Source organism: Lytechinus variegatus, chromosome 9, assembly GCF_018143015.1.
Source record: "Lytechinus variegatus isolate NC3 chromosome 9, Lvar_3.0, whole genome shotgun sequence".
Lineage (NCBI taxonomy): Eukaryota > Metazoa > Echinodermata > Echinoidea > Temnopleuroida > Toxopneustidae > Lytechinus > Lytechinus variegatus.
In genome coordinates this window covers 19,351,037-19,478,154 of record NC_054748.1, presented here as the reverse complement: position 1 = coordinate 19,478,154, position 127,118 = coordinate 19,351,037, and the positions used below count along the sequence as shown (strand labels likewise).

The 127,118-nt window shown below is 36.0% G+C and overlaps 6 protein-coding genes across 6 annotated transcripts in view; 5 read left to right on the top strand and 1 right to left on the bottom strand.

Moving 5' to 3' along the window:
• The first annotated feature begins 5,446 nt into the window (after nt 1-5,446).
• LOC121421193 (SCY1-like protein 2) lies at nt 5,447-42,140 on the top strand. The gene is made up of 16 exons (XM_041615854.1): nt 5,447-5,532; nt 18,869-19,076; nt 19,261-19,418; nt 20,072-20,216; nt 20,490-20,639; nt 21,534-21,749; nt 23,589-23,705; nt 25,880-26,005; nt 27,016-27,192; nt 28,066-28,188; nt 29,000-29,113; nt 33,357-33,489; nt 36,561-36,679; nt 39,130-39,230; nt 40,122-40,221; nt 40,984-42,140. Exons 2-16 carry the CDS (start codon nt 18,927-18,929, stop codon nt 41,968-41,970), a joined length of 2,916 nt encoding a protein of 971 aa, XP_041471788.1. The 5' UTR covers nt 5,447-5,532; nt 18,869-18,926; the 3' UTR covers nt 41,971-42,140.
• Nucleotides 42,141-56,783: 14,643 nt separating this feature from the next.
• On the top strand, nt 56,784-58,689 carry LOC121421875 (tripartite motif-containing protein 2-like). The gene is made up of 2 exons (XM_041616676.1): nt 56,784-56,996; nt 57,070-58,689. Exons 1-2 carry the CDS (start codon nt 56,784-56,786, stop codon nt 58,687-58,689), a joined length of 1,833 nt encoding a protein of 610 aa, XP_041472610.1.
• Nucleotides 58,690-68,923: 10,234 nt separating this feature from the next.
• LOC121421271 (transcription intermediary factor 1-beta-like) lies at nt 68,924-71,212 on the top strand. The gene has a single exon (XM_041615933.1). The coding sequence runs from the start codon at nt 68,940-68,942 to the stop codon at nt 70,755-70,757; it is 1,818 nt and encodes a 605-aa protein (XP_041471867.1). The 5' UTR covers nt 68,924-68,939; the 3' UTR covers nt 70,758-71,212.
• A 12,290-nt stretch (nt 71,213-83,502) lies between these two features.
• LOC121421874 (SCY1-like protein 2) lies at nt 83,503-93,044 on the top strand. The gene is made up of 8 exons (XM_041616675.1): nt 83,503-83,634; nt 83,906-84,055; nt 84,948-85,163; nt 87,017-87,133; nt 88,747-88,872; nt 90,907-91,083; nt 91,951-92,073; nt 92,901-93,044. The coding sequence occupies exons 1-8, from the start codon at nt 83,560-83,562 to the stop codon at nt 93,042-93,044; spliced, it is 1,128 nt and encodes a 375-aa protein (XP_041472609.1). The 5' UTR covers nt 83,503-83,559.
• A 10,158-nt stretch (nt 93,045-103,202) lies between these two features.
• On the bottom strand, nt 103,203-106,180 carry LOC121421873 (SCY1-like protein 2). Its single transcript, XM_041616674.1, has 5 exons — nt 106,031-106,180; nt 105,679-105,836; nt 104,821-104,965; nt 104,376-104,525; nt 103,203-103,598 (listed from the first exon to the last, which is right to left on the bottom strand). Exons 1-5 carry the CDS (start codon nt 106,178-106,180, stop codon nt 103,347-103,349), a joined length of 855 nt encoding a protein of 284 aa, XP_041472608.1. The 3' UTR covers nt 103,203-103,346.
• A 17,886-nt stretch (nt 106,181-124,066) lies between these two features.
• LOC121421171 overlaps nt 124,067-127,118 on the top strand; it is a 13,488-nt gene continuing 10,436 nt past the window's right edge. Inside the window, exon 1 of the mRNA XM_041615830.1 lies at nt 124,067-124,108. Coding sequence (XP_041471764.1) covers nt 124,082-124,108 — 27 coding nt within the window. The 5' untranslated portion in view covers nt 124,067-124,081. The remainder of the gene's footprint in view (nt 124,109-127,118) is intronic.

Sequence of the window (127,118 nt, the reverse complement as noted above, 5' to 3'; positions counted from 1 at the left end):
GGGGCCCCTTGAAAAAGATACTTTTTTAAAATAAAAAAATGGTCTAAATAGCCCTTTATTCCCTTCAATTTTGTTAATTTGAGCCCCCTTAATGTGCATACGCCCTGTCAGGCAGGTGTTATCTTGTTGCCCGAATCAAGTTCTACAAGTTAGGATCGGTGGTTACCCTGGCTAGGCCGTCGGGATATCCTGTGGGCCTCTTGAAAAAATACTTTTTTTAAATAAAAAAAATGGTCTAAATAGCCCGTTATTCCCTTTAATTTTGTTAATTTGAGCCCCCTTATGTGCATGCACCGGTCAGGCAGGTGTTTATCTTGTTGCCCGAATCGAGTTCTACAAGTTAGGATAGTGGTTACCCTGGCTAGGCCGTCGGGATATCCCTGGGGGCCCCTTGAAAAAGATGCTTTTTTAAAATAAAAAAAAGTTCTAAATAGTCCTTTATTCCCTTTAATTTTGAATTTGAGCCCCCTTAATGTGCATGCGCCGGCAGTCAGGTGTTTATCTTGTTGCCGGAATCAATTTTTACAAGTTCGGATAGTGGTTACCCTGGCTAGGCCGTCGGGATATCCCTGGGGGCCCTTGAAAAAAATACTTTTTTTAAACAAAAAAATGGTCTAAATAGCCCTTTATCCCTTTAATTTTGTTAATTTGAGCCCCCTTAATATGCATGCGCCGGGTCAGCAGGTGTTTATCTTGTTGCCCGAATCGAGTCTACAAGTTAGGATAGGTGGTTACCCTGGCTAGGCCGTCGGGATATCCCTGGGGGCCCCTTGAAAAAAATACTTTTTTTTAAACAAAAAAATGGTCTAAATAGCCCTTTATTTCCCTTTAATTTTGTTAATTTGAGCCCCCTTAATATGCATGCGCCCAGGCAGGTGTTTATCTTGTTGCCCGAATCGAGTTCTACAAGTTAGGATAGGTGGTTACCCTGGCTAGGCCGTCGGGATATCCCTGGGGCCCCTTGAAAAAGATACTTTTTAAAATAAAAAAAAATGGTCTAAATAGCCCGTTATTCCCTTTAATTTTGTTAATTTGACCCCCTTAATGTGCATGCGCAGGGTCAGGCAGGTTTTTATCTTGTTGCCCCAATCGAGTTCTACAAGTTAGGATAGGTGGTTACCCTGGCTAGGCCGTCGGATATCCTGGGGCCCCTTGAAAAAAATACTTTTTTAAACAAAAAAATGGTCTAAATAGCCCTTTATTCCCTTCAATTTTGTTAATTAGCCCCCTTAATATGCATGCGCCGGTCAGGCAGGTGTTTATCTTGTTGCCGAATCGAGTTCTACAAGTTAGGATAGGTGGTTACCCTGCTAGCCGTCGGGATATCCCTGGGGGCCCCTTGAAAAAGATACTTTTTTAAAATAAAAAAAAATGGTCTAAATAGCCCGTTATTCCCTTTAATTTTGTTAATTTGAGCCCCCTTAATGTGCATGCGCCCTGTCAGGCAGGTGTTATCTTTTTGCCCGAATCAAGTTCTACAAGTTAGGATCGGTGGTTAATCTGGCTAGGCCGTCGGGATCCCTGGGGGCCCCTTGAAAAAAATACTTTTTTTAAATAAAAAAAAATGGTCTAAATAGCCCGTTATTCCCTTTAATTTTGTTAATTTGAGCCCCCTTAATGTGCATGCGCCGGGTCAGGCAGGTGTTATCTTGTTGCCCGAATCAAGTTCTACAAGTTAGGATCGGTGGTTACCCTGGCTAGGCCGTCGGGATATCCTTGGGGGCCCCTTGAAAAAATACTTTTTTTAAATAAAAAAAAATGGTCTAAATAGCCCGTTATTCCCTTTAATTTTGTTAATTTGAGCCCCCTTAATGTGCATGCGCCGGGTCAGGCAGGTGTTTATCTTGTTGCCCGAATCAAGTTCTACAAGTTAGGATAGGTGGTTACCCTGGATAGCCGTCGGGATATCCCTGGGGGCCCCTTGAAAAAGATGCTTTTTAAAATAAAAAAATGTTCTAAATAGTCCTTTATTCCCTTTAATTTTGTTAATTTGAGCCCCCTTAATGTGCATGCGCCGGGTCAGTCAGGTGTTTATCTTGTTGCCGGAATCAATTTTTACAAGTTCGGATAGGTGGTTACCCTGGCTAGGCCGTCGGGATATCCCTGGGGGCCCCTTGAAAAAAATACTTTTTTTTAATAAAAAAATGGTCTAAATAGCCCTTTATTCCCTTAATTTTGTTAATTTGAGCCCCCTTAATGTGCATGCGCCGGGTCAAGCAGGTGTTTATCTTGTTGCCGGAATCAATTTTTACAAGTTCGGATAGGTGGTTTACCCTGGCTAGGCCGTCGGATATCCCTGGGGGCCCCTTGAAAAAAATACTTTTTTTTAATAAAAAATGGTCTAAATACCCTTTATTCCCTTTAATTTTGTTAATTTGAGCCCCCTTAATGTGCATGCGCCGGGTCAGGCAGGTATTTATCTTGTTGCCGAATCAATTTTTACAAGTTCGGATAGGTGGTTACCCTGGCTAGGCCGTTGGGATATCCCTGGGCCCCTTGAAAAAAATACTTTTTTTAAATAAAAAAATGGTCTAAATAGCCCTTTATTCCCTTTAATTTTGTTAATTTGAGCCCCCTTAATGTTCATGCGCCGGGTCAGGCAGGTGTTTTATCTTGTTGCCCGAATCAAGTTCTACAAGTTAGGATAGGTGGTCACCCTGGCTAGGCCGTCGGGATATCCCTGGGGCCCCTTGAAAAAATACTTTTTTAAATAAAAAATGGTCTAAATAGCCCTTTATTCCCTTCAATTTTGTTAATTTGAGCCCCTTAATGTGCATGCGCCGGGTCAAGCAGGTGTTTATCTTGTTGCCCAAATCGAGTTCTACAAGTTAGGATAGGTGGTTACCCTGGATAGGCCGTCGGGATATCCCTGGGGGCCCCTTGAAAAAAATACTTTTTTTTAAACAAAAAAATGGTTTAAATAGCCCTTTATTCCCTTCAATTTTGTTAATTTGAGCCCCCTAATATGCATGCACCGGTCAGGCAGGTGTTTATCTTGTTGCCCGAATCGAGTTCTACAAGTTAGGATAGGTGGTTACCCTGGCTAGGCCGTCGGGATATCCCTGGGGGCCCCTTGAAAAAGATACTTTTTTAAAATAAAAAAATGGTCTAAATAGCCCTTTATTCCCTCAATTTTGTTAATTTGAGCCCCTTAATGTGCATGCGCCCTGTCAGGCAGGTGTTATCTTGTTGCCCGAATCAAGTTCTACAAGTTAGGATCGGTGGTTACCCTGGCTAGGCCGTCGGGATATCCCTGGGGGCCCCTTGAAAAAAATACTTTTTTTAAATAAAAAAAAATGGTCTAAATAGCCCGTTATTCCCTTTAATTTTGTTAATTTAAGCCCCCTTAATGTGCATGCGCCGGGTCAGGCAGGTGTTTATCTTGTTGCCCGAATCAAGTTCTACAAGTTAGGATAGGTGGTTACCCTGGCTAGGCCGTCGGGATATCCCTGGGGCCCCTTGAAAAAAGATGCTTTTTTAAAATAAAAAAATGTTCTAAATAGTCCTTTATTCCCTTTAATTTTGTTAATTTGAGCCCCCTTAATGTGCATGCGCCGGGTCAGTCAGGTGTTTATCTTGTTGCCGGAATCAATTTTTTACAAGTTCGGATAGGTGGTTACCCTGGCTAGGCCGTCGGGATATCCCTGGGGGCCCCTTGAAAAAAATACTTTTTTTAAATAAAAAAATGGTCTAAATAGCCCTTTATTCCCTTTAATTTTGTTAATTGAGCCCCCTTCAATGTGCATGCGCCGGGTCAGGCAGGTATTTATCTTGTTGCCCGAATCGAGTTCTACAAGTTAGGATAGGTGGTTACCCTGGCTAGGCCGTCGGGATATGCCTGGGGGCCCCTTGAAAAAAATACTTTTTTTAAATAAAAAAATGGTCTAAATAGCCCTTTATTCCCTTTAATTTTGTTAATTTGAGCCCCCTTAATGTGCATGCGCCGGGTCAGGCAGGTATTTATCTTGTTGCCCGAATCGAGTTCTACAAGTTAGGATAGGTGGTTACCCTGGATAGGCCGTCGGGATATCCCTGGGGGCCCCTTGAAAAAGATGCTTTTTTAAAATAAAAAAATGGTCTAAATAGTCCTTTATTCCCTTAATTTTGTTAATTTGAGCCCCCTTAATGTGCATGCGCCGGTCAAGCAGGTGTTTATCTTGTTGCCAGAATCAATTTTTACAAGTTCGGATAGGTGGTTACCCTGGCTAGGCCGTCGGGATATCCCTGGGCCCCTTGAAAAAAATACTTTTTTTAAATAAAAAAATGGTCTAAATAGCCCGTTATTCCCTTTAATTTTGTTAATTTGAGCCCCCTTCAATGTGCATGCGCCGGTCAGGCAGGTATTTATCTTGTTGCCCAAATCGAGTTCTACAAGTTAGGATAGGTGGTTACCCTGGCTAGGCCGTCGGGATATGCCTGGGGGCCCTTGAAAAAAAATACTTTTTTTAAATAAAAAATGGTCTAAATAGCCCTTTATTTCCCTTTAATTTTGTTAATTTGAGCCCCCTTAATGTGCATGCGCCGGGTCAGGCAGGTATTTATCTTGTTGCCCCAATCGAGTTCTACAAGTTAGGATAGGTGGTTACCCTTGCTAGGCCGTCGGGATATCCCTGGGGCCCCTTGAAAAAGATGCTTTTTTAAAATAAAAAAATGGTCTAAATAGTCCTTTATTCCCTTTAATTTTGTTAATTTGAGCCCCCTTTATGTGCATGCGCCGGGTCAAGCAGGTGTTTATCTTGTTGCCGGAATCAATTTTTACAAGTTCGGATAGGTGGTTACCCTGGCTAGGCCGTCGGGATATCCCTGGGGCCCCTTGAAAAAAATACTTTTTTAAATTAAAAAATGGTCTAAATAGCCCTTTATTCCCTTTAATTTTGTTAATTTGAGCCCCCTTAATGTGCATGCGCCGGGTCAGGCAGGTGTTTATCTTGTTGCCGCGAATCGAGTTCTACAAGTTAGGAGGTGGTGGTACCCTGGCTAGGCCGTCGGGATATCCCTGGGGGCCCCTTGAAAAAAATACTTTTTTAAATTAAAAAATGGTCTAAATAGCCCTTTATTCCCTTTAATTTTGTTAATTTGAGCCCCCTTAATGTGCATGCGCCGGGTCAGGCAGGTGTTTATCTTGTTGCCCGAATCGAGTTCTACAAGTTAGGATAGGTGGTCACCCTGGCTAGGCCGTCGGGATATCCCTGGGGGCCCTTTGAAAAAAAAAATTGAATTAGAAATTTCCATCCCTTTTATTCACTGACTTTTGTCCCTAAAAAATCCTCGTATTAGGGCAAGCCAGCTATTTTATGGTTGCCCGAGATGTGTTCTACCTTTTAAACCCCCTAGCTAGCTTTCAAAACCCCTAATTTTTGAATATCGAATATTGAATATCCAACTTCACACCCGTTTGAATATCGAACCTGAATATCCAACCAACTTCACAGTTTGAATATCGAATATCGAATATCCAACCAACTTCACGCCGGTATATTGTACCAGTGCGGTGGAATAAACCTGTCCTAATTTTCTAATTCCTCAATTTTGGTAAGTTTTGCTCGAAAAATACATTAGGTTGGTTTCTATGAATTTATGGGTATGATGAATGTAATGTAGAATGCAATCCTAAATTTTGAGTGGAGTGATAACTGATATCGCAGTCTTTGCAGAAAACAATTTGTGTCTCCTCTTAAGTTGCGCGTGCGAATTCTATTGCACACAAACGAACTGGGATGTCATGTTTGCTTTGTAAGTTGTATATAAATTGCAGAGGAGCTAATTCGCCGGATGAAGCAACGTCGTTGTGCTAAGTGGATACTGTAAGAGTATTAACCTAGGCCTCACTCACACATTGTACGAGGTTAGTATGTACTAACCTCGTACAATAGACCGTGTTTGACCCTGGATTTCGAAGTAGTCGGCAAACATCGCTTCATTGCTGAAGTAATATTTGCCGAAGGGCGAAGCTCCTTCTCGCTACGCACCGGGGCTCTTGCCGGTAAGTAGCAAGATTTTGTTGAATATAAAATAATAATAAAATAATAATCCGATAAAAAAAGCACATTTTTGCTTACCTCGGCCTCGAAATTGACTTCGCTTGTCTCTTCCACGGAAATACAAGGAAGCCCGTTGGTGGCGCTAATAATTTCACAACCTTGATTCAGCTCCTCGGTAATTTTATAAGGGCACACACCACTAACTATTTCCCCATAGACTCATGTGTTAAAAATGAGATTTGAAAAAATCGCAAAAATAAGTCTTAATAATCACATCATCCACACCTTTATCATTTGGTAGTTCATCCAATATCCTTCAAACGCTAAATATATGAAAAGGTGTTTTTCAGGATTTTTTCGCACTACAGGGGCTCAAACCAAGACTACGTGCAAACTTGGTTGCAGTCACAGTGCTCACAGGGTTTCTTGGGCAACTAATCAAGTTCCCATAAAACCCAGCATTGACAAATTACTGCTCTCCCATGGGACTGAACAGATCCAGTAGTAATCCCTCTCTATGCCCATATGAAAAAAATTGTTCAGATATGCACCGTTGATTTTATATGAATATTTTTCCAACCATTACATCATTTTAGGCAAGGCTCGACATTAGCGGTGGCCCGGTGGCCCGGGGCCACCAAAAATTCATCTCGGCAACCATTATTGAAAAAATGTTAAGTTTTGGTGGCCCGAATCGGGCAACCAATAATTTTCAAAGTAGCCCATTTTTCTCCCGATTTTGCATACATTTATCAACTTTCTACAGTTCAATTTGCAAGTCAATTCGTCATGCGCCTTTTTTGTCAATCTACACACAAATACACACACAAAGATTGCACAGTCATGACAGTATGTAGGCCTACAGCTAGCATACAGTAACTATTATTTAGCCGGCCATGCCGGCTGTCTGGCTGAGCTTTGCATGCGTGAAACCACTGCAGCTGGCTGTGCGGTAGCAGACTATTCAGACTAAGGGAGCTGCGATGTGAAATGTTGCTGCTAAGAAATCTTCCCCAGAACTTTGAAAATCTACGTCAAAGTCACATTTACACCAATGACATGCCCTTCTACAGTCCATATTACTGAAACCTGATAATTTGCAAGCATTAAAAGGAGGAATTATGACCTCTATTTTGACTCAAAAAGACCGATTTCCAAATGCATTAATACACATAGGTGAGTACATCACAGTCCCACATGTGCATTTGTATGTATGTTGATATTTGGTTTATTTTCGAAGCTGTCTTGAATAGACAGCTTCTTTCTTTCTTGTTTATAAATGACTTCTTAAACCACTCTTAAGGAAGTAAATACTTGGGAAGGCATTTTATTGATATGAAATGTGAATTTTTTTCCATCATTTTGTCAAAAATAGGGAAGGAATTTTCTCACTGTTTTTTCCAGATAACTTGCCGTTTTCTTATTTTTTTCTGTCATTTTTTACAGTGATTAAACCATTTATACCCCTTCCCATTGAATATGCCTGATTAAAGAACATGTTTCTACTGAATAATAATAATAATTTTCCCCATTTTTTCTGATAATTTTTTCTTATTCATTTTTCTTACATTTTCTTTTTTTTCAATTCTTTACAATCATTTCATATTCACAATGATAGAACAATTTATATATTACCACAAAATAACAGCAAGCACAATTTACATACAAGATGTACAAAGAAGAGTGGTACGTGGTAGTGACTGCAGAATATTTCAGTTTGTTTTATTCATTTTTAATTAATGTTTTTCTTTATATTTTTCGGGCCACCAAACTTTACTAATGGGCCACCAAAAAAAATTATTTGAAGGTTTTGGTGGCCCGAACGGGCCACCACCAAAAAAAGTTAATGTGGAGCCTTGTTTTAGGTACGGGTCTAAAGGGGATTCCCGAAATTGCTGGATCCTATTAGTGGTGTGCGTCCTTCAGAGGGTGCGATTTGCACTGAACTTGGAAAAAAAAATTTGGCACAACCTTAGGCAAGGCTCCACATTAACTTTTTTTGGTGGTGGCCCGTTCGGGCCACCAAAACCTTCAAATAACTTTGTTTGGTGGCCCACTAATAAAGTTTGGTGGCCCGAAAAATATGAAGAAAAACATTCATTAAAAAATTAATAAAACAAACTGAAATATTCTGCAATCACTAACACGTACCACTATTCTTTGTACATCTTGTATATAAATTGTGCTTGCTGTTATTTTACTTTGCATAAAACAAAAAAATGAAGAAAGAAAAAAACAAAGAACAGGTCATAAAAAAAATTTGAGAAAAACAAAAGAAAATTTAAGAAAAATAAATAAAACAAAATTATCAAAAAATGAGGAAAATTATTATTATTCAGTAGAAACATGTTCTTTAATCAGGTATTTTCAATATAAATGGTTTAATCACTGAAAAAAAATGAAAGAAAAAAATAAAATGGCAAAAGTTATCTGGAAAAAGTAGTGAGACAATTCCTTCCCTATATTTGACAAAATGATGGGAAAAAAAATCACATGTCATATCAATGAAATGCCTTCCCAAAGTATTTACTTCCTTAAGAGTGGTTTAAGAAGTCATTTGTAAACAAGAAAGAAAGAGCGGCCTATTTATTTTTGGCTCAAAGAGACACAGCTTCGAAATAAACCAAATATCAACATACATACAAATGCACATATGGGACTGTGATGTACTCACCTATGTGTATTAATGCATTTGGAAATCGGTCTTTTTGAGTCAAAAGAGAGGTCATAATTCCTCCTTTTAATGCTTGCAATTAATCAGGTTTCAGTAATATGGACTGTAGAAGGGCATTTCATTGGTGTAAAATGTGACTTTGACGTAGATTTCCAAAGTTCTAGGGAAGATTTCTTAGCAGTAACATTTCGTATCGCAGCTCCCTGGGTCTGAATAGTCTGCTCGTGCACAGCTAGCTGCATTGGTTTCATGCATGCAAAGCTCAGCCAGACACCCGGCGCGGCCGGCTGAATAATAGGTACTGTATGCTAGCGGTAGGCCTACATACTGTCATGACTATGCACTCTTTGTGTGTGTATTTGTGTGTAGATTAACAAAAAAGGCGCATGACGAATTGGCTTGCAATTTTAACTGTAGAAGGTTGATAAATGCATGCAAAATCGGGAGAAAATTGCGTTACTTTGAAAATTATTGGTTGCCCGATTCGGGCCACCAAAACTTAACATTTTTCAATAATGGTTGCCCGAGATGAATTTTTGGTGGCCCCGGGCCACCGGCCACCGCTAATGTCGAGCCTTGCCTTAGGGTACCATATGCATAATTAAAAAAAAAAAAGAATTGTTTCGTGACCCTGTTCTCTTTCGAACAGGTAATAAACATTGTCTCTCCAGGGGCATAATACATACAGAATACACACAGTTTAAACAGTGCACTTTAAAGAGATAATTTGCTCAATTCATATTCATGAATTGAAATTTAATGATGATCCTTGTCTTTGATTTGTTATAAATACATTTCAATAGTACTATTTTCATTTGTCTAAGTCATGAGTTATTGAAACTGATAGCACAATTCAGGATATAAAGAATAAAAACAATAAAAAACAATAGAAATACAAAAAAAATAAGTGTATCATGTGTAATCACATTCAGGGTTTTAAGGAGGCAGATAAAATGAGTTGGTATTTAGAAAGGGATTGGAAATGGTGGAAAGAGGAGAGGGAGAGAGAGAGAGAGAGGGGGGGGGGGGGATGAGCAAAATGACAGAGAATGAGAGCTAAATAAATTGTGATATTCATCATGATCAACAGCAATGGTTCAGTAGTACAAGAAGGGGACATTAATTTATTGCTGGTCAGCATGGTCAGTTTGTAATTAGCATCAATCTGTCACCAAATCAAATGTGTCATGTAACTAGGTGAGGACATGAAAGTACTCAGGGAATACCATGCTACAAGTATGTTACTGCTGCCCTTCTGGGACAAAAAGGGGGTTGTCTGTAAGGTATTATAAAAATTCCTGACATAATTTGTGATTTTTTTTTCTGATTGACTGAGGGGGGGGGGGGGGTGATTATGACATTTCAGATGCACACTAGAAAAGTGTATAAATGCAAGAGGAAATCTCCCCTGTCACACCAAATGCAGTTAAAAATGGGCCCCCAAGAATCTATCTGACAAGTAAAAAAGAACTTCTTTGTACCTGGCCATACAGTGCATGGAACATGCATGGGCTGAAGTGGGTAGCTTGGTAATCCCAACAGTATTCTAAAGCTGAAATATGTATGTCTAACATGAGAGGACTAGGTTGGAGCGTACAATTGTCCTTGAGAGCACGATAAATTCACCAATATGATTAACCAGTCAGTCGCTTTTTCACGACAATCATCTTAGAACCAAAGACATCAGAAGACTCTGTACCGCTGATGGTCCCACTGTTCGGCCATCGGATTGTTGATGTAGAGAAGAATACCGTGGTCATCAATGATGAAGCTTGCCAACAAGAAGCATAAACATTTAGCCCTGGCCTGGGACTGGTGTTCGAACATGTAGGATGATTCCTGACGAAAAAGGGGGAAAATAAAGAGGAATTGCAGTTATTACCATATTATTCAAGTGCATGAATTGTGAATTTGAATCAAGTGCCTGCTTTAACATTTTCCAGAGAGATAGTTAAAACAGAATCAGGAGAAAACAGCTGTACCAAACATCATGACAGGTGGGGCTAGCAAAAAAGAAGGGGGGGGGGGCATCTATTGCAAACACTGCTGCAAGCAGGATTCTAACATTTGTTTACAACAGCAATGATATTCCAACTGGATAGATGTTTCCAAGACAGCTAAGAAATGTAGTGAAATCTTGGCCCTTTTGTGTTTGTCATAGGCCTACTGTCTAAAATTTTGACAAAGTTGGAACACAACACTAACAGGGGTCTAACGTTAGGGGCTGGGCCTAACGTCTAACACTTAACAATAAGCCTAACAATAATTATTGACATTAACAATAAATACGAGATTTGCCTTTAATAATTAATTAAGTACCCAGACGATCATAGCTATCAAATTCAATTTAAAAACCTCACATTTTACCTTTTCATGTTATTCCCTTTAACTTAACCGAAATCCTATCTTGGGAAGATGTTAAAAGAGAATTACTAACAATTAGCTAGATGCTGGCCTGTTTATCACTCTGTTCTACAAACTACACGTATTTCTGATTACTACGCGCATGCTAGCCTTGAATTTAAGACCCCAATATAGGCAAGTGCCAAAATTACATACAAAGTGAATGGCAAAACTGGCATTTTTATATTTCTTTGAGTAATTTGAAGAAAAAAGTGCTTAGTTAGCTGTCAATTGGGTTTTCCAGATAGAACAACATGACAGGCATTCATTCAGAGTGTTTGCACCCCTTCTTTTCGATCAGTTTCCCTTCCAGCAGCAATTACATCCAACTAGCCCTGTTTACTGCACATCACCTGTTCAGGGCACACACCACTAACTATTTCCCCATAGACTCATGTGTTAAAAATGAGATTTGAAAAAATCGCCAAAAATAAGTCTTAATAATCACATCATCCACACCTTTATCATTTGGTAGTTCATCCAATATCCTTCAAACGCTAAATATATGAAAAGGTGTTTTTCAGGATTTTTTCGCACTACAGGGGCTCAAACCAAGACTACGTGCAAACTTGGTTGCAGTCACAGTGCTCACAGGGTTTCTTGGGCAACTAATTAAGTTCCCATAAAACCCAGCATTGACAAATTACTGCTCTCCCATGGGACTGAATAGATCCAGCAGTAATCCCTCTCTATGCCCATATGAAAAAAATTGTTCAGATATGCACCGTTGATTTTATATGAATATTTTTCCAACCATTACATCATTTTAGGTACGGGTCTAAAGGGGATTCCCGAAATTGCCGGATCCTATTAGTGGTGTGCGTCCTATAACTGTATCTAAAATTCTTTGAATGCGCAATCCTCATGATTAATTTACTAATTATGGGCACCAATTAATGAAATGCCTTCAAAAAAATAATGATTATTATTGGTGATGATAACACTCATTTGCATTAATTGAAAAAGATGACTGATAAAAAAAAATGAAAATAATATACGTGCCTGGAAAGAAACCAGCAGTACAAGCTTTGACGAACGTCAATAATACGTATACGGTGTACCAAAGTCTATACAATGAAAAGATTGGACACTTCACGGACTTTGCGTAATGCCTTGCGTCGATATGCGTGTAAAATAGTGTAGGTGCCTATTCTTTCCCTTGACGTGTCTTTGATATGAATATAAATCGCGCGCCCTCTTCAGGAGAAAATTGATATCAACGCTGACTGATTTCTATCTCCGTAAAATCTTCACTAAAGATCAAGAAAATATACATATTTTTAGAAAGAAACTTCAAGGAGAAGTCACGGAAGGATCTAAATGATTCGGTAAGTGTCATAGCAGGATGTGGAATGTTTATTTAAACATAACATTTTATGTGGGCAAAAGCCCACTGTATTTTCGAAGTGTAGTGGTGTGTCGCGTGCGTATGACTGATAATCCTTCACTCGCGAGACGATATGAACCCATGGGTGCCTAGGCCTAGTCTCGATTGCTGAAGAGTCAGACTTGTCAGAATATCGAGAATAAGCTGAGTGGTTCCATGCAAAAAAAAAATTTGATTTCTTGGTATGAACCACTGTTGGGTTCGGCTGGGTCTGGACAATAAATCAGAAAACTTGTCTACACGAGTAAATAATTGATAAATTCTGCAAAACTTTAAAGTTTAGGATGGGGGGGGAGGGGACGTTCCTGTGTCTGGACACTTTATATTTTTAAAGCCTTCTTTTTGTCTTTGAATTACACTAAAAATATTAATTCAATAGTTATAATCATCTGGATCTGGATGTAGTACAGTGCAGGACCGTTAGGTATAATGCACCGGGGTTAGGAGAGGGCGCAAATGAGTCTAGTCGAAACGTAGGTGGCTTTCCTCGATCTTGGCATTAAACACCTCTGGTGATGTACTGCTGACAACTTCGTTAGGGAGTTGATTCCAGGCCAACGTTGTATTCACAAAAAAAGAATTTCTTAACTGCTCTGTGTTACAATGTCTTATTGAGAAACACTTGGAATTATTTGTAACTTGTTTCTCTACCACATTAGTAGCATCAAAGTTTACAAATTTCTTAGCTTTGATATTACGTTTGGGTCTTGCTTTAATAAGAAATTTATCAACAGGAAGGGCAGGAACCAACCCCTCGACCACTTTGAAGTAGGATGTAAGTTTCAGGACTTGGCGTCTTGAGGCAAGAGTAGGCAGGTTGAGATTCTCTCTCATCTTGGTAATCGAGCCTGGTTCTCGAGAGCTGTAGTCGCCACAGATGAACCGTACTGCTCTACGCTGTGTTTTCTCCAGACATTGAATGTCCTTCTGAAGATAGGGATCCCAGACACATGCACCATATTCCAGGATAGATCTGACTAGTGCAATGTATGCTGTGCGTTTGCAATTCTGTGGGCAGAAACTTAGATTCCTTCTGAGTAAAGCAAGGACAGAGTTTGCCTTCCTCACAGCTTTGTTGATCTGGGGTGACCATTTCAGATTGTCGGCTAGTGTTACTCCAAGATATGAATGTTGAGATACATGTTTGAGTATACTGTCATTTATGGTGTAGAAGTATGAGGTTTTGGCATTTATACTCATAACTTGGCACTTGTTAGCATTGAACCTCATTCCCCAGGTGGATGCCCAGCTTTCTAATGCAGTAAGGTCCTGCTGCAGCTTATGATGGTCTCGTTGAGACTTAATCTGTCTATACAGCACACAGTCATCTGCGAATAAGCGAACCTGTGACTGGACGACATCAGGGAGGTCGTTGATGTGGCATAGAAATAACAAGGGCCCGAGCACTGTCCCCTGCGGCACTCCTGATGTTACTTCTTCTGGGTCGGAATGCTCTCCATCAACTACAACCGTCATCTCCCTGTGTGTTAGGAAGGATGTGAGCCACTTGTGTATCGAGCCATCTATCCCATAGTTCGCTAGTTTGTGTAGGAGTAGAGAGTGAGGCACTGTATCAAACGCCTTTGCAAAGTCTAGTATGATGACGTCTGACTGTACTTTCTTGTCATGGGCAAGAAGGAGATCGTGTACTGTGGTCAGTAGTTGAGTTTCAGTTGAATGACCAGACCTGAACCCATGGTTGAGAGAAGACAAGATATTGTTTTCTTGTAGATGTTTGAAGAGGTGCTTACAGATGATATGCTCAAGTTGTTTGCAAATCACTGATGTGAGGGAGACTGGTCGATAATTTCCAGTTGAGTGTACATCACCTTTCTTAAAGACTGGTGTAACATGTGCCTTCTTCCAGTCAGATGGTACTCTGCCTAGATCAACTGATAACTGGAAAAAATCTCGCAAACCTGGAGCCAGTTCCCTTGCACATTCTTTAAGTACCGTGTTTGGGATGAGATCAGGACCCGACGCTTTGGAAGCATTTATCCTTGATAGTAACTTCTCAACTCCATTTACGGTGATGTGCAGTGGAGAGATCTTTCTTCTGCATGGATTATTCAATTCAGGTGGAGCATAAGTTCCTCTTGAAAATACAGATTTGAATTCCTTAACCAACAACTGAGCCTTGGCTTTACTTTCATGGATAAGGTTTCCAGCATTCTTGAGTGGGGGTAGCCCTGTTCTGTCTTGGCGTTTTGATGCTATATAACGCCAAAATGGTTTCGGGTTATTTTCTTCAAGGCCTTGAACAATTGATGATGTTACATGCTCCTCCTCTGCCTTCTTAAAGGCCTTCTTACAAGTACGCTGGAAACACTTGTACTTCTCCCAATCTTCAGCTTTGTTGGAAGTCCTTCTGGGGTCTTTAGCCTTCTTGTAGAGTCTAGCCTTCCTTTTTACCATGCGTTTCAACGAGTGGCAGAACCATGGAAGAGATTTCCTACCACTCCTCATCTTTGATGGTATGTTTTTATCTACCACTTTCATGAGGGATGTTTTGAAGAGAGTCCAGATATCATCAATATTGCCGTCTAACTCTACTTGACGAGAAATTTCATCAGATAACTTTGACATCTCATCTCTTATTTTATTCCAGTCTGCCTTTTTGAACAAGAAACACTTTCTCTTGTGGTATTTGGTGATGCTTGGTAGGATGTCAAAATCAGTAACCACCATGGCATGATCACTGATACCAGGAATACTTGAAGAAGACTTGACCACAGAAGGGTTATTTGTAAAGATCAAATCCAATATATTGTCTTGTCTAGTAGGTTGATTGTGGACTTGAGTAAGGCCATATTCCACAGAGATATCAATCAACGCCTGCTGTACATCTCTATCGGATGCTCCTGGTCGAACACAAAGATTGTCCCAATCTATATCGGGGCAATTAAAGTCTCCTGCAAGAATAATATGTTTCCCTGTTTTTGAGTTAAGTACCCGACCCAGGGAAGCATGTAGCTGATTTAGGTGTCGTAAATCACGATGAGGGTGTAGAATGAACCACAAGATAAGTCCCTGTTCGCACCTCCTTGGAGTTTAACTTTAGTCCAGATGACTTCACAATCAGTGATTAAGTCAGGCCTACAATCAGATGTCATAGTTCTGTTGATGCCGACAAAGACTCCTCCAGCAGTTTCACTATCATTCCTGTGGAAAAAGTGGGAGTCCGGGAAGACTTCACTGGACTTTATTGCATCATCCGTCGGATCTTTCCCTGGCTTAATGCCACTTAGCCATGATTCGGTGCCGCAAATGATGTCTGGTTTCACATAATCCATGGCTGCGGTGAATTCCGATCGATTACTCCTGATGCTGCAACAGTTTACAGTAAGCACCCTCAAGTTAGTCTTTTTGGGATGGATCGGAGAGCTACGACTAGATTCTTGCGATGTCGAGGACGATGTGCTACTCGTACACTTTTCAATGGAGTTTCTTTTCTCTCTTCTTTTGCCTTTAGGCGACTTTGGACTGCTCTCGTTGACTGGGTAAAGCTTATCCAGATCATCAGATGCAAATGAGTCCACTGAACTTGTTGCAGCTGGCGAGAGTAGGTAAAAAGTGTTAGATGTTTCAAGCTCGAAGTGGTTGAATGTAAAGTTGTCCACATTGATGCTATCACATTTGTAACAATGCCACACTACACTATCATGTCCTAAGTGTGACATATCCTGCGTATTTAATCCTTCACAGGACTTGTGGTACCATATACTACAATTACAACAGCAGACAGCAAGCTGGGACCACGTAACTGGGCGTTCACAGAATCCACAAGGGTACACTGGAGTTGACTTCGGCCCTGGATTGGTTTGAATGTCCCCAGCCAGTAATAGTAATATTGTTGTCAAACAGAGATGTTTACGATGTCGTATTTGTGAAGAAGAGATATCTATCGACATTGACATCAACCTGCTCAGTTTCCCATGATTCACAATGACAGACACTGAAGTGAGAGTTGTAGGTTCATATGTCTTACAGTTCTTGGGATTAGGTAGGTAGGATGCATATAGAAAAGCAACAGGTACAATGAACTGCAGACAAATAGATGGATAGGGTGACCGTACAGTTCGCAATGCCATACCACTGGCTGTCCATACACATACATACGCAATACACAGTTCTACGTGGGTTTGCTATTGGTGTTTTAGTGGTCGAGGGGAGGCCCTTATTTCCTACTTTTTAGCAAGACATGACAAAAAATATATATATACAACAGAGCATAGAATTAATCATTAAATTTGAATATATGTCAACAAAATATACAGAGATAACAGGATTGACAAGATTTAAGTGAATATTTACAACTTTAGGCCGGAGCTCCCAGAAGTTACGTCCGACGGTGGCGGTGGCGCCCTCTCCATCTATTTTGTTCTCTATAATAATATTTAACATTTTATACTACAACAAAAAATTGAAACTTTGCTTGTAATTTTTTTCCAAATCAAATGTCTTTCTAAAATTGATAGTCCGGACACACAACACCTGGGTATAGTACCCTTTCCCCTAGACAGCTGGCAGCCGTCTGTTTCGAGGAGTTTTTTTTATTTCTCCTTGTACACAGACGGCTCGCTATAGTGCAGCCACCATTAGGGGACTTGCAATGCAAAATCCCCCCGTCGGGGCTCTTCAATTTTTGTCTTTAATGAATAAAATTTTTGAAAATTAACGCGACCAAAATGCCAATTTATATTCCCTCTTGGCATTGATTGCCAAAAAACTGAGAAAAATGAAGTTAAAAGGAAAAAAAATAGTGACTTACCTCGGCTGTCGCGCAAATTCACTTCCCCGTTTTATCCACTTCCCCGTTTTATCCAATCTTAAGTACATAAACATGGCCATTGAGTCCCCTGTACAGATCGCGCTAGAACTTCGGTCTCTGTATTTGGTGAGTGAAGCCACTTGAGTTCAGCTGAACAACCGACAAAACAGAGACCAAAGCTTTTGGTCTACCTTTCCCCCTAGACAGGAACAACCGTCGTTTCTGGGGATTTATTCAACAATTTCTGACAATTTACTGTAATCCCCATTCACCGACAGTAAAGTGTCCGTGTGGGCTCGCATTTGTTATCACACCCGCACTTTTGTCAATCCACAGTCCAAAGTTTAGTGTTATTTTTCACATCGAATTTACACTCTAAGGATTTATAAACTACAAACTAAGTAAGAATGATTATTCATTATTAAAATACTTTAAACGATATAGATGAAATGCATGAAAAATTATACTTTACCGATGTTTAGTTGGGTAGGACACAGGAAAAATGATCAAAATGGCAGCCAAACTATGAAATATTTACAAATGAACAGAGAGGGCGTCACCATTTTACGAATGTGATATCGATATTGCATTCCACCAGCACACCTACAAGCCTACAAGGCAATATACGAAAACAATAATACGATACACTACACGAAGAGACAAACGATACTAGTTATAATCGCGATATATCGAGACATAAAGTTAACGATAATGAGGTCATTCAAGATGGCAACTTGCAAGAAAAACCGTCAGTTCAGGTGAAAATGTCTTAGATGACAGATTTCTCAATCATCCAGTGGATTTTTTTTCAATAACTCCAGTCCAAGGTATGCAATTACTTAAGTTATTTATATTTTCCTGATAATGGAAACCATGAAACTGTAAATTTCGCTCAAAAAACAGTTTTAAATCGCGATCTATAAAACGCTAGTTCACTGTACGTTGTCTGTAGCCACGGGCCCCCCAAGCTCTTCAGTCTACGTATGGTGAGTGGAGCCAACGTAGTTCAACGGAACAACCAAAATACAGAGACTGAAGCTTTTGGTCTACCTTTCCCCCTGTTTTTTTCTTGTGAGATCAATTCTTATCGTTCTTATGGACACTGCGCCTAACATTACTCTTCCGTGCGTAGCATTTGTATTTGATATATAGATATACGAATAATTTTTATGTTAATGCATGCAAGGTGGTCAGTTTCAAAAGACATGGTTAATATGTGATAGACATACTCATGTCTATGCATTCCTGTTTTTGTCTGGTTTGAATAAATTTAATTTTTAATTCATGTCAACCAAAAAGGGGTATCGTAGGTATGATGAATAATGAACCTGATGAAAATATTTAAAGTGCTAGACAAGTATGTTCTAGGAATTGTTTTGTAAAGCTTTTTTTCAGCCTTTAGCTTTTGTTTTTTGTCAACAAAGTTTGTCTGGATATTCCTTTATGAAGAAGACATTTTGTTATAAAGTTTTTTCCACGGTAGTTTCCAAACGAAGCATGATGGGGCCAGGTGAATCAGTTAAAATCAGTATTCATGTATAATTAATGCGATGATGGCAATCATTTTCACGTTGTCCTCTATAAATTTCCTGTCATCTATAACATTCATAAAGTTGCCTACATTTAACATTTTAAAATAATTATTTTTTCAGATTTTTTGCATCTTCGGACCACTTCTTAGCAGGTGGATGACAAGAACAGACGAGCGTGATGGAGATGCTGAATAAATTGAAAAGTACGGTTGGTGGGTTTATCGGGAACCCAGTGATGAGAGAATATGAGGTCATTCGGCATGTCGGTAGCGGCGGTCCCGGGTGTTTGTGGAAGATCTATCTTGCTGTCAAAAGATCAACGAAACAGGTTTGTAGAGATGCAGATTCATTAGCCGTTTATGAAAGACTACTAGTTCACCCTATCAAAATGTTGATTTGATTTTAAAAAAGAGAAAAAAAATGAAGCATAGTGCTGAAAAATTCATCAAAATTGGATGTAAAATAATAAATTATGACATTTTGAATTGTTTTGCTCATCTCCATGGTAACAGGAAGCAGGTGTATTTGTATTCGAGAAGAAACTCCTGGAAAGATTTGCCAAAAAGGATAGAGAACCATTGTTAGAGATCTTACGTAAGGGTTCAACCCAGTTGACCAGGCTAAGACATCCGTGTGTGCTTACGGTTCAACATCCATTGGAAGAAACAAGGTTAGTTCTCTTGTTTACGTATTGTTTCATTCATTCATTATATTCTTTGTTCATTCGTTATATCATCCATCTGTCCGTCCATCCATCCATCCAGTCATCTAACCATCCTGTCATCCATCCATCCATCATCCATCCAACCATCCATCCAACCATCCATCCAACCATCCATCCATCCATCCATCCATCCATCCGTCCATCCAGTCATCCATCCATTCATCCAGTCATCCATCCATTCATCCATCTTTCCACCCATCCATCTATCCATCCATCCATTTTTTTCTTTGATTTCATTTTTTGTTCATCCAAAAATCAGGGTAGCCTTTTTCACACATGGTTTCATCTTTCATGGAGTCCAATGGGGATGAAACATACCGGTAAATAAACTACAAAGTTCAAGGGGGGGAGGGATTGATGTCAGCATGCAGGGTGGTATTTTATAAAGCTCTTTTAAAGTTATGCACAACTTTTTTTCTATGCAAGACTGGAGCATTCTCTTGAGTGGAACATCCACAGGCATTGATCATTGACTTCACACATTTTCCTTTTTACAGTGATTATAGATCTCTTGCACAAGTAATATTACCACGATTTAATTGGTGATTACAGCAGTTTCTGCAATTGATTTTCTCTTCTGCTCTTCCTTCACTTCACAGAGAAAGCCTGGCGTTTGCTACAGAGCCTGTCTTTGCCAGCCTAGCCAATATATTAGGTTGCCATGACAACATGCCGACGCCCATACCACCGGACATTGGAGAACACAAGTTGTTTGAAGTCGAGATCAAATATGGCCTTCTACAGGTGGGTTGTGTGCTCTCAGTATAAAGTAATTTACTTGTGCTTGTAACCAAATTGTTATTGTTTACACTATTTTGAAATAACAGAATTTGAATGCAAGTTCAGAAAACATCCATTGATATAGGGAATGATTTGAAAAAAAAAGAAAATTCAAGATGTGACTGTAGTATTATATCATAGGAAACAAAGTTGAAATTAAAACTTATCTCTGAATATTTTGTATGTTTCCTGTTTCTGATTCAGTGTAGAACATGACTATTGTTTGCTCTTTTACAGTTAACAGATGCCTTGAAGTTTCTTCATAATGATGTTCATATGGTCCATGGTAATATTTCACCGGCGAGTATTATCTTGAATGGTAATGGAGCCTGGAAGCTAGCTGGATTTGACTTTGTTATTCCTTCCTCATCACCACCTGATCAACCAGTAAGTCACATGACTTTGTTTTCCCTTCCTCCTAACCACCTGATCAACCAGAAAGTTACCTGACTTTTTTTATCCTTTCCTCTTCACCACCTGATCAACCAGTAAAAATCATGTGATTTATTTGTCCACCTCATCACCACCTGATTAACCAGACATTGTTGTCTCTTCCTCTTCACCACCTGATCAATCACTAAGTCACATGACTTTGTTATCACTTCCTCATCACCACCTGATCAACCAGTAAGTCACATGACTTTGTTTTCCCTTCCTCATCACCACCTGATCAACCAGTAAGTCATATGATGAAGCTGATGATGATGGTGATGATGATGAAGCTGATGATGATGATGATGATGAAGCTGATGATGATGGTGATGATGATGGTGATGATGATGATGAAGCTGATGATGATGGTGATGATGATGGTGATGATGATGATGAAGCTGATGATGATGATGATGATGGTGATGATGATGATGGTGATGATGATGAAGCTGATGATGATGATGATGATGATGATGATGGTGATGATGATGATGAAGCTGATGATGATGGTGATGGTGGTGATGAAGCTGATGATGGTGATGATGATGGTGATGATGGTGGTGGTGATGGTGATGAAGAGCATTTGTGATCTGTCAATCACATAAGTCTATCACAGTCACTGGAATAAATATTTCATTCATTTATTGTGTTTGTTAAAGTGGCATATAGTTTCCAAGTATGTGTACAGAATTTCCATTTATTTGAATGCATGATACAGGAGCACTCTTCATTAAATGCTTTGCTCACTGGTGTAAGTGCCATGGCCGATATCGAACCCAGGACTTTGAATGTCTCCTCAAATAGCTGGAAATATCTGTGCCTAATCGCATAATTCTCATTCTCTCATAGGCTAGTTTCCCTTCACGTGAACTTATGAACAATATCTCAGCATTGCTTCAGCCAGACTTGAACTACTTAGCTCCGGAGTACCAGTTAACACAGAGCTGTGATACGTCCAGTGATATGTTCAGTCTTGGTATGTTAATGTACTCCGTGATCAACAACGGCAAACTCTTCCATGATTGCAACGAGAATCTTGCCACATTTAAACAGAAATCTGAACAGGTAGTAATATCTTTGATAATTTCAAAAATTAATTTCATGGTCAAACCTGTCTCAACAACCACCTGTCTTTCGTGAAAACCTGACTATAAAGGTTACTTGTCTCCGGGGTCCACTTTTACTGTTTCCTCTATTTTATAGACAGCTTTGACCAGTAATGAACCAAAAGTTCTGAGGGGGCTGGATAATGCATATAGGACAAAATTTATTTTAAAAAAAAGTTGTGAGCAACCGAAGTGTGCGAGCAAAAATTTTGACATTTTTTCAAAAAAAAATCAATTGTTGATAGACTTTGACATAATATTCTGAAAATAATATATTTCACCCTTCTCTCTTTCCCTTTCTTTCCTTTCCTCTTTTTTTTTCTTGGAAAGTCCCCCATCTGTACGACACTGATTGTGACTGTACTTGACAAATTATAGTTAAAAGGTTCACTTCCATATTATTGTCACTTCCACATTATGTGGAGCTTTGCGGCCCAGTGGATTAGTCTCTGGACTTTGAAACAGAGGATCATGGGTTCAAATCCCAGCCATGGCGTAGTTTCCTTCAGCAAGAAATTTATCCACATTGTGCTGCACTCAACCCAGGTGAGGTAAATGGGTACCTGGCAGGAATTAATTCCTTAAAATGCCGAGTGCTGGAAAGGCTGCTTTAGCTACAGCCGGGGTAATAATATCCAAGTCCTTTGGAAGTGCATAGAGACGGTATTTAAAATGTGTTATGCGCTATACAAGAACTGACCATTATTATTACCTGGCTAAGCTAGGCGTTCATAGCGCACACAGCTTTTTAACCCTATCTAGGCCGGGGTATTTTCGGAGTTCATATGGCCGGGGGGGGGGGCCTCCCAGGTCCCCCCATGAGATCTCGGCCTTCGACCGCGCGCCGAAAATTGGCACGCAGGTTGTCTGGGATATAATCTACAAAATTGTATAGTAATTTTTTTCATGTGAATTATTATTATGTAATTATGTTAATTTATGCGTAATTAGTATGCGAAATCATACTTTTTCCTCTAACTCCATAAATAAAGCTCCAAATGTTCTGATTTTTAGCATAGAAACTCTTTGTGATGTTCTTAGCAAGTGTACATGAAAGAAATTGTGATATCAGATCAATTTCTTATGATTTATATTGTTTTTTTTTTTGCAATTTCTTATGTATTTCTTTGTTTTTTGACCTTTTGTTTTTCAATGTTAGGGACTCTTCTACAATCATAAAAAGCATAAAATACAAACATTTAGTCCAGCAAAACTAAAAATAATCATACATTTATGATTTTTGATTGAAAACACAATTTACATTTACTTTGTACACGAAATCACGTTTTTGAGCAATTTTTGGTCTGACATGCACTTACATAACGTTGCGTAACTTCAGAACCGCGTACCCGGGTGCCCAAAATTGGTCTCAAAAGTTGCGCAAGATTTGAAAGTAAAAAGTCAGCGAGCAGCGTGGTCAAAAAAATTTGCGCGAAATATCGCGCGACTCGTTGGGGGGGCCTCCAAGGCCCCCCCGGCCTCGATAGGGTTAAGGAATCAATTCCTACCGGTACCCATTTACCTCACCTGGGTTGAGTGCAGCATATTGTGGATCAGTTTCTTGCTGAAGGAAATTATGCCATGGCTGGGATTTGAACCCATGACCCTCTGTTTCAAAGTCCGAAGACTAATCCACTGGGCCACAACGCTCCAATGCTCCATATATTATGATATATTTACTCCATATATTATGATATATGGAGTAAAAAAAATGGTTAATTACTGTGGATTTGATCTGCATAAAGCATATTGAATAGAAATACGATACATCAGTATCCTTCTTGTTTTGATTTTTCAGTTGCGAAGTCTGAATATATCTTTATTATCAAGCCTTCCTGATGGTTTGAAAGAGTATGTGAAGATGTTACTAAGTACCACACCAACCATCAGACCGGACGCTGATCAACTAGGCAAGGTAAGAGAAGGAAAGTGCGCCCCCACTAAAAATGAAACTGAGGATTATCGATCCTTTATCATATAAACTTAATCACAAATAAAATAGAAAAATGAACTATTATTGTGAAGCTTAGAATCTCTTTGGCATGGTATAACTCATGATCCCCCATTAACACATGAGTGAGTAAAAGCAATCTGACGAAATAAGTCAATGAAAATTTGAGAAAAAAATTTGTTAAATAAGAATTTTGTGAGCATTTGAGATCACATTTGTTGTGAAAATCCTCCCATTTGACATTGCGACCAAGATGTGTGATGTTTAATACACGTCTACACCCCCCCTCCCCCGCCTCATTATTTCTTTAATCCTCACTTTTATCAAGTCATCCACATTCCATATTTTGGTGACTTTGGGGCCATGACTCATTGTTTTAAAACTCATTGATTCAATCATTCTTTTGAATCCATCCTTAGTATCCATATTTTAGTGACATTGTTGTAATCATTCTATTGGCATCCATACTCAGATTCCATGTGTTGATGACATCCATGTTTTGATGACAATGTGGCAATCATTCTATTTGAAGTCATTCTTAGATTCCTTATTTTGATTACATTGTTGCAATCATTCTATTAGAATCCATTCTTAGATTCCATATTTTGATTACATGTTTGCAATCATTCAATTAGAATCCATTCTTAACCCTAAATAGACTGGGCTATTTCGACGCCTAAGAAGACTGGGGGGGGCTGATTCAGCCCCCCCTTATGATCTCGGCCGTCGATCACGCGATCGCGACGAAAATTGGCACACGCGTTACCCATGGCATTATCTACAAAACAATAACATCAAATTCTGCAAAAATCTCGTGTTTGATTAATTATGCTAATTTATGCGTAAAATCATAAGTTTGCTGTAATTAATAAAATAATGCCCCTGAAATGCTAATTTTTGTTTCACATACTCTAGATAGGCATCTGATCAAATTTATTAAAAAAAAATTTCAACATCACATTTATTTTCTTATGTATTCTATTGTTTTCTAAATTTCTTATGTATTTCTTTGTTTTTCGACTTTTTGTTTTTTATTGTTTTTTCAATGGAAATTGTCAGGGACTTTATTTGGACCATAAAAAAGATAAAATTAATTGATTTTAAGCAGTAAAAGGAAAAATAATGATACATTTATGAATTTTGGTTAAAAACACTATTTCCATTGGATTTGTACACAAATTCACGTTTTTGAGTAATTTTGGGTGTGCATGCACTTACAAAATGTTGCGTAATTTCCGAACCGCGTACCCGGGGGTCACAATTTTGGTCTCAAAAGTTGCGCGAGACTTGAAAGTAAAAAGCCAGTGAGCGACACGGTCAAAAAAAATTGCGCGGCGGATTTATCGCGAAAAATGTCGAGGGGGGGGCTGAATCAGCCCCCCCCCAGTCTTTTTAGGGTTAAATTACTTATTTTGATTACATTGTTGCAATCATTCTATTTAAAGTCATTCTTAGATAACTTATTTTGATTACATTGTTGCAATCATTCTATTAGAATCCATTCTTAGATTCCATATTTTGATTACATTGTTGCAATCATTCAATTAGAATCCATTCTTAGATTACTTATTTTGAATACATTGTTGAAATCATTCTATTAGAATCCATTCTTAGATTCCATATTTTGATTACATGTTTGCAATCATTCAATTAGAATCCATTCTTAAATTACTTATTTTGATTACATTGTTGCAATCATTCTATTTGAAGTCATTCTTAGATTACTTATTTGATTACATTGTTGCAATCATCCTATTATTAAAATCCATTCTTAGATTCCATATTTTGATTACATTGTTGCAATCATTCTATTAGAATCCATTCTTAGATTCCATATTTTGATTACATGTTTGCAATCATTCAATTAGAATCCATTCTTAGATTCCATGTTCTGATGACATTGTTGAAATCATTCTATTTGAAGTCATTCTTAGATTCCATATTTTGATTACAAGTTTGCAATCATTTTATTTGAATTAATTTTTAGATTCCATGTTCTGATGACATTGTTGAAATCATTCTATTTGAAGTCATTCTTAGATTCCATGTTTTGATTACAAGTTTGCAATCATTTTATTTGAATTAATTTTTAGTTCTGATGACATTGTTGAAATCATTCTATTTGAATTCATTCGTAGATTCCATATTTTGACGACGTTGGTGCCATGACTCTCCAGTACGTTGACTCATTGTTTCAACAAGAAAGCAAACAGAAAGCTCAATTCTTCAAAGGTCTTCCAAAAGTAATCTCAACTCTTCCCAAGGTAAGTCGGATTTAATGGATGGAAGGTTTTACAATAGACCGGTTCATGGTTACCTAATGGATAAATTTGTTCAAATAAGCTTTCATTTCTTTTAATAGGATAGGTGATTTTCAAAATAAGCCTGCTTTACATAGCAGGACGCAGAAATGGTATAGAGCAGGTTACTGGAATTTAGCACATCAATGAACACTCTATGAAGGTATTTGATGCATTTCCGCTTTGAATGCATTAGCCTGTTTCTGTACTTTGCCAACTATTTAATACCAGTTAGTAGTCGGTGCATTTTCGCTTAATGATGATTATTATTTTGATGATGATGATGATTGTGATGATGAGGTGGTGATGGTGGTGATTGTGATGATGATGATGATGGTGATGATGATGATGATGGTGATGATGTTGAGGATGCTGGTGATGGTGATTGTGATGATGATTGATGATGATGATGGTGATGATGATGATGTTGATGATGATGATGATGATGAGGTGGTGGTGATGATGTTGATGATGATGGTGATGATGATGATGGTGATGATGTTGATGATGATGGTGAGGATGATGATGATGATGATGTGGTGGTGATGATGTTGTTGATGATGATGATGTGGTGGTGATGTTGAGGATGATTATGATGGTGAGGATGTTGATGATTATGATGATGTGGTGGTGATGATGTTGATGATGATGATGTTGATGATGGTGATGTTGATGATGGTGATGTTGATGATGGTGATGTTGATGATGGTGATGATGATGGTGGTGGTGATGATGATGATGATGATGATGGTGATGATGTGGTGATGTTGATGTTGATGTTGAGGATGATGTTGATGATGTTGATGATTATGATGAGGATGATGCAGAGCTGCCAAGTAGCAATGATTTTCAGTATTCAGTTTTTCAACTTTAAACATACTGAACTGTTCTTTTTCAGGTTGGCAGCTCTGATGATGATAATCATTATCATTAATTTTTATTATGTTTATGGTCATCAATATTTTCATTCCTAGAGGGTTGTTCAGCAGAGAATACTACCATGCTTGTGTAAGGAGTTCATGAATCCTGACATGGTGCCGTTTGTCTTACCCAATGTACTCCTCATCGCCGAACAATGCACCGATCAGGAGTATGTGAAGCTGGTCTTACCGAGCCTAAAGAATGTCTTCAAGATGCAAGAACCTGTTCAGGTAAGGAGTAGGATGGCAGGAAAACCCAGCCCATGATCTCGGCAAGGCTGCAGTTTTTTGTTTGCAATTATGAGTCTGATGCTGTTAGCAATACGTCTGATGCAGAGTACTATGAACCATGGCGGCGATGCTGTCATAGACTATAGACACTGGTCTTGCGCTAATTGTTTTCTTTTTATCGATGAGGATTTAGTGCAGGTTTTTCATTTTATACGATATGAAGGAGCTGTTTGCATACTACATCAAATATCAAAAACTTAGCAGTCGTAACTCTTATTCTTTGATGCATATTCATCAAACTTTCACCAATGTACAGTTCTCACACTTTTCTACTTAAAAAAAAAAAAAAAATTCTGTCAGGGTGAACTTCCCCTTTGAATGCCGGCCCCAGATGTAAATAATCTGATTGGTCCATGTCTGCTAGAACTCGAATGCATACAGTTTTGAAACCTTCTCCTAATGTACCTCTTTGGATGTTTCTTTTTTAAGATTTTACTGATCTTTAATGGTCGCCCCCAGATGTAAATAATCCTTTCTTATACAGAGGCGGGTCCAGGATTTTCCAAGGGGGGGGGGTGGCACATATTCCCGAGAAAATTTGACAAGGAAAAAGAACGGTCCTCGCTTTTGTATGAACGACATATTCCCATTAAAAATATTTACTGTGACACTCAAGGGGGGGGGGCACATGTGTCATGTGTGTATGGAAGACATATTCTCATTAAAAAATTGACTGTGACTTTCAAAAGGAGGGGGGGCACAGGCTGGAAATGCTCCCTGGATCCACCATCCACCATTGGATTGATTTTAAAACTTAATTTTGTTCATTTGTTCCCTGTTCCCTTTATGTATCCCTTTTTATGTTCTTTTAAGATTTTACTGATCTTCATGCAACGGATGACCCTTCTACTCACCAAGACGCCCTCTGATGACATCAAGAATCATGTTCTACCCATGGTGTATAGAGCTTTAGAATCGTCTTCTGCTCAGATACAGGTTAGCAGGAACCTTTCTTACAAAGAGTTGTTAGTTGATCCGATCAACTATGGAAAGCTATAGCCTATATACATTTTCAATGTTTATGTTCATTCAACATGTTTTGTAAATGTGATGTATGCACTTGCATGCACCATGGTCTATAGGGTTTTAGAATCGTGTTCAGCTCAGATACAGGTTAGCAGGAATCTTTCTTACAAAGAGTTGTTAGTTGATCCGATCAACTATGGAAAGCTATATATACATTTTTAATGTTTATGTTCATTCAACATGTTTTGTAAATGTGATGTATGCACTTGCATGCACCATGGTCAATAGGGTTTTAGAATCGTGTTCAGCTCAGATACAGGTTATCATGGCCCTATCTTACAATGATTTGTACCATGGACTATAGGGTTTTAGAATCGTGTTCAGCTCAGATACAGGTTATCACGGCCCTATCTTACAAAGATTTGTGATTGATCCTAGTAATCACAACTATGATAGGCCATGTAATGCCATTATTTAGAATGTATAAGTCCATTCAATATGTATTATTAATACAACTTGCAAACTTGCACCATCCATTTTCTTTAGAAATGTTGAAACAACCCTTGTCCCCCCGAGAAATAAAATTCATATTGATTGTTTTGAGAAAATCTGTTTTAATTTTATGTGCCAACATACATGTATTACATGGAATTGGTTTATTACTCCAAGATGGCAATTTGCTTTTATATCTTATATTGACTGTTTATTGACTTTATATCTTATATTGACTGTTTATCTATTGACTTTATATCTAAAATTGACTGTTTCTTTCTTTCTGTAGGAACTATGTTTAAATATTCTACCTACATTTGCTGGGATGATAGAGTATAACTCCATCAAACATTCCATAGTCCCACGAATGAAGAAACTTTGCTTGGAGACATCTCTACTGGCGGTGAGTATTAAAGCTAAAGGAATATTATATCACCAAACCATGATTTTTATCAGAAAGTCTTTAAAATTCAGGTTGATTGTCACCATGTCATGTTAGATCTAGATCTTGTTTGTTTTTGTAAATCTATTTGTGTGAAACCACATTTGCCACTCTCCACCCAGGAGGCTGTTGCAGAAAATTGTGAGTTAAGAGCGACCTTAAGAATGACTGGTGAACATTTCTTACATGCTTAAATAATCGCCAAAATAAACATGTACTGTAGGTTTTTCATATAGTTACTACAAGCAACTTTACGAATGACCGGTTATCCCTTCTTAGTTGCTAAATCAACACCAATTCAATTTTGGTGTACATCATTTACCACAAGAAAGGATCACCAATCATTCGTAATGTCACTTGTAACTTACAAACCACTTTATGAAACAAGAACACAAACATTGAGAAGTTGGGCAAAGATCATGACCAGGTAGGTGTTTCATAAAGTTGTTTGTACTTTAGGAGCGACTTTAAAAACGACAGGTTATTCTTTCTTGTGGTAAACGGTGTATTCACTGGTGAACGGATGAGGGGCCATCGTCCACCTTTACCAACGATCACCCTCAGTAATGTGAGATCGATTGTAAATAAGATGGACGAACTTCGTGCTAACGTCAGATATGATCACGAATATAGAAATTCTAGCTTGATTTGTATAACAGAAACGTGGCTTAATAATGACATTCATTCCAACAATATTGATATAGCTGGTTTTGATGTAGAAAGGCTTGATCGTTCTTTTGAATTAACAAACAAAAAGAGAGGAGGTGGGATATGTGTATTTGTAAACAAACAGTGGTGCAACAACTATACTGTAAGATCGTCTACATGCTGTACTGATATTGAACTTTTGTCTCTCTCTTTTCGACCATTCTATCTCCCTCGAGAATTTCCACAAGTTCACGTTGTGTTGGTATATATTCCCCCTGATGCAAATAAAGTAACAGCTATTCAGATCATCGAAGATAAAGTGAGTGAACTTGAAACGCGATCCCCTGATTCCCCGGTTATTATTTTGGGAGACTTCAATCATTGTGAATTAGAGGATACCATGCCCCAATATCATCAGTTGGTTGATTTTGCTACACGGGGAAGAAATATTTTAGACAGATGCTACAGTTCGATACCAAATGCATACAAATCTCTTGTGAGACCGGGACTGGGAGCGTCCGATCATCACACCGTTCACATGTTACCAAAATACAAGCAACGGATTAAGTCCAATCAGTGCGAAAAAAAGGAACGTTCAAGTTTGGAACAATACGTCAGTTGACTTACTGCAGACGGGATTTGATATTACGGATTGGGAACTGTTTTATGGTGCCTGCGACGACATACATTAACTCACAGACACAATTAACAATTATGTCATCTTCTGTGAGAATCTTCACATTCAGTCTAAATTGGTTACTATTTATCCGAACAATAAGCCTTGGTTCACGAAAGAAATGAAATTGATTTTGAAAGAAAGGAAAAGGGCATTTCATCTGAGGGACAGTGAACTTGTTAAAGACTTGACAAATAGGCTGAAACGGAAAATCAGTGAAGCAAAAAAAGATTATGGTGAAAAGCTCGAAGAAAACTTCCATACAAATAATCCCCGAGACGCGTGGAAATGTCTAGAGCACATGACAGATTATTCGAGTAGTCGGAAAGAAAACATGTTTGCAAATGAACCTAATCCACAACAAAGAGCTGACGAATTAAACGCATTCTTCGCCCGTTTTGAGAATGAAAACTTCCGTCATATCGCCGATGAACAAGTTGAACGGTTGCGCGCGTCGGATGACAACCCAATTGTCATTGAAGAGCACGAAGTTCGGAGACGTTTAAAGTTGATCAACCGAGAAAAGCGACTGGGCCCGATGGTGTTAGTGGGCGTGTCCTACGGACATGCGCATCTGAACTCACTGCTCCGTACTGTATGTTATTTCAAAGGTCAATAAATGAGCATATCGTACCAAAATGCTGGAAAGCATCAGTCATTACACCAGTGCCTAAAAATAATCGTCCTAGGTTGAATAATGATTTTAGACCAGTAGCATTATAAGTCCTGTTGTCATGAAATGTTTTGAAAGAATTATTTTGGAAAAAGTACTTGTATCAATCCGTCACAAAATTGATCTAAACCAATTTGCATATCAGTCTAAGAGGTCTGTCATAGATGCAGTACTCATGTTAACCCATTCACTCTACCAGCATTTAGATTCTGTTAGTTCTTATGCAAGAGCTACATTTGTGGATTTTTCCTCCGCATTTAATACCATCCAGCCATATAAGTTAATAGAAAAATTAAGCTTCTTGGATGTGAAACCGTCACTGGTTCTCTGGATCTATGACTTCTTACATGGTAGAACCCAGAGGGTTAAGGTTAATGATGTACTCTCCAACGTACTCACAACGAACACAGGGTCTCCTCAGGGGTGTGTTCTCTCACCTGTTCTCTATATATTATATACTAATGACTGTATTTCCAATATTCCGTTGGTTCGTATTTTGAAATATGCCGATGATACTGTTATTGTATGCCTGATAAAAGAGAGTGAGTTAGAATATAGGGAGAGTATATCCTCTTTTGGTAGGTGGTGCACTGAAAACCATCTGGTGTTGAATTCTAACAAAACTAAAGAAATCATCTTTGACTTCAGGAAGAAGAAATCTTTTGATCCTGTAGATTTCCCTATTCACATCGAATTGGTCATCCAATTGAAATTGTCCATAGTTATAGGTATCTAGGCACTATTGTTGATGACAAACTTGATTGGTCCGAGCAGACTAAAGCTACCACACTCAAGTGCAACCACAGATTGTTTTTTCTTCGGAAGATGAAACAATTTCATGTAAACGAGAAAATATTGTATTTGTTTTATACATCAGTTATTCAGAGTATCATCACCCATGACTGTGTTGCCTGGTATCACAGTGCCAGACAGAAGGATAAGGATAAATTGTATAGAGTCGTGAAACGGGCTAGTAGGATTACGAAGTGTGTTGTAGATTTGGATAGGATATGTCAAGGAAAGGTAGTTGACAAAACCCAAGCAATAGTCAGTGATCACTCCCATCCATTAAATAAGAAATACAAACTACTTCGTAGTGGAAGAAGGTGGGAATCAGTTAAGGCCAGAACGAGCCGTTACAGAAATTCTTTTATTCCTTTCTCAATTCGTCTTCTCAACCATTAAATAGAAAACAAGTCACCTTATTGCAGAATTACACTTACCCTTCAATATTGCCATCTATGTCTCCTCTTTAATACAATACAAAACTGCCACAAATGTAAAGAGTAATGATAGTAGTAGTAATAGTAATAATAGTAATGATAATAATGATAATAATTATAATAATAATAATAACTGCAACTATAATGATTAGAATAATAGTATCGACATCATGGTCAATGAAGAGTTGTGGATTTTTTATATGTGAATTATGCTTCAAGTAATAAATAAATAAATAAAATAAAATGACCTGATACTTTTACTTATTTAACAGTTTTAGAATGATGGTAATGATAACTACACCGAATATGCCTTCTTGTTGTTCGTATTTCAGCAATGATCTCGTTATACTCTTTTAATCGTCTTATGTATAAGAACGAATGTATTACGTGCATGCCAGTATTTTGTATTAAGTTTGTCTCTCCTTGATTATGTATATTTGTAATTTGTATGTTTGCATGTAAACAAAATGAATTTCCATTAAGTTGGACAATAAAACATTATATATTATATTATTTAGCACGTAAGAAATGTTCACCAGTCATTCTTAAGGTCGAGTAAATGGGTACCACTACCCGGTAGGAAGACATTCCTTCAATGCTCACGCACCAAGAAGCTTGGGGAATAGTATGCAGTGCTTAGAAATATTTTTATTTAGTGCTTTATAAAAGTTGCATATTATTATCATTATTGTTTTTGCTGTCTTTCCTTTAACCCAGGATGTAATAGTTTGAACATAGTGTCTGTCCTGGTGGCTGTTTCATAAAGCTGTTTGTAAGTTACAGGTGACATTACGAATGATCGGTGATCCTTTCTTGTGGTAAGCAATGTACACCAAAATTAAATTGGTGTTGATTTAGCAACTAAGAAGGGATTACCGGTCATTCGTAAAGTTGCTTGTAGTAACTATATGAAAAACCTGTGGTACATGTTTAATCCTAAATGGGTAAGATACTGATTCGGTCTAATCTTTGCTGTTGATTTAGGTTCGTGTGGGATGTCTGGTTAGCCTGGGAAAGATGCTAGAGCACATGGATAAATGGTTTGTCCTTGATGACATCATACCACTCCTTCTACAAATACCTTCAAGGGAGCCGGCTGTTCTTATGGGGATCCTAGGTAAGTTTGTTAGGATACTAGTGAGTCTTGGTTAGAGGACATGGACAAATGGTTTGTCCTTGATGACATCATACCACTCCTTCTACAGATTCCATCAAGGGAGCCGGCTGTTCTTATGGCGATCCTAGGTAAGTTTGTTAGGAAACTGGTGAGTCTTGGTTAGAGGACATGGATAAATGGTTTGTCCTTGATGACATCATTCTACTCTTACAGATTCCATGAAGAGAGCCGGCTGTTCTGATGGAAATCTTAAGTATGTTTTTTAGGATACTGGTGAGTCTTGGTTAGAGGACATGGATAAATGGTTCGTCCTAGATGACATCATTCCACTCCTACAGATTCCATCAAGAGAGCCGGCTGTTCTGATGGAAATCTTAGGTAAGTTTGTTAGGATACTAGTGAGTCTTGGTTAGAGCACATGGATAAATGGTTCGTCCTAGATGACATCAACCCACTCCTACAGATTCCATCAAGGGAGCCGGCTGTTCTTATGGGGATCTTAGGTAAGTTTGTTAGGATATTAGTGAGTCTTGGTTAGAGGACATGGATAAATGGATTGTCCTTGGTGATATCCTTATATCATCAAGAGAGCCAGCCATTCTGATGGAAATCTTAGGTAAGTTTGTTAGGATACTGGTGAGTCTTGGCTAGAGCACATGGATAAATGGTTTGTCCTTGATGACATCATACCACTCCTACAGATTCCATCAAGGGAGCCGGCTGTTCTTATGGGGATCTTAGGTAAGTTTGTTAGGATACTAGTGAGTCTTGGTTAGAGCACATGGATAAATAATAATAATAATAATAATGTAGTTCTTATATAGCGCATTTCAGACCTGAAAGGACTCTCAATGCACTTTACAAAAATAAGAATTATACAATATAAGGAATTACTTAGAATAACAATTGGCAACATCAACATTAATCAGTTACATACATGTATGGCATAAGTATTTGGAAAGGCTTAGTTGAATGCTTCATTAAAAAGAAATTTTTTAAGTTGTGATTTGAAAAGTCCAGGATTATTTTGTGATCGGAGAGTACTGGGGAGGGAATTCCAAAGGGTTGGGGCACTGTGGGAGAAGGACCTTTTGCCATGCGTCTTAGTTCTTAGTCTGGGTACTTGAAGGAGTAGTTGAGTTGATGATCTAAGTGTCCTAGAGGGGGTGTATGGAGAAACAAGTTCAGAAATATATTGAGGGGCAAAACCATGGACAGCATTAAATGTTATTAGAAGGACTTTGAAGCGAATTCGTGATTTGATAGGTAGCCAGTGAAGTTCTTTGAGGATTGGGGTGATGTGGTTGTGTTTCTTGGATCTGGAGACAAGTCTTGCGGCTGAATTTTGGATTCTTTGGAGCTTTGCTATATCTTTGTCCGGCGTTCCGTACAAAAGACTGTTACAGTTATCAAGAAGGGAAGATACAAAAACATGAATGAGGATCTCAGTCACATTCTTACTAAGGTATGACCGAATCATTCCAATACGTCTCAGAGCAAACGAGGCCTTGCGACAAACAATATTTACGTGTTGGCGCATGTTCACATTCTTATCAAAAATTACACCCAGATCACATACTGAAGGAGATGGCAGAACCTGGCCAATCATGGATGTCAAATGGTTCGTCCTAGATGATATCCTTATATCACCAAGATCGAGAGCCAGCCGTTCTGATGGAAATCTTAGGTAAGTTTGTTAGGATAGTAGTGAGTCTTGGTTAGAGCACATGGATAAATGGTTTGTCCTTGATGACTTCATACCACTCCTACAGATTCCATCAAGGGAGCCGGCTGTTCTTATGGGGATCTTAGGTAAGTTTGTTACGATACTGGTGAGTCTTGGTTAGAGGACATGGATAAATGGTTCGTCCTTGGTAATATCCTTATATCACCAAGAGAGCCAGCCGTTCTGATGGAAATCTTAGGTAAGTTTGTTAGGATACTAGTGAGTCTTGGTTAGAGGACATGGATAAATGGTTTGTCCTTGATGACATCATTCCACTCCTTCTACAGATTCCATCAAGACAGCCGGCTGTTCTGATGGAAATCTTAGGTAAGTTTGTTAGGATACTGGTGAGTCTTGGCTAGAGCACATGGACAAATGGTTTGTCCTTGATGACATCATACCACTCCTTCTACAGATACCTTCAAGGGAGCCGGCTGTTCTTATGGGGATCCTAGGTATGTTTGTTAGGATATTGGTGAGTCTTGGTTAAAGGACATGGATGAATGGTTTGTCCTTGACGATATCATTATATCACCAAGAGAGCCAGCCGTTCTGATGGAAATCTTAGGTAAATTTGTTAGGATACCAGTGAGTCTTTGTTGGAGCATATGGATAAATGGTTTGTCCTTGATGATATCCTTCTACAGATACCATCAAGAGTGCCAGCAGTTCTTATGGGAATCTTAGATCAATGGTTTGTCCTTGATGGTGTCATTCCTCTTCTATTTATTTCATGAAGTGATTGAGTTATGCATTGATGTATTAATGGAATAATATGATAAAGAAATAGAATTATGAAGCAATGCAGTTTTGCAGATGCAAATTAAGTTATGTGTTTACGAATATCACTGCTATACATTACTTAAGGCTACCGCACACCTTAACACCTGGAACAAATTGCATTTTGCTCATTTACTGAAAAAGTGAATGGAACATATCATTTTATTTGAGGTTAAAATTAGTTGAAAGAATACTAATATAACCATTTTAAAAGATTGCAAGCTTTTATTTTGGAGTAAAGACAAAAGCAAATTTGTTTCAAATCGTGGGCAATCGTACAACTGCTATGACATCATTAGGACTAGATATTAAATTCGCTTTTATTTTAAGAAGGATGATAGCATTGTCACAGATTTGAACATAAGTATTCGTACGATGATTTAGAACATTACACAGTAAGATATTCCAAGTCTCAATATTAGCATCAAATTCTACTACATTTTATTCTGAAATCGGGCCGCAGACCAATCGTAAGGTGTGCGGTCGCCTATGATTACCATGGTAATGTATCATTTAAATACCAAACTTGCCAAATGACCGAAGACATGCTTTCTTTTTGTTTCAGGTATCATCAAAGTGGCTATGACCCATAAGAAGCTGGGAATCAGCAAGGATGTCGCTGCCACTAAGTTACTTCCATTCCTCTTCCCGCTCTCCATTGATAATAACCTCAATCTAAATCAGGTAAGATATTCAACATCATCATCATCATTTGACCTGCCAATCCCAAACCAACAATAAGTCTCCTAAAATGAATTATGAGATTTTTTAATGAGATCATTATTGAGCTTTTAGCACATCCTTGCTTTGAAATGGTAATTGGACAAAATTGAGTAACATGTGTCAGTGAAGAAGATTGGTACCATTTCTTTTGATTGTGTATCACAGTTTAATGCATACATGTCAGTGATAAGGAGATTGGTACCATTTCTTTCATCTATCAGTTTAATGCATACATGTCAGTGATAAGGAGATCGGTACCATTTCTTTCATCTATATATCAGTTTAATGCATACATGTCAGTGATAAGGAGATTGGTACCATTTCTTTTGTTTGTGTATCACAGTTTAATGCATACATGTCAGATGTAAGGAGATTGGTACCATTTCTTTCATCTATCTATCACAGTTTAATGCATACATGTCAGTGATAAGGAGATTGGTACCATTTCTTTCATCTATATATCAGTTTAATGCATACATGTCGGTGATAAGGAGATTGGTACCATTTCTTTCATCTATATATCAGTTTAATGCATACATGTCAGTGATAAGGAGATTGGTACCATTTCTTTCATCTATATATCAGTTTAATGCATACATGTCAGTGATAAGGAGATTGGTACCATTTCTTTCATCTATCTATCACAGTTTAATGCATACATGTCAGTGATAAGGAGATTGGTACCATTCATTTAATCTATATATCAGTTTAATGCATACATGTCAGTGATAAGGAGATCGGTACCATTTCTTTCATCTATATATCAGTTTAATGCATACATGTCAGTGATAAGGAGATTGGTACCATTTCTTTCATCTATATATCAGTTTAATGCATACATGTCAGTGATAAGGAGATTGGTACCATTTCTTTCATCTATATATCAGTTTAATGCATACATGTCAGTGATAAGGAGATTGGTACCATTTATTGTCTCACCTGCGAAGCAAAGTGAGACTATAGGCGCCGCTTTTCCGACGGCGGCGGCGTCAACATCAAATCTTAACCTGAGGTTAAAGTTTTGAAATGACGTCATAACTTAGAAAGTATATGGACCTGGTTAATAAAACTTGGCCATAAGGTTAATCAAGTATTACTGAACATCCTATTAGAGTTTCATGTCACATGACCAAGGTCAAAGGTCATTTAGGGTCAATAAACTTAGACCATGTTGGAGGAATCAACATCGAAATCTTAACCTGAGGTTAAGTTTTTGAAATGTCATCATAACTTAGAAAATATATGGACCTAGTTCATGAAACTTGGACATAAGGTTAATCAAGTATCACTGAACATCCTACATGAGGTTCATGTCACATGACCAAGGTCAAAGGTCATTTAGGGTCAATGAACTTTGGCCAAATTGGGGATATCTGTTGATTTCCCCTCATAACTTTGAAAGTTTATGGATCTGATTCATGAAACTTGGACATAATAGTAATCAAGCATCACTGAAAATTTTGTGCAAGTTTGAGGTCTCATGATTAAGGTCAAAGGTCATTTAGGGTCAATGAACTTTGGCCGAATGGGGGGTATCTGTTGAATTACCATCATAACTTTGAAAGTTTATTGGTCTAGTTCATTAAACTTGGACATTAGAGTAATCAAGTATCACTGAACATCCTGTGCGCATTTCAGGTCACATGGCCAAGGTCAAAGGTCAATGAACTTTGGCCGAATTGGGTGTATCTGTTGAATTACCATCATAACTTTGAAAGTTTATGGATCTGATTCATGAAACTTGTACATAAGAGTAATCAAGTATCACTGAACATCCTGTTTGAGTTTCAGGTCACATGATCAAGGTCAAAGGTCATGTAAGGTCAATGAACTTTGGCCATGTTGGGGTTTTTTGTTGAATAACCATCATATCTCTAAGTTTATTGGTCTAGTTCATAAAAAGTGGACATAAGAGTAACCATGTATCACTGAACATCTTGTGCGAGTTAGAGTAGTATTCAAAGTCAGCACTGCTGCTATATTGAACCGCGTGATGCAGGTGAGACGGCCAGAGGCATTCCACTTGTTTAATCTATATATCAGTTTAATGCATACATGTCAGTGATAAGGAGATCGGTACCATTTCTTTCATCTATCTATCACAGTTTAATGCATACATGTCAGTGATAAGGAGATTAGTACCATTTCTTTCATCTATATATCACAGTTTAATGCATACATGTCAGTGATAAGGAGATTGGTACCATTTCTTTCATCTATATATCAGTTTAATGCATAAATGTCAGTGATAAGGAGATCGGTACCATTTCTTTCATCTATCTATCACAGTTTAATGCATACATGTCAGTGATAAGGAGATTGGTACCATTTCTTTCATCTATATATCAGTTTAATGCATAAATGTCAGTGATAAGGAGATTGGTACCATTTCTTTTGTTTGTGTATCACAGTTTAACGCATACATGTCAGTGATAAGAGACCTCATCAAATTGGTTGAGAAGGAACAAAGGGTCAAACTGGAACAACTCAATGCTTTACAAGAAGAACAAAAGTATGTTAAAATTCTTTTGACACATGACTCCTTTACCATGCCTTTGTTTTATAAATATTTCCATTCCTCCCCTCTCTCTTTCCATCTCATCTTTTAAAGTTAAAACCAACAAACGTAGAGGGCAGCAACACACAGCTTGTGTGTTGCTGCCCTCTATGTTCGTTGGTTAAAACATAAATGGCCCGAATTCACAAAGGTGGTTTTGAAAACCCACGGTTGAATCCATGGTTTATGCAGATTTCCTGTATAAATTTACGCTTAATTTAGCGTGTATCGAGCGCGTGTATTAAAAATGTCCAATGCTGATGCGCGCATTTGTCACAGTGCGCAAAATTGTCGCCTGTTACCATGGTAAGATACACTATTTTATGCATGATTCCACTGTTTGAAGAGTGGACTCATGAATAAAATAGCATGGATAACCAAGGCAACAGGCATCGACTTGGCGCATTGTGACAAAAGTGCGCATCAGCAGTGGAATTTTTTAATAAACGTGGTAAATAAGGGTAATTTCTACAGAAAATCTACATAAACCACGGAGCTTTTAGGCCCTTGGAATACACCTATTATTGAAGTCATATTCTCTGACAGAATTTAAATGTGATTTTATTGAGACTTCAATCTTTCTGCAATTCCCCAGATATTTAGTGATTCAGTGATTTGCAAGCCTTCTCTATCAATGTTTATTGAAAAAAAAATGGTAAATTAAATAAGGATCGACAACACTTAAATATTCTGTTTTAGAGTGTTTTAATTGATGGATATTTTTCAAAGGAAGTACAATGAAATTATTGGCCGATTAGCAGGTACATGAAGAAGCATTTATGGCAATTTTAGATTTAATGTAAAGACTTGTTGAAATGATACATTTCTCTAATTGTACACCCCTAGGACATCAGTGGAATTTGCCCAGAAGCTACAAACCAGTCAAGGAGATGGAGATGTTCCATTGTCATCGAGAGGGGAGAGCAATACTTCTGGAGGGACAGGAGTGAGTAGAAAAAAATATAATTAACTGTATTACAGTGTTATGATAAACACTTTTAAGTGACTAGATTTTTTTTCGCTTGCATGCCAGTTAAAATGTAAAAGGAAGATATAAGATATCATATTGCTTGGTTGGCTTCTGTTTTTAACAGGAAAATCGATAAGCATGATTTAAAGTCTGTTTAAAAGGTTATTGCTTTAGGAAAGAATTCTGATGTATTTCTTTGTGAAATATTTAATCTTACTTGACACCTGGATGACAACATGCAAATGAGACAGTCGATGTCTTCACTCACTATTTGTTTTGTGTTTTTATTGTTTGAATTATAGAATATTTCAACTTTTAAAGATTTGACAATAAGGATCAAATTGACACCACCAGAAAATATTTAAACAATGGTAATTCCACATGTTCAGGGAGGAATAAAGCTTGGTTTCACAGGACAACGAGGGAAAAATTTGAATATTTTATATTTCATGTAATGAAATACAAAAGAAATAGTGAGTGGATGATGTCACCAGTCCCCTCATTTGCATACCAACCACGATGTATGTATAACTCTTTAGTAAAATTAACTGGAACATTAAAAATGTCATAACTTTCTTAATTTATATCCAATTTTGATCAAATTTTGAGCGTTTTGCTAGTTTTATTTTTCTCTATTTATTCATGTCAACATTTTACTGGGGTGGACTTGACCTTTAAAAGCTAATCACATTTACAAGTATTCGTAATTTAATAAAATGTCAAACCTTAATTTCCTAGATTGACCAGATGTTTGGTTTGGACAGTCACACTAACGGAAAGAGCAGCCCTGTGATCGAGAAACAGTCCCTATCCAGCCAAGCGAACAGCTCCTCCAGCAAGAGACCGGAACCTGTTCCTGTACGTCCGTCCCAGGTCTCCCTGAGCCTGGAGGAGAAACAACGGCTTCAGAAGGAGCAGGAATTCCAACAGAGATTGAAGAATCAGAAGGCGATCCAGCCTGAAGATGCCGTGAAGCAACCGTCAAGGTCTACTGCCAAGGATCTGACGGGGTCACTGATGGATTCCAGGAGTAAGGGTCAAGGCCAGGCTGCGGGAGTGGAGAGTGTGGGTATGGGCACCAGGACAGGTGGAAGTGGCAATACTGGTCTTCTCTCAAGCGGGATTAGCAGCATGAACAGTTCACCTTACTCACCATCGGGTACTGTGTCTGCAGGGAGTGTCGTTGGGACAGGGGGAATGGGCCTTTCAAATTCTTCCTTTCTCTCGCAGCCGGTCGGTAACGTGCCACAGAAGGTTCCTCAAATGGGCCAACCGTCTCAAGCGAAAAAGAACATTGACATGTCAGCGTTCGATTCCCTCCTAGCGCCGTCCCAGTCGCAGAAGTCCAATAGGACGCTCAATCAAATGTCTTCGGCGAATTCCCCACACCCCGCTAACCCTCCAATGGGGCAGAACTCTTTCCAGAGATCTCAAGTTGGCATGGCCCAGGCGGCATTTGGTCAGGGGTCGCAGGGAGGCATGGGTCAGGGGTCATTCGGAAATATGAATCATCAAGGACAGGGTGCCTTCGGACAGCAAGGCATGATGGGAAATTACGGCCGAGGTTCTACGGGCACAGGTCAGAGGTCGTTGCCGAGGTCAAACGTGCAGCAACAAGGAACGGGAATGGCTGCAGGATTTGATCCGTTTGCCAGCACCGGTGCAACGAGTCAACAGAAGCAGAAGGCTGTTGGTGGGGACAACCTACTTGATTTCCTAGGATAGCTGCAGTACCGTAAGGGCACTAGTATTCAACCCGGCATAATTGAAAGATTTTGACATATTCCCCAAAATACTTAGAAATATGGAATCTATCTTGATTTCATACCTTTGTTATTTCCAGGGTAATCTGTTGTCGGTATTTTCTTCTTTCAATCTGTCGACTATACGCGGAGGATCGAATTATGCGGCGATGACCTTTTGCACTGAATGATACTAGTATTCAACCTAGTGAGGATAGATAGCAAATCTCAAAAGGGTTTAGATTGCTAAATTAGATCTAGATCTATGTAAGTCTCTGGCTTCGATTAATTCCTTGTTTGGTCTCATCTCAAATGGTCTAGTCCATATTCGGATGAGACAAGGGCAGATTGAGAAACAGGGCCATCTTTCATCGCTAGGTTGAATGCTAGTGCCGACAGGTTGAATACTAGTGCCAAAAACTGTCGCCGTATAATTCGATCACCCGCGCACACAGTCGACTGGTTGAAGAAATAAGTAACGGAAAAAGAATAACCAGCATTTGCTCTTTGAAATAAGATGGGTCTGAAATTCAGGTAAATTCTATATTTCTTTATATTTGAGGAATCTCTCAAAACAAGTTAAATACTAGTGCCCTAATGTTATTGTTATTTTTCTGATTATTATTACAGTATATTATTAGTCCATGCAATTTGCATATGCCATTTTCTTCTCATTTACATTACAGCTTCGGAAATAATGATTAGATTACATCTTATAGTCCGGCAGCCCAGGAGGTTTATTCAACCGAAAGCCGGACAAGCAAATGACCCCATAGCTGGATGGCATGGACCTTGAAGTTTACAAAAATGCATTGCTGCCGGGTTCTATGCGTGGTCTTCCGAAATGACGTAATATATGACGTCACTACAAAATGGCCCTATTTCACCATTTTTCAGACATTGTACACATATCATGAAGTCAAGGGAGAATATCTCAGCCAAATCATGCTTGTTCTGTATGAAACTTTCACAATGTATTGTTCGAGTAGTGCACAAGAGATATGCAAAATTTCACGAACAGAAATTATTGTTTACATATGCAAATTACGTAATGAAATTTGCATATCATTAGTTTTGGAGATTTCTCGCATAAAAAATTGTCAAAAATCGATTTAGAAATTTATTTTCTTTTGTAGTGTACTTTATTTGATATTTTTTCTCTCAAGCATAATATCATTGTCTTTATCTATATCTCTACTTTAAGAAAATATATAACAGTAATTGAAAAAGACATTACAGACTGTGATTTCAGCCCCCTTTCCAATATGGTGCGCACGTAGAAATCATGCGTTTTTGGCCTATTTTCACCATATGGCTGAGGTGTGCGAACGATATGCCTACTTTATTGATGTTTCCTGCATTTTGCATATTAAATCTTCCAAACAACATATTTTCTTCTTCATTATGTCTCTGGTGATCAATCAATGATTTCAGCAAAAATTGATTGCCCACTGGGCAGTCTATAGGCTACGTTTTCAGCCTAGTTTTCAACAACGAACCTATACAATGTAAGACTGCATCGTTGTAGTCGAGTCGGATAAGAGGTTCCTGTGTACCATCAAAATATTTTTCACTCAATTTTTCAATCAACGTTTTGGTATTTGTCTAAACTGTCTCGTTAATGAATCTTGATGTTCCCTTCCCAAAATCGTGTCCAACGGGGTTCAAAATTGATATCTTTGGCGGCCCTCTTGGACTTTTTAAAAATGAAAATCAATTATTTTCATATTTTATTGCACGGAGTCTGACAATGGGACAATCTTTTAATCAATACGCATTTCTCTATGATTGGGATAGTAGAAATCGATTTAATTTGTTTTCTGATGATATATTTTGAAATAAGATTTATCCCGAAATGGGCATGATTTTGGTCAAAAATTTGCATGTGCATTGATATCTATCTGTTCAATCATTAACATCAACAACTATTTCAAAATATCAGCATTCGACACGAAAGAGGATATATTATACCGATAATACTGTAACGCTTCATGACAATATGTATGTCTTTATTTGCCTAGTTAAAGGGCAAATACTATTATTACCCATTTATTGGAAAATATGCCACTTTGGACAGTTGGAGCCCACATTAAGGTAAAAAACGTTTCTGATATGGAATAAAGCCACTTTCATTCTTTTTAAACTACATGGAGATAAGAAGGGTAGAGTTTCCTCTATCTGCTACTAGCATACTGAAGCATACCCCTTCAGGGAGCGTCGAAATCACCCACCCTTTTTCATATTTGTGGGAAAATATGCTTTTTCAAGCCCCCATTGAGGCAAAAAGTGTTGCTGCTATGTAGTACGGCCACTTTCATTGTTTTTAAACTATTTGGAGACAAGAGTAGAGTTTTCTCTATCTGCTACAAAAAAGGTGTGCTGTTACAGCAAAGCCTACCCCCTCTGAGGACTGCTAAAGTTACCCGATAATTATACATATTTTGCCCATTAATGGGAAAATATGCTATTTTCGAGCCCCCATTTGGGCAAAAAGTGCTTCTGCTATTTAGTAAAACCACGTTTATTATTTTCAAACTATATGGAGACGAAAGAGTAGACTTTCTTCTATCTGCTACATATAAAGAGGTGTTAGCATATTGGAACATACCCCCTTAGGGGCTCTCCGAAATCACTTACCCTTTTTCCATATTTTACCTATTTATGGGAAAATATGCAATTTTCGAGCCCCCATTGAGGCAAAAGTGTTTCTGCTATGTAGTAAGGCCACCTTTATTTTTTTCAAACTATATGGAGACGAAAGAGTAGACTTTCTTCTATCTGCTACATATAAAGAGGTGTTGGCATATTGGAACATACCCCCTTAGGGGGTCTCCGAAATCACTTACCCTTTTTCCATATTTTACCTATTTATGGGAAAATATGCAATTTTCGAGCCCCCATTGAGGCAAAAGTGTTTCTGCTATGTAGTAAGGCCACCTTTATTTTTTTCAAACTATATGGAGACGAAAGAGTAGACTTTCTTCTATCTGCTACATATAAAGAAGTGCTGGTACAGTAAAGCCTACCACCTTTGGGAACTGCCAAAGTTACCCTCCCCTTTTACGTAATTTGCAAATTCATGGGAAAATGTGCTATTTTCGAGCCCCCATTGAGGCAAAGGTGTTTCTGCTATGTAGTAAAACTACTCTTATTGCTTTTAAACTATATGGAGACGAAAGAGTAGAGTTTCCTCTATCTGCTACATATAAAGAGGTGTTGGCATATTGGAACATACTCCCCTTGGGGGGTCGCCAAATTCAACTACCCATTTTCCATATTTACCTATTTATTGGAAAATATGCTATTTTCGAGCCCCCATTGAGGCAAAAGGTGTTTCTGCTATGTAGTAAAACTACTTTTATTGCTTTTAAACTATATGGAGACGAAAGAGTAGAGTTTCCTCTATCTGCTACATATAAAGAAGTGCTGGTACCATAAAGCCTACCTCCTTTAGGAACTGCCAAAGTTACCCGCCCCTTTTACGTAATTTGCAAAATCATTGGAAAATATGCTATTTTCGAGCCCCCATTGAGGCAAAAGGTGTTTCTGCTATGTAGTAAAACTACTCTTATTGCTTTTAAACTATATGGAGACGAAAGAGTAGAGTTTCCTCTATCTGCTACATATAAAGAGGTGTTGGCATATTGGAACATACCTCCCTTGGGGGGTCGCCAAATTCAACTACCCTATTTCATATTTTAACTATATATTTATGGGAAAATATGCTATTTTCGAGCCCCCATTGAAGCAAAAGGGGTTTCTGCTATGTAGTAAAACTACTCTTATTGCTTTTAAACTATATGGAGGCGAAAGAGTAGAGTTTCCTCTATCTGCTACATATAAGAGGTGTTGGCATATTAGAACATACCCCCTTAGGGGGTCACCAAAATCACCTACCCTATTTCATAATTTGACTATTTTGGGGGAGAATATGCTATTTTCGAGCCCCCATTGAGGCAAAAGGTGTTTCTGCTATATAGTAAAACTAATCTTATTGCTTTTAAACTATATGGAGACGAAAGAGTAGAGTTTCCTCTATCTGCTGCATATAAAGAGGTGTTGGCATATTGGAACATACCCCCCTTATGGGGTCGCCGAAATCACCTACCCTTTTTCCATACTTTACCTGTTTATGGGAAAATGTGCTATTTTCGAGCCCCCATTCAGGCAAAAAGCGTTTCTGCTATATGGTGAAGCCAGTTTCATTCTTTTGAAACTACATGGAATTAAAGGAGTAGACTTTCTTCAATCTGCTGCTAATAAGTGGTTGCACAGCAAAGTCTATCCCCTCCGGGGGTTCCGAAAGTCACACACCCCTTTTCCATATTTTTTCCAATATGGGGAAAATCTGCCAATCTTGGAGCCTCTGAAGAAGGTAGCAGTCGATGTACGGCACTTTTTTTTACATGTAGCTGATAGATAAAAATGCCTCTTCTTTTATTTCAAAGTGGTTTCCAAAATCAAAGCTAGCTTTACTATATAGCAGAAATGCCCTTTTGTCTGAATGGGGGCTCAAACATTGCATTTTTTTACAATAAAAAATGAAAATAGACATATGTAACTGATAAAGAAGATCCTACTTTGTCTCTTTATGTGGTTACAAAACAAAAACAAGGGCTTTGCCGCAAGGCAGAAACACTGTTTGCCTCAAAGTGACTAATTTTCCGAGAAACTGGCAAGATACGAAAAAAAGATTGGGCGACTTTGGCAGCCCCCTGAGGGTTAGGCTTTGCTATGCCCCAATTTGTTTATATGTAGCTGATAGAGAAAAGTGATTTAAAGGAAAAAATTACATACTCAAAACAAAATGTTACCACATTGGGGGCTCCGAAAAGCACGATATCATCATAGTCAAGCTATGGATAATGGTATGGTACTGTATGTAACATTTTACTGGTTCTTGTGGGACTATGCTTTAAGGTGCCCGAGAGTAATTGTATGCAAAATGAAAATGCAGAGCAATGCCTCGAACTTCTATCTTTTTCAAGAGATTTAATTATCATAAAAATTGCTTTGTGTAGAAAATGCCTTTTACCCTCATACACATTATACAAGTAATACATACCTTTCTATCGATCGCTAAGTACGTTATTTTCTGCATGTTAGGCACATCAACAAAGGCGATCGGATGCAAGATGAAACAGATAGATGTCAATGCACTTGAACATTTTGGTTCAAAATTTTTGATGAATTCTTTTTTTTAATATATTAACCGGACTATTCAGAAAACAATTTCAACCGATTTCTACTATCCAAATCCTAGTGAAATGCGTATTGATTTAAAATTTCCCATTGTCAGACTTTGTGCAATAAAATATGAAAATAATTGATTTTCATTAAAAATGTCCAAGAGGGCTGCCAAAGATACCAATTTTGAACTCCGTTGGGCACGATTTTGGGAAGGGAACATCAAGATTCATTAACTAGACACTTTAGGCAAATACCAAAACATCGAGTGAAAAATGTTTTGATGGTACATAGAAACCCCCTTATCCGACTCGACTACAACGATGCAGTCATACATGGTATAGGTTCGTTGTTGAAAACTAGGCTGAAAACGTAGCCTATAGACTGCCCAGTGGGGAATCAATTTTTGCTGAAATCATTGATTGATCACCAGAGACATAATGAAGAAGAAAATATGTTGTTTGGAAGATTTAATATGCAAAATGCAGGAAACATCAATAAAGTAGGCATATCGTTCGCACACCTCAGCCATATGGTGAAAATAGGCCAAAAACGCACGATTTCTACGTGCGCACCATATTGGAAAGGGGGCTGAAATCACAGTCTATAATGTCTTTTTCAATTACTGTTATATATTTTCTTAAAGTAGAGATATAGATGAAGACAATGGTATTATGCTTGAGAGAAAAAATAAATAAAGTACACTACAAAAGAAAATAAATTTCTAAATCGATTTTTGACATTTTTTTATGCGAGAAATCTCCAAAACTAATGATATGCAAATTTCATTATGTAATTTGCATATGTAAACAATAATTTCTGTTCGTGAAATTTTGCATATCTCTTGTGCACTACTCGAATAATACATTGTGAAAGTTTCATACAAAACAAGCATGATTTGGCTGAGATATTCTCCCTTGACTTTATGCTATGTGTACAATGTCTGAAAAATGGTGAAATAGGACCATTTTGTAGTGACGTCATATATTACGTCATTTCGGAGGGAAGACCACGCATAGAACCCGGCAGCAATGCATGTTTGTAAACTTCAAGGTCCATGCCATCCAGCTATGGGGTCATTTGCTTGTCCGGCTTTCGGTTGAATAAACCTCCTGGGCTGCCGGACTATTATGGGAGCTTAATAGGAAGGTGGTCTACAAGGAGTCGTTGGTGTTTTGGCCATCTAAGTACAGAACACCCCGTCCTGGCTGGTCAGTGCTGCCCTGAATTCTATCAGCAGCACTCTCGTACTGGGTACCCATTTACATTATCTAAGTATCAAAGAAATGAATAAATGGAATGGAATTTGAACCTACGACCTCACAGTAGGATGAGAGTTAATTCCACTGCACCAAGTCACTTTCATAAAAAAAAAACCTGGTCCCAATGGCCGATGGACAGAAAACATATTCATAAATGAAATCACAGTAGATGGATGCTCGATGGATATAGAGCGTAAGAAACACGTATCCTGCAAAGATGAAACAATGGATACATAACATTGTCCAACGGATGGCAAGATTCTTTTCGTTTTACATCTTCTTTGCATTCTTAAGTGCAGCGGGACCAAGCCTTTATATCATACAGTGTTAATGTGTTAACAATCAAGCCCCAACTTATTAAGCTGACCTCTTTGCACACACATCCAAATGCAACACTCGCTCAGCCACTAGTAATACTCTTACTGCTAAATAAATAGGTGATTGGGCCTTTTGTACCGTTGCCCCCAGAACATGGAACTCCTTGCCACCTTCACTAAAGACTCCCAAACACTTTTCTCATTTAAAAAAAGGCCTAAAAACTTACCTAACTTATTCTGAATTTTCTGTACGGTTTCCAATGTTATTCTTTGTTTTATAGACTTTGTATCTGATGCAAAGGCGCTATATGAATGAAGTGCATTATTATACAGAGCAATGGAATGTGTAGTGCCAAGGTGTTTACTTACTTGGATTTACTTGGATGTAGAGACGTAAAGCTTGGAGCTTATTTGCCCCTCGTCACGTTGGATTATTCTCTGGTAGGGTAAAAACTTTAGTGGATGGTTTTTCCAATGCCTCTAATTTGAACATATTGACACTAGATGCAGAAACTGCTTCCTGAGGTAAAGCATTCCAGTTATTTATACTCCTAGTTGAAAATGCATTTTGCCGGCTGTTTAATGACATTTTACATTCCAATGCATTTAGATTTTTTCTTGGGATATTTTTTCCCTCTTTTAAGTGCATTGTGAATTGTCAAACCTGTCTTAGAGACCATTTTTGGGACCAACCCAAACTTTTTATTGAAAACTTTTAAAAGTGCATTTATAGTGGGAAAGTTATTGAAATCAAATGTGATCTCAGAGTGATCTTACATGGAAATCTTCTATAGTACGGTATTTATGTTGCAATATATATACATGTTTGTATCTATTTATTTAATATTGTGTAATAAATTATTAGTTTCTATTTTATCTATGTAATTTCACGACACGAAATAAAGCTATTTTGTGAAAATGTACTGAGCATTGATAAAATTCCTCGCACGCATCACGAACTGTCCTCTCTGCACACTTCGATGCGAAAGTTAAGCTTAACTATAAATACCATCTAACATTTAGATTATGATTAAGATTCTCTTGTAAAGTAAAAGAAAGATATATACATGTATTCATTATTTATTGACCTTTCTGCCGACTAACCAGTTGTAATAGGTCTGTGATTTCATATAATGTTTCAAGTTGTGAACAAAAAAATACAAAAGAGGAGCATCAAAGACAAGGATGAAGAAAATATTTTATTTATTTATTAGTTTATTTGTAGTTTTATTTATACAGGGTAGCATTGTCAGTTTCAGAACTGCTTACCACAACAGCCCTGTCCACACAACATTTGTTATAATTAATGTAATTAAAGGAGAATGAAACCATTGGAACAAGAAAGCTTTTGTGAAAACAGAAAAATCAAAGAAAGAGATCAACGAAAGTTTGAGAAAAATCAGACAAATAGTGAGAAAGTTATGAGCATTTGAATATTGCGATCACTTAATGCTATGGAGATAGCAAATTGGCAATGCAACAAAGATGTGTGATGTCACTTGTGAACAACTCTCCCCATAACTTTAGTATATATTTCACTTGAATTGCCTCTTTTATCACATCTATCCATAAATCATGTGTTCTTTCTACATAAGGGCATGTAATACATATTTTTTTGAAGAATACATCATGGATAAAGAGTTTGTATCATCATAAGAAAAAGCAAAAAAGACATTTTGAGGGTATTTTATAGTCCACCAAAGGGAAAGTTGTTCATCAGTGACATCACACATCCTTGTGGCATTGCCAATGTGAGGATCTCCATAGCAATAGTGATTGCAATATTCAAATACTCATGACTTTCTCACTATTTGTCTGATTTTTCTTAAACTTTCTTTATTCTTATTCTTTGATTTTTAAGTTGGTAATATTTACATAATCGATAGTACTACTGTTTTAATTATTATTTTTAGATACACATATTGAATACCCTTAACCCAAAAGAATCTGAAAAAAAACCATATCTTTTAAAATCCAAGCAATGAATCAATTTGTTTTAGAAAAAAAAGAAACCCCCAAAAGTGTAACAAAGACACATACAAATATTAAAAAAAATATTGTTCCCCCCAAAACCAAAAATATGAAGTTCTTCTTGACCCCAAAATTGAAAATTTGACTAATGGATAATGTGTAGAAAACCTTTATATTATTCTTTAAAATATATGTGCATAATGAAGCGTATTTGTTGAGGTTTAGCATTATTAACCCTCAAAATGAAAAGTATTTATTATTTCTATGTAGAAAAAGGGAATTTAATGGATGACATTCCAACATGAAACAATACAAGAGATTTAATAGAATATTGGTGGCTCTGTCGAAGTCACATGTTTCACAGACAAATCTGGGCTCCGTAACACAAATGTTTGCAATCAATCGCTAAATACCAATGACCAATCAAGATCATCATGGCATGTGCACTTTGTTTATAATACTGACCGGGAACCAATAACGGCGGTTCTTTCATATTTGCAATTTATCCCAAACCTTTGTGTTACAGAGCCCTGGTCATCATTCGAGAAATTGAACTTAGAGGTATACAATACATCACATGGTTTGGATACTTATTTGACTATCTTGTGTTATTATTCATAGGAAACAGTAAACATGTACCAACTTATTCATTCCAGATGGAGGCTGCAGAAGGCTAGTCTGTGAGCACAGACTCAAATTTTCAACCTTAAACAATTAAACAGAGCTGCCAAGTTGTACTGATTTTCTGTATTTAGTACTGAAAAATCAGAAGAATACTGATGGTTAAATGCAAAATACTGATTTCTAAAGTGTCAGTTTTATGTATTGTCTTACGGTATTTCTTTGAAAATACTGATTCCTCACCAAAATACTGATTTTCAGCTTTAAGAATACTAAAATGTTCTTGTTCAGGTTGGCAGTTCTGATTAAACCATGTCTAGAGTGTAGACTAACACCAAACTCTGTTAATTAAGTAGAGGCAGCTACAGTACATAGTGAATCTAGTCTTACTACTTCAGACTCTGACTTTAATATGCACTGAGTGTGTGAATTGCAAAAACTAAAGGTCTGTGCATGCAGACTAGCAAAAGCCTTTTAATTTTCTTGATTTCAGGTTTATATATTTTTTGTCACAAAAAGTGAAATTATTGATTTGTATAATTTGCGGGATGCTGCAATCTAATAAAATTAGTTTAATCAAGATCTCGATGTGTCTATTTGATGATTTCTGATTTGATATTATTTTACTTTGATTTGAATTTTTCCAGTGCATGTGTTATGTGCTAAGGAATATTATTCACTGTGATGAAAGACAAAGTTCACCCTGACAAGAAGTTTATTGTAAAAAATAGCAGAAAAAATATAAGATATCGATGAATGTTTGAGGAATATCGTTCAAAGATTAAAAACTTTATTAGAATTTTAATTGTTTTTATTCCGAGCAGCTTCCCAATATATCATGTAATGAAAATTCAGTAAAATGTCTTTTGAAATAATGAAAGAAAATGCGTTCTTATTATACCTTCTGTAAATCAACAAACAAGTTATTTCACTCCCTCTCCTTGAAAAAAAAGGAAAGGATAAAATAAAATTTTTCCCCAACACTTCGTGTTTAGAGTCCGATTTGCGCGAGGTGTAGAAGCTGTACTTGTTTAGGGGTTCATTTCAGGGAATATTTGCCAAGAGTATCGTTTTGTTCCCAATACTTGTTAAGGGTAGGGTTTCACACGCCAATACTTGTTAAGGGGTGCATTTTCAGAATATAGAAATTACGTGTTTAAGGTGCTTTTCGAGACCCCTTTGCCGCACATTGTATCCACTCGTGAATGGAAGTGCCCCCCCCCCCGGGGTTTTATCTTTGGTAAAGGGTCACTGATGTGGAAAAAAACTAGATAACAGAATGCAGCACTTAGATACATCGTAATAAATGTTGCATATTGTTATTGTCATCATCATTAAACGTTTTAATTTTAAAGGTCAATTCTACCACAACAAAAAGTTGATTTGAATAAAAAGAGAAAAATCAAACATGATTAACACTGAAAATTTCATCAAAATCGGATGTAAAATAAGAAAGTTATGTCATTTTAAAGTTTCGCTTAATTTCACAAAACAGTTATATGCACATCCTGGTTGGTATGCAAATGAGGAGACTATGACGTCATCCACTCTATTTCTTTTCTATTTTAATATGTCAAATCTGAAATATTCTAATTTTCTCCTCATTGTCAAGTGAAACAATAATTAATTCCTCAATGATCATGTGAAATTAGCATTATTTAATTCTATATGATTCAGTCAAGTTGGTTATTATTTTCGAATCCATAAAAAATGAAATATTGAATAATTCAAACAATAAAAAACAAAAGAAAAAGTGAGTGATGTACATCATCGACTGACCCACCAAGTTGTGCATATCACTATTTTGTGAAAAATAAGCGAAACTTTAAAATGTCATAACTTTCTTATTTTACATCCGATTTTGATTAAATTTTCAGCGTTATGCTAGTTTGATTTTTCTCTATTCATTCAAGTCAGTGGACTTGACCTTTAAATATGTTTAGCAGCCGTTTGATCCGTTTTTCAATGAGCGATTTTCTGTGAAAATTTAAATATTCAAAGCAAACATATCTCTTGAACATTCATCTTACAAATTTAAGGATGGGATAAGGGGGATAAGAAGAAGCTAAAAAAAATTAAATCCTGTAATTTACACCCCAGCCAAGCTTTGGAATGGGTTTTATGTTTATACGAAAAATTGAGTTATTTATCAAGTCCCTTAAAACTTTTTGTTCTAGGCAACTGCCTTCATTTAATATGTCATTCTGATTTTTTTTTGCATGAATTAGTTAAACTGAAATTGTGAGCTTTTTTGGGCCATGTGGGGGAAAGCATCTTCGAGTATTATTATCATTTATCATCATTATTATTATTATTATTATTATTATTATCATTATTATTTATTTTTGTAATTATAATTAATGCGGATGTTTTCTCTTTGTTTTGTTTTTGTTTTGGTCGTATTTAGTTACAGTTTTCCCTCAAAAGTCCAGATAACTTTATTTTGATATTGGGAATGTATATCTTGATAATGTTTTGAAATCAGACTGAAAACAATTTGATATAATCAATTACAGTTTGGGGCATGATCACATTTAATACATGCAGTTCAGTCAGTATGAAAACTTTCATACAAAATGTAAAAAAAAAATCTTTACTTGGAAGAATATAGGCATCCAATCATTACTGTAGTAGCTTCAATGGTTATGTATCATTAGCCATTCATATCATTTTTTTAGTGGTAGGCACTTATGATTAAAAAATGTACATTATTAAAGAGATGGTCCGGGCTGGAAATGTATATATCTTGATACATAGAGTAGAATTCACTGAGCAAAATGCCGAAAATTTCATCAGAATCGGATTACAAAAATTAATGATAAAGTTATTGAAGTTTAAAGTTTAGCAATATTTTGTGAAAACAGTCGTCATGAATATTTATTAGGTGGGCTGATGATGTCACATCCCCACTTTCTATTTCCTTTTGTTATTACATAAAATCATCATAATTTTTCATTATTTCATATTTTTGTGAATAATATGTCCCTTTTTAATGAAATAAGTTGCAGCAATAAATATCTAATGCACTAAATCAGTTGTCAATCCAGTTTTTCTAGTTCGTGGAGGAAAAAATTGAATAAACCTAATTTCATATAATAAAATAAAAAAGAACAAATACTGCGGAATCCAAAACATCATATTAACGTTGTTTGTCCTTGTACGTTTTTGATGAGATTTCCAGTATGTTCTTTGTTTAATTTTCCCTTATTATTTTGTTCGAATTCTGGAGTATCACCCACTTTGAAATATGTTGTAGTCATCAGTTGATCAGGGGCGGATCCAAGGGGAAGGGGCCCAGGCCCCTATTTTGGGCAACCTACAGAAAAGGTTATAGAGAGAAATGCTTAAAAACAGAAAGAAAAGTAAAAAGGAGGTTAGATATAAATATAAAGAATATGCACCTGATACAGAAGATAATATATCAAAAATGTTGGAAAAACGGAGTGGTCCACTGAAAAGCAAAGCTTATAAAGTGTGGACCACTCCAGACGAAAATAAAGTATAACACTTAAAAGTATATGGGCAAAAAACGAGCGGCAATACAAAATAGATAATTAAATAAAGATATAAATAATGATAATAATAAAGGAAATTAAAATTAAAAGATGAGCAGAGACAAAAGACAAAGAAAAGACATGAAGACACAAAAACAAAACAAAAACAAAAATAAAACACACAAAACAAGAGTAAAATTAAACAAACATTGCTGCGAAAACCGAAGAAGGGATAAATGGAGAAAGAGAGAGTTAAAGATAGAAGGAGAGGGAAAGAGAGAGAGGGGGGGAGTGTGGTCAATCTGACACCAACACCGAGGGCAACCTGTAAATAGGTAAACAATAAATAAACAAATAGATTATAGAGGAAAGGGAATCAATGTGAAGTTTTGTAAAATTGCAACAAAATGAATTTTAATTTTCTTTTAAATGAATTAAGAGAAGGGGAAAACTGGATATCTGGGTGAAGAGAGTTCCAAAATTTTGGGCCCCTATATATAAATGTATTTTGGGCGAACAGTGTTCTGAGCATGGGCAAATGAAGGTCGTCGCGCCCTCTAGTAGGGTAATGTGTGAGGAGCTGTTTTTTTTAAGAACATGTCATGAAAAATAAAAGGAAGCATATTATTATTGTATTGGTACATGAATTGACCGAGCTGGAGTAGGTAAAGATCACTGATCTTCAAAATTTTGTTTTCGAAAAAAATAGGATCAGTGAGAAGAAAAAACAATTCGAAGTGCTTTCTTTTGCAGCAATAAAATCCTGTTAAGTAAAGTTTGATGTGTGTTTCCCCATATAAGCAGACCGTAGTGAAGATATGGTAATACTATAAGAGTAGAGTGTGAGTAAGGAAGTTGACGGGAGGAACATTCTTAATTTATTCATAACACCAATATTACGAGAAATTGTTTTGCAAATACTGTCAATATGACACTTCCAAGAAAGCTTATCTACAATGACACCTAAAAATTTAAAATTCGATACACGAACTGGTGATTAGACGAAGTGATGATTGGACCAAACGGTTTTTAGACAAAATGACTTTTTTACTACATGTTTATCAATTATTATCTTATTGATATGGCTTGTTTTTTGTTACTTTAGAAAAAGCGCTTAATAAGATGGAATTATTATTATTATTTATACATGTAAGCTGTACTTCTTCTAGTGTAAACTAATATTGTGTAAGCTGCTTGTTTTTCTTTTCTTATTTGTTTATTCTGTTATATTTTAAATTACTCGTATGAATTATAAGTGAATTGTTATACAAAATTATGAAAACCCAATAAAAACTTAAGAAAAAAAAAACATTTTGTCTAAAAACCATTTGGTCCACTCATCACTTCGTCTAATCACCAGTTCGTCCATTACCATTTCGTCTCATAACCAGTTGGTCTAAATAAATATCCATTTCATTTTAATTTATTTTGTCCAATTAACACTAAGTCCAGTTAAACTAGATTTCAGACTTAATTGCTGTTAGCCCAACTCGTTATATATAAACTGGTGAGTGAAAGAAATTGCAATTAGACGATGTGGATAGTGGATTAGCTTATGTTAGACCAAATGATAGTAAAGGAGTTTGGTAATTGGACGAAATGGCATTAGACTAATTGGAAATAAACTTATAAAAATAATACTCTTTTTAAAGCAATATAATTCCTAATAATCTTCTTTTCTTTTCACTCCTTTCCTTTCACCTTCCCAATTTATTCCCATCGTACCAAGCTCCTCTTTCCATTCCCCTTTCTCCTGTCCCCCCTCATTTTATCATTCCCAATTTCCCCTTGCTCCTCCCCTTCCTTTCCCTATTCAAAAACCCAACGTGATCCTTTTATTACTCAGTGATGTAAGTCAAATGGCAGATTCTACGGTCCCTTACGTGTTTATTATTCTTCATCTTGTTTTGTAATAATCATTTTTCAGTCTTCTATAACCCAACCATGGCTGAAGCATTAAAGACTGTCATCTCCCAGAGTACAGAGTGTCCAGTGTGTCTTTCTACCTTCACCGATCCCAAGATCCTGTCTTGTTCTCACACTTTCTGCAAGACTTGCCTGGACAACCTCTTAGGGTGTCACGGTAACTGCCAGATCCGATGCCCTGTCTGCAGAGCTGTGACCCAGGTCCCAAACCAAGATGTCGGCAAACTACAGGTAAATCTTGCTTTGAAGAGTGATAGAGGATATGGAGGGCCATCCTCAGATTTGCACAAATTGTAAATCAAAGGACAAGTCCCATGCTGCTGTCTACTGCCAAGACTGTGGCTACTATCTCTGCACCTCTTGTCTTAATACGCACTCTCAATGGAAAGGCTTTATCGATCATGAAGTCATTGCCATGAGTGAGATCTCATCAGGGAAGGTGTCTGTACGTAGATACCGGAAATGCAGGAAACACCCGAAAGAAGACGAGGATTACTTCTGTTCCACCTGCAGGAGATTCACATGCTTCAGATGCGGTGTGATGGAACATAAAGACGAGGGACACCAGGTCGTCGAGGGAGCTGCTTATGAGGATAAACACGTGAAGAACATCGGAGAACTGAAATCAAAGGTTGACAAGCAACAGTCATGCTTTCAGAAGTACATTGATTTCATAGATAAACAGACCAAGAGTGTTGACAGTGCTAAGAAACAGTGTACAAGTGACATCAACAAAGCATATGATGATGCGGTCCGGCACTTGACAGAGAAGAGAGAAAGCCTGCTAAAAGAAGTCAAGGAAACGACTGAAGGAGTAGAGAAAGAACTGGAAAGCATGAAGACAACGGCTAAGAAGTACATCAATCAGTTGACGACCATGGCTGAAATGGTAACTAACAAAATAAAGATTCCATTAGATATGGATACTTTGGCTGCACACGACACTCTGTGTGAAGAGTTACGAGAGGTCATTGATCAAAAGGATCCTGACTACGAGCAGCCGAAGAAATCGGGCAGAAAGGGGAAAAGTGTCAGGTTCAAGAGAAATGTTGGAGCGGATGAGCTAGGCCTTGGAAAGATTGTTAATGTAGTTGAAAGAAACGACGCCTTACCCACTAATAAAACCTTTGATGAAAAGGACGTTTCTTTGCCTACTTATAATATTGATAATGTAAAGAACGTGGCCTTGACAGCTAAGGGTAGCATTAATACCATGGTTGGCACACCAGACGGTAGGATGGCAGTAGGATGTAACCCAGGTGGCATGAATATCTTCTCCACTGATGGTCAGCTTCAGCAGACAGTTCTGAAGAATGTTAAAATATCGGGGGTAGGGTTCCTTTCTGATGGTCGATGTGTTGTGATGGATACTTCAAACAACATCACACTGTATACACCAGAGTACACACAATTGAATGTAATGTTTAAGACTCTAAGTGTAGTTGAAGATGAAGACGAGGATTCTGATCTCACTGTTGATACTGATGATCTGATCTATGTGAGCTACTGGGAAGCCAGGAAGATCCAGGTATTTTCAACAGCAGGTGGGCAAGCAGTCAGGAAGATACCATGGAACGGGTATGGACCTTATCAAATCACTAGTTATCATGGTTCTCTGATCATTTCATCATGGGCTGCTATCAGATTGATAGACAAACAGGGTGCTGTACAACATAAATTAAAGAAACCGGGTAGTTTCCTTTGCGCTGCTGTATCTCAATGGGATACAATCCTGATAGCCAAGGTGAAGCATGGTGAAGGTTTGGTGAGCATTGACGAGTATACAAATGAACTAAGGCACATTCGAAACCTTGTTAATGATTACAAGATTGAGAAGCCTGGGTTATATTGGTATTACCTCCAGCAGTACCGATCAGGAGAGATCGCTTTCTGCACTTGGGATAGACTGTATATATTCCGCTGAAAATAATTGATGACATGATATCATAATTATTATCGCAGAAGATGGGGGGGGGGGTGATATCCACTGAGTTGACATTTTCTGCTAAAGTAAGCTGCTATAATGTAAAAGTACATAAAACAATTGTTGGATCATTTCTTTCTCGTTTCTCACCCATATAAAAACATTTCGCTCCTTACATCTTTTTTATTTCCAGCTTTGCATTTATCAAGCATCATCTTAATCATGTTTATCCTCCGTGTGGGGGAAATTCTAATACTTGCATATCAGACAAATTGTTATTAAATATTTTATGACAAACCATATGATTCTCTATTCATATTCATGACCGTATATAATATTTGACTAATAATGCCAACATGGGTGGTGAGATCTTCATCATTGATATTAGTCTATGCGCGTATACTTGTATGTTTTCATAAATTGAAAGATGTCTATGCTGTGAATCAAGACATTATTATAACGTGTGAATATATAAATATTATCTTCGTGGAGATGGTCTGACCATCACTCTTTGATATTTTTCGGAGTTTTAAAAACTTGAAAAAAAAACTTATTTCATTTATGAAAATTTCACGAAAAATGTATAAAACAGCATATGGTCAATGAATCTCAATTTTTATTTTCAGCTTTCTACTTAATATCAAGCATCATCTTTATCATGTGTATCCTATGTGAGGGAATTTAAATATAAGACATAATGTTAAATATATATTGTAACAGTATCCTGTTTATGTGATTTGTTCAACTTTTGATAACCTATAATGTTTATTCACTTAGAGGGCGCACTCTTGCTAAGTAATAAAGTACCCCTTTCTGCCTCTGATGTTCGAGTCAAGTGAAACCATTTAACAACCCAACCACAACTTGAAACACATATTTTATGGGAAACCAAATGTTTCTCTCTTCATACATGTCATGTATATAATATTTGTCTAGCAATGACTATCGTGGCAATGTGATATTTACCATTGATATTAATGAGTGTATACTGTATATGATTTTATGCATAAATTGTAATATGTTGTTATTCTATGCTATTATTCTATCAAGGCATGATTACACTGTGTAGTTATATAAATATCTTCATGGAAATGGTCTGATGTACGCTCTTTGATATTTTCCGAAGTATTTCGATTTCAAAATGCGATTGTATATGATTACTTGAATGTGAAACAAAACAAACAATTATTGCCGGCATTTAAGAAAATAGCACGAAAATGCATAAAAAGCAACGTCAATGGATTTCAATTTTCATTTTGAACTTTGCTATCATCGAGCATCATCTTCATTATGTTTATCCTGTGTGGGGAAATTTATAGTTCTTGTATTTTAGACATAATGTTATTAGATATATCATGAGAAATCAAATAATTCTCTATTCATAAACATATACTTCATATTTAACTAGTAATAACCATGGTGGAAGTGTAATATTTACCATTCATTTTAAAGACGGTATGCTGTACTATTTACTTGTAATGCATATTGTATGCATTGATCACGCAGATATGAAGCAAAATCATGATCCTTATGATAAAAACAACGTTCTCCGTTATAGAACATGCTTATACTGTGTATTTTTTTAACCTGTATTTGATATAGAACCGATGTGATGTACACTTCTTTGATGTATTCGAATAAAGTTAATTTGAAAATGCAATTATATGGAATAACTCGAATGTGAAATAGAATAGCTTTACGGAGAATAGGTTATTGTATTTCAGGCAATGGCACGAAATGTAAAGTAAAACTGCAGTTTTTATGAGACAATGGATGTCGATATTTGCCATCCATAGAAGTCTGAAGAACTTTTCATTGGTCCATCACTATATCAAATCTATATTTATATATTGTTTTGCATATATTATAACTTTGTAAAAAAATAAACGAAATCAAATGGAGCAAAATGAAAATTTTTGAGGGGGCAAAATTCCTAAAAGCCGGGAGCGAGCGAAACAGTGCAAACATCTAATTTTGTGATAGATTTCGACATAATATTCAGACAATGATATGTTTAGCCTTTTAGTTTCATTTACTTTTCTTCTTTTCCCCGTGGTCGTAAAAATCTTGAGGAAAGAACAATACATGTATAACTCAATCAAATTGTTACATTCTTTCTAAGTTTGGATAATTATTCAATAATATAATTTCAAATTTCTGCTTCGGATTTCGCCTTTTAAAAATGATTCAATTCGATAGAAGATCACGTCAGATATGACTTGCTATTACCGTGGAAAAAAAATGAAACTGTAATATCATAAGTAATTGGATTGTCTACGGGTAAACATATTTTAGCAAAAATTCTCTTTCATCAAGAATCATGCACTATATCCAGAATGAAGAGAAAACGTCATTAATTAATTATACAATTGAGAAGGAAAGTATGAGCACTGTGAATGCAACTGTTTATATTTGCACAAGTATGATCGAGAACAATGATGTGCAAATGTATAAATATAATAACATGTCAGTATTTAAGAACCAAGTTCACAGTATACAGCTCTATACAATACGATATGTCGAGTTTACAAGTAGAATGAGTTTATTAAAAAGTAAAATCAATTATGTTCTTCATTTTCAGGAACTATAAAAGATTTGATCATCAATTTGATCATAATATACATAATAACTTTTAGAAATTTTCTTAAAATGTACGAAACCAAACATTACAATGTAAACGTTTTAAAGTGAATAAATGAAATGCAATTTCAAAATCTGTAAAAGAGTAGTAATATAATAATAACAGAATATCATAATTTATATTTGCTGTAATTTGGCTGATATTATTACTGTTATTGTTTTTGTTTCTTTAAGCGATTTAATGAAACAAAATATCATTCGTATATTTGCCTTTCTTTCCTTCTATCTTTCTCCCTTTTTTGTTCTATTCTTTTTTCTGAACAAGTCAATACTATACCAGTGACATACAGATTACTATTTTTTTTAAACTTTTATTATAGTTGATTAATCAATAAAAGTTTAAAAAAATAGTAATCTGTATGTCACTGGTATAGTATTGACTTGTTCAGAAAAAAGAATAGAACAAAAAAGGGAGAAAGATAGAAGGAAAGAAAGGCATATATAAAGAAATAAAGGGAAGAAGAAAGGAATGAAGGAAAGAAAGATTGAGATTTTTCAATAGATAAATATGGAAAGGAGGAAACCCTTTCTGGAACATTGGGAATCTATTAAAAATGCCTGTCAAATTACAAAGGACAGACTAGAGGTCATTGTCGAAAGTTGGTGGACCGTGACAGTAGGCCTACATCGTCTTAAGACTCGGACCGGATGAAATATAACTAATGTGTCGTTTGCCTAGTCAGAATCCAAGACGACACTGTTGATTTGATTCACCAATTTTCGACAAAGGCTGTTTGTTATGAAGAGCTATGGTCAAAAGATTCTCTGTGTTATAGAAAGCGTCTGTGAAATGATTGTGAGAATGCCCCAATCATGTTCGCCAGGGAGAAGGAGGAACATATTATTATTTGATTTCTTTTGTTTTCCATCTTTTCTTCTTTTATCATCTCTCTCTATCTCTCTTTATTATCTGTTTCTTGCTTTTTTTCTCACTCATTTTTTCCTGTTCTACTTTTCCCCTTTCTGTTTAATTTCTTCCCTCCTATCATCTTTTCTTCTTCAGTCTTTTCTTTTTTTTCTCTTTGTTACTTCGCTTTCTCTACCCACTTACTACCCTTACTACTACTATCCTGGCTATTGTACAAAATAAGCCTAATCTAATTTTCAACATCCCTTTGATTAAAAAATAAAATATTTCTTGTATTGAAAAAAAATACACAAAAGCGGAAAGACAATATCATCGGCTTCTCATTGCGCAAGACGAAATGTATAAAATTAAAAAAACCTGTTTCACAAAAATACTGCAGAATCTAAAATGTCATAAAAGCCTGGTCATACCGCCAGAGCGTTGTTGGAGCGGTTGTGGAGCGGTAGGGAGAGAGGGTCGAATTTCTCTCACAAAATTGGGGAAAAAATCGAAAACAAAAAAACAACAATCGAAATCGAAAATGGTGAACGGTAGCGAGCGGTGATGATTTTTTCTCTCCGCTCCACGACCGCTCCAACAACGATCGGGCGGTGTGACCAGGCCATAACGTTGTTTGTCCTTTTACGTTTTTGATGAGATTTCCAGCATGGTTTTGTCTAATTTTCCCTTATTATTATTTGTTCCAATAATTGTATTTCAATTCTGGAGTATCACGCACTCACACGCAGGCGACCCGTTCCAAGAACCCCCGTTTTCACAATCATTTGTAGTTCTGAAGCCCGCTCCGAGGACCCTCCTTATTACAATAAGCCCGCTCCAATTAGGCACGTACATATTCCTATACTACTTTTTTGTCGAGATCAGGTAGGGGGCAGCGAGCCCGAGCCCCCTATTTTGGAGAAACCTGTAGAAAAAAGGTGTCCTTTTTAAGTAGAAAGAAACGTTTAAAACAGAAGAATGAGGTATCATACCCATGTTTAATTAACGACCTCGTATCGCCCGGTCCAATCCCACAGGCCTACCCGCAACGGGACCGCATTCAGTTGGTTCACATGAAGGCAAACTACGCTACCAGACACGTTTTAGCTGATATACAAACACAACTTACTCATCACTGAAAGCTTTTTTTTTTAATTAGTGACATCATAATATATGACATGTCTATATTGGATTTACTGCGTTGGAATATTTCATTGGTTGACAGTATGCATACGATGTAAAGAAGAAGACTTGGTAAATCACGCCTACTCTACCATATCTACATTGATTAATGCGTACCACAATCTTATTTTTCGATTTCAGTCACCAAGCCTCTAATGGCAACTTTATATCATAACGCCCTTTTACTTATGAAATCGAAAATTTTCTTATAGATGAATGACCTCAGAACGCTGAAATCGCATACCATGAGGGGCTTAATTTTTACAAAATTTTCTTGGGGAGGGCCCCCAGCTAGATTCCCCCGACAAGACGTACCTTTGGTGCGGGTTACGCCCCCCCCCCCCGCATTTAAAATTTTTGGGATCCGCCCCTGCTAATTCCATCTTGAAAAGACGAAATGTCAAATCAGAATTTGCCTCCAGCCAAGTAAGATCAATTTCTGCTTTTTCATTTCTCTTTTTTTTCTTCTTCTATTCTTCTTTCTTATATTTTCTCCTCCATTTTTTGCCTATTGTTTTCCTCTTTTCTCCTTCTATCTCTCACCTTCCCTTTTTAACTATTACGTTTTTTCTTACATCTTTTGTTCTTCCCATTTTTTCTCATGTCATTCTTTTCCAATCCTATTTTCTTTTTTCAATAATGACTTTGTTTCTTCCTTTTTCATAATCTCATTGTTCGTATAATATCTTCTTTCCTTTCTTTCTTTCTTTCTTTCTTTTCTTTCTTTCTTTCTTTCTTTCTATCTTTCCTTCCTTCCTTCCTTCTTTCTTTCTTTTTCTTTCTTTTCTTTTTCATTCATTTTTTCCTTTTCTTTCTTTTTCCTTTCTTTCTTCCTTTCGTTATTCATTTCATTCTTTCTTTATTTCTTCATTTTTTTTCTTTCTCGATCTATTTATTTTATTCATTCCTTCCCCTTTCTTTTTTTTCTTCCTTCTCTCCTCTCTTTCATTCATTCTTTCCTTCTTTCTCTTTCTTTCTTTTTGTATTTTTATTGAATCCTTTCTTCCTTCCTTCCTTTCTTCTTATGTTCCTTTTCCGCCCTACCATTTCTTTCTTTATTTTCTTCTGTCTCTATTATTTTTTCGTTATTTTCTTTTTTTGTCTCTAAACAAGTCAATAATATACTTCAAACATTTCGATTATTTTCAATCAGGTAAAAAGAAAACCCGTGAATCAACCGTTACGCTGAATTAAAGTACATGAATGCACAACTGAAACATGTCAAAGGTTACTGGGAATTCCCAATCACTAAAAATAGTTTGATATTGAACTAGAATTCGTAAACAACTGTAAATTTGCACACGATTCACGACGCACCACCATTATGAATTGATGTAACCAAAATATATAATACTGCTGCTATTAGACCCTGTATAATACTATTGCTTCGATCAAAGCATAAGATACCTAGGCATCATGTTAGATTGTTAACTATGCTGGGATGCTCATATAAAATATTTAATTAAGTCTTTAAGTTACAAAATATTCACACTAATGAAAATTAGTAAATTTTAAAACAAGGCTGATTTGAATAAAATATATAAATGCACCATACAACCAACCTTTGATTATTCTTGTTCCGTATGGGGAAACTGTTCTTTATATAATAGAAATACACTTTTACGATTACAGAAAAGGGCTGCACGCATAGTAACAGGCAATTTTGATTATTATGTAAATGGCCTTGATATAATTAATTCTCTTAAATGGCAAACTCTTGATATCAGACGTGATTACTTTTTAGCTTGTATAATGTATAACTGTATTCATGAAAAGGCCCCAGTCCGAATGTGCAATGAAGTGGAAATGGTTTTTGAAAGACATTCTGTTAATACTAAACTTGCCAATACGTTGAACGTCGTTTTACCAAAGCCTGCTCTCGAATAAGAGTTGTTTTAAATATGCTGGTGGCTTGGTTTGGAATATCCTCCCATCTGATATTCAAAATGCAAATTCTCTTGAAGTTTTTAGACGTATGTATAAATGCCAATATTTTAAAGCCGTCGTTTAATGAAATGATATGTATTGTTTTCTAATAGACTGACCTTCTTTTATTTCCTTCTCCCACCTCCCCCCTCCTCTTTCTCTTACCTTCCTCTCTCGTCTTTCTTCTTTCTTTTATCCTGTTCTTCGTCTAGGTCATACCACTTATAAATCTTTTTATATTGTGAGCCATGCATGTAGTTTACTACATGCATGGCTCACAATCTTTTATTATTCTAACTTAATTGGTTTGGAGGCTTATGTTTGTATTTTTATGATTTTTGTATATTGATAGTTTACTTTGAAATTTTCATGTTGTTCAAAATGGTCTTTGTATATACCTAATCTTACATGTAACAAGATCTTTACAATGTAAAACAATGTAAATTTAGCCTATGGGCTACCATGAATTGTTTTTTTAATAAAACCATCTATCTATCTATCCATCTATCTATCTATCTATCTACTTTTTAGAAATTATTTTTATGCATTGTATATATTCTGTGTGTGTTGTCAGGACCATGATGTCAAACAGCCTCGGCTGATCATGTTTTCTCTTTATCCTGATTAAATATGTTACAATAAAACTGAGAAACATATCGTTTTAAATGGACATAAGCATTTTGATGTAAGTATATTGAGTAATTCATGTATTTTCCAAAGATATTCTGTATATATTTTACACATTCAAATGCCATATGTATCAGAAACGTGTCGAATTTGAAATCACACACTGATTGATATGGCTTGTTTAATGATTATATCTTTAATATTACTGGATTGCCATTTTTCTTCAATAATAAGCGATTGTTACCAGTGAGAAATTGTAACATTACTATCTATGAACAGACAGGATCGAAACAATTAAATTATGATACAAAGATCGTTGTTTAGGGGTGATCAGACTTATTATCCAACCCGGAAGTAATGTGGAAAATGAAAAGGTAAATTGCCTATTCGTCTAATGCCAATTCTTCCACTCACCACATGGTCTACCTTAATTTAGTCTAATGCCAGTCGGTCCATCAACATCAATTTTTGTAACTGAAGAAAACTTAATATGCCTTTTTAGGATGGAATTTGTTAATCTTTAATAATAGGTGAATCAAATGATTTTATTCCTCTGTTATTCCATTCTTGACTTTACTAGGAGATGAGGAATAGAGAAGAGACAAAGTGACTGTTTTTTACTACATTTTTATCAAGTATTCAGTTTCAGTTTCAGTTTCAGTTTGGTTTATTTCATTTCAACTCAAATCAATTTTAACAGCAAAAGAAATCATTACAAAGATATAAATGAATATGCAAGTATATACAGTATGACAATGTGGCATATATAAGTAAATATATACAATAGACACGGAACAATATAATAATTATATAATCTTTACTATTTTAATAAATGTTGAGGAAATGGAGGGATCCACTAAAAAGCAGGGCTTGTTGAGTGTGGATTCCTCAAAGAATAAGTTAAAAGACAGGTTTGTAGGTAAAGTATAAATGCAAGAACGAGAAAAAAAATCGTAAGAAAGCTATTGTGATGGAATACAGAAATGATGGATGAAAGTGAAAAGATAGATAACCGAGAAGAAAGACTGGTGCACCTGTGTGGATGAAAGAGAATGAAGGGGGGGGGGGGGGGAATAAGGGTGATGGCAGATGAAAGGGAAGGACATAGAGGAAAGAAGAGAGAGAGAAAGAGAGAAGTTGGGTCCTGAGCGCTCAATTTGGACTTACTCTATAAGATTCGAGAATGTGCTTTTTTAGCTTGATTTTAAAACAGTTCAGACTAACGGAGTTGATGATGTCGTGACTGAGTGTATTCCAGTATTTAGGACCATAAAAGGAAATTGTTTTTTGTGCGAGTTGAGTGCGGGTACGGGGAAGGTGAAAACGGAGTGATTGTCTTGTTGGGTAATTGTGAATGGCGTTATTTTTTGTAAACATGTTAATTAATATGTTTGGGAGTTCGTTTGAATTCAATTTGTACATAAATTGCCCTGTTTGAAAAAGAAATAGATCTGGAAGTTTCAAAATATTGGACTTGTAAAATAAATTGTTAGTATGAGAACGAGGAGGAGCATTGTGTATAATTCTTATAATGTTCTTTTGTAAGATGAGAATTTTGTCTGTAAGATATTTGTTGGCGTTACCCCATGTCATTATTCCATAATTCAGATAGGGAAGTATTAGGGAGGAATATAGTGTAAAAAGTGTTGATTTTGGAAAAAAGTGTCTTATTTTATTCATTATACCAATGTTCCTTGATATAGTTTTGGATATATTTTGAATATGAATGTTCCATTTCAATTTATCGTCAATCATGAGACCTAAAACTTTAGTTGAAGAGACCCTATTTAGAGCAGTATCGTCCAAAAGGATGTCTCCAAGTAGATTTTGCAAAGTGTTACTAAATAACATAAAGTTTGTCTTCAGGATGTTAAGGGATAATTTGTTTGCTTTAACCCATTCAACTACATGTCTCAGTTCACGATTTATAGTAGACAATAGTGTGTTTTGGTTCGCATGGGAATAAAATAAGGTCGAATCGTCTGCAAATAAAATGAAAGATAGAACATCTGAAGATTTATAAAAGTCATTTATGTATATTATAAATAACAAGGGACCTAGTATACTACCCTGTGGAACTCCACAATTTATTGGTCGCAATGCAGAACTGTGATTATCTATTTGTACAAATTGTTTTCTATTCGATAAATAATTCCTGAACCATTCCAAGGCTTTCCCTCTAACACCATAGTGTGACAACTTTACTAATAGGATATCATGGTTAATTGTATTATCTGTTGATAAGCTGTACTTCTTCTAATGTAAACTAATAATGTGTATGCTGCCTGTTTTTCTTTTCTTATTTGTTTATTCTGTTATATTTTAAATTACTCGTATTAATTATATGTGATTTGTTATACAAAATTATGAAAACCCAATAAAAACTTAAGAAAAAAAACATTTCGTCTAAAAACCATTTGGTCCAATCATCACTTCGTCTAATCACCAGTTCGTCTATTACCATTTCGTCTCATAACCAGTTGGTCTAAATAAATATCCATTTCATTTTAATTTATTTTGTCCAATTAACACTAAGTCCAGTTAGACTAGATTTCAGACTTAATTGCTATTAGCCCAACTGGTTATTATATAAACTGGTGAGTGAAAGAAATTGCAATTAGACCATGTGGATAGTGGATTAGCTTATGTTAGACCAAATGATAGTAAAGGAGTTTGGTAATTGGACGAAATGGCATTAGACTAATTGGAAATAAACTTATAAAAATCATACTCTTTTTAAAGCAATATGATTCCTAATACTCTTCTTTTCACTCCTTTCCTTTCACCATCCCAATTTATTCCCATCGTACCAAGCTCCTCTTTCCATCCCCCTTTCTCCTCTCCCCCTCATTTTATCATTCCCAATTTCCCCTTGCTCCTCCCCTTCCTTTCCCTATTCCAAAACCCAACGCGATCCTTTTATTACTCAGTGATGTAAGTCAAATGGCAGATTCTACGGTCCTTACGTGTTTATTATTCTTCATCTTGTTTTGTAATCATTATTTTTCAGTCTTCTATAAACCCAACCATGGCTGAAGCATTAAAAACTGTCATCTCCCAGAGTACAGAGTGTCCAGTGTGTCTTTCTACCTTCACCGATCCCAAGATCCTGTCTTGTTCTCACACTTTCTGCAAGACTTGCCTGGACAACCTCTTAGAGTGTCACGGTAACTGCCAGATCCGATGCCCTGTCTGCAGAGCTGTGACCCAGGTCCCAAACCAAGATGTCGGCAAACTACAGGTAAATCTTGCTTTGAAGAGTCTGATAGAGGATATGGAGGGCCATCCTCAGATGTGCACAAATTGTAAATCAAATGACAAATCCCATGCTGCTGTCTACTGCCAAGACTGTGGCAACTATCTCTGCACCTCTTGTCTTAATACGCACTCTCAATGGAAGAGCTTTATCGATCATGAAGTCATTGCCATGAGTGAGATCTCATCAGGGAAGGTTTCAGTCCGTAAATACCGGAAATGCAGGAAACATCCAAAAGAAGACGAGGGTTGCTTCTGTTCCAGCTGCAGGAGATTCACATGCTTCAGGTGTGTTGTTATGGAACATACGGGGGAAGGACACAAGGTCATCGAGGGAACAGCTTACGAGGACAAACACACGAAGGGTATGGAAGAACTTAAATCAAAGGTGGACAAGAAACAATCATGCTTTCAGAAGTACATTGATTTTATAGATGAACAGACTAAAAGTGTTGACAGTGCCAAGAAACAGTGTACAAGTGACATCAATCAAGCATATGATGATGCAGTCCGGCAGTTGACAGTAAAGAGGGAAAGTCTAGTAAGAGAAGTCAAGGAAACGACCGAAGGAGTAAAGAAAGAACTGGAAAGTATGAAGACCACGGCCCAGAAGCACATCAATCGGTTGGCGACCATGGCTGAAATGGTAACTAACAAAATAAAGATTCCATTAGATATGGATACTTTGGCTGCACACGACACTCTGTGTGAAGAGTTACGAGAGGTCATTGATCAAAAGGATCCTGACTACGAGCAGCCGAAGAAATCGGGCATAAAGGGGAAAAGTGTCAGGTTCAAGAGAAATGTTGGAGTGGATGAGCTAGGCCTTGGAAAGATTGTGAATGTGGTTGAAAGAAACGTCGCCTTACCCACTAATAAAACATTTAATGAAAAGGACGTTTCTTTGCCTACTTATAACATTGATAATGTAAAGAAGGTTGCTTTGCCAGCTCAAGATATCATGAATGCCATGGTTAGTACACCAGACGGTAGGATGGCAGTAGGATGTTATAGAGGTGGCATGAAAATCTTCTCCACTGATGGTCAGCTTCAGCAGACAGTTCTGAAGGATGTTAAAATATCGGGGGTAGGGTTTCTTTCTGATGGTCGATGTGTTGTGATTGATACTTCAAACAACATTACACTGTACACACCAGAGTACACACAATTGAATGTAATGTTTAAGACTCTAAGTCGAGATGAAGGTGGGAATTCTGATCTCACTGTTGATGCTGATGATCTGATCTATGTGAGCTACTGGAAAGCCAAGAAGATCCAGGTATTTTCAACAGCAGGTGGGCAAGCAGTCAGGGAGATACCATGCAACGGGTATGTACCATATCAAATCACTAGTTACCATGGTTCTCTGATCATTTCATCATTGGGTGCTATCAGATTGATAGACAAACAGGGTGCTGTACAACATGAATTAAAGAAACCGGGTAGTCTCCTTTACGCTGCTGTATCTCAATGGAATACAATCCTGATAGCCAAGGTGAAGCATGATGAAGGTTTGGTGAGCATTGACGAGTATACAAATGAACTAAGACACATTCGAAACCTTGTTAATGATTACAAGATTGAGAAGTGATGGATAGATTGGTATTACCTCCAGCAGTACCGATCAGGAGAGATCGCTTTCTGCACTTCGGATAGACTCTATATATTCCGCTGAAAATAATTGATGACATGATATCATAATTATTATCGCAGAAGATGGGGGGGGGGTGATACCCACCGAGTTGCCATTTTCTGCTAAAGTAAGCTGCTATAATGTTGAAATACATAAAACAATTGTTGGATCATTTCTTTCTCGTTTCTCACCCATAAAAACAACATTTCGCTGCTTACATCTTTTTTATTTCCAGCTTTGCATTTATCAAGCATCATCTTAATCATGTTTATCCTCTGTGTGGGGAAATTCTAGTACTTGCATATCAGACAAATTGTTATTAAATATTTTATGACAAACCATATGATTCTCTATTCATATTCATGACCGTATATAATATTTGACTAATAATGCCAACAAGGGTGGTGAGATCAAAGAGATCAAAAGAGTTTACTGTTTATGCGCGTATACTTGTATGTTTTCATGAATTGAAAGATATCTATGCTGTGAATCAAGACATTATTATAACGTGTGAATATATGAATATTATCTTCACTTCACAATCTTCACTTCATTATCTTCACAATCATCACTCTTTGATATTTTTCGGAGTGTTAAATACTTGAAAAAAAACTTATTTCATTTATGAAAATTGCACGAAAAATGTACAAAACAGCATATGGTCAATGAATCACAATTTTTATTTTCAGCTTTCTACTTATCCAGCATCATCTTTATCATGTGTATCCTATGTGAGGGAATTTAAATATAAGACATAATGTTAAATATATATTTTAACAGTATCCTGTTTATGTGATTTGTTCAACTTTTGATAACCTATAATGTTTATTCACTTAGAGGGCGCACTCTTGCTAAGTACTAAAGTACCCCTTTCTACCTGTAAGAAATCTCTAACTACTCTTTGATGTTCGAGTTAAGTAAAACCATTTAACAACCCAACTACAACTTGAAACACGTATTTTATGGGAAACCAAATGTTTCTCTCTTCATACATGTCATATGCATGTATATAATATTTGTCTAGCAATGACTATCGTGGCAATGTGATATTTACCATTGATATTAATGAGTGTATGCTATACTGTTTATGATTTTATGCATAAATTGTAATATGTCGTTATTCTATGCTATTATTCTATCTAGAAATGATTACACTGTGTAAATATATAAATATCATCTTCATGTAATTGGTCTGATTCCTGCTCTTTCATATTTTTTTGAAGTGCTTCAATTTCAAAATGCAATTATATATGATAACTTGAATGTGAAACAAAACAAACAAATATTGCCGGCATTTAAGAAAATAGCATAAAATGCATAAAAAGCAACGTCAATGGATCTCAATTTTTATTTGGAACTTTGCTATTATCAAGCATCATCTTCATCATGTTTATCCTGTGTGGGGAAATTTCTAGTTCTTGTATTTTAGACATAATGTCATTAGATATATCATGAGAAATCAAATAATTTTCTATTCATAAACATATACTTCATATTTAACTAGTAATAACCATGGTGGAAGTGTAATATTTACCATTCATTTTAAAGATGGTATGCTATACTATTTATGTGTACTTGTAATGTATATTTTATGCATTGATCACGCAGATATGAAGCAAAATCATGATGCTTATGATAAAAACAACGTTCTCCGTTATGGAACATGCTTATACTGTGTATTTTTTAACCTGTATTTGATATAGATCCGATGTGAAGTACACTACTTCGATATGAAGAGCTCACTTGCGAAAGGGGTTAGGTCCATTTTCCACAAATTTGATTTTTTGGTCTCAATTTATAGATTTTTTGAAAGAAAAGTTGAAATTCCCATTAAAAAGTGAGCTAAAATGGCAAAGAAAAATCACTTTTTTTCAAAATGGGTTAGGTCCAATTCAATTTAGTTGCAGAAGGGATTATAGGTCCAAACATAATTTGTTTTAAAAAGAATATGAAGACAGGTGGATTTCTTTTATACCCAATTTTATGTTCTCATGATAGGGTATCACAAACATTTAGTTTCGCATTAGAATATTGCAATATGGGAGAATAAAAAATATTTTTTTTTTGGCGTGGACCTAACCCCTTTTGCAAACAAACTCTTCTGAAGAGCTCATTTGTCAAAAGGGGTTAGGTCCATCGTTCATAAATTTTTATTGTTTTCTGTCACAAATCCTCTAAATTTTTAGTCGTTCTGTTGAAAACAACGAAAATTTAAAATTCACTTGAAAACGCGAAGAAAAGTGGCAAAAATAAATCTCCTTTTTAATCAAAATAGATTGGATTCGAATATATAGAAAAAAATTGAAGACAGGTAGATTTCTTTTATAACCAGTTTTATGTTCACATGATGGGGTAGTATCAAGACAATTTAGTTTCTCATGAGAGTATTGCAGTAAGTGAGAATAAACAACATGGTTTTTTCTCGGAATGGTAAAAAGTGGACCTAACCCTTTTGCAACTAAACTCTTAATATATTCGAAAAAATTTAATTTGAAAAAGCAATTATATGGAATAACTCGAATGTGAAATTGAATAGCTTTACGGAGAACATGGAGGATAGCTTATTGTATTTCAGGCAATGGCACGAAATGTACAGTAAAAGCGCAGTTGTAATGAGTCAATGGATGTCGATATTTGCCATCCATAGAAGTCTGAAGAACTTTTCATTGGTCCGTAACTATATTAAATCTATATTTATATATTGTTTTGCATATATTATATCTTTGTAAAAATAAACAAAATCAAATGGAGCGAAAATAAAATTTTCGAGGGGACAAAATTCCTAAAAAGCCGGGAGCTAGCAAAACAGTGCAAACATCTAATTTTGTGATAGGTCTCGACATAATATTCAGACAATGATATGTTCAGCCTTTTAGCTTCATTCATTTTCTTCTTTTCCCCGTGGTCGTAAAAATCTTAAGGAAAGAACAATACATGTATAACTCAATCAAATTGTTACATTCTATCTAAGTTTGGAAAATCATTCAATAATATAATTTCAAATTTCTACTTCGGATTTCAGATATGACTTGCTATTACCTTGGAAAAAACTGTAATGAAACTGTAATATCATAATTAATTGTATTGTCTACAGGTATACTTATTTTAGCAGAAATTCTCTTTCATCAAGAATCATGCAGTATATCCAGAATGAAGAGAAAACGTCATTAATTAATTATACAATTGAGAAGGAAAGTATGATCACTGTGAATTTATTTGCACAAATATGATCGAGAACAATGATGTGCAAATGTACAAATATAATAACATGTAAGTATTTAAGAACCAAATTCACACTATACACAATGATACAGTTCTACAATACGATATGTCAAGCTTACAAGTGGAATGAGTTTATTAAAAGGTAAAATCAATTATGCTCTTCATTTTCAGGAACTATAAAAGATTTGATCATCAATTTGATCATAATATACATAATAACTTTTAGAAAATTTCTTAAAATGTACGAAACCAAACATTACAATGTAAACGTTGGAAAGTGAATGAAGGAAATGCAATTTCAAAATCTGTAAAAGAGTAATAATATAATAATAACAGAATATCATAATTCATATTTGCTGTAATTAGGCTGATATTATTACTGTTATTGTTTTTTTCTTTTAGCGATTTAATGAAACAAAATACTTTGATGACGAGAAGACAATTTTTTTGTATATACTTGATTAATCAATAAAAGTTGTAAAAAGTAGTAATCTGTATGTCACTGGTATAGTATTGACTTGTTCAGAAAAAAAGAGAACAAAAAAGGGAGAAAGATAGAAGGAAAGAAAGGCATATATAAAGAAATAAAGGGAGGAAGAAAGGAATGAAGGAAAGAAGGATGGAGATTTTTCAATAGATAAATATGGAAAGGAGGAAACGCTTTCTGGAACATTGGGAATCTATTAAAAATGCCTGTCAAATTACAAGGGACAGACTGGAGGTCATTGTCGAAAGTTGGTGGACCGTGACAGTACGCCTACATCGTCTTAAGACTTGGACCGGATGAAATATAACCAATGTGTCGTTTGCCTAGTCAGAGTCCAGGACGACACTGTTGATTTGATTCACCAATTTTCGACAAAGACTGTTTTATTATAAAGAGCTATTGTCAAAAGATTGTCTGTGTTATAGAAAGCGTCTGTGAAATGATTGCGAGAATGCCCTAATCAGGTGCGTTTATAGGGAGAAGGAGGAACATATTATTTGCTATCTCGTCTTTATAAGGCTAAATTAATGTTAGAGTATCTATTTGCACGATCTATTTCTTATCTTTTGCTGGGGTGGCGAAATGATTTCAAAGCCCGTAGGCTTATTGAGATGGATATACAACTTGTTAATCAAAGTTATGTTACAATCAATTGGTAAAACATATTGAAGACTTTGTCAAGTTCAATTAAGCGCACGTGGATTCGATTTCAAATTTCAAGACAAAAATCTGTCTGTAGCATCCAGCAGTGTGTCCACAGAATCAAAACAAATTTCCCCAAATGTAATTTAACCTGTTTGTACGTTGACTGCACTTTTTTAAAAATAGCAACAAGATTGCAAAATGCAACCCAGGAACGCGAACAGAAAATCTTGAGCTAAGTTGTAATCCTTGTTTTTCTCTCTTATCATTTCAGATTCTGATGAACTCAAATCTGTATTAGAGAAAAGTTGCATTTTCTTCATAGACTAGTTTGACACTTTGACACTCATCCAAACTCTCCCATTCTTTCCTTTTTCTTGATCGCCTCGGAATAAAATATTTCTAGATAGATGTCACTATGTAAATGACTATTATCATCACTATTATCCTTTTATATCTTTTTATTTTCAATGATCGTTGTACAATTCTGTGATAATACTTGTTTCAAATGATAAAGAATTTGCTTTATGAGAATACTTGATTAGAGAGAAGACAATAAAAAAATGTTATAAAACAAACAAGCAAAAAGTTATGCATTCACAGCCCCCTTAGAGGTAGGGATTTACACGCCAATACTTGTTGAGGGGTGCATTTTCAGTATATGGATAATACGTGTATAGGGTGCTTTTCGAGACCCCATGGTCGCGCATGGTATCCACTTGTCAATGGAAGTCCCCCCCTCCGGGAATATCACTTTTAGCTCCGTTTTACATGTTTTAGGTCTGTAATGAATAACACCTTTAAAAAAAAGATTAAATATGATCGATTACAATGCGACAAAAATTCATTTTCTTTAATTTCTCCACTGCATGTATTAGTTAGTCGTTCATGTAATTTCAAAAGATGTTTAAACAATATTTTAATGAACAATGTTTCAGTTGTCAATGCTACGTAAATAAAAATTTGCTGTAAGCCATTCATATTAGATGTAAGAAAAATCCACTAATTTTTAGATAGTTAAACTTATTTGACATTATGTTGTTATGCGTTCTAATATAGCCTCTGTTTGCGCGATCTACTCTTGTCTTATGCTGGGGTGGCGAAACGATTTCAAAACTCATGGGCAATAGATTTTCAGTTAGATCTACACTTCAATAATTAAAGTAATGCTACAAACAGTTGAAATGAACTAATTCAAGACTTTGTCAAGTTCAATTAAGCGCACGTGGATTGGATTGTAAATTCCAGGACAAAAATCTGTCCTAGCTTCCAGCAGTGTTCCCACACAGCCAAAACAAATTTCCCCAAACTGAATCTCAAATTGCCTGAAGTAATTTAACCTGTTTTTTTACTGCACTTTTTAAAAATAGCAACAAGATTGCAAAATGCAACCCCGGAACGCGAGCAGAAAATCTTGAGCTAAGTAAGAGGCGAATAATTCTTGAGAAATAGGCCTTAACGTTTAATTATTGTAATTTAATTGGGATTTTCGAGATTTTTTTTTCTTTCATTTCTCGAAAATTACCTGAATATGATTCGGATTACCCAGAATTCCCTTCAAAGTAGAAACACTGGTATTCTGTCATAGATGTTCTTATAAAAGAACACACATGAATATTTAACCCACACGCAATACATTTTGGACATGCCTACTACGAATTCCTTTTTTAAGTTTCATAAACTAGGTCCATATATTTTCTAAGTTATGATGACATTTCAAAAACATAACCTCAGGTTAAGATTTTGATGTTGATTCTCCCAACATGGTCTAAGTTGATTGACCCTAAATGACCTTTGTCATGTGACACAAAACTCCGGCAGGATGTTCAGTGACACTTGATTAACCTTATGGCCAAGTTTCATGAACTAGGTCCATATACTTCCTAAGTTATGCTGTCATTTCAAAAACTTAAAGATCAAAAGACTTAAAGATAAAAACGTTAAGATTTGGTGTTGACGCCGCCGCCGCCTTCGCCGTCGGAAAAGCGGCGCCTATATAGTCTCACTCTGCTTCGCAGGTGAGGCCAAAACAATCGATCTACGTTTATTTCTGGAGGTGCCGTGGTCGAGTGGTCTAAGGCCAGGCACTTGAATGGAGATCAGAGAATCGGAGGTTCGATTCCCGTCAAGGCACTTATGCCCTTGAGAAAGGTATTTTATCCACATTGCTCTTATATCGTGAATCAAATAAATTGATACGAAAAATGTGTGATATAGACCAATGTGTGGACCGGTTCAATAAATAAAATATGAAAAAAACTTATCTACGTACATAATACCACCTGTTGTTATTTTTGTTTTTCTCTCTTATCATTTCAGATTCTGATGAATTCCAATCTGTATTAGAGAAAAGTTACATTTTTTTCATTAGTTATTGACACTTTGACACTCATCCAAACTGTCTCATTCTTTCCTTTTTCTTGTGCGCCTCGGAATAAAATATTTCTAGATAGATGGCGCTATATAAATGACTATTATTATAACTATTATCATTTTATATTTTTCATTCTCAATGATCGTTGTACAATTCTGTGATAATTCTTGTTTCAAATGATGAAGAATTTTCTTTATGAGACATACTTGATTAGAGAGAATACAGTAAAAAACACTTTTGGGTTCGGGTCTGGACAATAAATCATTGACAATAAAGAGTTCTCTACACTACAGTCAATACAAATACAATGTTGATAAATTCTACAAAACTTATATAGGATGAGGGGAGGGGGGGGGGACGTTCCTATGTCTGGACACTTTATATTTTTAAAGCCTTCTTTTTTGTCTTCGGATTACACTAAAAATATTAGTTCAATAGTTATAATCATCTATTTTGTTCTCTATAATAATATTTACTAACGTTTTATACTAAAAATTGAATCTTTGCTTGTAATTTTTTCCAAATGTCTTTCTAAAATTGATAGTCCGGACACACAACCTGTCCCGACACACAGCATGCACAACAACTGGGTAAAGTACCTTTTCCCCCTGTTTTTATCTTGTGAGATCAATTCTTATCGTTCTTATGGACGCTGCACCTAACATTACTCTTCCGCGCGTAGCATTTGTAAGTGATATCGATATATGAATAATTTTTATATTAATGCATGCAAGGTGGTCAGTTTCAATAGACATGGTTAATATGTGATGGACTTGCTCATGTCTATGAATTCCTGTTTTTGTCTTGTTTGAATAAATTCAATTTTTAATTCATGTCAACCAAAAAAGGGGTATCGTAGGTATGATGAATAATGAAGGTGATGAAAATATTTAAAGTGCTCGACAAGTATGTTCTAGGAATTGTTTTGTAAAGCTTTTTTTCAGCCTTGAGCTTTTGTTTTTTTGTGAACAAAGTTTGTCTGGATATTCCTTTATGAAGAAGACTTTTTGTTAGAAAGTTTTTTCCACGGTAGTTTCCAAACGAAGCATGATGGGGCCAGGTGAATCAGTTAAAATCAGTATTCATTTATAATCAATGCAATGATGGCAATCATTATTCACGTTGTCCTCTATATAACTTTCCTGTCATCTATAACATTCATAAAGTTGCCTACATTTAACACTTTAAAATAATTATTTTTTCAGTTTTTTTGCATCTTCGGACCACTTCTTAGCAGGTGGATGACAAGAACGGACGAGCGTGATGGAGATGCTGAATAAATTGTACGGTTGGTGGGTTTATCGGGAACCCAGTGATGAGAGAATATGAGGTCATTCGGCATGTCGGTAGCGGCGGTCCCGGATGTTTGTGGAAGATCTATCTTGCTGTCAAAAGATCAACGAAACAGGTTTGTAGAGATGCAGATTCATTAGACGTTTATGAAAGACTACTAGTTCACCCTATCAAAATGTTGATTTGATTTTAAAAAAGAGAAAAAAATGAAGCATAGTGCTGAAAAATTATGAAAATTGGATGTAGAGTGATAAAATTGTTGACATTTTGAACGTTTTTCCTCATCTCCATGGTAACAGGAAGCAGGTGTATTTGTATTCGAGAAGAAACTCCTGGAAAGATTTGCCAAAAAGGATAGAGAACCATTGTTAGAGATCTTACGTAAGGGTTCAACCCAGTTGACCAGGCTAAGACATCCGTGTGTGCTTACGGTTCAACATCCATCCATCTGTCCGTCCATCCATCCATCCATCCATCCAGTCATCCAACCATCCAGTCATCCATCCAGTCATCCATCCAGTCATCCATCCATCATCCATCCATCCATCCATCCAGTCATCCATCCAGTCATCCATCCATTCATCCATCTTTCCACCCATCCACCTATCCATCCATCCATTTTTTTCTTTGATTTCATTTTTTGTTCATCCAAAAATCAGGGTAGCCTTTTTCACACATGGTTTCATCTTTCATGGAGTCCAATGGGGATGAAACATACCGGTAAATAAACTACAAAGTTCAAGGGGGAGGGATTGATGTCAGCATGCAGGGTGGTATTTTATAAAGCTTCATGAAGCTCTTTAAATTCTGCACAACTTTTTTCATGCATGACAGTAATTAGTCAGGCAGCATATGTCATTTACCTCGACAAATTGGCTAAGTCTGATTTTTCACTTTTATGTGATTGGTGACATCACAAGGAACAACTTCCAACTTGGTGACAAATTTCTAATGGTCATCTTGACCATGTTAGGGGTCAAAATGATGTCAATAGGGGTCAATTTTTTAAATTGCCCCAATTCTGTCAAATGACACATCAAATTGTTTGTCTTGTTATACTGAACAAAAAAGTGTACACAATCATATACTCTTGACCTCCCGTTAAAAAGTTATGACCGGAAATGTCAAAGGTCAATGAACTTTCGTTCAATGGCAAATTACACTGAAGGTGTTAAGAAAGCTCATTTTTTCCGTGTTTTTATGCATGTGTGTACTTTTTTATTCTCGATTTTGATAAGTCCATCGTCAGAAGTCCTTATCCAGAAGATATAAAGGGTCAAGACAAGGTCAGGGAAAGGTCAAAAGGTCAACAAACTTTCATTGGAGGCCAAAATACACGTCTTATATAGCGGTTAGAAGTTTAGAAGTCTTATTTTTCGTGGGTTTTTTTATTTTGAGTCTATATCTAAGAAGATATTTTATATACAAAGGGGTCAAATATGCTTATTTAAAATAGATAAACAGAAATAGACGTCGAATACATTCAGTGTGGTACTTTGAAACGACTTGAAAAACTCTTATGCCCTTAAAATCATCTTCATGATGTTATAAGTGCAACCAGCTCTTTCCGAGTTTCTGGATTTAGGACTTAAGTTCAGTTCATTTTCAATTTACTCGTCTTTGATATGTAAGATACATTTAATACTTAATTTGCTTTGTACATAATATTTTAATCAATAGAGAGTGTATTGTAATGTATTGGGGAATATCATTATGTGCACTATGCCCATGTATCAATAGATTTCAATCGATAGATAAAAAATAAGGTCTTAAGAAGCAGGCAGTCTTTGATAGAAACAGGTGGATCAGATACAGGAGGAAGAAGCACAACACAAGTGAACAGAGTAGGGTTTGTTGAGTTATTATCAACGTTAATGCATTCAGGGGGCGTGGGGCCAGACCGCGGGGCCGCCCGGAGAAGGGGGGGGCCGGAAGAAAATGTATTCGAGAAGTGATTAATTATTTGGCTAAATTTTAACAGGGGGAGGAATCGTGGGAATGGGATATCCGCTGTTTCTTCGGAGTTTTTTTTTATTTTTTAAAAACTTTTTCTGATTGTGCATTAGTTTTAGGACAAAGAAAAATAAATAATAAAAAAAACACCCTCCGAAATACCCGGGGGGCACTTCCATTCACGAGTGGATACCATGCGCGACCTTGGGGTCTCGAAAAGCACCCTAAACACGTAATTTCCATATTCTGAAAATGCACCCCTTAACAAGTATTGGCGTGTGAAACCCTACCCTTAACAAGTATTGGAAACAAAACGATACTCTTGGCAAATATTCCCTGAAATGAACCCCTAAACAAGTACAGGAATGTTTTATTGTTATACGGGTCCTTTGGTCGTCGGCTTTACCTTATTTGGTTTAGTACAACCCCACCTTCTGCACCTCGCCCAATTCGGACTCTAAACACGAAGTGTTGGGGCAAAAAGGACATCCTTTATAAAACATTTTAATTTTGTTTAATCATCCCCGCAAATTCTACCCTAAACACGTAATTTTCCTAGCGAAATAGATACCCTTTTTTGCATAATTTTCGTGTTTTTGACACCCTTATCACGTTACGTACGTAACGTGCCCTATCGTGAAAAAGACATCCTTTTTACGTGTTTTTTTGGTCGCGCATGGTATCCACTCGTCAATGTAAGTGCCCCCCCCCCGGGCACTATGTTAACAGACACATCGATTGATCAGTGCTCCCAGCTCCTAAGAAAGATGCCTAACATCTTATTTGGATTAACTTACGAATAAGATAATGAGGATGATATGATATAAGTTGGACTCAAATTGCTATTAATTCTAATGTGTGACTGTTATATTATTTCTGACAAAGAGGCAACATCGTGTATGCATGATCATTGTAGTCATGGGTATCCATCATGCTGATGTGATATGTTCTGACCATTACTCGATCTCTGGAGCCAACGACTACACATTCCTGATTATGTGCTGACATTAACGCGGCTTGTACTATTTTATCAAGTGTGTGTTTCCAGAGCATACAACGTGAAACTAAACTTAATACAAGATGCAGATTTTGTTTTCGTTCTTTTGTCGCTCTTGTTTTTTCCTACTTGCTGAATTACCTGCATGTTACTAGAAAGAATAATTATATAATTGAAGTAAACCACAGCCATACCGCAGCGGGAAGGGGGGGGGGGCAGCTGCCCCCAGAAATTGTGAAGACTTGCATTTTTACTAAAAAAATAAATACAATTGACAGTATGCACGAAATCCTTATAAGTTTTCACTTTACAAAATGCAAAAGGGCCCAATGGTAAGCTTAGAACAGCACATGAACCATAAATGTGAATATAGTCCTTCTTGACTCCAGAGATCGAGTAATGGTCAGAATATATTACATCAGCATAATGGACAACAATGACTACAATGAGCATGCATACACGATGTTGCTTCTTTGTCAGAAACAATATGACCGTCAGACATTAGAATTAATTGAGGAGCAATTGGAGCCCAACTTATCATCCTCAATCCTAACCTCATTATCTCATTTGCAAGATAATCCAAATAAAATGTTGGGCATCTTTCTTAGGAGCTGGGAGCACTGATCAATCGATGTGTTTTTTCTGTTAACATAGTATTATACTTATACCCCAATACATTACAATAATTTCTGTTAATTAAGATATTCTGTACAAAGAAAATGAAGGAAATACTTCTTTACATATCAAAGATTATAAAATGGAAAGTGAACTGAACTTGAATTGAATTCCTAAATAAAAACACCCTGCTTGCACTCATCACATCTTGAAGATCATAAGATTTTAAGGGCATAAGGGTTTGTCAAGTCTTTTCAAAGTATTCCTGCAATACCATACCACACTGAATGTATTCGACGTCTATCTGTGTTTATCTATATTGTTCCTAAATAAGCATATTTGACCCCTTTGTATATAAAATATCTTCTTAGATATAGACTCAAAATAAAAAACCCACGAAAAATAAGACTTCTAAACTTCTAACCGCTATATTAGACGTGTATTTTGGCCTCCAATGAAAGTTTGTTGACCTTTTGACCTTTCCCTGACCTTGTCTTGACCCTTTATATCTTCTGGATAAGGACTTCTGACGATGGACTTATCAAAATCGAGAATAAAAAAGTACACACATGCATAAAAACACGGAAAAAATGAGCTTTCTTAACACCTTCAGTGTAATTTGCCATTGAACAAAAGTTCGTTGACCTTTGACATTTCCGGTCATAACTTTTTAACGGGAGGTCAAGAGTATATGATTGTGTACACTTTTTTGTTCAGTATAACAAGACAAACAATTTGATGTGTCATTTGACAGAATTGGGGCAATTTAAAAAATGACCCCTATTGACATCATTTTGACCCCTAACATGGTCAAGATGACCATTAGAAATTTGTCACCAAGTTGGAAGTTGTTCCTTGTGATGTCACCAATCACATAAAAGTGAAAAATCAGACTTAGCCAATTTGTCGAAGTAGCCGGTAAATCATGACATATGCTGCCTGACTAAAAGGAGCATTCTCTTGAGTGGAACACCCGCAGGCATTGATCGGTGACTTCACACATTTTCCTTTCAACGTTGATTATAGATCTCTTGCACAAGTAACATTACTATGATTACAGCATTTTCTGCAATTGATTTTCTCTTCTGCTCTTCCTTCACTTCACAGAGAAAGCCTGGCGTTTGCTACAGAGCCTGTATTTGCCAGCCTAGCCAATATATTAGGTTGCCATGACAACATGCCGACGCCCATACCACCGGACATTGGAGAACACAAGTTGTTTGAAGTCGAGATCAAATATGGCCTTCTACAGGTGGGTTGTGTGCTCTCAGTATAAAGTAATTTACTTGTGCTTGAAACCAAATTGTTATTGTTTACACTATTTGAAATAACAGAATTTGAATGCAAGTTCAGAAAACATCCATTGATATAGGGAATGATTTGAAAAAAAAGAAAATTCAAGATGTGACTGTAGTATTATATCATAGGAAACAAAGTTGAAATTAAAACTTATCTCTGAATATTTTGTATGTTTCCTGTTTCTGATTCAGTGTAGAACATGACTATTGTTTGCTCTTTTACAGTTAACAGATGCCTTGAAGTTTCTTCATAATGATGTTCATATGGTCCATGGTAATATTTCACCGGCGAGTATTATCTTGAATGGTAATGGAGCCTGGAAGCTAGCTGGATTTGACTTTGTTATTCCTTCCTCATCACCACCTGATCAACCAGTAAGTCACATGACTTTGTTTTCCCTTCCTCCTAACCACCTGATCAACCAGAAAGTTACCTGACTTTTTTTATCCTTTCCTCTTCACCACCTGATCAACCAGTAAATCATGTGACTTATTTGTCCACCTCATCACCACCTGATTAACCAGACATTGTTGTCTCTTCCTCTTCACCACCTGATCAGTCACTAAGTCACATGACTTTGTTATCACTTCCTCATCACCACCTGATCAACCAGTAAGTCACATGACTTTGTTTTCCCTTCCTCATCACCACCTGATCAACCAGTAAGTCATATGATGAAGCTGATGATGATGGTGATGATGATAAAGCTGATGATGATGATGATGATGAAGCTGATGATGATGGTGATGCTGATGATGATGGTGATGATGATGATGAAGCTGATGATGATGGTGATGATGATGGTGATGATGATGATGAAGCTGATGATGATGATGATGATGGTGATGATGATGATGGTGATGATGATGAAGCTGATGATGATGATGATGATGATGATGGTGATGATGATGATGAAGCTGATGATGATGGTGATGGTGGTGATGAAGCTGATGATGGTGATGATGATGGTGATGATGGTGGTGGTGATGGTGATGAGCATTTGTGATCTGTCAATCACATAAGTCTATCACAGTCACTGGAATAAATATTTCATTCATTTATTGTGTTTGTTAAAGTGGCATATAGTTTCCAAGTATGTGTACAGAATTTCCATTTATTTGAATGCATGATACGGGAGCACTCTTCATTAAATGCTTTGCTCACTGGTGTAAGTGCCATGGCCGATATCGAACCCAGGACTTTGAATGTCTCCTCAAATAGCTGGAAATATCTGTGCCTAATCGCATAATTCTCATTCTCTCATAGGCTAGTTTCCCTTCACGTGAACTTATGAACAATATCTCAGCATTGCTTCAGCCAGACTTGAACTACTTAGCTCCGGAGTACCAGTTAACACAGAGCTGTGATACGTCCAGTGATATGTTCAGTCTTGGTATGTTAATGTACTCCGTGATCAACAACGGCAAACTCTTCCATGATTGCAACGAGAATCTTGCCACATTTAAACAGAAATCTGAACAGGTAGTAATATCTTTTTTTGAACTTGATAAAATTTGATAATTTCAAAAATTAATTTCATGGTCAAACCTGTCTCAACAACCACCTGTCTTTCGTGAAAACCTGACTATAAAGGTTACTTGTCTCCGGGGTCCACTTTTACTGTTTCCTCTATTTTATAGACAGCTTTGACCAGTAATGAACCAAAAGTTCTGAGGGGGCTGGATAATGCATATAGGACAAAATTTATTTTAAAAAAAAGTTGTGAGCAACCGAAGTGTGCGAGCAAAAATTTTGACATTTTTTCAAAAAAAAATTCAATTGTTGATAGACTTTGACATAATATTCTGAAAATAATATATTTCACCCTTCTCTCTTTCCCTTTCTTTCCTTTCCTCTTTTTTTTCTTGGAAAGTCCCCCATCTGTACGACACTGATTGTGACTGTACTTGACAAATTATAGTTAAAAGGTTCACTTCCATATTATTGTCACTTCCACATTATGTGGAGCTTTGCAGCCCAGTGGATTAGTCTCTGGACTTTGAAACAGAGGATCATGGGTTCAAATCCCAGCCATGGCGTAGTTTCCTTCAGCAAGAAATTTATCCACATTGTGCTGCACTCAACCCAGGTGAGGTAAATGGGTACCTGGCAGGAATTAATTCCTTAAAATGCCGAGTGCTGGAAAGGCTGCTTTAGCTACAGCCAGGGTAATAATATCCAAGTCCTTTGGAAGTGCATAGAGACGGTATTTAAAATGTGTTATGCGCTATACAAGAACTGACCATTATTATTACCCGGCTAAGCTAGGCGTTCATAGCGCACACAGCTTTTTAACCCTATCTAGGCCGGGGTATTTTCGGAGTTCATATGGCCGGGGGGGGGGGGGGCCTCCCAGGTCCCCCCATGAGATCTCGGCCTTCGACCGCGCCGTAAATTGGCACGCAGGTTGTCTGGGATATAATCTACAAAATTGTATAGTAATTTTTTTCATGTGAATTATTATTATGTAATTATGTTAATTTATGCGTAATTAGTATGCAAAATCATACTTTTTCCTCTAACTCCATAAATAAAGCTCCAAATATTCTAATTTTTAGCATAGAAACTCTTTGTGATGTTCTTAGCAAGTGTACATGAAAGAAATTGTGATATCAGATCAATTTCTTATGATTTATATTGTTTTTTGCAATTTCTTATGTATTTCTTTGTTTTTTGACCTTTTGTTTTTCAATGTTGGGGACTCTTCTACAATCATAAAAAGCATAAAATACAAACATTTAGTCCAGCAAAACTAAAAATAATCATACATTTATGATTTTTGATTGAAAACACAATTTACATTTACTTTGTACACGAAATCACGTTTTTGAGCAATTTTTGGTCTGACATGCACTTACATAACGTTGCGTAACTTCAGAACCGCGTACCCGGGTGCCCAAAATTGGTCTCAAAAGTTGCGCAAGATTTGAAAGTAAAAAGTCAGCGAGCAGCGTGGTAAAAAAAAATTGCGCGAAATATCGCGCGACTCGTTGGGGGGGCCTCCAAGGCCCCCCGGCCTAGATAGGGTTAAGGAATCAATTCCTACCGGTACCCATTTACCTCACCTGGGTTGAGTGCAGCATATTGTGGATCAGTTTCTTGCTGAAGGAAATTATGCCATGGCTGGGATTTGAACCCATGACCCTCTGTTTCAAAGTCCGAAGACTAATCCACTGGGCCACAACGCTCCAATGCTCCATATATTATGATATATTTACTCCATATATTATGATATATGGAGTAAAAAAATGGTTAATTACTGTGGATTTGACCTGCATAAAGCATATTGAATAGAAATACGATACATCAGTATCCTTCTTGTTTTGATTTTTCAGTTGCGAAGTCTGAATATATCTTTATTATCAAGCCTTCCTGATGGTTTGAAAGAGTATGTGAAGATGTTACTAAGTACCACACCAACCATCAGACCGGACGCTGATCAACTAGGCAAGGTAAGAGAAGGAAAGTGCGCCCCCACTAAAAATGAAACTGAGGATTATCGATCCTTTATCATATAAACTTAATCACAAATAAAATAGAAAAATGAACTATTATTGTGAAGCTTAGAATCTCTTTGGCATGGTATAACTCATGATCCCCCATTAACACATGAGTGAGTAAAAGCAATCTGACGAAATAAGTCAATGAAAATTTGAGAAAAAAATTTGATAAATAAGAATTTTTTGAGCATTTGAGATCACATTTGTTGTGAAAATCCTCCCATTTGACATTGCGACCAAGATGTGTGATGTTTAATACACGTCTACACCCCCCCTCCCCCGCCTCATTATTTCTTTAATCCTCACTTTTATCAAGTCATCCACATTCCATATTTTGGTGACTTTGGGGCCAAGACTCATTGTTTTAAAACTCATTGATTCAATCATTCTTTTGAATCCATCCTTAGTATCCAGAATCATTCTTTTGAATCCATCCTTAGTATCCATATTTTAGTGACTTTGTTGTAATCATTCTATTGGCATCCATACTCAGATTCCATGTGTTGATGACATCCATGTTTTGATGACAATGTGGCAATCATTCTATTTGAAGTCATTCTTAGATTCCTTATTTTGATTACATTGTTGCAATCATTCTATTAGAATCCATTCTTAGATTCCATATTTTGATTACATTGTTGCAATCATTCAATTAGAATCCATTCTTAGATTACTTATTTTGATTACATTGTTGAAATCATTCTATTAGAATCCATTCTTAGATTCCATATTTTGATTACATTGTTGCAATCATTCTATTAGAATCCATTCTTAGATTCCATATTTTGATTACATTGTTGCAATCATTCAATTAGAATCCATTCTTAGATTACTTATTTTGATTACATTGTTGCAATCATTCTATTATAATCCATTCTTAGATTCCATATTTTGATTACATTGTTGCAATCATTCAATTAGAATCCATTCTTAAATTACTTATTTTGATTACATTGTTGCAATCATTCTATTAGAATCCATTCTTAGATTCCATATTTTGATTACATTGTTGCAATCATTCTATTAGAATCCATTCTTAGATTCCATATTTTGATTACATGTTTGCAATCATTCAATTAGAATCCATTCTTAAATTACTTATTTTGATTACATTGTTGCAATCATTCTATTATTAAAATCCATTCTTAGATTCCATATTTTGATTACATTGTTGCAATCATTCTATTAGAATCCATTCTTAGATTACTTATTTTGATTGCATTGCTGCAATCATTCTATTAGAATCCATTCTTAGATTCCATATTTTGATTACATTGTTGCAATCATTCAATTAGAATCCATTCTTAGATTCCATGTTCTGATGACATTGTTGAAATCATTCTATTTGAAGTCATTCTTAGATTCCATATTTTGATTACAAGTTTGCAATCATTTTATTTGAATTAATTTTTAGATTCCATGTTCTGATGACATTGTTGAAATCATTCTATTTGAAGTCATTCTTAGATTCCATGTTTTGATTACAAGTTTGCAATCATTTTATTTGAATTAATTTTTAGTTCTGATGACATTGTTGAAATCATTCTATTTGAATTCATTCGTAGATTCCATATTTTGACGACGTTGGTGCCATGACTCTCCAGTACGTTGACTCATTGTTTCAACAAGAAAGCAAACAGAAAGCTCAATTCTTCAAAGGTCTTCCAAAAGTAATCTCAACTCTTCCCAAGGTAAGTCGGATTTAATGGATGGAAGGTTTTACAATAGACCGGTTCATGGTTACCTAATGGATAAATTTGTTCAAATAAGCTTTCATTTCTTTTAATAGGATAGGTGATTTTCAAAATAAGCCTGCTTTACATAGCAGGACGCAGAAATGGTATAGAGCAGGTTACTGGAATTTAGCACATCAATGAACACTCTATGAAGGTATTTGATGCATTTCCGCTTTGAATGCATTAGCATGTTTCTGTACTTTGCCAACTTTTTAATACCAGTTAGTAGTCGGTGCATTTTCGCTTAATGATGATTATTATTTTGATGATGATGATGATGATTGTGATGATGAGGTGGTGATGGTGATGATTGTGATGATGATGATGATGGTGATGATGATGATGATGGTGATGATGTTGAGGATGCTGGTGATGGTGATGTGATGATGATTGATGATGATGATGATGGTGATGATGATGATGTTGATGATGATGATGATGAGGTGGTGGTGATGATGTTGATGATGATGGTGATGATGATGATGGTGATGATGTTGATGATGATGGTGAGGATGATGTGTTACGATACTGCAACAAATAACAAAGAAGATGTAATTTAAATTCCCCTTTTTTTATTACAGGAAATAATTATACATAAATAAAACAAATAATGATCTTACATAAATCTCTTGAAGTGTCCGATGTAAAATCCCGAAGTGATGATGCTATATCCAAGTAATAATCCAAATGATAAAAATCCCAGTTGACTGGCGAAAATTCACAATGATGGCGATGATGAAACTGATGTTGAAGTCCGATGAATAATAAGAGTCACTGCAACGAGTTGAAATGTCCGTGAAGACGATGTTGATGATGATTAACAGTCAATTTCAGCAATCCATGGGTTGAAGCGTGTTCATTGAACAGGTTGATGATGTTGATGAGAACTGATAATTTCTCTCTCAAAATAACTGCAAACAGTTCATTGATGCATAAACTGCTCTGATCTGATCTGGTGAAGTGATCTCATATGATGTGATGTGATCTCCTGCTCTCATGATGTGATGGTGTGATCTAATATGATGTGATGATGTGATGATGTCCTTAAAGAAACTGCAGCTATATATACTAAGTTTCAACTAATCTAGAAGCTTCTAAAAAAATGTCACCACCATAGAAGGTTCTAACACCTTCCAAAAGAACATTCTCCTATAATGGAGCAGTCTTGAATGACCTCATTGAAATCAAGAGTGTCAATAGCATAGCTAAGCCTATTGTTCCTAATCTCTATTCAGAAATAACAATACAACTCCTTGGCCTTTTAAATAGGCAAGGCCTGCATAATAAAAAGACATTCTTGAATGTTCTTTACAATTCTTGGCTAGCCTTAAAGGGAAATAACTAATAGATGGATGTAATTGCTTTTACAATTCTTCTAAAATTATTCTTATATGTAACATATGATGATGTGGTGGTGATGATGTTGTTGATGATGATGATGTGGTGGTGATGTTGAGGATGATTATGATGGTGAGGATGTTGATGATTATGATGATGTGGTGGTGATGATGTTGATGATGATGATGTTGATGATGGTGATGTTGATGATGGTGATGTTGATGATGGTGATGTTGATGATGGTGATGTTGATGATGGTGATGTTGATGATGGTGATCATGATGGTGGTGGTGATGATGATGATGATGATGATGATGATGTGGTGATGTTGATGTTGAGGATGATGTTGATGATGTTGATGATTATGATGAGGATGATGCAGAGCTGCCAAGTAGTAATGATTTTCAGTATTCAGTACTGAAAAGTGAGAAAAATACTGATAGTTTAATGTAAAATACTGATTTCTAAAGTTTCAGCTTTATGTATTGTCCTATGGTATTTTTTGAAAATACTGATTTCCTCACCTAAATACTGATTTTCAACTTTAAAAATACTGAACTGTTCTTTTTCAGGTTGGCAGCTCTGATGATGATAATCATTATTATTAATTTTTATTATGTTTATGGTCATCGTCAATATTTTCATTCCTAGAGGGTTGTTCAGCAGAGAATACTACCATGCTTGTGTAAGGAGTTCATGAATCCTGACATGGTGCCGTTTGTCTTACCCAATGTACTCCTCATCGCCGAACAATGCACCGATCAGGAGTATGTGAAGCTGGTCTTACCGAGCCTAAAGAATGTCTTCAAGATGCAAGAACCTGTTCAGGTAAGGAGTAGGATGGCAGGAAAACCCAGCCCATGATCTCGGCAAGGCTGCAGCTTTTTTGTTTGCAATTATGAGTCTGATGCTGTTAGCAATACGTCTGATGCAGAGTACTATGAACCATGGCGGCGATGCTGTCATAGACTATAGACACTGGTCTTGCGCTAATTGTTTTCTTTTTATCGATGAGGATTTAGTGCAGGTTTTTCATTTTATACGATATGAAGGAGCTGTTTGCATATTACATCAAATATCAAAAACTTAGCAGTCGTAACTCTTATTCTTTGATGCATTTTCATCAAACTTTCACCAATGTACAGTTCTCAAACTTTTCTACTTAAAAATAAAAAAAAAATTCTGTCAGGGTGAACTTCCCCTTTAAATGCCGGCCCCAGATGTAAATAATCTGATTGGTCCATGTCTGCTAGAACTCGAATGCATACAGTTTTGAAACCTTCTCCTAATGTACCTCTTTGGATGTTTCTTTTTTAAGATTTTACTGATCTTTAATGGTCGCCCCCAGATGTAAATAATCCTTTCTTATACAGAGGCGGGTCCAGGATTTTCCAAGGGGGGGTGGCACATATTCCCGAGAAAATTTGACAAGGAAAAAGAACGGTCCTCGCTTTTGTATGAACGACATATTCCCATTAAAAATATTTACTGTGACACTCAAGGGGGGGGGGCACATGTGTGTATGGAAGACATATTCTCATTAAAATATTGACTATGACTTTCAAAAGGAGGGGGGGGGGCACAGGCTGGAAATGCTCACTGGATCCACCATCCACCATTGGATTGATTTTAAAACTTAATTTTGTTCATTTGTTCCCTGTTCCCTTGATGTATCCCTTTTTATGTTCTTTTAAGATTTTACTGATCTTCATGCAACGGATGACCCTTCTACTCACCAAGACGCCCTCTGATGACATCAAGAATCATGTTCTACCCATGGTCTATAGGGCTTTAGAATCGTCTTCAGCTCAGATACAGGTTAGCAGGAACCTTTCTTACAAAGAGTTGTTAGTTGATCCGATCAACTATGGAAAGCTATATACATCTTTAATGTTTATGTTCATTCAACATGTTTTCTAAATGTGATGTATGCACTTGCATGCACCATGGTCTATAGGGTTTTAGAATCGTCTTCAGCACAGATACAGGTTATCACGGCCCTATCTTACAAAGATTTGTACCATGGACTATAAGGTTTTAGAATCGTCTTCAGCACAGATACAGGTTAGCAGGAACCTTTCTTACAAAGAATTGTAGTTGATACAATCGACTATGGAAAGCTATATATATATCTTTAATGTTATGTTAGCAGGAACCTTTCTTACAATGATTTGTACCATGGTCTATAGGGTTTTAGAATTCAAGTTCAGCTCAGATACAGGTTAGCAGGAACCTTTCTTACAAAGATTTGTGATTGATCCTAGTAATCACAACTATGATAGGCCATGTAATGCCATTATTTAGAACGTATAAGTCCATTCAATATGTTTAATTAATACAACGTATACTCTTGCACCATCCATTTTCTTTAGAAATGTTGAAACAACCCTTGTCCCCCCAAGAAATAAAAATCATATTGATTGTTTTGAGAAAATCTGTTTTCATTTTATGTGCCAACATACATGTATTTCATGGAATTGGTTTATTACTCCAAGATGGCAATTTGCTCTTTATATCTTATATTGACTGTTTATCTATTGACTTTATATCTTATATTGACTGTTTATCTATTGACTTTATATCTTATATTGACTGTTTATCTATTGACTTTATATCTAAAATTGACTGTTTCTTTCTTTCTGTAGGAACTATGTTTAAATATTCTACCTACATTTGCTGGGATGATAGAGTATAACTCCATCAAACATTCCATAGTCCCACGAATGAAGAAACTTTGCTTGGAGACATCTCTACTGGCGGTGAGTATTAAAGCTAAAGGAAAGTTATAGCACCAAACAATGCTTTTTATCAGAAATTCTTTGAAATTCAGGGCAATTGTCACCATGTCATGTTAGATCTAGATCTTGTTTTTTTTTTGTAAGTCTATCTGTAAAACCACATTTGCCACTCTCCACCCAGGAGGCTGTTTCAAAAAATTGTAAGTTAAGAGCGACCTTAAAAATGACTGGAGAACATTTTTTACGTGCTAAATAATCGTCAAAATAAACATGTACTGTAGGTTTTTCATAAAGTTACTACACTACAAGCAACTTTACGAATGACCGGTAATCCCTTCTTCGTTGCTAAATCAACACCAATCTAATTTTGGTGTACATCGCCTACCACAAGAAAGGATCACCAATCATTCGTAATGTCACTTGTAACTTACAAACAGCTTTATGATAACAGCCACCAGGACTTAGTGTTCAAACTATTACATCCTGGGTTAAAGGAAAGACAGCAAAAACAATGATGATAATAATATGAAACTTTTATAAAGCACTAATTAAAAATATTTCTAAGCACTGCATACTATTACCCCAGCTTCTTGGTGCTCGAGCATTGAAGGAATTTCTTCCTACCGGGTAGTGGTACCCTTTTACTCAACCTTAAGAATGACTGGTGAACATTTCTTACGTGCTAAATAATTGTCAAAATAAACGTGTACTGTAGGTTTTTCATATAGTTACTACAAGCAACTTTACGAATGACCGGTAATCCCTTCTTAGTTGCTAAATCAACACCAATCTAATTTTGGTGTACATCGCCTACCACAAGAAAGGATCACCAATCATTCGTAATGTCACTTGTAACTTACAAAAAGCTTTATGAAACAGCCACCAGGACAGAGACCATGTTCAAACTATTACATCCTGGGTTAAAGGAAAGACAGCAAAAACAATGATGATAATAATATGCAACTTTTATAAAGCACTAAATAAAAATATTTCTAAGCACTGCATACTATTCCCCAAGCTTCTTGGTGCTCAAGCATTGAAGGAATGTCTTCCTACCGGGTAGTGGTACCCATTTACTCGACATTAAGAATGACTGGTGAACATTTCTTACGTGCTAAATAATCACCAGTGAATACACCGTTTACCACAAGAAAGAATAACCAGTCATTTTTAAAGTCGCTCCTAAAGTACAAACAACTTTATGAAACACCTACCTGGTCATGATCTTTGCCCAACTTCTCAATGTTTGTGTTCTTGTTTCATAAAGTTGTTTGTACTTTAGGAGCGACTTTAAAAATGACTGGTTATTCTTTCTTGTGGTAAACGGTGTATTCACTGGCGATTATTTAGCACGGAAGAAATGTTCACCAGTCATTCTTAAGGTCGCTCTTAACTTACAATTTTCTGAAACGGCCTCCTGGGTGGAGAGTGGCAAATGTGGTTTCACACAGATAGACTTACAAAAAAAACAAGATCTAGATCTAACATGACATGGTGACAATTAACCAAAGACTTTCTGATAAAAATCATGGTTTGGTGCTATAACTTTCCTTTAGCTTTAATACTCACCGCCAGTAGAGATGTCTCCAAGCAAAGTTTCTTCATTCGTGGGACTATGGAATGTTTGATGGAGTTATACTCTATCATCCCAGCAAATGTAGGTAGAATATTTAAACATAGTTCCTACAGAAAGAAACAGTCAATTTTAGATATAAAGTCAATAGATAAACAGTCAATATAAGATATAAAGTCAATAGATAAACAGTCAATATAAGATATAAAGAGCAAATTGCCATCTTGGAGTAATAAACCAATTCCATGAAATACATGTATGTTGGCACATAAAATGAAAACAGATTTTCTCAAAACAATCAATATGAGTTTTATTTCTTGGGGGGACAAGGGTTGTTTCAACATTTCTAAAGAAAATGGATGGTGCAAGAGTATACGTTGTATTAATAAAACATATTGAATGGACTTATACGTTCTAAATAATGGCATTACATGGCCTATCATAGTTGTGATTACGAGGATCAATCACAAATCTTTGTAAGATAGGGCCGTGATAACCTGTATCTGAGCTGAAGACGATTTCTAAAACCCTATAGACCATGGTGCATGCAAGTGCATACATCACATTTAGAAAACATGTTGAATGAACATAAACATTAAAGATATAAATATAGCTTTCCATAGTTGTTTCTGATCGGATCAACTAACAACTCTTTGAAAGAAAGGTTCCTGCTAACCTGTATCTGAGCTGAACTTGAATTCTAAAACCCTATAGACCATGGTACAAATCATTGTAAGGAAGGTTTCTGCTAACATAACATTAAAGATATATATATATAGCTTTCCATAGTCGATTGTATCAAGTACAATTCTTTGTAAGAAACGTTCCTGCTAACCTGTATCTGTGCTGAAGACGATTCTAAAACCTTATAGTCCATGGTACAAATCTTTGTAAGATAGGGCCGTGATAACCTGTATCTGTGCTGAAAACGATTCTAAAACCCTATAGACCATGGTGCATGCAAGTGCATACATCACATTTAGAAAACATGTTGAATGAACATAAACATTAAAGATATATAGCTTTCCATAGTTGTTTCTGATCGGATCAACTAACAACTCTTTGTAAGAAAGGTTCCTGCTAACCTGTATCTGAGCTGAACACAAATTCTAAAACCCTATAGACCATGGTGCATGCAAGTGCATACATCACATTTACAAAACATGTTGAATGAACATAAACATTAATATATATATATATATATATATATATATATATATATTATATATATATATATATATATATATATATATATATATATATATAGCTTTCCATAGTTGTGTCTGACTCTGATCGGATCAACTAACAACTCTTTGTAAGAAAGGTTCCTGCTAACCTGTATCTGAGCTGAAGACGATTCTAAAGCTCTATACACCATGGGTAGAACATGATTCTTGATGTCATCAGAGGGCGTCTTGGTGAGTAGAAGGGTCATCCGTTGCATGAAGATCAGTAAAATCTTAAAAGAACATAAAAAGCGATACATAAAGGGAACAGGGAACAAATGAACAAAAATGAACTGTACTGAATACTGAAAATCATTACTACTTGGCAGCTCTGCATCATCCTCATCATAATCATCACATCATCAACATCATCCTCAACATCAACATCACCACATCATCATCACCATCATCATCATCACAATCATCATCATCATCATCATCACCACCATCATCAACATCATCACCACCACATCATCATAATCATCAACATCCTCACCATCATCATCATCATCATCATCACCATCTCCATCATCATCATCACAATCACCATCACCAGCATCCTCAACATCATCACCATCACCAGCATCCTCAACATCATCATCATCATCATCACCATCATCATCATCACCATCATCACCATCATCACCATCATCATCATCATCATCATCATCAAAATAATAATCATCATTAAGCGAAAATGCACCGACTACTAACTGGTATTAAAAAGTTGGCAAAGTACAGAAACATGCTAATGCATTCAAAGCGGAAATGCATCAAATACCTTCATAGAGTGTTCATTGATGTGCTAAATTCCAGTAACCTGCTCTATACCATTTCTGCGTCCTGCTATGTAAAGCAGGCTTATTTTGAAAATCACCTATCCTATTAAAAGAAATGAAAGCTTATTTGAACAAATTTATCCATTAGGTAACCATGAACCGGTCTATTGTAAAACCCTCCATCCATTAAATCCGACTTACCTTGGGAAGAGTTGAGATTACTTTTGGAAGACCTTTGAAGAATTGAGCTTTCTGTTTGCTTTCTTGTTGAAACAATGAGTCAACGTACTGGAGAGTCATGGCACCAACGTCGTCAAAATATGGAATCTACGAATGAATTCAAATAGAATGATTTCAACAATGTCATCAGAACATGGAATCTAAAAATGAATTCAAATAAAATGATTGCAAACTTGTAATCATAATATGCAATCTAAGAATGTCTTCAAATAGAATGATTTCAACAATGTTATCAGAACATGGAATCTAAAAATGAATTCAAATAAAATGATTGCAAACTTGTAATCAAAATATGGAATCTAAGAATGACTTCAAATAGAATGATTGCAACAATGTAATCAAAATATGGAATCTAAGAATGGATTCTAATAGAATGATTGCAACAATGTAATCAAAATATGGAATCTAAGAATGTCTTCAAATAGAATGATTGCAACAATGTAATCAAAATAAGTAATTTAAGAATGGATTCTAAATGAATGATTGCAAACATGTAATCAAAATATGGAATCTAAGAATGGATTCTAATAGAATGATTGCAGCAATGCAATCAAAATAAGTAATCTAAGAATGGATTCTAATAGAATGATTGCAACGATGTAATCAAAATATGGAATCTAAGAATGGATTTTAATAATAGAATGATTGCAACAATGTAATCAAAATCAGTAATCTAAGAATGACTTCAAATAGAATGATTGCAACAATGTAATCAAATGAAGTAATTTAAGAATGGATTCTAATTGAATGAATGCAAACATGTAATCAAAATATGGAATCTAAGAATGGATTCTAATAGAATGATTGCAACAATGTAATCAAAATAAGTAATTTAAGAATGGATTCTAATTGAATGATTGCAAACATGTAATCAAAATATGGAATCTACAAATGGATTCTAATAGAATGATTGCAGCAATGCAATCAAAATAAGTAATCTAAGAATGGATTCTAATAGAATGATTGCAACGATGTAATCAAAATATGGAATCTAAGAATGGATTTTAATAATAGAATGATTGCAACAATGTAATCAAAATCAGTAATCTAAGAATGACTTCAAATAGAATGATTGCAACAATGTAATCAAAATAAGTAATTTAAGAATGGATTCTAATTGAATGATTGCAACAATGTAATCAAAATATGGAATCTAAGAATGGATTCTAATAGAATGATTGCAACAATGTAATCAAAATGAGTAATCTAAGAATGACTTCAAATAGAATGATTGCAACAATGTAATCAAAATAAGTAATTTAAGAATGGATTCTAATTGAATGATTGCAAACATGTAATCAAAATATGGAATCTAAGAATGGATTCTAATAGAATGATTGCAACAATGTAATCAAAATAAGTAATCTAAGAATGGATTCTAATAGAATGATTGCAACAATGTAATCAAAGTATGGAATCTAAGAATGGATTCTAATAGAATGATTTCAACAATGTAATCAAAATAAGTAATCTAAGAATGGATTCTAATTGAATGATTGCAAACATGTAATCAAAATATGGAATCTAAGAATGGATTCTAATAGAATGATTGCAACAATGTAATCAAAATAAGTAATTTAAGAATGGATTCTAATTGAATGATTGCAACAATGTAATCAAAATATGGAATCTAAGAATGGATTCTAATAGAATGATTGCAACAATGTAATCAAAATAAGTAATCTAAGAATGGATTCTAATAGAATGATTGCAACAATGTCATCAAAATATGGAATCTAAGAATGGATTCTAATAGAATGATTTCAACAATGTAATCAAAATAAGTAATCTAAGAATGGATTCTAATTGAATGATTGCAACAATGTAATCAAAATATGGAATCTAAGAATGGATTCTAATAGAATGATTGCAACAATGTAATCAAAATAAGTAATCTAAGAATGGATTCTAATAGAATGATTGCAACAATGTAATCAAAATATGGAATCTAAGAATGGATTATAATAGAATGATTGCAACAATGTAATCAAAATAAGGAATCTAAGAATGACTTCAAATAGAATGATTGCCACATTGTCATCAAAACATGGATGTCATCAACACATGGAATCTGAGTATGGATGCCAATAGAATGATTACAACAATGTCACTAAAATATGGATACTAAGGATGGATTCAAAAGAATGATTGAATCAATGAGTTTTAAAACAATGAGTCTTGGCCCCAAAGTCACCAAAATATGGAATGTGGATGACTTGATAAAAGTGAGGATAAAAGAAATAATGAGGCGGGGGAGGGAGGGGTGTAGACGTGTATTAAACATCACACATCTTGGTCGCAATGTCAAATGGGAGGATTTTCACAACAAATGTGATCTCAAATGCTCACAAAATTCTTATTTATCAAATTTTTTTCTCAAATTTTCATTGACTTATTTCGTCAGATTGCTTTTACTCACTCATGTGTTCAGTGGCGGATCCAGAGGGGGGCGCCCCGGGCGCGCGCCCCCCCCCCTATTTTCGCCGGATTTTTGTTATAGTTATATTTACTGGATTGGTACAATGTAGTCAATTTCAAGGGCTAGATCTAGTCAAAACTATATTTTAACTTATGCTCATGGCCTTTGTGTTCGCACAAATGCACCTCTGTCATACTGTATTGCAATATGTAAATTCCGGAATTCCAGGGCGCGCAAGTCGATTGGTTGGAAAGTTGCACCACTTGTAATCGGGAGTTGCAGTGCAGTGACCAGTGTGAAGATGTTGGATTGGATATCATTTTTTCCCGAAATTTTGTGTTTTTTGTAACATGCGTTTGTCCGTCTTAATGGCAAATACATGTAAATTGTAAGTAACAAATCGCGAGAGAAAGTGTCAACGATGCGAATGATATAATGTCTATCCCCGAGATTATTCTTCACTCAAAGATGAAGCCCTATATCGGGCGCCACGTGCGCAGCATTATCATTCTGCCTTGGTCATGTACGTTTTCACTGAAATGTATAGGTCAGACATATTTGTATTTAATGTAAACTAACTTTTACACTTTCTGGTAGATTCAGAGGCATATTATCCAGGGCGCCCCAACTAAGTTTCGCCGAAGCAATCATTCCAACGAATTATCAAGGAGCAAAATTGTATATTCTCAATCACCAGTCGACCCACTCCGCGTTTGCTGACATTATCTTATGTTAAAATAAATATAAATACAATTTCATCCTGGCTGGTCATAAGTTAAGATGGCAACGCGATGAGAGACTTTGAACGTAAACAATAAAAATGATGAGAATCCCCTTAAGAAGCATTATATTACTTTGAGGTTGTGCAGAATGACTGGATTATTGAAGATGATTTGAAAATAATACGAGGGAAAAGGTTGATTACCAGAAGATGATGTCGTTTTTTTTCTGTAGTTTGTAACAATTTACTGTGCATTTTGGGAAAAAACCCAAATTTTATGCATGTTGCCATACGACTAAACAATTCTCGTTTGAAACACACAATGTAAATACACAAATGACAATAAACAGAATGGATTGTTCGGAACTTATCGATTACAAGTCTCCGTTTCGTATCATTTAAATTTGACGTTTCAATCACACGATGCAAGCAAGTGAAGAGCCTTTGCCAAATGTATGTTTTGAATGACCGCTTATACGGTGTGTGACTGGAAACCAGCTCCTAAATGAGTCAGTATGTGTCTTTTATTCATGAAGTTACAGTGATTTAAGTGTGCATTTTTCTTCTAAAGGTGCTCTCAAAATACGACATTTGGACATGATTTTTTTGAAAAAGTCCTTGCCAAGGGAGGGGGGTATCCCCCCTCCCACACCCTCCCCCGCTCGGTCGCTTCGCTCTCTCGCCGCTGGCGCCCCCCCCCCTATTTCAAAATCCTGGATCCGCCCCTGGTGTTAATGGGGGATCATGAGTTATACCATGCCAAAGAGATTCTAAGCTTCACAATAATAGTTCATTTTTCTATTTTATTTGTGATTAAGTTTATATGATAAAGGATCGATAATCCTCAGTTTCATTTTTAGTGGGGTGCACTTTCCTTCTCTTACCTTGCCTAGTTGATCAGCATCCGGTCTGATGGTTGGTGTGGTACTAAGTAACATCTTCACATACTCTTTCAAACCATCAGGAAGGCTTGATAATAAAGATATATTCAAACTTCGCAACTGAAAAATCAAAACAAGAAGGATACTGATGTATCGTATTTCTATTCAATATGCTTTATGCAGGTCAAATCCACAGTAATTAACCATTTTTTACTCCATATATCATAATATTAGATAGCCAAGACAGATAGCCAAGCGCGATTGGTCAATTGCGCGTCACGTGATATGATCGAAATCCGTGTATTTTCCCAGCCGGTCCACCTTCGATGAATATATTGACCAACCGGTCCGTGAATATATTTTCTACGTGTATGGCGCCCTCTTGTGGATTACATGTTATCAACTAAACGGAAATAAAATATGTGGGACTAAAGTATCTGAGCTGGACTCTGAGATCTAGGGCTAGGCCTAAAACAAACTTGATTTGATTAGAAAAGGGCCATTCACTGCATTAAAGTAGTAGTAGACTAAAGTTACATCTAGATCTATACCAGTTCCATCAATCACTGTGACTATCGTAAACAACAGGTTGCACGCATCGTTAGACCATTTTTATCTTCATCATTAAAGGCTATCTAATATAACAGATATTGACTGATGGGATGTGTAAAAAAAAATCTTTGGACCGCCTAAAGGATTAATATTTTCCCTCGTGATCATATTTTCCCTCACAGCTGCGCGCTTCGGGAAAATATAACCCCTCGGGAAAATATAAATCCGGCGGTCCAAAGAATGTTTATATTACACACCCCATTAGTCAATATCTGTATAATATATGGAGTAAATATATCATAATATATGGAGCGTTGGAGCGTTGTGGCCCAGTGGATTAGTCTTCGGACTTTGAAACAGAGGGTCATGGGTTCAAATCCCAGCCATGGCATAATTTCCTTCAGCAAGAAACTGATCCACAATATGCTGAATGGGTACCGGTAGGAATTGATTCCTTAACCCTATCTAGGCCGGGGGGCCTTGGAGGCCCCCCCCCCCCAACGAGTCGCGCGATATTTCGCGCAAATTTTTTTTACCACGCTGCTCGCTGACTTTTTACTTTCAAATCTTGCGCAATTTTTGAGACCAAGCACCCGGGTACGCGGTTCTGAAGTTACGCAACGTTATGTAATTGCATGTCAGACCACAAATTGCTCAAAAACGTCATTTCGTGTACAAAGTAAATGTAAATTGTGTTTTCAATCAAAAATCATAAATGTATGATTATTTTTAGTTTTGCTGGACTAAATGTTTGTATTTTATGCTTTTTATGATTGTAGAAGAGTCCCCAACATTGAAAAACAAAAGGTCAAAAAACAAAGAAATACATAAGAAATTGCAAAAAACAATATAAATCATAAGAAATTGATCTGATATCACAATTTCTTTCATGTACACTTGCTAAGAACATCACAAAGAGTTTCTATGCTAAAAATTAGAACATTTGGAGCTTTATTTATGGAGTTAGAGGAAAAAGTATGATTTCGCATACTAATTACGCATAAATTAACATAATTACATAATAATAATTCACATGAAAAAAATTACTATACAATTTTGTAGATTATATCCCAGACAACCTGCGTGCCAATTTTCGGCGCGGTCGAAGGCCGAGATCTCATGGGGGACCTGGGAGCCCCCCCCCCCCCCGGCCATATGAACTCTGAAAATACCCCGGCCTAGATAGGGTTAAAAAGCTGTGTGCGCTATGAACGCCTAGCTTAGCCGGGTAATAATAATGGTCAGTTCTTGTATAGCGCATAACACATTTTAAATACCGTCTCTATGCACTTCCAAAGGACTTGGATATTATTACCCCGGCTGTAGCTAAAGCAGCCTTTCCAGCACTCGGCATTTTAAGGAATTAATTCCTGCCAGGTACCCATTTACCTCACCTGGGTTGAGTGCAGCACAATGTGGATAAATTTCTTGCTGAAGGAAACTACGCCATGGCTGGGATTTGAACCCATGATCCTCTGTTTCAAAGTCCAGAGACTAATCCACTGGGCCGCAAAGCTCCACATAATGTGGAAGTGACAATAATATGGAAGTGAACCTTTTAACTATAATTTGTCAAGTACAGTCACAATCAGTGTCGTACAGATGGGGGACTTTCCAAGAAAAAAAAGAGGAAAGGAAAGAAAGGGAAAGAGAGAAGGGTGAAATATATTATTTTCAGAATATTATGTCAAAGTCTATCAACAATTGATTTTTTTTTTAAATGTCAAAATTTTTGCTCGCACATTTCGGTTGATCACAACTTTTTTTTTTAAATAAATTTTGTCCTATATGCATTATTCAGCCGCCTCAGAACTTTTGGTTCATTACTGGTCAAAGCTGTCTATAAAATAGAGGAAACAGTAAAAGTGGACCCCGGAGACAAGTAACCTTTATAGTCAGGTTTTCACGAAAGACAGGTGGTTGTTGAGACAGGTTTGACCATGAAATTAATTTTTGAAATTATCAAATTTTATCAAGTTCAAAAAAAGATATTACTACCTGTTCAGATTTCTGTTTAAATGTGGCAAGATTCTCGTTGCAATCATGGAAGAGTTTGCCGTTGTTGATCACGGAGTACATTAACATACCAAGACTGAACATATCACTGGACGTATCACAGCTCTGTGTTAACTGGTACTCCGGAGCCAAGTAGTTCAGGTCTGGCTGAAGCAATGCTGAGATATTGTTCATAAGTTCACGTGAAGGGAAACTAGCCTATGAGAGAATGAGAATTATGCGATTAGGCACAGTTATATTCATATTATTTCCAGCTCTTTGAGGAGACATTAAAAGTCCTGGGTTCGATATCGGCCATGGCACTTACGCCAGTGAGCAAAGCATTTAATGAAGAGTGCTCCCGTATCATGCATTCAAATAAATGGAAATTCTGTACACATACTTGGAAACTATATGCCACTTTAACAAACATAATAAATGAATATAGACTTATGTGATTGACAGATCACAAATGCTCTTCATCACCATCACCACCATCATCACCATCAGCTTCATCATCATCATCATCACCACCATCACCATCATCATCAGCTCCATCATCATCTTCATCATTATCACTGTCATCATCATCATCATATGACTTACTGGTTGATAAGGTGGTGATGAGGAAGGGAAAACAAAGTCATGTGAATTACTGGTTGATCAGGTGGTGATGAGGAAGGATTAACAAAGTCATGTGACTTTATATCAATTGATCAGGTGGTGATGATGAATGGGATAACAAAGTCATGTGACTTAGTTGATCAGGTGGTGATGAGGAAAGGATCACAAAGTCATGTGACTTAGTGATTGATCAGGTGGTGAAGAGGAAGAGACAACAATGTCTGGTTAATCAGGTGGTGATGAGGTGGACAAATAAGTCACATGACTTACTGGTTGATCAGGTGGTGAAGAGGAAAGGATAAAAAAAAGTCAGGTGACTTTCTGGTTGATCAGGTGGTTAGGAGGAAGGGAAAACAAAGTCATGTGACTTACTGGTTGATCAGGTGGTGATGAGGAAGGAATAACAAAGTCAAATCCAGCTAGCTTCCAGGCTCCATTACCATTCAAGATAATACTCGCCGGTGAAATATTACCATGGACCATATGAATATCATTATGAAGAAACTTCAAGGCATCTGTTAACTGTAAAAGAGCAAACAATAGTCATGTTCTACACTGAATCAGAAACAGGAAACATACAAAATATTCAGAGATAAGTTTTAATTTCAACTTTGTTTCCCTATGATATAATACTACTGTAGCTGACAGCTTCACATCTTGAATTTTCTTTTTTTTTCAAATCATTCCCTATATCAATGTATCAATGGATGTTTTCTGAACTTGTCATTCAAATTCTGTCATTTCAAAATAGTGTAAACAATAACAATTTGGTTACAAGCACAAGTAAATTACTTTATATTGAGAGCACACAACCCACCTGTAGAAGGCCATATTTGATCTCGACTTCAAACAACTTGTGTTCTCCAATGTCCGGGGGTATGGGCGTCGGCATGTTGTCATGGCAACCTAATATATTGGCTAGGCTGGCAAAGACAGGCTCTGTAGCAAACGCCAGGCTTTCTCTGTGAAGTGAAGGAAGAGCAGAAGAGAAAACATATTGCAGAAACTGCTGTAATCACCAATTAACATCATAATGTTACTTGTGCAAGAGATCTATAATAAACATTAAAAGGAAAATGTGTGAAGTCACCAATCAATGCCTGCGAATGTTCCACTCAAGAATGCTCCATTACTGTCATGCATAAAAAAAAGTTGAGCGTAACTTAAAAAGGCTTTATAAAATACCATCATGACGCAGAAAAAAGTTGTGCGTAACTTAAAAAGGCCACCATGATGCATGTAAAAGTTGTATGTAACTTAAAAAAAACTTCATAAAAGGCCACCCTGATATCCTTTGCCCCACCCCCCTTGAATTGATGTAGGTTAGACTGTTCATTTGTGTTTCATCTATATATCCTCATAGGATTCCATGCAATATAAACAATATATTTGGAATAGGCTACCCTGTTTTTGGATGAATGGACACCCAAAAAAATGAAAAAAGAAAAATTAAGTTAATGAATGAATGTATAAATACATGAATGGATGGATGGACAGACAAATGAAAGAATGAAAGAAAGAGAGAGATAGAGAAAGAAAGAAAGAAAGAGAGGGAGAGAGAGAGAGAGAGAAAGAAAGAAAGAAAGAAAGAAAGATAAAAAGAAAGATGAATGAATGATTAATTAATTAATCAATCAATCAATTGAATAGATAAACAAGCAAAGACAGAACTAACCTTGTTTCTTCCAATGGATGTTGAACCGTAAGCACACAAGGATGTCTTAGCCTGGTCAACTGGGTTGAACCCTTACGTAAGATCTCTAACAATGGTTCTCTATCCTTTTTGGCAAATCTTTCCAGGAGTTTCTTCTCGAATACAAATACACCTGATTCCTGTTACCATGAAGATGAGGAAAAAAGTTCAAAATGTCAACAATTTTATCACTCTACATCCAATTTTGATAATTTTTCAGCACTATGCTTCATTTTTTTCTCTTTTTTAAAATCAAATCAACATTTTGATAGGGTGAACTTAGTCTTTAATCATGTTAATAAACGGCTAATGAATCTTCTGCATCTCTACAAACCTGTTTCGTTGATCTTTTGACAGCAAGATAGATCTTCCACAAACACCCGGGACCGCCGCTACCGACATGCCGAATGACCTCATATTCTCTCATCACTGGGTTCCCGATAAACCCACCAACCGTACTTTTCAATTTATTCAGCATCTCCATCACGCTCGTCTGTTCTCGTCATCCACCTGCTAAGAAGTGGTCCGAAGATGCAAAAAATCTGAAAAAATAATTATTTTAAAGTGTTAAATGTAGGCAACTCTATGAATGTTATAGATGACAGGAAATTTATAGAGTACAACGTGAATAATGATTGCCATCATTGCATTAATTATAAATGAATACTGATTTTAACTGATTCACCTGGCCCCATCATGCTTCGTTTGGAAACTACCGTGGAAAAAACTTTCTAACAAAAAGTCTTCTTCATAAAGGAATATCCAGACAAACTTTGTTAACAAAAAAAAACAAAAGCTCAATGATGAAAAAAAGCTTTACAAAAAAATTCCTAGAATATGCTTGTCGAGCACTTTAAATAATTTCATCAGGTTCATTATTCATCAAACCTACGATACCCTTTTTTTGGTTGACACAGAGATGCCAAGTTCAAAGACCAGCTATGCATGAGATTTTCTGTGAATCTGAGTGAGATCACAGACATTGTGTACAATGTATATGGGGATAGGTTGTGATAGCAGCATGAGACCAGCGTGAGACCAGCATGAGACCAACGTTGCGTGAGACCAGCTCAAATGGCCATCTTTACAAGAGCGTAGGGCACAGGCCAAGGTGGTGATGATCTACTGTATTACCAACTCACTCATTGACATCCCACCTACTTTCCTCACTCCATCCACATCTATGCAGAGGTCATTCTCAGAAGATCCTTGTTCCCTTTGCCAGAACACTTGTCTACCAGAGGAGCTTCTTCCCAGATTCGATAAAACTTTGGAACTCCCTCCCCCAAAGCACAGTTAATTGTACCTCTCTACACATCTTTAAACAAGAGGTACAAAAGACCCAGCTCTGTTAATGACGGTGGTTATTTTTACTTGCACGCTGTAAGCAATTTTTTATTGGATAGTGTACATACACTTGCACGCTGTACTTCACCAGTACGACAATACACCAGACGGTGGACCGTACTGATTCCAGAAGAAGAAGAGACAGAGATTTGAGGGGATGAACAAGAGTCCAAAATGCTTGAGTCTCACGCATAATGCGTGAGACTTGGTAGCTCTGTTGACATGAATTAAAAATTGAATTTATTCAAACCAGAAAAAAACAGGAATGCATAGACATAAGTCCATCACATATTGACCATGTCTTTTGAAACTGACCACCTTGCACTGATGCATTAAAGTTGAATTAAGAAGACGATTCAAAATATTGAGATATTTACATTAATAGCAACCTTACAACCCACCAAACACTGAGAGGTGATTTGACCCCCCATTTTCTTTTTTCAAAATAGTGAATTTGAACGATTTATCCCTACCCATTTTCCCTGAGTTCGCTCCTGCAATGCCTACCGAGACGGGTGTTCTTTGACTGTGACGTCACCGGGGGTATCGTAGTAAACAAGGCAGTGCTGTTTTGTGTACTATGCACGTACGCCTTCATATTTACTTTTGTGTCAAAACTTCATTTTATCGCTATTGATTTTATGTGAACGATGTTGAAAGGAAGTAAGAATTATCATAAGACATATTGTCAATAATATGACCCTACATTGTTAAAACTGTTCTTCTTTGTAGCAATTTTAGACGATTTTAATGCCTTGTTTTCGTTCCGGACTGTGTCCGTGGCGAAACAATTGAATAAACTGCAGTTGAAGTTGTATTTCGAGCCGGAGAACTTGCAAAAAGGAAATGATTAAAATTATATTTATGGCCATACTATTATTCCAAATACGTAAATTCCCTCATAATGATACCATAGACCCTAAAGGAATAATTTCAAGACGAATAATATGAAATATGACCAAGATCTTCTCACCAGTCGATAACGTAGCAGACGTGTTATCATGATATATTTATCCGCGTGTGACGCGGCTCTTGCAAAAAACACAGTTGGTTGCGGAATTGCTTTGTGCCGACCGGCCACCCGCTCCGGCGCAGCTAGCTGTCGAGCTGCCGGACCGCATACCTTTCATGCTGTCTTGAACTCACTTGCGAATTGCATTTGTATGTTTGACGGTGACCTCTAGCGTAATTAAATATACATGTAGAAAACAACTCGGGAGGCCGAGAAGAATAGTAAGTTGATTCAAGATTGTTCTGTGGAATGAGCCATGAGTGGAAATGATCCACAGGATATAAAAATGGAGTCAAAGACAAAAGGAAAGAAGAAAAAGACGTCAGGGGATTGCTGCATGGTCATGAACTGCGGTTCGACCATAGAGATATATATGGGGATGGTCTGGGGGTCGACATACCAGAACACTTCCCCACTACAGTGCAGTACACTCAATGCCTGGGTGTACTTGAGTGTATTGTATATAGCATATAGGCATGCAGCGCGCGCAGAGCTGAGCTAACCGCCGGAATTACTTTCCAGCTAATCACTTGATGGAACATCGTGATAAAATAAATGAGAAATAGTGAAAATATCATTCAATAACTCACTGTTTTCAATCTTTCATCATGATTTAAGAGTTCATGATAGTTATTCATACTGTTCTTTATACAGGTAAAGTAAAGATTTGTACATATGATTCCTATTTGTTTGATTTGAGTTGCTTTGACAAAAAATTGTAAAATCATCTTTCACTCTCTGCATAGCATTTCTGTATTACACCCAGGCATCTCTTACACTAAATTCCCTCCGGTGACGTCACACTCAGAGTGATTTTCTGTACACTCGTCTCTCGGGCTCTGACAGGTGGCTAATTTCATAGACTTTCAAAGCAAAATATCGAGAAGGCAGAAGATTTTTGTGACATGCTATTTGTTTGAACAACTGATATATACTTTATATTATGTGTGGAAACCATATTTATGGAAACTCACCCCTTCTTAATTCAACTTTAATATAAAAATTATTCATATATCGATATAAATTACAAATGTTATGCGCGGAAGAGTAATGTTAGGCGCAGCGTCCATAAGAACGATAAGAATTGATCTCACAAGATAAAAACAGGGAGAAAAGGTACTTTACCCAGTTGTTGTGTGTCGGGACAGGTTGTGTGTCCGGACTATCAATTTTAGAAAGACATTTGGAAAAAATTACAAGCAAAGATTCAATTTTTAGTATAAAACGTTAGTAAATATTATTATAGAGAACAAAATAGATGATTATAACTATTGAACTAATATTTTTAGTGTAATCCGAAGACAAAAAAGAAGGCTTTAAAAATATAAAGTGTCCAGACACAGGAACGTCCCCCCCCCATCCTATATAAGTTTTGTAGAATTTATCAACATTGTATTTGTATTCGACTGTAGTGTAGAGAACTCTTTATTGTCAATGATTTATTGTCCAGACCCGAACCCAATAGTGTTTTTTACTGTATTCTCTCTAATCAAGTATGTCTCATAAAGAAAATTCTTCATCATTTGAAACAAGTATTATCACAGAATTGTACAACGATCATTGAGAATGAAAAATATAAAATGATAATAGTTATAATAATAGTCATTTATATAGCGCCATCTATCTAGAAATATTTTATTCCGAGGCGCACAAGAAAAAGGAAAGAATGAGACAGTTTGGATGAGTGTCAAAGTGTCAATAACTAATGAAGAAAATGTAACTTTTCTCTAATACAGATTGGAATTCATCAGAATCTAAAATGATAAGAGAGAAAAACAAAAATAACAACAGGTGGTATTATGTACGTAGATAAGTTTTTTTCATATTTTATTTATTGAACCGGTCCACACATTGGTCTATATCACACATTTTCATATCAATTTATTTGATTCACGATATAAGAGCAATGTGGATAAAATACCTTTCTCAAGGGCATAAGTGCCTTGACGGGAATCGAACCTCTGATCCTCTGATCTCCATTCAAGTGCCTGGCCTTAGACCACTCGACCACGGCACCTCCAGAAATAATCGTAGATCGATTGTTTTGGCCTCACCTGCGAAGCAGAGTGAGACTATATAGGCGCCGCTTTTCCGACGGCGAAGGCGGCGGCGCACAGTGGGCCAGGAGAGAGCAAAAGTGCGCCAAAACTGGTTTTTGGTCATGAAACAAATTTTGTTTTTTTCATGTTCTAAACAAAGATAAGAACCTGTAGGATGTCTCCATACAATATTTCTCCATGAAATTGATTATTAGTTGCCCATTTTATTCAATATTACCGCAAAAATGACCCTTTACGGCTACCGCATGTGAAAATGACACGTTTTAGATATTTCACTGTTTCAACAAAACGGATAGCTTAATTTATTTCTAATTCACGGCACTTTTTGATGAATGATTGTTTTAAGTGATCAAAAATTTTCAAGATAAAATGATTATCCTTTCAGAGGTAATTTTGGACGAAACCATTTGACAATGGGGGGTTTTAGCAATTTTTTTTTCATGAGCATTTCTTTTACAAATTGCTGCCGATTGCTGCGCTATAAATACCATGACGGTCTTTGTTATAGTTCATGCTTTACAATGATACCAAATTTAGCTGCAGATACGTGCATTTTCTGGAGATATAACCAATTTTCCAACCACATGTTCGCCATATTTATCACAAAAAGTCGTTCCAAGTTAGTGTCCCATTATGCGCGTGCCGAACGTTGCGGGTGACATTAAACAAACTCCCCGCTCCCTTCGGGACCGTATCTCTGTGAAACTCACCGTCGCGTGGTGGGAGAGAGAGAGGGGGGGGGGGGTGTCTGGCTCAGGTGTCTGGTTCTTTAGACTGGTATCTTCCTAAAGTATTTTCGTTAAACATACGTTAAGACAAGCTGTCATTTCCACTTCCACTAACTATATAGTAATACATGTAAAACAACTTCATTTTGATGTCAAACTGTTCCATCCCGTGTTGCATATATGCTGTCATTCTGAGAAGATTAATTCTTAAGGTAAGATTCCCGGGTAAGATTATTAATTTGTTTTGTTGTTCATAAACCAAGTCCTACTGTATATCGCTATCATAAAGCAAGTCCTACTGTATATCGCTATAACACACATGACTAGGGAGGTGATTGGTTTCACTCAGTTTTCTGCCAAAAAATGAAAATGACAGATACGTGGGATCTATACATGTATAAAGTTGCATTATCATTATTAGTATTTCCCCCCCCCCCAAAAAAAAAAAAAAAAAATGAAGGGTTTGTAACTTCACATACACGTATGAATTCGTTTATCTCTTGGCTCATTCTAAATTTGCTATAAATTATTGTTAAAATCAATCAAGAAGGAAGTGCATAATCATTTCAAGGATTGATTGGTCTATGACTCTTATTGACTTTATATGTATTCCACAGACTAATGGTAACAAGTGACATTGTGATTAGTAGCAAATTTTTAAGAGTACAACAAGCACAGCCTCTTCCTCCTGATGTTCAGAGTACATGCATGCTAAAAGATCCTTTCACCAAAGACATAATGGTTGTTGAGATAACAGAGAGAGAGACTCTGTTTCGGAATAACTTTGTATACGCTGTTCTTGGTGAAATATATAGGTAGGCCTTGTACCGATTAACCTGCAGAGGACCCGGCCTCTATTATTTATCATTGGGATAATTATTTTAAAGATTTCACTGTCCAATACTGGCATCAATCCATTTTAATTCATGTAGGTGTGGTTAATCATTGTACCCATTGAATAAAAATACCCCTTTGCATTTTTTTTTACAATTTCACTTTGAATTTTACAATTCCGGATTCATGGTAGGGCGCCCTCTTTAACCCTAAATAGACTGGGCTATTTCGACACCTAAGAAGACGGGGGGGGGGGGCTGATTCAGCCCCCCCCCCCTTATGATCTCGGCCGTCGATCGCGCGATCGCGACGAAAATTGGCACACGCATTACCCTTGGCATTACCTACAAAACTATAACATCAAATTCTTCAAAAATCTCATGTCTCATTAATAATGCTAATTTATGCGTAAAACCATAAGTTTGCTCTAATTAATAAAATAATGCCCCTGAATTGCTTATTTGTGTTTCACATACTCTAGATAGGCATCTGATCAAATTTATTTTTAAAAAATTTCAACATCACATTTATTTTCTTATGTTTTCTATTCTTTTCTAAATTTCTTATGTATTTCTTTGTTTTTCGAATTTTTGTTTATTTATTGTTTTTTCAATGTAAATTGTCAGGGGCTTAATTGATTGATTTTAAGCAGTAAAAGGAAAAATAATGATACATTTATGAATTTTGGCTGAAAACACTATTTGCATTGGATTTGTACACAAATTCACGTTTTTGAGTAATTTGGGGTCTGCATGCACTTACAAAATGTTGCGTAATTTCGGAACCGAGTACCCGGGGGTCACAATTTTGGTCTCAAAAGTTGCCCGAGACTTGAAAGTAAAAAGTCAGTGAGCGACGCTGTCAAAAAATTTTGCGCGGCGGATTTATCGCGAAAAATGTCGAGGGGGGGGGGCTGAATCAGCCCCCAGTCTTTTTAGGGTTAAGCGATACTCAAGTCACAAATTGAATTGTTTGTACCCCGAGCACAGACTTTTTTTTTGTTTGTTTGCCTGTTTATGTGTTTGCTGTTTGCTAATATTCTTCCTTATTGCTGAAATTTATCTAAAACTAGTTTCTGGAAAATTTGAAAATTATTGTAGAATTAGAAACATGTAATTTCTTCTCAAATGTTAACAGCCAATCAGAAAACAGTATTCTAATGACGTCATCAATATTTGAAAATACTTTTATTGAATTCTACGGGTGAAATTACCCCAGTCTACCAAATTTAATCGTATAAATATGTGAAAAAAGGGTTTTGTCGCACTTTGGGTTCATTCTGGCCCACTGTGCGGCGGCGTCAACACCAAATCTTAACGTTTTTATCTTTAAGTCTTTTGATCTTTAAGTTTTTGGAATGACAGCATAACTTAGGAAGTATATGGACCTACATGTAGTTCATGAAACTTGGCCATAAGGTTAATCAAGTGTTATTGAACATCCTGCCGGAGTTTTGTGTCACATGACAAAGGTCATTTAGGGTCAATCAACTTAGACCATGTTGGGAGAACCAACATCAAAATCTTAACCTGAGGTTATGTTTTTGAAATGTCATCATAACTTAGAAAATATATGGACCTAGTTTATGAAACTCAAAAAAGGTTAATCAAGTATTGCTAAACATCCTGCCTGAGTTTTGAGTAACATGACCAAGGCCATTTAGGGTCAATGATCTTTGGCCGAATTGGGGGTATTTGTTGAATTACCATCTTAACTTTAAAATTTTATGGATCTGATTCATGAAATTTGGACCTAAGAGTAATCAAGTACCACTTCACATCCTGTGCGAATTTCAAGTCACATGATCAAGGTCAAAGGTCAACTTTGGCCGAATTGGAGGTATTTGTTGAATTACATCATAACTTTGAATGTTTATTGGTCTAGTTAAAAAAAGTTGGACGAAAGAGTAATCAAGTATCACTGAACATCATGTGCGAGTTTCAGGTCACATGATTAATGTCAAAGGTCATGTAACTAACGGTCAATGAACTTTGGCCAAGTTGGGGGGTATTTGATGAATTATCAACACAACTTTGAAAGATTATGGATAGGATTCATGAAACTTGGTCATAAGGGTAACCAAGTATCACTGAATGCAAGTTTCAGGTCACATGAACTTTCAACATGTTCAAAGTTTATAGATATGGTGTATTAAATGTTGATATAGGGGTATTCAAGTATCACTGACAGGTTTTAGGTCACATGATCAAGGTAAAATGTCAGTAAACGTTGTATTGTACCATACATGAATGGTGTATTTTGTGAATAATTATTTTATCTGTTTTTATAGTAGTTTTCAAAGTCAGCACTGCTACTATATTGAATCGCGTGATGCACGGGTGAGACCACCAGATGCATTCCACTTGTTCTAGTATTCGATAACTTGTTCAAATTATTGTAGTTTTCGATCTGTATTAGACTCATGTTGTAATTTCTCTATCATTTTATGTTTTTCATTCCCCAAAATAGTTTTACAATTGTATAACTCAGTGATATAACTTGTTCAAATTATTGTAGAAATTGCTTTTATGGGATTTATTTTTTTCTAATTGTGAACATAATTCAAAGAAGACCAAGTCATGTAATAAAACAAAATAAAATCCATTTTAATATTGTCTCTTCTTTTTTTAAATTTGTAAATATTGCATTGCTATTTTGTGTTTCCCATATATAAGCTTTCAATTTGTATATAATTTGTCATTTTCACTTTTCGGTCCGTTCGAGGTCTGTACGGGGGGTGTAAGTCTTTTGCGATTCAAGTTCCTAATTAAGAGACATTTTTTTCTCTCTCACTGAAAACTGATGTAAAAATGAAATTCATCGCCATAAAATTCAATCAAAACATATAGCATTTGTTTTATGAAGGTCAACAAAAACGTTTGATATGGAAGCTAGTGTTTTCTTGGTAATTTGAGCACGAACACTTTGAATAATTTTGACGAATTCGTAGTTTATTCTTCGTTAGGCATGTCCAAAATGTATTGCGTGTGGGTTAAATATTCATGTGTGTTCTTTTATAAGAACATCTATGACAGAATACCAGTGTTTCTACTTTGAAGGGAATTCTGGGTAATCCGAATCATATTCAGGTAATTTTCGAGAAATGAAAGAAAAAAAATCTCGAAAATCCCAATTAAACTACAATAATTAAACGTAGCGACATTCAATATTTACGTTAAGGCCTATTTCTCAAGAATTATTCGCCTCTTACTTAGCTCAAGATTTTCTGCTCGCGTTCCGGGGTTGCATTTTGCAATCTTGTTGCTATTTTTAAAAAGTGCAGTAAAAAAAAAGTTAAATTACTTCAGACAATTGAGATTCAGTTTGTTTTGGCTCTGTGCAAACACTGCGGGACGCTATAGAGAGATTTTTGTCTTGAAATTTGAAATCCAATCCACGTGCACTTAATTGAAAGTCTTGAATATCTTTTCCATTTGATTGTAGCATAAATTAGATTAAAGAATTGTAGATCGCGCAAAAAGATTCCATATTTGAACATATAATACTAGAATGTCAAATACAAATAAATATCTAAAATTATTGTCTTATATTAGTGGATTTTTATTACATCTGATATGAATGGCTTACGGCATTTTTTTATTTACGTAACATTGACAACTAAAACATTGCTAATTAAAATATTGTTTAAACATCTTTTGAAATTATATGAACGACTAACTAATACATGCAGTGGAGAAATTAAAGAAAATGAATTTTTGTAGAATTGTAATCGATCATATTTATTTTTTTAAGGTGTTATTCATTACAGACCTAAAACGGAGCTAAAAGTGATATTCCGGTGGGGGGGGGGGCTTCCATTGACGAGTGGATACCATGCGCGACCATGGGGTCTCGAAAAGCACCCTATACACGTATTATCCATATACTGAAAATGCACCCCTCAACAAGTATTGGCGTGTAAAACCATACCTTCAAAGGGGCTCTGAATGCATATTTTTTTGCTTGTTTGTTTTATTTTCTTTTACTGTCTTCTCTCTAATCAAGTATGTCTCATAAAGCAAATTCTTCATCATTTGAAACAAGTATTATCACAGAGTTAAACAACGATCATTGAAGATAGAAAAGGATAATAGTGATAATAATAGTCATTTACATAGCGACATCTATCTAGAAATATTTTATTCCGAGGCGATCAAGAAAAGGGAAAGAATGAGAGAGTTTGGATAAGTGTCAATAACTAATTTAGAAAATGTAACTTTTCTCAAATACAGATTTTACTTCATCAGAATCTGAAATGACATGAGAGAAAAACAAGGATTAAAACTTAGCTCAAGATTTTCTGCTCGCGTTCCGGGGTTGCATTTTGCAATTTTGTTGCTATTTTTAAAAGTTCGTTCAACAAAAAAAGTTAATTACTTCAGACAAATTGAGATTCAGTTTGGGGAAATTTGTTTTGGCTCTGTGCAAACACTGCGGGACGCTACAGAGAATTTTTTGTCTTGAAATTTGAAATCGAATCCACGTGCGCTTAATTGAAAGTCTTGAATAGCTTTTCCATTTCATTGTAGCATAAATTATATTAAAGAATTGTAGATCTACCTCAATATCCATTGCCTACGGGCTTTGAAATTATTTCGCTACCCCCGCATAACACAAGAGTAGATCGCGCAAAAAGAGGCCATATTTGAACATATAACTATATAATGTCAAATACAAATAAATATCTAAAAATATTTTTCTTATATTACTGGATTTTTGGTACATCTTATATGAATGGCTTACGGCAAATTTTTATTTACGTAACATTGACAACTGAAACATTGCTAATTAAAATATTGTTTAAACTGCGGTTGAAAAATTAAAGAAAATGATTTTGTATAGAATTTTTTTAAGGTGTTATTCATTACAGACCTAAAACGGAGCTAAAAGTGATATTCCGGGGGGGGGGGGCACTTCCATTGACGAGTGGATACCATGCGCGACCATGGGGTCTCGAAAAGCACCCTATACACGTATTATCCATATACTGAAAATGCACCCCTCAACAAATATTGGAGTGTAAAACCCTACCTCTAAGGGGGCTGTGAATGCATAACTGTTTGCTTGTTTGTTTTATAACATTTTTTTTTACTGTCTTCTCTCTAATCAAGCATGTCAAGTATGTCTCATAAAGCAAATTATTTATCATTAGAAACAAGTGTTATCAAAGAGTTAAACAACGATCATTGAAAATAAAAATATATAAAAGGATAATAGTGATGATAATAGTCATTTACATAGTGACATCTATCTAGAAATATTTTATTCCGAGGCGATCAAGAAAAAGGAAAGAATGGGAGAGTTTGGATGAGTGTCAAAGTGTCAAACTAGTCTATGAAGAAAATGCAACTTTTCTCTAATACAGATTTGAGTTCATCAGAATCTGAAATGATAAGAGAGAAAAACAAGGATTACAACTTAGCTCAAGATTTTCTGTTCGCGTTCCTGGGTTGCATTTTGCAATCTTGTTGCTATTTTTAAAAAAGTGCAGTCAACAAAACAGGTTAAATTACTTCAGGCAAACTGAGATTCAGTTTGGGGAAATTTGTTTTGATTCTGTGGACACACTGCTGGATGCTACAGACAGATTTTTGTCTTGAAATTTGAAATCCAATCCACGTGCGCTTAATTGAACTTGACAAAGTCTTCAATATGTTTTACCAATTGATTGTAGCATAACTTTGATTAACAAGTTGTATATCTATCTCAATAAGCCTACGGGCTTTGAAATCATTTCGCCACCCCAGCAAAAGATAAGAAATAGATCGTGGAAATAGATACTCATTAATTTAGCCTTATAAAGACGAGATAGCAAATAATATGTTCCTTCTTCTCCCTAACGCACCTGATTAGGGCATTCTCGCAATCATTTCACAGACGCTTTCTATAACACAGATAATCTTTTGACAATAGCTCTTCATAACAAAACAGTCTTTGTCGAAAATTGGTGAATCAAATCAACAGTGTCGTCCTGGACTCTGACTAGGCAAACGACACATTAGTTATATTTCATCCGGTCCGAGTCTTAAGACGATGTAGGCCTACTGTCACGGTCCACCAACTTTCGACAATGACCTCTAGTCTGTCCTTTGTAATTTGACAGGCATTTTTAATAGATTCCCAATGTTCCAGAAAGCGTTTCCTCCTTTCCATATTTATCTATTGAAAAATCTCCATCCTTCTTTCCTTCATTCCTTTCTTCTTCCCTTTATTTCTTTATAAAAGCCTTTCTTTCCTTCTATCTTTCTCCCTTTTTTGTTCTATTCTTTTTTCTAAACAATACTATACCAGTGACATACAGATTACTATTTTTTAAACTTTTATTGATTAATCAACTATACGAAGAATTTGTCTTCTCGTCATCAAAGTATTTTGTTTCATTAAATCGCTAAAAGAAAAAAGACAATAACAGTAATAGCATCAGCCTAATTACAGCAAATATAAATTATGATATTCTGTTATTATTATATTACTACTCTTTTACAGATTTTGAAATTGCATTTCCTTCATTCACTTTCCAACGTTTACATTATAATGTTTGGTTTCGTACATTTTAAGAAAATTTCTAAAAGTTATTATGTATATTATGATCAAATTGATGATCAAATCTTTTATAGTTCCTGAAAATGAAGAGCATAATTGATTTTACCTTTTAATAAACTCATTCCACTTGTAAACTCGACATATCGTATTGTAGAGCTGTATACTGTGAACTTGGTTCTTAAATACTTACATGTTATTATATTTATACATTTGCACTTCATTGTTCTCGATCATATTTGTGCAAATATAAAAAAATTGCATTCACAGTGATCATACTTTCGTTCTCAATTGTATAATTAATTAATGACGTTTTCTCTTCATTCTGGATATACTGCATGATTCTTGATGAGATTTTTTTGCTAAAATAACTATACCTGTATATAGACAATATAATTAATTATGATATTACAGTTTCATTTTTTATACGGTAATAGCAAGTCATAACTGACGTGATCTATCGAATTGAATCATTTTTAAAAGGCAAAATCCGAAGCAGAAATTTGAAATTATATTTTATTGAATACTTTTCCAAACTTACATGTAGATAGAATGTAACAATTTGATTGAGTTATACACGTATTGTTCTTTCCTCGGGATTTTCACGACCAAGGGAAAAAGAAGAAAAGTAAATGAAACTAAAAGGCTGAACATATTATTGTCTGAATGTTATGTCGAAATCTATCACAAAATTAGATGTTTGCACCGTTTTGCTAGCTCCCGGCTTTTTAGGAACTAGAAAAATTGGATTGGCAATTGATTAAGTGCATTAGATATCTATTGCTCCAACTTATTTCATTACAAGGGAGACATATTATTTACACAAGTATGAAATAATGAAAAAAATGTGATTTTATTTAATAACATAAGTAAACGGAAAGTTGAGATGTGACATCATCAGCTCGCCTAATTAATATTCATGACGACTGTTTTCACAAAATGTTGGTAAAATTTGAACTTCAATAACTTTTTATTATTTGTTATCCGATTTTGATGAAATTTTGGGTGTTTTGCTCAGTGAAGTCTACTCTGTGTATTAAGATATAAATATTTTCAGCCTGGACCACCCCTTTAATAGAATATATCGGTGACTCTGTCGAAGTCACATGTTTCACAGACAAATCTGGGCTCCGTAACACAAAGGTTTGCAATCAATCGCTAAATACCAATGACCAATCAAGATCATTGTGGCGTGTGCACTTTGTTTATAATACTGACCAGGAACCAATAACAGCGGTTCTTTCATATTTGCAATTCATCGCAAACCTTTGTGTTACAGAGCCCTGGTCACCTTTCAAGAAATAGAACTTAGAGGTATACATCACATGGTTTGGATACTTATTTGACTAGATCTTGTGTTATTATTCATAGGAAACAGTAAACATGTACCAACTTATTCATTCCAGATGAAGGCTGCAGAAGGCTAGTCTGTGAGCACAGACTCAAATTTTCAACTTTAAACAATTAAACCATGTCTAGAGTGTAGACTAACACCAAACTCTGTTAATTAAGTAGAGGCAGCTACAGTACATAGTGAATCTAGTCTTACTACTTCAGACTCTGACTTTAATATGCACTGAGTGTGTGAATTGCAAAAACTAAAGGTCTGTGCATGCAGACTAGCAAAAGCCTTTTAATTTTCTTGATTTCAGGTTTATAATTTTTTTGTCACAAATAGTGAAATTATTGATTTTATATAATTTGCGGGATGCTGCAATCTAATAAAATTAGTTTAATCAAGATCTCGATGTGTCTATTTGATGATTTCTGATTTGATATTATTTTACTTTGATTTGAATTTTTCCAGTGCATGTGTTATGTGCTATTTAAAGGAATATTATTCACTGTGATTAAAGACAAAGTTCACCCTGACAAGAAGTTTATTGTAAAAATAGCAGAAAAAATATAAGATATCGATGAATGTTGAGAAATATCCATCAAAGATTAAAAACTTTATTAGAATTTTAATTCTTTTTATTCTGAGCAGCTTCCCAATATATCATGTAATGAAAATTCAGTAAAATGTCTTTTGAAATAATGAAAGAAAATGCGTTTTGTTATACCTTCTGTAAATCAACAGACAAGTTATTTCACTCCCTCTCCTTAAAAAGAAAGGGAAAGGATAAAATAAGTCACCATGGCCCATTGAAACAATATTATGCAATTTATATCACATAACATATGGGGCAGCTGCTTGTATATGACGTCACAATTCAAAAACTTCAAATTCTAATATCTTTCTTAATCTTTGAAGGATTTTCCTCCAACCCGACATCAATATCTTCAATCATTTTTTTCTGGTATTTTGACACCAAACTTTTCTCCAGGGCTGAACTTCCCCTTTAACTATTATAATATATAAGTTTTACAGATGGGAATATTGGAGAAGCAGGGAGGGTAAAGCATGTTTTATCCCGGGGGGGGGGCACTTACATTGACGAGTGGATACCATGCGCGACCAAAAAAACACGTCAAAAGGATGTCTTTTTCACGATAGGGCACGTTACGTACGTAACGTGATAAGGGTGTCAAAACACCAAAATAATGAAAAAAGGGTATCTATTTCACTACGAAAATTACGTGTTTAGGGTCGACTTTGCGGGGATGATGAAACAAAATTAAAATGTATTATAAAGGATGTCCTTTTTGCCCCAACACTTCGTGTTTAGAGTCCGATTTGCGCGAGGTGTAGAAGCTGGGGTCGTACTAAACCAAATAAGGTAAAGCCGACGACCGAAGGACCCGTAACAATAAAACATTCCTGTACTTGTTTAGGTGTTCATTTCAGGGAATATTTGCCAAGAGTATCGTTTTGTTTCCAATACTTGTCAAGGGTAGGGTTTCACACGCCAATACTTGTTAAGGGATGGAAATTACGTATTTAGGGTGCTTTTCGAGACCCCATGGCCGCGCATACCATGGTATCCACTCGTGAATGGAAGTGCCCCCCCCCCCGGGTTTTATCTTTGGTAAAGGGTCGCTGATGTGGAAAATTAGATAATAGAATGCAGCCTTAAATACATCGTAATATATGTTGCATATTGTTATCATCATCATTGAACGTTTTAATCTTAAAGGACAAGTCTACCCCAACAAAATGTTGATTGAATAAAAAGAGAAAAATCAAACAATATTAACACTGAAAATTTCATCAAAATCGGATGTAAAATAAGAAAGGTATGACATTTTTAAAGTTTCGCTTAATTTCACAAAACAGTTATATGCACATCCTGTCTGGTATGCAAATGAGGAGACTATGACGTCATCCACTCTATTTCTTTTCTATTTTAATATGTCAAATCTGAAATATTCTAATTTTCTCCTCATTGTCAAGTGAAACAATAATTAATTCCTCAATGATCATGTGAAATTAGCATTATTTAATTCTATATGATTCAGTCAAGTTGGTTATTATTTTCGAATCCATAAAAAATGAAATATTGAATAATTCAAACAATAAAAAACAAAAGAAATAGTGAGTGATGGACATCATCGACTGACCCACCGTTGTGCATATCACTGTTTTGTGAAAAATAAGCGAAACTTTAAAATGTCATAACTTTCTTATTTTACATCCGATTTTGATTAAATTTTCAGCGTTAGTTTGATTTTTCTCTATTCATTCAAGTCAGTGGACTTGACCTTTAAATATGTTTAGCAGCCGTTTGATCCGTTTTTCAATGAGCGATTTTCTGTGAAAATTTAAATATTCAAAGCAAACATATCTCTTGAACATTCATCTTACAAATTTAAGGATGGGATAAGGGGGATAAGAAGAAGCTAAAAAAAATTATATCCTGTAATTTACACCCCATCCAAGCTTTGGAATGGGTTTTATGATTTATACGAACAATTGAGTTATTTATCAAGTCCCTTAAAACTTTCTAATCTAGGCAACTGCCTTCATTTAATATGTCATTCTGATTTTTTTGCATGAATTAGTTAAACTGAAATTGTGAGCTTTTTTGGGCCATGTGGGGGAAAGCATCTTCGAGTATTATTATCATTTATCATCATCATCATTATTATTATTATTATTATTATTATCATTATTATTTATTTTTGTAATTATAATTAATGCGGATGTTTTCTCTTTGTTTTGTTTTTGTTTTGGTCGTATTTAGTTACAGTTTTCCCTCAAAAGTCCAGATAACTTTATTTTGATATTGGGAATGTATATCTTGATAATGTTTTGAAATCAGACTGAAAACAATTTGATATAATCAATTACAGTTTGGGGCATGATCACATTTAATACATGCAGTTCAGTCAGTATGAAAACTTTCATACAAAATGTAAAAAAAAAATCTTTACTTGGAAGAATATAGGCATCCAATCATTACTGTAGTAGCTTCAATGATTATGTATCATTAGCCATTCATATTATTTTTTAGTGGTAGGCACTTATGATTAAAAAATGTACATTATTAAAGGGATGGTCCGGGCTGGAAATGTTTATAGTAGAATCTACTGAGCAAAATCGGATTACAAATTATAAAGTTATTGAAGTTTAAAGTTTTGCAATATTTTGTGAAAACAGTCGTCATGAATATTTATTAGGTGAGCTGATGATGTCACATCCCCACTTTCTGTTTCCTTTTGTTATTACATAAAATCATCATAATTTTTCATTATTTCATACTTTTGTGAATAATATGTCCCTTTTTAAAGGACAAGTCCACCCCAACAAAAACTTGATTTGAATAAAAAGAGAAAAATTCAACAAGCATAACACTGAAAATTTCATCAAAATCGGATGTAAAATAAGAAAGTTGTGACATTTCAAAATTTCGCTTCATTTCACAAAAAGAGCTATGTGAACGAGCCAGCTACATAAAAAATAAGAGAGTCGATGATGTCATTCACTCACTATTTCTTTTGTTTTTATTGTTAAAAATATGAAATATTTTGATTTTCTCGTCATTGTCATGTGAAATGAAGTTTCCTTCCTCCCTGAACACGTGGAATTCCATTATTTTAACATTTTGTGCTTCAGGCAAGGGGGTCCTAATTGTCAAATTCGTAAAAAGTGAAATATTGTATAATTCAAACAATAAAAAACAAAAGAAATAATGAGTGAGTGACATCATCAACTCTCTCATTTGGATGTGACTGGCTCGTTCATATAACTATTTTGTTAAAAATAAGCGAAACTTTGAAATGTCATAACTTTCTTTTTTTTATATCAGATTTTGATGAAATCTTCAGCATTGTGCTTGTCTGATTTTTTCTAAGGTGGACTTGACCTTTAATGAAATAAGTTGCAGCAATAAATATCTAATGCACTAAATCAGTTGTCAATCCATTTTTTCTAGTTCGTGGAGGAAAAAAATTGAATAAACCTAATTTCATATAATAAAATAAAAAAGAACAAATACTGCGGAATCCAAAACATCATATTAACGTTGTTTGTCCTTGTACGTTTTTGATGAGATTTCCAGTATGTTCTTTGTTTAATTTTCCCTTATTATTTTGTTCGAATTCTGGAGTATCACCCACTTTGAAATATGTTGTAGTCATCAGTTGATCAGGGGCGGATCCAAGGGGAAGGGGCCCAGGCCCCTACTTTGGGCAACCTACAGAAAAGGTTATAGAGAGAAATGCTTAAAAACAGAAAGAAAAGTAAAAAGGAGGTTACATACCCACGGCCTCGTAACGGCCGGCCAGATCCCCAAAGGCCTAGCAGTGGCACCCCATTCTGTTGGTTCACATGAACGCAAATTACGCTACCGGACACGTTTTAGCTGATATAAAAACACAACTTACTCATTACTAAAAACGTGGTTTTTTTTAGAATTAGTGACATTATATATGACATGTCTATAATGGATTTATTACATTGGAATATTTTATTGGTTGACAGCATGCATGAATGTCAAGAAGAGGACTTGGTAAGTCACGCTTTCTCTACCATATTTACATTGTATAATGCTTACCACAATGCAGTAGCGTAGGTCCTAGGATTTTCCACAGGAAGGGGGGGGGATCGTCCGCCAACAAAATTGACAAGAAAAAAAGGTCTTCAACCACAAATAAAATGATTTCGTAACCAACAAAATTGACAAGCAAAAAATGAATAAATAAAAAAGGTCCTCAACAGGAAATAAAGGGCATTTCGCACCGGAATAAAATTGACGAGCAAAAAAAAAAAATGGTCAGCTGTTGTGACTCGTCAGGGGCGGGGGGGGGGGCTGACTAGCAAATCCAGGAAAAAAAAGAAAATACCATCTCAAGTGTTATCAATTTGGTGCAGAAGATCTTAAGTACATGTATGATTTAAAATACCATTTCTATTAGTCCAACATTATAATTTTTTTCTTCTTCTCAGAACCTTTCTTATTTAATCTACTGAACATGGAGGGGCTTTTGGATTTTTCGACATGGGGTTTAAATTTGAACTAGACAAATTAGCACTACGAAGTGCAGTCACTATACACGCTCTTTAAGAGCTGAATTAGCACTTTATTTTTTAGAGTGTACCTCTGTCATTTTTACACCAAGCCCCCTTTTCCTTCCTACCATTTATTTCATTATTTTTTTCTTTCTCTTTCTTTTTTTTCGTTCTTTCCATTTTTCTCTCTAAACAAGTCAATAATATACTTCAAACATTTCGATTATTTTCAATCAGGTAAAAAGAAAACACGTGAATCAACCGTTACGCTGAATTGAAGTACATGAATGCACATTTGAAACTAACCCATGGAACTCCCGCCCGCTACGCTGGCTGGAGTTCCCTGGGTTAATTTGAAACGTATCAAAGGTTACTGGGAATTCCCAATCACTAAAAATAGTTTGATATTGAACTAGAATTCGTAAACAACTGTAAATTTGCACACGATTCACTACGCACCACCCTTATGAATTGATGTAGCCAAAATATATAATAATGCTGCTATTAGACCCCGTATAATATTATTGCTTCGATCAAATTGAGAAACATATCTTTTAAAATGGACATAAGCAGTTTGATGTAAGTATATTGAATAATTCATGTATTTTCCAAAGATATTCTGTTTATTTTACAAATTCAAATCCATATGTATCAGAAACGTGTCGAATTTGAAATCACACTGATTGATATGGCTTGTAGTTGTATAATGACTGTATCTTCGCTATTATCGAATTGTCATTTTTCTTTAATAATAACGCAATTATTACCAGTGAGATATTGTAACATCACTATCTTTTGAACAGACAGGATCGAAACAATTAAATTAAATTATATATATAAATATCGTTGTTTTAGGGGTGATCAGAGTATCAGACTTATATTCCAACCCGGAAGTAATGTAAAAAAATGAAAAGGTAAATTGCCTATTCCTCTAATGCCAATTCTTCCACTAACCACATGGTCTACCTTAATTTAGTCTAATGCCAGTCGGTCCATCAACATCAATTTTTGTAACTGAAGAAAACTTAATATGCCTTTTTAGGATGGAATTTGTTAATCTTTAATAATAGGTGAATCAAATGATTTTGTTCCTCTGTTATTCCATTCTTGACTTTACTAGGAGATGAGGGATACAGAGGAGAGACAAAGTGACTGTTTTTTACTACATTTTTATCAAGTATCAGGGGCGAATCCAGCTTTTTATAAGGGGGGGGTTGGGTGGTATGCGAGCTGAGCGAGCGATGGGGGGGGGAGGGTGTGGGAGGGGGTGTCCCCCTCCCACAGTAGGGAAAATTTTTGAAAATATGTGTGTGAAAATGGCATTTTCTTGCATCTAAAACACCATTATATTTGGTATAGAGGTCGTTGCCAAATTAACCCCCGTGAAAAATTGTAAAATTAAGTTGCATTTTCCTGCAATGTAATGCCAGTTAACAACACAGATACAAAGACATTTGTTCGCCCAACCCCCCCCCCCCTCCCCCCAAAAAGAAATAATAATAATAATAAATGAAATAAATACATAGAATAGAATAAAATAAAATTACAATTTCAAAAAAAGAAAAGATTTTAAAAAAAGGTCCCCGGATTTTTTTTCATCCCCCCAACCCCCCCTCCCTCTAGATCATCTTCTGAGTATTATCCGTATTGATAAGCTGTACTTCTTCTAATGTAAACTAATAATGTGTATGCTGCCTGTTTTTCTTATTTGTTTATTCTGTTATATTTTAAATTACTCGTATTAATTATATGTGATTTGTTATACAAAATTATGAAAACCCAATAAAAACTTAAGAAAAAAAACATTTCGTCTAAAAACCATTTGGTCCAATCATCACTTCGTCTAATCACCAGTTCGTCTATTACCATTTCGTCTCATAACCAGTTGGTCTAAATAAATATCCATTTCATTTTAATTTATTTTGTCCAATTAACACTAAGTCCAGTTAGACTAGATTTCAGACTTAATTGCTATTAGCCCAACTGGTTATTATATAAACTGGTGAGTGAAAGAAATTGCAATTAGACTATGTGGATAGTGGATTAGCTTATGTTAGACTAAATGATAGTAAAGGAGTTTGGTAATTGGACGAAATGGCATTAGACTAATTGGGCAATTCCACGATAACACCGTGACATTTTGGAACACCTATTTACTCATTAAATGTGGAATACCAACAAACTATTTATCTTTTGAAAAAAATTGGATTATGTAACTATGACTCTAATCACAAGTAACCTACAACAACAACAAAAATCTAATTAATGAATTATGCATAATTAATTACAACTGTAACACCGTGACTCAAAATGGACATGCATTTTCTCGTACTTGATTCATTTAATAAACTCTGTGAAGTTACTGAACATTTTAAAAAGAGATTATGTTGTTGAGATACAGTAGAGACTTGACAGTAATAACCAAGTAGTTTATAGAAAAATAATCAATAAACATGACAATGATGATACATATTATAAACAAATGCACTGTAACACCGTGACTGTAACAC

Excerpts from the sequence above, each read along its gene's own strand:
- LOC121421193 (XM_041615854.1), top strand. The coding sequence starts at position 18,927 with ATGGAGATGCTGAATAAATTGAAAAGTACGGTTGGTGGGTTTATCGGG. Across the intron at positions 36,680-39,129 it reads ATAACCTCAATCTAAATCAG|TTTAACGCATACATGTCAGT; the intron begins GTAAGATATTCA and ends TGTGTATCACAG. Across the intron at positions 40,222-40,983 it reads ATACTTCTGGAGGGACAGGA|ATTGACCAGATGTTTGGTTT; the intron begins GTGAGTAGAAAA and ends TTAATTTCCTAG.
- LOC121421875 (XM_041616676.1), top strand. The coding sequence starts at position 56,784 with ATGGCTGAAGCATTAAAGACTGTCATCTCCCAGAGTACAGAGTGTCCA. Across the intron at positions 56,997-57,069 it reads AAGATGTCGGCAAACTACAG|GACAAGTCCCATGCTGCTGT; the intron begins GTAAATCTTGCT and ends TGTAAATCAAAG.
- LOC121421873 (XM_041616674.1), bottom strand. The coding sequence starts at position 106,180 with ATGGAGATGCTGAATAAATTGAAAAGTACGGTTGGTGGGTTTATCGGG. Across the intron at positions 104,526-104,820 it reads TCAAATATGGCCTTCTACAG|TTAACAGATGCCTTGAAGTT; the intron begins GTGGGTTGTGTG and ends GCTCTTTTACAG. Across the intron at positions 103,599-104,375 it reads CATCACCACCTGATCAACCA|GCTAGTTTCCCTTCACGTGA; the intron begins GTAAGTCACATG and ends ATTCTCTCATAG.
- LOC121421874 (XM_041616675.1), top strand. The coding sequence starts at position 83,560 with ATGCCGACGCCCATACCACCGGACATTGGAGAACACAAGTTGTTTGAA. Across the intron at positions 87,134-88,746 it reads ACGCTGATCAACTAGGCAAG|ATTCCATATTTTGACGACGT; the intron begins GTAAGAGAAGGA and ends ATTCATTCGTAG. Across the intron at positions 88,873-90,906 it reads TAATCTCAACTCTTCCCAAG|AGGGTTGTTCAGCAGAGAAT; the intron begins GTAAGTCGGATT and ends TTTCATTCCTAG.
- LOC121421271 (XM_041615933.1), top strand. The coding sequence starts at position 68,940 with ATGGCTGAAGCATTAAAAACTGTCATCTCCCAGAGTACAGAGTGTCCA.